At 30.3% G+C, this 144,179-nt stretch overlaps 1 long non-coding RNA gene across 1 annotated transcript; it reads left to right on the top strand.

The window, feature by feature from the left end:
* Positions 1-57,763: 57,763 nt before the first annotated feature.
* LOC124356342 lies at positions 57,764-122,991 on the top strand. Its single transcript, XR_006921853.1, has 2 exons — positions 57,764-57,861; positions 121,806-122,991. It is a non-coding gene; the product is annotated as an uncharacterized LOC124356342 (long non-coding RNA).
* The last annotated feature ends 21,188 nt before the right edge of the window (positions 122,992-144,179 follow it).

The following is a 144,179-nucleotide window of genomic DNA, read 5'->3' as shown; positions in this document are numbered from 1 at the left end:
AATTCTTTTATAAACAAACAAAAATTTGAATTTGTGACTACCGAGGGGGGGGCGCGCGCCCCTCGCGCCCCCCCTCTGGATCCGCCCTTGGTTTGGACCTAGTATAATACATCAGAAACATGACATAACTGGATCTTTAAGTTGAAGACGTCATTACAGAGGTAGAGAGTAAAAACTTATGGTTCTAATTTATATTTTGATTTAATATTTATAGATTTGAATTAAAATCTATCAATTATTTGTAGAATACCAAAAACAATTCAATTTATTTATATGTGAACAAAAAGCCATGTCGCGTTGAAAACAAAGTCATTTCACTCATGGTTCATATATCACTCTACTAGAAGGACGGGTTGGCTCGATGTAAACAACAATGGCAGATCAGCTGATTAATTATCCAGTGACGTCACTGTCGAGCTGACTAGCGTCGTAATTTGGTGTTGTGTTGATTAGCTATTGTGTTCATAATCAGGTCGCTTGAATAGGAAGCGGTCAATGACAGTGGTTAATTAGTTCAAAGAACTCTTGGGTCTGTCGCAATAATATTATTATAAATGAGTTTGTGATTTTAAAACAAGCTAGTTTAAGGCATTAAGGTTTATTTTACTCAATAATATTTTTTCATGTCATTAATTTTTATTTGCGATATGAAAGCGATTAATTTTTTTGAGGGCTATGGATGCATGTTTTTCACAGGGCAAACGGTCGTTTCGCGTTACGGAACGTCACGTCACGCTTGTTTGCTCTGTATCCAGTAAGGGTCCCGATATGGACTATTACGGCCATTTTGGCAGTGTTTCTTCTTTCGGTTCAGTGGTTATCCAGGCATGCTAGTGAGAGGTTACAGTAGCTCCTTATTAAAGTGACTACATCTTTTGGCGGGCTATGGATGTATATTTGGCACGGGGAAAAAACGGAGAGTGAGCAGAGAGACTAACAAACTCAAGTGAATACTTCTTGTAACTAGCTGTGAATAAAATCCAACACAGATTAAGATATACGGTAAAATACTTATTTGAAAATATTTACGAACTGCTTCAGTATTTATTAATGATTCCAATGCAATATTGATTAACTTATTTTTATCACTTAATAGGAGTATTTCAAGCTCATCAGATTCTAAATTGAATTTAAGAACCGTTAATATTAATTCATATTCCAGTTCACTACCAGTTTTGTCCTGACTGATTTTAACAATGATTAGAAATAAATTTATAGATCTTTTCAAGGGAACAAAGCTTACGCAATTTAATCTTGGAAGAAAATTAATATTTATGCTGATTATAATTATAACCACTATTGAATTACATTGTGCTGAACATTATACTCACTTAAAAATATAATACGTAAAAATATACTTTAGTAGAAACTTGGCTGAAGAACGTCAAAACCATTAATTGTCTTTTTTAATTATGACTTAAATTTAACAATATCATACGATAAAAACACAAGTGTAACGAGATATGCATCAAGAAAATAGTCAGCTTTAATGTATCCCAGAATTTGAATTTCCTATTTCAGTTATTATAAACCTATAATTTAATTTTTACAATATAACAAAAAAGAACATTAAGTAATTATTTAGGAAATACAATATTGCAGTGAAGATGATACTGACCAAATTATAAAAACTAATACAAATGATTATAATGAAAATGTATAAATATTTACTACTTTAGTATTTAGATTTACTAGTTAGTGAATATTGTAATGTATAAAATGTAAAATATCACTAAAATAAGTTTAAAATTAATATAAAACAGAAATATTTGTATGTTTAAGAATTGAGTTTCTCATGTTATTCTATAATATAAAAAATACCATGTAATAATTAGTAAAGGTATTTTTTCAACATATTGGTTTACAGTCTCGTATAAGAAGTAGTCACTTTGAATTTTGTATTTCAATTACAGTAAACATTTTTATGTTAAAGAATTGAGTTTCTCATGTTATTCTATAATATAAAAAATACCATGTAATAATTAGTAAAGGTATTTTTTCAACATATTGGTTTACAGTCTCGTATAAGAAATATACTTTGAATTTCGTATTTCAATTACAGTAAACATTTTTATATTAAAGAATTGAGTTTTTGATGTTATTCTATAATATAAAAATACCATGTAATAATTAGTAAAGGTATTTTTTCAACATATTGGTTTACATTCTCGTATAAGAAGTAATCACTTTGAATTTCGTATTTCAATTACGGTAAACATTTTTATGTTAAAGAATTGAGTTTTTTATGTTATTCTATAATATAAAAAATACCATGTATACCAGTCTTGTATAAAAAGTAGTCACTTCTATCGGTCAGTCCCGCGACTGCCTTCTTATTTTTATTATTTTACAATTTCCAAATTGTAATTGGTCCAGATTCCAAATCATTGAGTCTAACAGAAAAGAGCATATGACATCTCCTATAAAATAGATTGATAGTAAATATAAAAACAACCTACAAGTTAAGTAGTTAAAACGTCCAACATTTCCTTCGTTTGTTCGAATTACGCCAGTAAACGTAAATCACATTCTTGAAAAATAAATGTTAAATTAGAATGAAACTATGAAATTTTACAGAAAATATGAAAATATGAATCATTGAGAGTGGAAAACACATACAAGCACAATTAATTTATTTTGGGCAACAGTGTGGGATAGGAATCGTCTAATGCAGGGCACACATTAAATTATTCAAGTATTTTATCCTTAAGGTTTGTCCATGGCTTACAATTCATTTATGAACAGCTATAACCTGTTATAATAATCTCCATATCCTATAAAAAGTTATTTATTGAACTGAATACTAGACTATAGTTCTTTAGAAAACATTAACGTTTAATACAATTTTCAATTTCAAAATTTTTAGTCGTATATTTAAGTGGATTTAAAACTTTTGAGTATATTCTGGAATAATATTATACTTAGGCTTTCAATTTTTGTTGTTACTACCATAATTTAAATTTGCAAACATACATGTTACCTCTTTAATGAATACTCAGTGTTATAGAGCCTATAATATTTAGAATAAAATTATTTCTATGGTTATAATACGCTCGAAAATAATCTTCCATTGAACTGCATTACATCGATCGTAAATACTTCTTAACACACTTGGGTGGTTTTTAAAAGTTGCGCGTATAGACATGAAATCGGACGTTTATACACGAGACATGATCTGAAGTAAGTTAAGGAAACAATGTCCTGAGTTAGTGTGTGGGAACATTTTTACAGTACATCCATTTATCTAACACCAAATCATGATGAAACTCCTAGCTAGATTAGGGAACTGCAAATACTAATGACGGTCGTATACAGTTTTGGTCTTCTATTATTATAATTTATTTCTTTTGAACTATTGGATTTAGTTACCAATATCTTCAATACAAGTTTTATAGTTTAGTATTCATCCTTTAATTTAAGAAGTATAAAACCCCACAGTTGAACCGTGCGGTATTGAAAAAAGATTTTGCAGTCACCTGAAAATTTAAAGAGCATTTTATAAAAAGCGTGTGTAACCTTATGTGTATAACCTTATAAATAACCTTGCAGAATATTTGCAAGACTCTTTACTATTATATAAATGTTTTACACCATGAGAAGAAGTTACATCTCAGCCATTCTCAATTGACGTAAGGTACTTCTTGCTTTGTTCAGATCATATATTAAGACGTATACTGGGATGGAGGTGGACAGTGCAGGTAAGGCAGAGCAGGCCAAGGCTCTGCAGGGAGGGCAGGGGTACAGCGAGAGTTGAGACGCTACAACTTAACATAGGAAAGTTCAGGGATTAGACAGTGAGACTTTGTGCTTTCGGTTCCAATACGAAAGATGTTATAATGCTGTACTGCACATCAAAGTGTACCATTAAAAAAGTATTCGAAAGTTAAAATATGAAAAACGAAAAATTAACGGAGAGTATATTCTGACTAGCGAATTCGATGGTAAAAAGTATCAAACGTGTCACCAATTGAATAGCTCACGGTACTTGTTTCTGTCCGTATCGCAGGCATATGTATCCTTCGAGTTTAACCTAAGGACTAAGCACCTGCTTAGTGCTGAATTCTCAAGCAACCTAACTCTACGGAGAGACCTACAAGAGCAGTTAACACACAAACCACTGTTTATGTGGATAATATATTTAATAAAGCGAAGCACAATTTTACATATAAAATGTTTCTAATTATATCTCACAACCTGTATTGTACAGACAAATGTTCGTGAAATCAAAGACATCACGGAATAAATTATTAAATGTATGTTAAAAATGAAAATGAAACTATCATTACTAAAAAATAAATTAATAATAATAATTAATATTATATGTATTTATATAGAATATATATATGTATACTATATCAATTAGTATTTAAATAATATTAATGGAAGGGGCTAATTATTTCTTTGGGAAAACATTAGTATAAACGTTTCCAAAATTTAATAACAACAATAAAACTGATTCTTCATAACATTGATTCTAATATTGTTCAATCACTAATGTTCTAGGGATCTAGTTTTAATGTGGTTGATTTATTAAGATAAGATTTCAAATTATAATAGTTAATAAAACCTAGAATTGTTAATTATTTAGCATAAAAACAGTGATAATTAGCAGCTTAAGTAAAAACAACCAATTCTACCGTAGGGTAAAGTCAGTCAGTTGGTTGTAAAGTTTGTGACCATATCCCTGGAGAATATGAACCTACTAAACATTCGTCTTTTAGGGACATTTCGCGATCTGATAAACTGCCGGTTGGCATAAGTTTTATCTTTCCTTGATTATCTTTTCCTTTTTGTACTTTTCTGTTTCTAGATCCAACAAAGTTCTTTTAGGTTAAATCACTTTTTTAGTTTCTAATATCTATGGCTATTGACAAAATAATTAGTCTTAATGCATTATTTAAAAATTTAAAACAGTCTGTCATAACAAAACCTGTTTTAAACAAACTTAAATGACTGTATTTGGAAATTAAAAAAGAGTTATAATTGTTAGTTTTAGACTATTAATTGCTTAGTCGATATTTTCGATCATGTAGGTATTATTGAGCTTCTCGCGTCTTATTTGTAAGTGTCCGGGACGTCCAAAACCAATAGTTCTTATGTAAAAATTGTAATTTGTGTAATTATATGTGTAAAACCTACTGCTATGTTTTATTAGATACATTTTAATATTAGCTGTAAGTGAGGCATAGCTTGTACTGAACCAAAACTTTTAATACTAATTTTAATACTTTTAATGCATAATATGATAATAACTAGACTAAAATATATTTTGGACAACTTTGTATTCGAATTTCAATTACGAGTAACAACATATAATGCTTGCATTCACTATTTTAAGGTTTAGAGTAAGTTACAATCAGAAAAGTAATACCAAGTCTCAATTATTCGAATCTCAAGGCAATATTACAATAAACTCATACAAAATAGAATAAATAAATGTAAATAGTAAGGAATGTCATACATGAAGAAAAAATATGGCTGAGTGTAATATGGTTAGGTTAGGTTAGGTTAGGTACACAAAATCGTTAATATTTATTAAGAAACCAAATTTAAATGTATTAACTAATAATAGTAGTAGTAATTGATGTTACTTGGGCTCTGGAATTTCAAATCTTCGGAAATTCATGAAGTTTTCAATTCGTGTAAAGGATGATCCATTGGAAGCATTACGCCTACAAAACCCCTGATGGCAGAATATATATCTGTAAAATATCAAGTACTCTGCGACCTTTTGAACTCTGCAAGCTCTAGTACGTGGCAGATCTGTCTGTAGCCAAACTGTCTGCCTAATGGAATGGATGCATAAAGCTACCTGCAGAGGTAACCGCCTTTAAAAATATAAATATTCCCCACTAAAGGCTGTCTACTTCAGGAAGCTTCTCACATATAAACGATTACTACCTCTGTGTGATTAAGAAATTTGGATAAAATTGCCTCTTTTGAGATGGGGATAAAGGATTTCATCAATTTTAAACCTATTAAAATTATAGTTACTGAACGTTCTATGGTTGTCTGTGGATGTTATCTCTAGAAATTAGAAGACAATTGAGGGCTTTCTAGATTACAATTCTGAGAAACATGGTCTCTAAAGGTTTAACCAAAGATATTTTATATCTAAAGGTCTCCTAAGTCTTAAAAATCTCCTGGCTTATGTACCATTCGTATTCTGAGAGGTAGATAGCAGTTTATAAGGAATCCCAATCCTTGAGAGGTCTATGCTGATTATAATTCCCACCTCCTGAAATTATTCACCTCCAATGTTCCCTAAAAGCTCCAGGTTATTAGGGTTATGTATTAGATGCATTTTATACTATGGAATAAACATGATTCTATCGTTATCATTTTGATTCCGATGGCTGATGTTGACGTATGTTCTAAAGAATATTAAATTGTATATATATATAATATATATATATAATTTAAATAAACATTGAATCACAAAAAGCACTAGCTCCGCCGGGAGTCGAACCCGGATCTCTCTCTTGCCGGGTGAATGTGCTACCATTACACCACAGAGCGCTTACTTTTTCCGATTCAATTATTTTGTATTTGGCCGTATCTGTCACATATGTGTTAAAATAAGCAAACTAACATATGATCGGAAGACCAAATACCTGTCAAATGACTTTTATTTACGTTAAATTGTATAAATGGCAATAGCCTTATTTAATTTTAATAAACATTGAATTACAAAAAGTACTTGCTCCGCCGGGAGTCGAACCCGGATCTCTCACTTGCTGGGTGAATGTGCTACCATATATATATATATATATATATATATATATATATATATATATATATATGTGTGTGTGTGTGATATATATATATATATATATATATATATATATATATATATATATATATATATAAAGTACTTCACACAAATCCTTTAATATTTGCAGTAAAATGCAGTAAAAGCATTAGATAATGTTTCTATATAATGATGGTAATCCGAGTTTTTTGAACATAATTGTTTGTTCGGATTGATAGGATTTTTGGTATGGACTTTGTGAACAGGATGGCAACTGTTATAGTGTAGGTAATGCATGGTATTAGTTTCCTTTACATGAATTTTTGTCTTTAGGTATCCGTGTTGTATAAAAAAGTCCAAAAACGTTACAGTTTTAGAAGAAAAGTTCCAAGTCAATTTTAAAAATGTAAATAAATTGAGTTGTTTAAAAAAAGTTTCCAATAAATTTTTACCATGTTCTCATATCACAAAACTATCATCTATAAATCTCAGCCAAACAAGAGGTTTGTGTGGCTGAGATTTCAGAAAATCCTCTTCGAGCTTACCCATAAATAGGTTTGCATAGGAAGGTGCCATCCTAGTTCCCATTGCTGTACCATTAACTTGTAGGTAATTTTGATCTCTAAATTTAAAATTATTCATTGTTACTATCATGTTAATTAAAGTAATTATAAAATTTGTGCTAGGTTTAGAATTGCTTGCCCTATTGTTTAAAAATGAAGTTACATACTGTTTACCTTCACTGTGTGGAATGTTGGTATATAGTGATTGTATATCAATAGTCACTAACAAAATGTCATTTGGGAGTGGTTGTCTAATTTCACTGAGCCTTTCGATAAAATGATCTGTGTTCTTCACATAAGAGTTCAAATTCTTGACAAAGGGTTGTAAAAGTTCATCCACGTAACTTGAAATCCGTTCGGTTGGAGATCCGTAGCCGGAAACAATGAGTCTTCCTGGAGGTGGTCTTGAAGGTTTGTGAATTTTGGGTAATATGTAAAACACCGGTGTTCGAAGTGTTTTTGAGACTAATAAATTAAGGGTTTCCATATTGATGTCTTCTTTGAGACCTTCTTGCAACAAATATTCTCTTATTTCATCGTTGATTTTAGCAGTTGGATCTTGATCAATTGGTTTGTAAAATTTTAAGTCTTGTAGTTGTTTTTCAATTTCGCATACATAATCATTATTATCTAAAATGACAATAGAATCTCCTTTGTCGGCAGGTAAAATTACTATACTTTATATTAATTAACTATATATAAATACAATTATACAGATCCATTCTGGGTTTTGAGGCTCTCACCTCTTGGCTGAACGGTTTTACTTTAATATACCAACCACGATGTTATATTTGTGGTAAATATTTTTGTTATAGAATCCCCATTAAAATGCTGATTAAAAACTATGAAATTTGTCTCAAATAACTAAAATACATAATGCTATAAACTGTATTACTAAAGCTATTTTACTTTCATGAAATGTCATAAATCTCTTTTATTTTATCTTCGTTTACTTAAATATCATACGGCAACTACATAATCTTTTCTGGGCAGCTTTTGTGTATATCTATTACTAAACCAAGAATAATTTGAAACGGAACTATTGAATTATTCTGTCTCTGTGATATTTCTTTTATAATATTATAATAAATATATTCAATTTATATAGGAAATGGTAATAAGTTGGAAATAATTTATGAGATGGGTAACATTTTAAAAAGATTCATAAAAAAGTTAAATTTACTATGAAGTACCAAACTATGATAAAGTAACACAAAAGGAATTGCCATAAGTAGAATGAATACACAATGGAATGTGTTTTAAACAGAATGAGGAACTATAATTCATCTCTCTCAGAGCAGCCACAACAATATGGTCAGTGCTACATATAAAACGTGGAATGAATAATAAATCATGAAAGCTTTGTGCATTGCAGGACCTGACATGAACGTTACCTCTGTGGTTTGGTTGAACAAACTTAAATATGTTTCTTGCATACAAAAACGCCTCCCTCCTTTATCTTCCCTAATATTTTAACATTATTTTATTCTCCAAAGAATTGATTATATCATGCACGATGGCCACTACTAGTCTTTTAAACTGAAGCTAATATCCAGATTTTCATGTCATATAAAAGTTTTCTTGTGATAGACAACTGAATAAAAGTATGTAAAATATGTAAAATATACAGAATATAATGAGAATTGAATATGCTTTCTCTGCTTTGAAATAGTTTAAATAGTATTTGTTAGTGCTTCCTTGATCTCATGATTTAGTCTAAAAAGCAAAATTGTACAGAGAATCTAGGACTTGTAATGGTTTTTGTTCTATTTTTAAATCAGTAATCAGATGTAAATTCTATAAACCAATAGTGATCAAACATTATTTTTATTTTTTTATGGAGATGTGTACGAAATATAGAAGTCAAACTGAGACAACTCGGAGCAATCCCTAAGAAATCTTTGGTATTGTGGAGAAAGCTAAGGACATTTGAACTAAACATGTTGTAAATGGGTACATTTTATGATAGTAAAACTGAATCCTTTGATATGGTGGGGCAGTATATTTGCAGTATATGAAGGAACAAAAGCAGATGGATAGGGAATTATCAACGAACCATTCACTTCGTGATTACAATTTATGGAGACAGGCGAGTGTAATGAGCACTTGACCATAGCAAATAGATTCAGAAAGCAATATACCATGCATTAAATACATTTTTATTCTATCCCTCTTTCTTGTTATCACTAATGAGGGATACGAAACTCATTATGTATATATAAATCCTTATATAATGCCTTGACTCAACCAAGTACAAAGTATGGTATATCAAACATTTGGAAGCATAAGCATTTCATAACTTAAAATGAATTAATCATTTAGAGCCAAATCCTGAATCTATTTTAGGTAGACCAAAAAATTCTGATTTGAAATTTTTTAATAATATTAACATCGCTCATCAGCTAAATGTAATTATAGTCAACCATATAAAGTAAATTTAAGATAAATGTACATTCATCTTTTATAAATTTTATTCTTTGCCAAAAATCTAAAATATGTAATTGAAAATTAAACCACAGTTCATGGCATATTATATTATTACATTATTCATTTGTTTATTGATTTTTATTCCTTAATTATTTTTAGTTGTTTACGTTTTAGTTTTTAGGTACCTGTATACACTATTTATAAAGCGATAAAACATATATATTTGTAAACCACTTTGTAATTATTACTACATAAAAGCTTATCTGAAAGTATTAAAATAATATTAATATTAGTATGGTTTCTACAAAAACCAAAAAACATTCAAACCAATTTTTTTATAAATTAAAATATTTTACTCTATATTGCAAGTAAAAGGGTGTTTATATATTCTTTTTCTGTATAAAATAAAACAAATATTTATTTCCGTTTCACACAGAGGAATTGAGTAATGTAATATAAAGGCATTTCATATATAACAAGAATTATTTCACTTAGACATTTTTAATAAATTTATTTCTAGAAACATTTACTACTGAAAGCGTATAACAAATATACTAGATATCTTTTTTAAATTAATAAGATAAAATCCTACAAATCAGAAAGGAGCTTGTTCAGATACATATACACTGTTACATAACTCGAAGATTCCTATTACCTCCTGTTGTTGGAAGTGCATTGCATATTATGCAATATATCTTTTTAAATTGTGTTTCGAAAATTGAAAAATCAACAAATTTTATAGAATCATAAATCATGAACTCATCGTTCATGCGTACGTTTGTTACAACCAGTAACAGTTCAGGTTAGTCATCTGTTATCGTTTTCAAAACTTCTGACAAAAACTGTAATACACAATAAGTAAGCCTACAATAATCTTAAATCTAAAAATATTCCTTTATAATTTGTCAAGCTTCTTTTTACAAAATTATATTGTGAAGCAAAAATTAAATCTGGAGGTACTTTGGTTACTTATTGTTCAGTGTTGAGTAATGAATTGTTATTAAAACACTCTAAGATAAATATAAACACTTAGTAGAGTTATTCTTAAGGTATTGTAAAAAATATTGCATAAAAAATAACTGCTTGATGAAGTTTCATGCAAATTTAAGGTTATAATCGTTTCTTTCATAATACATGCTGCGGTGAGACAGTTAGACAATCAGACAGATACGAAATCTATACTTCTGAACAATATACTTGAATGAGTGTCAGGTAATCATCTCATAGAAAGAGAAGCAACGTCATCAGTTTCAAGCTCGTTTAGTAGAAATGGTTTCATACAAAATTTGAGAATTTATATCTCTATTTAGAGGATAAATAGCAATGATATTCTCAGCGAAATACCATAAATGTACATGCACTATAATATAAAAAATGTTGTCTATGAATACAATTTAAACAATCTTTATTACTATCACCGTTTATTTAAATTTCAGAATCATATTTTGCATTACAACCCGCATAATAAGATCTAGTCTAAAGTTAGATCCTTTGCTTAAACAAGAAAGAAATTTAGAGCCATCGTTGAATTTTGAGAATTGGGTAGTTAACAAACAGTTTTTAATCCCTCGTCCTATGAAATAATTATTTGGAAGTAGCCGACTTATTCATTGGACTGGCTGAGACTACAGTACTAGCAGACAAATCTTATATAGGCAATGTGATATTCGATGTAAAAATTAGGAAATAGTGGTTTTCTATCAAAAGATTTTTTGAGCTGGTTCAAAGACACAAAGTAACAGAATAACCTTCATAATTTTGATAATATTTGTTAGCAGCAATTTTAATGTAGTGATGATCTTGTTTTTCATTTTGATATAAATCCAATGTAGGAAACAAATGTTGGTTTTTAATCCTTTCTTTAAGATTAATCTACTTACTTTAAAGTAGAAAAAGCTGTGGGGAGAAATTAATTTAAAACAACTCTGATTATACCATGAATTGCATTTTATTTCACTAACGTAACTTATGATCAAGTAATAATAAAATTTCTATACCCCTTAAAGTAATTTGAGAGTGTTGTTGACAGTTAAACCACGGATATCTAACAATCCCGATAGCCTAATTTGATAAGTAAATTAACAGAACGTCTGTCCATTTCCATTGACCTGAGCCAATAGATTAGATTCATGAACTCAATTTTGTTGTATAATATTGATTGAACCAACTTGCTCACTAATTGGTGGTCTTGTTACTGCAGTTAGTGGAAACAATATGTGCTTAGTTCTACATCATAGAATCTAGATCAAACCTGTATTACTATAGTTCTCAAATATGTCGTACACTCATCAATAATAAAAGTTTAGTTTGTTTGGAAGGCAATGTTTATTATCAAACGATAAAAGTGAGTACCTTCATTTGCATTATTTACACTAAAGATAAACCATTCATACAGACAGGAAATTATTTAAGTTAATTTTGAGATCAGGCGCTGTGTTGTTGCAACAAACACAATAATTGAAAGAACTTGTAAAAATATAATCAACCCTTCTGATGTAAAGATTATAATATGATAGCATTATCTATAGGTACCATTTTAAATACTACCACATTGATAGATTGAAAGCATGGAGTAAGCTTAAAAGCAAGAACACTTTTATTTCAAACTTTTCTTTAATCACTGTTAAACGCTTATGATACCCAGATAATAAAATTAGAAGTTTTCGTATAAATGCAATTTTAACTGAAAATTTTAGCAAATATTAAGTATCCAGTGCTTCATTAGCAGTGTAATGCATATATTAAGGATATATTTACTTCTGCTAAAGATTTAAATACTTACGAACCCACAGTTTTAAAGGCAGAAATAGGCTTCTAAGACCCTCATATGTATAAATATTTTCATGTAGGCAACAAAGCTAATTCCGTATGTTACCAGAAATACTTCAGACCAGAATAAATTATAGTTGACATAAATATATTGTTTTGACCAAAGTATAGGTCTCCGACCTGTGTATTTATATATTTTCTGTATTGTGGCACCACTGTAAACTCAACCAAAGCCTCGGAAATATAAATGTTTAAAATAGATTTGATCATACACACGCAAAGCATAAAATAAAACCTATTCGAAACTCCGCTTAACATCTAAATGTTTTAGCCATAAACATTGAAATAGTACGTCCCTCAAATACGCCTACTTCTATTTTTCAATTTTGTAGGCCTATAGATCCATAATCTATTACATCATAAGTTCGTTGACCGAAAATCTTCGATTCTATGATTCCTCCACACAGTCCAACGATAGTAATCCATTGTTACTGAAATCATATTAGAGCTATTAAATCAAATGTTATAGGTGGATAGAAATTCGAGTTATTTACAGGTACCTATAAAAACTGTTTCACTCTACGACTTCAGGGCCCCATATTAAAACGTAAATCTAAAATGCTTCAGGAGATTAGGATATCTTTCCGTGACTATCACTATTACAGAAATGTTTAGACTATCATTAAATAGAATATGTTCCTGTTTTTCTTTTTCAGAGGAAGTACGTGTGAAGCAGTTGGTAACCGCTAGTGTATATATGTACTGTATAATAACTATATTGGTAAAAACATTATTTGTAATGATCTGATAATCTGAAAGACAACCAAATAAATAATGTGGGTCACGATATATTTATTGGCGTACAAATACATCGCTAAAATAAAAATATTACATTTTTTAACGTTATATAATCCTTTAGGATAGTAAGTAACTAGATAAATATATAGATAGATAAATGTGTTCTGTAAATATTCTTACAATTGATTATTTTTATTACTCTACTGTATAAAGGATGATAAAATACACTTAAGAAGTAAATTTTTATTAATTAATTTTAATTAAACAAGAATATAACTTTTGTAGATTTCATTTATACAGTGTACATTTTGGATTCAAAGAATCCATCATTAGTTTTATAATTTTAAGGAGTTTTGCGGTGATTGTTAAGAATTTAATAATACATTTCATTAATTATTTTTATTTTTCAGTTGCGTTTATTCATAGAAATCCATTACAGTACTGCTTATATGACAACATTTAAATTTAGTGTTTCTTAGAGAATTAAATGAAATAAGTTAAAAAAAGTGAAAATATTTGTGGAAGATATTTTTTTTTTTGAATATGGTTGATATAGCATTATAATAATAAAAATAACCTTCAAACAAAGAATAGCAGTATAATAGTAGACTAATAATTAATAACATTTTTGTATATTCGATTTTAAACGTATTTTATTGTTTAGGTATATTAATAAATACTATGTTTTTTAAACAAACTCCTCCCAAAAACTAAAAGCCGAAGTCACTCGTATGATAACACCCTAGGCGAGGAGGACGAAATATCTACATATCCTAAATGTTACAATAAGAACATAAGAGGAAAGGTACTAGGGTTTTAGCGTGGTAGAAAATTGTGTTATTGTAAACGTTGTCCAACAGAACTCTGACAGTACTCATCGTATGCGGATCTATATTTCAATACGAGGTTGACGTATGCCATATCGTACATAGCAATTTTGAACGTGGTTTTCTATGTAGTTCTCTCAAGTATGAAATACTTATATAATAATTAAAATTCACTAACTAATTAAAGCCACATTCGAAATTATGCAATTATTTCATAAAAATAATATGAACATAGATCTCTTTTAAATTTAGTACCTAATTTGAGGATACATTTTAACAAGTGTATCCTTTTCAATGTTAAAATTGCAGAGTAACTCGTCACTCTTTTTATAACTAAAAAACCGAACGCCCACTCTATATTTTTTACGTTATGTGTTCTAAAGACAAATTTTAACCCTGTTTATTGAAGTTTGCCATAAGTAAATTCTATAAATGTATTACCCGGGGTTTCTACCATTGTTAGAAACACTTGAATTGTTTTAGACCAATACAGAGGAACAACAAATTCAAACCTCTTAGATTTCTTATTTAAAGTAGTTATGACTTAATGTAATGGAGTGCTATGATGTTTTTTTCGTTTTTAACTAAATTACGCGTACACAACTTGTATGAGGTGCAGTTTTATGTGTTAATGATTAAAAGGAACAATTAATAACAATAAACGAACGGATATCATAAACAACAATTTACCATCAGGTATTATATTATAGATTATTTGTACATCCAGACAAAGAAACAACATTTAAAAGGGGATATATTCATCTTAAATTAGACTGTCCATCCAGATTTTGAAATCAAACTGATGCATGGTTTTAACAATCCCAAAATATATTACATTAAATTAGGATCTGATTGAAAAATTACTTTTAGTTAGAACATTTTTTATTACTCGGGTTATGTTTAAATGCATTTAAAGATAATGGTGCAGATAAAGCCTCTTAAAATATCCGTGAATAAAATCAAACCAATGATTATTACTCCAAAAAGATTGATTGTTTGGCCAATATAAACTTTAGGTTAAGTTAGCCACTACAGTTAAAAAGCATCTACTTACGGCTAGTATTCCACTTTGGTGTAAGGTGCATAGTGAATAATCCAAATTTCTACAGTGTCTTATTCTTCAATAGACCCTTATTACTGCTGTTTCTTCATTGTAAGTCAAATTGTTTTTAAGATAATGAGTGGACATACCTATGCGGGCATGGATACAAACACACATTGATACAAATACCAGATTAAACATAGTTTCTGATTCCAAACAGATAGTTGAAACAGATTAGCACATGCTTGGGAAAAACTGTAATATACCATGAAACCACCAAGTGCTCACGCACTTCACGCACTTAAATAGTAATTTATTAACATACAATGATTAATTAATTATACTTATAAGAATAAGTCAAAAATTATACTAAATCATGTTATTTATGGCCTTGTAAAAGTAGTGAAATGACTAAGTTAAAGTGTTTACGAGGAGTAGCACAATTGTTCAATTTTATCTTTTCCAACCAAGGAACCAATGCAATTTCGTACACACAGAAAAATCAGTGGTCAGTAATCAAAGTTTCAGACAACAGCAGGTGAAAACAAAGAACGGTCGCAATATCCTGACTTTTAACAAACAACGCTGAGCAAGTGATAGCTGATAGCAGCCAGTCGCTTATAAGACAGGAATTCCTCGAGCCAATTTTATTAATTAACGAAAATATTTAGTCATCAATGTGAAGTTAAATATCCATATAATCGGGTAAGGATCTTCATATTCAAAAGTAATTGGGAGTTGTTAAAGGTCAAATTATTAAACTGTTTCTAATATATTATTTTAACACAGTGTATACATATTAGCCAACATTACAGGACTGAGAATAAAACCCACTTCCCTCAATGTATTAATAATTGTAAGAATAATGATTTACAAAATGAAACTGGATAGCAGTTACTATTACAATTTGTTAAGATATTAGGCCATCTTAGACTTATTCTAACTAAAATAAACACAATTTGCTGACGTGGCATTTTTAATAGAGACAATACTGACATATTCAGTGCTACTAGACTATTTATGTAAAATAACTGTATACTGTGATATTTTATTATTAAGTGAAATGCTTTTTTCATGATAGGGTTGTGATTTATATGTATAATATGATTTATATGTATGCACATCATATAATTATATGTATTACATATATAAATTTAAAGATATTATGTTTATGCATCCAGACAGGGTTGATTTTCTTGGAAAGCTTATTTATACTTTTTTCAATTTTTTAATCAATAAGTATAAATATTGACATTTTATACTTCTTTCTGATATTTGAATATATTCGGAAGATAGGACAACTAAAAGAATTTATAGAAGTTAGAGTACTAGTCCACACTAGATAATACCACATCGTCGGAAGGTTCAATCATTTTTGTACTGTATCACATACCTCTGAACTGCTTTATTCCGCAAACGTTTTCCAATAATGGGTTTTCCGTTTTTGGTCGATACGTACTTTCTATACATTCTTTTCAAAGAGCTTATACATATATTCCAATACAACACAGAAAATAAAGATGTATAGGCTAAGTGTACTCTTCAAATTGTTGTGAGAAATCTATATACTGACTTACCTAAAGTAGTTTCTTAAAATTAAATAAAACGTGATTTATTTCTAAATAGTGAAAAAATATTTAACGGCCTAATATTTATGCTTACAATGAACAACTTGTAAACTAAGGATTGTATTTGAAATTGAAGCTAACAAAAAATATGTATTGCATTTTCATTAAAATCGTCTATGCCCATATACTACTCTGCCATTATTTTTTCTTTTATTATTACATAATATTGAAACCAAGCGGTAATAGATAACCAGGATTTTCTGAATAAAAATAGTTGCTTGCAGTAAGTATATTTTGCATTTAAATTCTAATGAAACAGAGTTGAGCAGAGTGTAACAAAATTCCATTTTGTAAGGAACAATGTAAGGGACGTATCTCGGGAGGCTAATTGAAGCCTAATCTTGCATCTCTTGGGAACATTTACAAAGGACGCACGGTTTTGTTAATCGTTTCTAAATGTTTAGAAACGAAACAGATAATTGCTTGTCTTATTTTTACTAAAATAATATTTTCTGTACTATAAAAAGTATTCTAAGTAATTATACTAGGAACGATTAAAAAAACCAACTTTAAAACATAACTTATTTTAACACGTATTTATGATCTTTTGTACGTTACAAGGATTGGTGTGTATATCATCTTTTAACTTCTAGTATTTATTTATTATACCATTAAGGAATAGAAAAAGGATGCACTCATTAATTATACTTAAGGAGATAAAAAAGTATTGGTAATCTATATATTACTTTGACAGATAGAATGTGTAAAGTTTGGTATGAACACTTTTGTTATTAATTATCTTTTTTCTTTATTGCTAAATTCTAATATTGCTTCTGAACAAATCATTAATTCCTACCATATATACACAATGAATCTGTTTTATGATAATATCATGATCCACAACATAATTTCAAACGTTAGCAGTATCACATTTCAAAAATTTAAAACTACATTTTTTATTTTGAAGCAGGTTAAAACTTTACTAATAAAATTTGTATTAAAACATGTTTGTACATTTTATGTTTTATAAATCTTTTTGTTACAATGTTTAATAAGAACGTTTCATGAATACAAAATCTTACGTGGTACTGCTTTAGAGTAATCCTTGGTAATTTTGAAGTGAATATGCTGTAATTATATACTTTTAAACAATTTACCACAAAAACAAGCAAACTGTAATAAAAGTATATATTTTTATGTGATATTATGTGATTGTGTATATACTATAAAATGCACAGTTAAAGTCTTAATGCTATTGTACAATTTGCTTTAACCAGGTATAGGAGTGACTATCGCTACATTATGTTAAATGGTAGTTGGTGAAAGGATATTTCTTTTTCTTTTTCCTTATGACAATACGAACTCAAATACACACGAGTGAGTGAGGCGGAACACTAGCGCTCCGGTAACCACGGGACTTTCTGCAACTACAATATACTCTTTTGTCTTTGTTTGCTTGCGGACCGTTGGATCCAAGTTTTAACTTCAGTTTGTTTACTCTATCGTTTAGTTCAAACTCAATAGAGCAAAATAAAATACCTTTAGTTTGCCTGAACCGATTCAATCAAAATAACCTTAATTCATAACCTACGATTAACTTTTATGAGTAGATCGGTCTAAATTTTAAAGTTTGTGTAATGTAATATTCAAATAACAAGTCATCATACATGTCTGTTTAATACATCTGTTTAATAATGCAGTCGAAACTGCATAACGGGATTTTATTATTTATTCATACCATACTAAAATTGTATTTAGAGATTGTTGCTGAATGATTCTGCACTTCTTCCTTGACGCCAAAGTACGCCAATACAATGTTGTTGGGGCTGTTCTGCCAGATGCTTTCCCATTGGTTTTACTTGAGATGCTGATGGGAGAGAGTGTTACTCAAGAGCTTTGGTTTTGTAATGAAACCCTGTTGAAGTAAGGTGAATTTATTACTCAATAATCAATTACTGTAAGGTAATGTGATGTAAGTTAAAACATTTTTGAATAAAAGAGTACCTATTCATTTAAAATGTATTTATAAATTTTGTAAAAGAGTTTTAAGTTTACCTTTCAATATATTAAAAGTATATTTAATGTGTAAATTTTTCGAAAAACCTTCAGTTTTTATGGACTATATGAATAAAAATAAAAATTTGTACAACTTAATATTATTTATCTGCTGCTCTATTGATTAAAACTAATTTATAAATAATACTTTAAAAAAAGTTTAGTATTTAATCAGGCTAGATTTCTGTTCTGTCACTTGAAGTAGTCGATGTGTTGGGTTTTAGAGAATTCTCCCAATATTTATCATTTTTTTCTAAAGTTTTATGAGATTGGTATATTATTTACAAACACTGAGGCACTGGTAACGTTCGAAACTGTATTACACATTTATATTTGAGCCGTTACTTCAATTTTAGTTGAATCCGAGGTACAAAATGCCTAAGAAGCCATTGAGGTAGTTAAACATTTGGTGGATATGTGAATGTTGCACAATTGATTATGATGAAATATGGTCTATATAACGATGACAAGTTTGAGTTTGAATACTAGTTTGAATGTTTATAAAACTTTCTCAAACATGTTCCTTATATGTTTATTTAACTGAAAAGGATGAACAAATAAAACATCTTCTCAAAATCTCATTGTTTTGACTAATATTGCACCTACGATTTAGGGAATTTGATTTGTTTATTTTCCTTACTCCAACCTAATTAATATGAACATTGTGTCATTTTAAAAGAATGAATTGCAGTTCCTATACGCATATACTTCCAAAAATATTTGAAGTATTGTATTTGAAGTAATTTTTTAAGTGTAAATACTTTGAATGGTACTGTAAATTAGTATGGTACAAATACATGAAAGTGTTGTACTAGTCATATAATATTTACTAGTCTTATTAAAAGAACGTTACAATAGTGAGGACAATTTAACAGTTCTAATTGTTTCTTTAAAATCATGTTTACTTACTAAGAAAAACTAAGATTTTTCATTTAATATAAACATATGCACCTTGATAATAAATTCAAGTATTTAATATTACTGCTCTAATTATTATTATTTTTATAAATTAACGTAAAATATTATAATTAAAACATACGGGGTTTGACAAATGAAGTTAATTGGTGTTTCTTAACATATGTACGACCAATTTAATAACTTTAAAATATCTTACTTCATAACAACTGATATAGTCAGACAGCTAAATACTTAAACGGTTTGTTTAGACTAGCTTAACTATGGCTGAAAAGTTATTTAATTATTTATTACAATTTGTTTGATGTTTTAAAATGGTTTAACTTTAAGAACTAATCGTAGCTGGTATGTAATTGGTTGGTTAATTATTAGTTCTTATATTAAAGTAAAATGACAGTTTTCCGCCTCACAATAACTTCCTCCTAAGTAAACTGAGATTTCTGCTTTGTCATATCCGAAATAACTTCCTGTTGATGACATTTCCATGTTCATTTCCACGCTTTAACAAAGAAGGGTACATAGTAAATGAAATGCGATTTTCGATAAATTTCCTTAACCCCGAAAGATAATGAGGATTGCAGCGTAACGTAATTGTCAGAATAATAATACAATTACTATTTTTAATCAACATAAATTTAGCAACATTCATATTAAAAAATAGATTTATCTTAATATTACTACATGTTTGAGTAAATATTATAACCAAAAGTGTATAAGCATAAAAATATTTTACTTACAATATTACATAATATACTTTATTCGTATATAATACGTTTATGAAATATATTCTTACACCTCACGTCACGTTACTTATGTTTAAAACAATAAAAATCATATCATACACTACTACTCTGTACTATTAATTCCAGCATTGAAAATGATGTAATTGCAGTAACGATGTCAATACCCAGAAGCTTACACAGTATATAGTAATATATGTAATTAGATTTGTACCTGCAATTTCTGAAACCGTTTTCTTCAAACGAAAACGATAAGCAATAGGTGTTTTAGTACTATAGAAATTCTGAAAAGTTGAAACTTTACACATCAGAAGATTTACTAGCCTAGCGATAATTTGTGTATTCCGTTTAGGTGTCATATTATTTGATTGCCATCCTAATAAATATTTATTTTATTAACAGTACGTAAAAAATTGAAGCAATAAGAAAAATCTCTAGTCTGAAAACGAAAATTGTACATACATTTGAATCCCTTATTATTCAATTATATTGTAGTATGTGTGAAGAGTAGGAGGATCATATAGTATAAGAACCACATCTAGAACAGAAAACTAAGACCTTTTTACACAAAGTTTTGTAAATACCAAACTGATATATTGCATACAGGACTCAAAACACTGCGTTTACAAAATAATATTATGTTCTTCTAATAAAGAATCACAATGGTGATACAAAAAACCATTGTGTGCGAGAATTCAATGCGATGAAACTAAATACGCAAAAAGGGTTAGTGGAAAAGTCTAACGTTGATCTATATTGCCGGTTTGAAAATCAGCACATAAAAGAGGATAAAGATATCATAATACTCCATGAGGATGAGTGGACTACATGAGCACATGATGTCCGAGGCACGATTTTTAAGCATAACGTAGCTATGGTGGAAAGGATTGATTTAAATTGATATGTCAACCGAGTCAACAGTTATTTACGGAAAACTAGGTTACTCCACCTTACGATTCGTGTCTAAAACATTGGGGTGGACGAAGAACATGATAACTACGTTGAATCAAATATATATACTTAAAGAACAAGATCTTAAAAAAACCTAATCGGTTCATTATATGTTCATATGTTCTTTTTTCAAACTGTGCCTGATGGAAGTGTAAGAAGGACACGCTCTGGATTGTATGTTTTGTGAGTCCCAGCTCATAGCTGTTGAATTTGGTAAATCGTTTAATATACTGGTTTGCATAACAGAAATCCTTCCCTATGACAACAATTTTATTAAGAATCGTCCCAAATTAGTAGCGACATAATCTCAAACGGATAGCGAAGGTATGTCTGGTCTAAGAAGGTCTGATATGGCGCAGGTGATAGGTAGAGTGTATTTTATAGGTTAGTTAGTGTAGTTAGTGTATATAATTAGTTAGATATATTGATATTGTATTCATATGTATTTATAATGTTGGAGTATTCAGAACAAGAAGATTAAATAACGAGTATAAGACCCAAGTATAATCTTTCTAACGCTAATTAAATAAATGTATTAGTAATATAAAGTAGATAGAAATTTGATGCTACTATACACGTAATAAATTATTTTTATTGAAGCCTAGTAGTTATTTTAAATAAATGTACAAGTTGTATAGATTGACTTTGTTGTTTTTTCTTTCATTGCTATAAAGTACGTATAAGGCAGGGCCATGTGACTCTAACTTTGTCCGTTTAGATGATCTTATATCATTTGAATTAATATTTATTTTCACATTTTCTCTGTTTAGAGCGTTTGTGGTGTATTAGTCTTCTCTTTGTTTCACAAGTCTTCTCTTTTTAACAATTATATTTAGTATTGTGTTTATTTTAATTTTAAACTGATTATTTTTAATGTAAGTGTGTAAAAATGTATGATGGTTATATTTTCCAAGAATTTGATTTATTATGAACAATTTGCAGAAAATTATAAAATTATGTGAGATTTTAATGTTTGGTTAAAATGTGAATCCATAAACATTAGACTACTACGATAGATCCAACATAAGTCTATTTTATTTATGAAGTTTAACTTATCAATCTATAACCATACTGATGAAACACGATCTTTATGCTTCAAAGAAACACTTATTCTTAAAATAATTTAATCCAACAAAAATATACAAAGGAGTATTGAAGTTATCACCTATGATGATATAAATAAGAAGACTTGCCAAAACTTTTACCAATTTCTTTTTACTTTCCACTTCTATTATAGGTTACGAAAGTCTACTCCACAACTGAATAAATGCAGAATAAAACTTTATCTCCATTTTAAGTGCTCATTTGCAAGCAAAATAAGCCGAGTTCTAAAGCTAACTTATCTAATATTAGAGACAGAAACCATTGTTGAGTAAATTGAAGGTCTTACACAAACTGAAGGTCTGAACGTTAGTTTTAATTGAGTTTTCTTTATTTTTTCTTTAAAGTATATAAATAAACACAAAAAACATATACAAAAAGGAAAAATTCTAGACTAAACTTTATTAAAAAAATTTTTTTTAAATAACTAGAACACAATTACCATAACATTTAATTTCACTTTTAAATGCATTCATAAAAGTCTGACGTTATAAAGAGCTAGTATTTAATATTCATTTAAGAATTGACATAATTATCGTAAATAAACTTGTGTATTTAATGGTATGAAAGCTCACTCCAGCAATATTTGGCGTAATGTAGAGAACATTTTGTATTTCCATTTTTTTGCATGTTTTATTCTGAAAATCTCTACTTAAGGAATCTCTAAGTTCGGAGCATAAAACTAAAAGTGCTTATGACTTATGGGACTTATCTATATCTAGAAATACATAAGAAGTTATAGTTCACAAATTGTTACATATTTTAGTTCTCGTACATGTTTGAAAACATTTTTTACTACATAAGTCCTGGGTTAAGTTGAGTCTCCGTTTATGAATAATATTTAAAATACTGCAAACATGTTTTTTTTCATTTTTAAACAAAGGAAGATTAAACAATGTCCTATTTCATGTGTACTGATTAGGATACAAAGTTAGTTACTGAATCAACGTCGTCAGAAAACCATTTAAAACTAATAATCAAGGTCCTATTATTTAAAAATAAATATTGTACGATGAACAACGAGTATAAAAAATTTTACAATAGTGAAATATATTAGATAGAATGCAATAAAATTCAAAATAAAAATATTGATCCAATCTACCGAAAACCCCGGAAAGCTTTAAAACCATTATAACATTCAAAATATGCTGATAAAAATCAGTAAAACTGACCTTAACAATTTTACCCATGTGCAAAACAATTAATGTAAACTCTACCATAAAATATTTTAATATTTATATAAGGACTATAATTAGTATAATCATTACAATGATGTCATTTTGCAACTTCTCCGACGTCAGATCACGTTTGACGATCTAGGACGTGATCTGAGGTCGGGAAAATATCAACCGGAAATGCCTCTGGCTATCAATGTGGACAGGTGTGGCGCCACCCCACTTTTACGATGAAAATAAATTCCTCAGGGTAATACCTAAATTTAAGCTAAGATTACTCGAACACTTATACATTTCGAATTCAACATTATATATTTATAACTTGTACGTATGTATAGCCTAATAAAAAATAGTCGATAGGGAATAGTAATACTACATAATTGTATTGTATAGTGATAATTTTAAATAACGAGTTTATAACTTGATTCGTTTATCAGGATCAGAGACTGGATCGGATTGGTCAGAATTTGTTAAATGTTAATGGTAATTACATCAAGATTCATGATTATACGTACAATTGAATAACTGAAGATCTAGGAACTGTTCAGTACTGGTTTGGTTGTGATATAAATGGAATTTTGTAACAGTATTAAGATCTAATAAGGGGTACAATTAAAAATTTGATTCGTATAGTTTGTATATATAGTAAATTTACATACGGTATTATTGAAACGGGCGACTATTAGAAATGTGTGAAGCAGTCAACTCGTGTTTGCGATGTACCATAGTTCTAATTCTTTATGCTGAATCGCGGTAGGAAGTAGGCTCCTGTTAACTAGACGTGGTGCGTGGACATTGTTTGTTTAGTTGGACCGGTAATCAGCTGATCGGTCTACGTTCCGACCCGGCAAGCCTGGAGAGAGAGAGAGAAGCAGTCGGTCCAGTCTTGGCGATTCGAAGAGAAGGTGTACCGGTCGAGTTAGATGCTGAATTTCGTTCTCTAACCCAATAGTTGGGATTTAGAGTAATTATTTATCGCGGGTAAATTCAATTTCAAGTATTTAAATTTTTTGTGCGTTTTATTTTCCGATCTGCCTCCGTAATCTTCAAAGTAGTAAGTCCCGTACCAGCGTATAGTTAATATCTTTTATTTTATAATACTGTAATTAAAATTTCTAAAGTTTCCCATCTTTCAGAGTCTGAAAATTTAATTCAATTTTTTTGAAGTATTGTGAATTAAATTTTGATCATAAAGTAAATATCAAGTTTTGTGTTATATTAATTTTGAGTATTTTGAGAAGAGAACTTTTTATTTTGTTTTGTTAATTTAAACCATTTTTGGAGAAGTATACATTTTTAGTTTAATTTTAATTTTAATACCTTTTAATCAGACTCTTAATTAGATTTGTTTGATTGAGTGACATTTGAAGAAAATTGAATCAAAAGTTTGTAAACTTTGTAAACTTTTGGGTGAACTTAAATTTCGAAATAAAGCAAGTATTTCCGAAAAGTTGTTTAATTTATAAAGTATTTGCTCCATATAAATTTAAAATATATGTGCTATAATAACGGTACAGCGAGTAAAAATGTTCTAGAATGTGTGTGTATATTTTTACTTTTAGTTTTTAGATTATAAACGACAATTAATTTTTCATTCAATTCTTTCACCATACCAAAATGATTGGTGAGGTTTCGGTAAGAACATTGAGATTATAAAATCATGAGAGTGCTAGTGAAGTTTAAACTTTCAATTTCTATTTATTTGAATAATTTTACCACTTCTGCTAATGGCCTTTAGTGGATATTTTCTTAATTGACATTAGTAACCAAAACAATGCAATGCTGTTCACCAATCATTCGTTGCATGATAATTAATAAATAATTTTTTTTTATTTAACCACTCATTTACAGTTTTCTTTGTTTACTTTGTGTGAAACTTAAGACAGTGATTAATTAATTTTCTGTATTTTTATTTATTTGGCCTAAAGCTGGGGCACTTTCACAGGTCACTACCTCCACATTCCATCCTATCTGTTTACTTTATTCACTAGTAGCAGTGATTCGGAACGCGGGGTTCCATGAGCCATTGGATGTTTCCAAACAACTACCTACCAGACTTGTCTCTCATTTACAGGTCAATACCTCCACATAACATCCTGTCTGTTTAATTTATTCACGGGTAGTAAACTAATTGCCTGCAAAAATCACTACGGTACGGAAAAATCAGGAAATATATGTTAAATTTTTAAAAAAAGCATTTAGCTTTATTTAACGTTATAAATTATAAATAAATCACATAACTATTGTTATTTTACGGATTAAAATTCTCTGTAAGCAAAGGTATCTGCATAATATTTTAGAGTTCTATCATTATGTATTTCGTGAAAAAAATGTAACCATTTGTAACATAATTACGAAAACACCGATAATCTCGTAGTAAACAGTCTTATTACATAAATTGAAATGTCTTATGTAATATCAAGTAAAGTTATTTAATACTGAATAAAATTATATTTTTTCACCAGAAAGTAACTTGTAAATCTTCAAGATGTCAAGTAGTATTTAAAGAAGTATTAGCCTTTATTTTACTGTGTCACAGATTATAAATGACACCTCTATTCACTAAACTGGCAAAAAGAAATGAAAAATTGCATGATAAATCAATATTATTATAAGTACATTAAAATGTGTTTTTCACGGATTTTTACAATAATTAGAAACAACTGATGAACCAGTGTATTAATAATTCAATACCATATACATTATACTCGTACAAATCCTTTTTAAAATTCTCTGGGAGCAAATTTAATTGATAACTGATGTGATAAAAGACTGCGTACGTAAATCTGAAATATCTGAGAAAATATTGTGATTTACATAATTAATTCACTATTTTAAATTTGTGTATATTTATAGTCTTGAAAGAGTACGGTTGAATAAGGCAAAAATTATTATTTTAAACTTTTCTTCACCCACTGTTGAGATCAGAGTTATAAAATATCCAGATAAGCATATTACAATATTTGGCAAAATATACTTTTAAATGTACAGTTTAGCAAATATTAAGTGTTCAATGCTGTATTGATAAGCATATATCAAAGGCAAAATTATCATCTACCTTTTTCTATAAATTTAAAGACTGTCAGAAGTAAGCTTCTCAGACCTGTGTATGTATATATTTTTTCTTTATCTGGGAAACAAGACAAACTCTATATTCACGTATGCGTGAAAAGAATGCATGAAAAATGCTTATACATGTTAAAAGTTTTCGAAATTGCGTGTGATGAAGCGGGTATCTGTACCACATTTATGGATTCAGTTTATAAATACACTTATAATACTCTTTCAAAGCTAAACAGCTTAAAATTAATAACACATTTTATAAATATAAAGTATTTTGGTAAATAGTGTATTTTCGAAGTACTAACTGAACAAAGCGTTTCAACCAAATAATGACCAGCACATTTTCTGTAATAAAAGTGTTTCTTTACTTCATCCCAAGTTAAACTGGTTAACTTCCTTTGAACCCTCGAAGTCACGTGCAGGTGCTCAATTTACCTTCATTAAGTCTCTGACCTAACGAATCGCTCTGTTTTCGATTTTAAATTGGAAGAAATGTCTTCTCTTAATCAACGGGCTGCTTACAAAAATACAGGGTTGTACACACATTAATCCAACTATAAAATATATTAAGCATAATATTGGTAAAGGTTTCACTCTTAATAGGATATGTATTTTATATAATTAAACGTGAGATCAAAATACGCATTTTCATAGAACGACAACATTTTAGATTTACCTGAAAACGCAAAATGTAAAGGTTACTATACAATGACAAAAAGACTACGCAAAAAATCTTTGCTTCTATAAGAAGACACTGTGACATTGTAAATAATACTGCTATATTACATTAGCAATTTTATTAAAAAAATCTTTTTTCAGAAATAAAAAAAAATGCAATTAGTGCAAATTATTTGTTTTAACTTACAGGCTACTACTTAGTAATAAAAAATGCTTCTTAAAAATAGCGTGTGCTTGCTATATTTGTGTTTTACAACAATAACAAGAAACGCGATAGCTAATGTCTCTCTTAGGCCCCGAGAGATCCATGGTGGTCACAGTGTTGTTTTTGTATAGCCAGTATGAAATCTTAACGTGGTTTATTAAATATGCACCAACTGTACGTATTGGTTATAAAAGTTGTAAAAACTACGATTTTAATCAATTGAAACAAATGATTAGTTTGACTACATCTGAAAAGGTTTAGTGTAATATCAATCCAAATTTATCTGTGATAATTCATGATCTTGACAAGAAGTTGATATTTAATTCGTTATTATTAGAAGAAATTATAAGATGTGTTTAATTGGTAGTCTTATTTGAGACGCTATTGAATCTAAATTTTACTTTCTTGTATATTCAAAATAGGGGTTTCTCTTCTTTACTCAGAATAAAAAACTGAGAAACTTATGATTGCACTAAGTTCTTTAAAAGTCATGGCAGATTGCTTCCCCATTGAGAGGATAGTCAGGGTGGGTAAAGAAGGGGTAGGGGCCGCTTTCTGCCGAGATCCCTATAATGCCGAGATCCCCTATAAGGGGATCTTTATCCCAGACATGTTACCTTTGTAAAAGCAGAGGCCAAAACTGATCCAGCCTCTCCAGCGTAAGCGGATAGGGGTAGCAAATCCCTATGTCTAGGCTTGCAGTATATAATAATACTAAGAGAGTTACACTCACTCAAGCAGTCATCTTCCCTAGTAAACTAGACCCATCTATCAACCTCAATATCTCGAAATTTGCGGCTACCTCCTGAACATCGAAGGCCTTGCCCAGATTTAAGATACACGTCGGTTTTTGCCGTACCCAGTGTAGCTTCATACCAGTTAGAAGTAAATCTTCTAGTGTATGAATGTTCATTCTGAACAAGCCATTTCATAAAACTAACTGCATTAATAAAACAGATATAGCTTTAGTTATTAAAATAGTTTAGGAATGGAATGAGAGCAAACATAACCCGATGTTAAAAACACAATAGTTTCGTTCTACAAACATAAAATAAATCTCATAATAGTAATTTAGCAGTATATACAGGCAACCCGTTAAACTAAAAAGAATTTATGCAACATAATTTTAAGAACTTATATTAAACTGAAAAAGATTTTAAAGCTTTAAAATTGTATAAAAATTTATTATAATATTGGTCATGCTTTCCTCTAATTTTGATTGGTGAATCCACTACCCACTTCAGTGAGGAACACTGACTTGGTGTGCTCGGCTTATTCCCCATCTACGTTAGTGCCAAATGTGCTACAAATTTATACACAGATTTATTTAAAAATGATTTTCATAGTCTTAAAGTTATTATTTTATTCCTAAATTTACGACAATGTCACAAGACTCTAAATTTGACAATCGGTTAAGTAGCGTCCATAATACGAGCTCATACATTTTGAAATTTAAGTTGCAACAAGCGCAAGAGTGTGAGGGAAAATTTAATTAAACTATTAACCAACTAAAATTATATTTTACGGATTTCTATTTTATATATATATATATATATATATACATATATATATATATAGTAATTTATTCTATTAAACCAATAAAACCGTGTCATTAGTATTTTAAGTCATAAAATACTAATGACACGGTTTTATTGGTTTAATAGAATACATTACTGCGTTCATAGTAAATCTGAATAAAGAAAATGATGTAATACCAATTAACAAGCTCAAGATCGAAAACCATAATTAGCCGCCATGTTGTGGTGAAGTATATTTATCACCTGCAGGTGCGGGGTAATGTCTGTCGCTATGACTAATTATGTCTCTATCAATTTGTTACTGTATAAGACATATTAATGCAGGGTTTTCAAATAATATTTCTCAGCATAAATGCATACTTAATGTTTTGATAAATATTGAAGAAAATTTTGTTAAATATTTATAATATATTTCAATTCAAATCTAATATCTTGGGGTGATAATGAAGTAGTTTAATTATCAAACAGATAATACATTGAATCCTGTATTGTCCCTAAAGCTGATATTGTTACTAATATCTTGAGACTTTTAGATATAAAACAGTAACAAAGTATTAACCCAATGATAATCAGTATATTAATTACGGTTTCTAATTTGAAATTGAGACGTGTAATTTTTGATATCTAACATGCAAAAAGAACTAAAAGTAAAATTTATCAACATAAAATTCTTTAAATTGAATGCAAAATATCTATCGTTATTTTCTATTATTACAATTTAAGAAATATACAATCAATTCGCTTAGAAGTGTACTTAAAATACATTAATTTTAAAACAACTGAAACTCTTGATTATTTGTTATATTTAATATATATTTATTGTATATTTAAAGACAATCTAAATGACATCGTAATCCAATATAAGTAATAATTATCATTACATTTCTAAAGTACTATTTTGTAGTAATATACTATGTGAAACGTATACTATTATATAAACGTAATAACCTTGTGTGAAGTGTATGTATGTACCAGAACTATTATTTTGTGTTAGGTTTAATTTGTGAAAACAATTGGTATGAATATTTAGTTTTACCAGTTGTAAAATTACTATGTAGCAGATATACAAAAATATCAGCTCCATATCGTGAAATTTGTTTGGCTTGACCTGATCAATAGTATGATATACCTTGTCCAGAGAGATACGGGACACGCGATATATCGTTTAATAACAGAAGCGTAAAAAAATATGATCAACTGTCCCACTGCTTAAAATTTCACATATTAATCGTTTCTATATATAACTAGCGATGAGAATAAAATGTTCTAGTTTAAAGTGGAGAAGCATGATATATAATTTATCCTTTGTCTTAAAACAGCGCTGCTACATGTAATTAGAGCAGCGAGATAAAAACTCAAACTAGAATAACTTTTATTACGAATTCACTCGGCTTTATTTATTCTTAGAAATAGTATCTCAGTATAAAATGGTAATTTTACCTTCGTGTTGTTGTAATTTATAATAATAATAAAATAATAATAGTTATTCTAAGTATTCTAAGCGGATTCTAAATTTGTTTTACTTCTATATGTTTCTTTGTACTATTAGAATGAACGAGAACCAGTATGTCTGTCTGTTTAGTAGCTTAAAAATTTACTAATTCTTGTTCTCAGAACACATTTCTTTGTTTTAAATTTCTAAAATAGTTGTAGTACTAGACAAAACCGATCAACAAGAATTAAATACTTGTGTGGTTAAACCTTCCGTAAATCTTCCGTTTTCTTTGGCTCTGGAGCTATTCATTATCTCAGCTTCAGTGTTCATTTAAAGCATGAGGAAAAATTAAAACTTTGGAATATGTAAGTGAAAACCTCGGTGTCAGTACAAATTTACTTCTCATAAATTATGGTCAAAGACTAATAGCCATAAATGTTGTTATTGTTAACAATAGATTTTCATTTCATAGGTATGATAGAATTTATTCTATGACTATACTTACTAGTAAATTCTTAGAATAGTTCAAATCATTTACAGGACGATCACGGGGAACGGGTTTTTATCTCCGATCTCTCACGTACTCAGTGTGAGATCTTTGAATGACAAATCCAAATAAACATAATAAACTATATAAGAATAATGAATTTCACTGTATTTTTTCCTTTTACCACATGAATAACCTACATATGTCATAGCTGAAATGTTAAAACCTTATATACAACACTCAGCTTGTTTAAAAATTTAATTATTCTGCTGTATTCTTGTTGCCGTCATGGTTACCCATAAGGCTACTGTAAAGATATTTCCTTTGGTTCAGCTAAATTCCGTTGAGAAACAGGCACCATCTTTCAACTCAGCTTATAGAAATGAAGGCTCGTGCTGAAGGAAATCTACATTTGAATTTTTTTAGTTTCGAAAATATTTCTAGAATATTTTAAAGTTATACTTCAAATATGGATATTCGTACGGTGTAATAAATAAACTTATCAAGCTGCAAGGCAACTTTAACGTTACCTATCTTTTTAACTTATGTAGAAACCATAATGGAAGTAAGTTAGTAAATAAATTAGGTTTAGATCCGAAATGCATCTGAAGAGAGGTTCTTAGCAATTTACTTCTAAAATGAGAATTGGAATTATGTAATTAATTAAGAAAATATTTTTACATAATTTGAAAATAAACAACATCGACTCCCATCTGCCATTAGATTGTCTCGTGACTGAGCTAATTTTATGACAATAAAGAACTAATTAAAACCTCTGTATTATCTCAACATATATTTAAAAATGCTCTTGTAATATTTAATTCTTTTCAAATAAACAGTTTGAGAATGTCGGTTATAAAACGTTTAAGAATTTGATACATCTAAATTATATTTAAAGGAGACGCTTATTTGAGATATTGACAATTTAAGTAAGAATTATTGAAAAGTGGGCTTTATCTTCACATAATAAGGTTTTCTAGGTTAACTAAATAAATATCATAATATTTCTTATATATATTAGTTACAGCTAGCTATTTTTTATTAAAACTTTTTTACTGTGTAAAAAGATAAATTTTGATTTAAGATTTACAAATCTTCAAAATTTACATAGTTTTCTAATATGACAGTTTCATTATTTTGTAGAGAGCAGAATATTATTTACAATAAATATGTTCTGTTACAACGTTAGATGATCTTTCTGATTTTGTCATAGTTGTATTATTTAACTTATAATTTTTCATGTAATTTAAGTTAAATTTAATCCAGAAAGGTGTAAATGTAATCTATTACCTCGTTAAAATTAGTTGGAATTACTGGTTTCGTAATTTGTCATATATTAACATTTATTAAGCTGCCAAAACAGTTATAAACCATACACTCAGAACTACATCACATTGACCTTTTTTTTTCCTTACTGGGCCAAGACAACTGTAATGCCGCATCTTCATTGCGAGACCCCCTGCGTCGGTAATCAGTACTGTACCTTCCCTATGATTGATTGCAAGTGTTGATAAAAACAAATGTCACACAAGAATTTTTGTAAAGGTAAAATAATCATATGTGACAAAAAAACTCTTTGTGCTTAGTTAGCTCGGTGATCTTGATTCTCAGAAAGTTAAGTTTAAGTTATGTGAAAAATAGTTTTCTCAAATAAAAAACTGACTAGGAGTATAAAATGCAACAAAAAGTATTTATGTTCACATAGTCTCCAAAAATATCTATCTCTCCCCCCCAGGGTGTTTGTAGGAAAATAATCAGCTTAAAATATATATCATAAGGATTCCGTTATAAGGTCTAAATTAAAACACTTATTCATTAGTTTATGCAGAGACCTTTCAAGACGTTACTTGTTATGTGATGATCAAAGATTTATAAACTTTATCTGTTTCAAAATATGTTAATTTTTATAGAACTCATCTTCGAAAGTTATAATCTGATTCAAAGAGCTAAACATATACAAAAGTAGTAAAAATTACATGGTGATGACCAAGCCAAAATCATTTTGTATCTGACAATCTGGTAGTAAAATATTAATCAAATGTTTCGTTTAAAAGTAACGTAAGGAAATAACAATACACAACCCAGACGCACAGTTCGGCCTGTGTTTCAAGATATTTTAGGCTGTACCATGTAAAACTGTAGCCAATGATAATTAACTTGCTTTGAAGCTGTCAGACGATAGCGTTTTAAAATACTCAAACATTATGAAGTAATTAAGTTTACGTTTTCCTTTAATACTAAATAAAATATATCTAGGAGTTTAAGGTTCTTTTATTATTTTAAAATGCTGTAAAGCATAACATAACATTCTTTCCTTTAATTAATTAATGTAATAAACAAACTTGCAATCTCTATAAATACTTGAGGTTGTAAAGTCAAGATATAGAGTTTCATCCAAGAGATATTTAATCTCTTCACTAATTAACTTTATCCTGCTATCTTTGTCTATATTTATATGATTCATGACGTCAATATCAGATTTAATATTGATAAGTTAAATACGATTTTACATGATGTTAATGAAAGGAAGCAACTTATTATTTGGTAAAGCCTACAACTTACATTAAAATTACATTTTTTATCAATTCTTCAACTTTTATATTTCATAAAAATTTTAAAACAACTATGTTTGTATAGATTTTATTTGAATTGAGAATAATAATATATTAATAGCAATAATGTTGATTACCTAAGTTTTGTTCTATATATTTATTTATAATCAGAATCTTATACTTAATGCACATTATATATTATAATACATACTATATTAAAAAAAACACTATAAAAAATTTTACGGATATATATTTAGTGTTTCGAAGATATAAACCCCAGCTGATTATAGCTAGAAAAAAGATATATGATATTTAAAATCATGTCAAAATATATTTTATTACTGATTTATAACATTGTAGGATTTATAACGTTTTTAACATGTTTGGTATTGCTCAATCACATTAATAACTATATTAGTTAATTTAAGATTTTACGAAAAGAATGTGGGTGTACTATATTAAATTCGTGATGCTTAAATAAAGTTAGAAAAAAGCTATAACAACATCGCTTTAACAGTAGTAGTTGTTACCCGTAGCTTCGCACGAATTAAACAGAGGCATCATCGCAAACATATTTTCAAAACGCCTTCCTGGAAATTCCCTGAATATATAATTGAAATATAAATATACTTTTATTGACAAAAGCCGTGACATGGTTCTACCTTGCAATGTTAAATAAAAGTATTATATTTGAGGGTTGCATTGCAGTTTTTCGGTACCTAAAAGTGCTCTATTAAATAGTCTTTCAGGTTTAAGTTAATTTCACAATTAATGCCTCAATAAATTATGAATACTTAATGTATTTCTTATATTGGAGCTCCACGCGAACTATTTGATGTTGATAGTACCCTACAAGTGTCAGGGCAACATTTTGTTCGTTATTATTGAACTCCCACAATATTGAATTAACTTGGAACATAACAACGTAGTTCATTATTTTTCACTTTTTTAAAATTAAAAACTGTTAAAGTGCTAGGTTGCCAATTTAAATTAATTTAGTTCACTATAAACTTTTAATCAGATTCAACAATTAATTTTTTATTTTTGGTATCATAAACCAATGCACTCAAACATGTGTGTGTATTAATATATTTAAATGATATAAACCTGCCCATTGTTATATTTATATGGTTGTATCAATTTATAATAGTGCATTTATACATGACTGTGGTATAAACAATCTAGGAGTGCGCCACAACACGTGTCGCATGACAGCATTCGCTAAGGTTCCATGGACAATGTCAAGCCTATAGTTTTATTTTTTACTATGTCACACGTTTAAGTCCCTTATAATTGTGCTCAGATTGTTTATAAATGTATTTACTCTGCAATTTTATTCTTGCCGTCACGGTTACCCGTAAAACCAGTGCAGAAACCATTATGCTAACTCTCAGCTAAATCCCATGGAGTAAGTTGGGGTTTGCTTCTATGGAATTGAGACTTAGTGCAAACTCTTAAGTCTATAGGTTGATTCATCCTGGATATATCATGTTGACAGACGGAAAAATAAACAGAGGGAAATGATATTTGTCTAGCCTCTCAATTATTGGAAACTCTTTTAACTTACTAATGCTCACCCAATAAAAATGATCTAGTACCAACCAACTAGCGAGCACAAGGAGCTAGTGCTAAACGAAATAAGCTAGAACCTAAAACATACTATCCAAAAAAGCTTGATGTCTAATCAAAGATAATTAGTAGTTAAAATAAGTATCATGCCACATATCGTTTTATTTATTAAGGTCTGTATGTTATAGAATAGCCCTAATCGAACAACACGCAAACCAGTATCAAAACAATACCATATCGGGTCAACAAGACCTTGCCGAAACATAACCAAATGTTTTGCTTTAAGAAACGACGCGAGTTATTTATAAGGTGCGAGTTAGGGAATGCAATAGTCAAAACTATCAATGTAATTTCATAAGGAATGGTTCAGATAAATACATTTAAACCTCGATTTGTACAGTTGGTGTTTTATAATTATATACTTTTAAATATACTCTCGAAAATTCTACGTATGTATAACTCAAACTTGAACATTCTCTAGAGCATCACTGCAATTGACTGAGTATATTGTAGTTCACAAAGGATATCAATATTCAGAAGCCAGACTTGCAGAACAAACTTCAATTAGAATACGGTATGCTTTATGTAAATTTACATTCAGGAAATTCTACATTGGTTTGAGTATAAACTGTATAATAGAGAGTACTCCAGTACCTAAAAAATAACTTTAAAATACTTTCTTCTAAATCATTGTCCAAATCTTTGCTTAAATAAACAATGTTATTTAACAATAAGTACACTTTTTTCTTAGTCTCCAACCCTGATACTGATATGAGTACAACGGTGAATTGGGTTGTATTATTATTAATTTAAACTGGTTAAATGACAAATTTGATAAATTTTGTTACGGAGAATTCTCCCTTTTTTAAGAGCTATTGCCTATCGATTTCACTTAGATCTAGATTATGTTCTTTTAAAATGCAAGTTAGTATTCACCTCCCAAACTTTTGCAAATTAAATGGTTTTGTTACTGATGTTAAGTTACTAAATGTTACTAAGTTTACTTATATGTAGCATAATATTGTAGATTACATCATTTTATGAATTTTCACAATTATATAAAAAAATTTTGTAAAAAAATAAAAGTTTTGCCTTTTTTATTTTGCTGAATTTTATATAGTACCAGACCTAAGAGATTTGATACAAAATATGTTAGTGTATAGATTTCTAACTTAGAAAACATTAATTATTCTTTTTTATATTGTAGCTTCTAAAAAATACTTTAAAAATTAACATATTATAACGCATGCCACTTATGAATCATGAATTAATATATATTTGGTAAAAAGTACAAAGGTTAAATGGGGTTGTTAATGTCCCTCTTAAATTAGATTTACAAAATGAAAACAAAAAATTATATTTTTTGTATTCAATATTTTACATACAAATATGATTTGTATTTTTATGGAAAGTAAAAAAAAATATGTGTATGTAGATAAAGAATGTTCTTGTTTGAATTAAATATTAAATATTTTTTATTTATTCATTTTAAGGAACAATAAATTGAGCTACTTTTGTTGCCTTTATTATTATAGTAATCGGTATAATGGGCTTATATATTTTTTAAGAGTTTCGTTCTAAGATATGCCCACAGATTTATAAAATTGAATACTATCTGATTAGTGCAATATACGTGCTTAAAGGAGAATACAACTTGACTCACCTGGAGGCCAATATTTATTAAATCTGTATTATTAATTAAATTATTTATCTAGCTATGAATATTTAAAATGTGGTTTTAGATATTAATTGGCGGCCCCCTAGAACTAAATACATATTAGGTAATTTTTTATTTTTGGAAAACATTAAAAATTAACAAATGCCTTTAATACTTTTTACATTTTGACTGATCCAGACAGCGGACGGAACAGGACCATACTGGGAGTAGCGAAGATCACACAGTTTATAGTGTGAATATGATACGGTAGTCTATTTGTTTTAGAATGTACCCATTGTTGTTTAAACGTTTGAGTTTTAATATGATTTTTTAAGCATTGTTTTGAAAGTCAGAGTACAGTTTTGCGAATTTTTCAAACAAATTAATAAAGTAACAGTGTTTCCACTCTATACAAATAATAACAAGTTCGCAAATTATAGAAGAAGAAAAAAATGATTAAAAATTCAATATTAAAATTGTATGAGTAATAAAAGCTATAATAAATACATTTTTATATATCATTAAAATATAACTGACTAACTAACCACATTTAGTAAATAACAACTGGTGAATTAAAGTTACCCTAGTTTCGACGAAGCAAACTTCCCTTACTCCTTGTTGCCAGGACTTTGTGTCAATCTAGTCAAACTTTTATTAAATTCTAAATTGACAAAGTTTTACGCCGGTCAATTCAAACCTTCATTTATAATTTACAAAGCATTTGCTTGAACATGTCAAACCCTGCAAGTCCCGAGTCTGTCTATTAGGGATGGTCATTACTTTCAACAATCCTTGTTTTCATTTTATAAGGAAGGTATACGTATTTTAAATAAAAACCCTTTTAAAAGGGGGTCCGGGTGTACCTATCTCCGCTATGTTAATTTTATCAGTTTTAAGATACCTTTTCAAAATAACTATAATATATATCAAAATGATTTTTGTTTTGCCTTATTTATGAAGGTTTTAGCTTTATTTTAAGCTAAGGAAATTTTGAAATCATAGAAAACAAATTATAATAATGTATAAAGAATAATGAATTCTAAATATAATAGATATTTTTTCAGTTTTTTCCTGAATATTTTATTTATTTTCTCAAAAACTAAAAGTGGTATTAAAAATTCCTTAGCTTAAATCATAGAACTGTTTAAGCTGTACAAAATAAAAAAGAAATCATGAAGATATTTCAAGCGGATCCCGAGAAAAGGTATTTTTGTCTAAAAAAATACAACTTTCGGAAAACGACAGATGAAAATAGGTACGTAAAGTATACAATCAAAATGCTTACTTTAATGCATTCCTGCTCCATATGAGGGGTTGTCTGGATCTTATTCCATCTCATACTGGTCTTCTAGTCTCTTTTTCAGCATTGACTTCTTTTTTGCGGCACTTTTTTTAAATTTCTTGAATCGCTTTGTCTGCTTTTTAAACCCGTAACTCATCAATGCGTTTCATTCGTTTTTACAGTTTGCCCCCGGACGAATACCCAACCTATCAAGCACTTGGCATCTAACAATATTTCCTTCATTATATGTACCTATAGCATCAAACATTCCTAACTCCAATGTATTTCTCAAGAAAAATGTTGACTTAGGCAGACGAGACCATATAACACTGTTCAATGATTCACTCGCATTTTGGGTACCGCCATGCAAACATTTCCGAAGTAATTCAGGGTTGGCCAAATCTTTAAATATAGGCTTAATAATTTTAGTCATAACAATATATGAATAGTGAGTATGGTTGTCATGGTCATAATTTTCATTGTTGGATTTAGCCCTTTGATACTTGCACCAGCTATCTATACCCTTAGGACACAGTTCATGCATCGGTGAGTCATTAGAGGATGAAAGGTGAAAATACTCGGCCCAGACTGCAGCTTTCATTTATTTCAAGCTATGCACATTCCTCCTAATAGCAAGTCCATAGTAATTTTGAATTTCATTGATTGCAGCATGTGTAAGTCGACCACGGCCACCCAGAGATTTTCCATCTTCTAATTTATTTTTATCGAGACTGTTTCAATTTGCGAAGGCGTGTTCCCAGACGCTTTTGTATGTGTCCTACACAGTCTAGCTTTTCAATAGAGGAATCCTCTCCATAAGGCTTAGCTTGTACAACTGTGGGATATGCCGAACTGTCTCCGTCACCAAGAAAATACTTATATCTTATATCGTAGGTCGACTCAGATTTTTGGAACATGTCGAGGATGCCCTTTGATTCCATCCCGCCACTGGTACCGGAATAATTGGCAATACAGCTAGTGTCATGATCATTATTTAATCTCCCAGTAAACTTACAATATTTACTAAAGATCCTCACATCAATTACCTTGCCAATTATGTCACTTATTGCACTAACTATGCCATTCTGTGAAGCGTGACCTCGGCGTTGCCATGACCCATCAAATATAGCCGTAGTATCTCTGCATCCACTTTCATTTAGGCCTACACACTCCTCAACAGCTCTCTTCATACTTTCAGTAGCTATCTCCTTCGTTGCTTGTGATAGGATCTTGTTATAGTGTTTGAACTCTGGGGGGTTGGGTAAGTTCATAATTGCACAAAAATTACGGGCTGCCTCCTCCCCTTTTCCGATGCATCGAAAAACATAGTCTAGGCGTACATTGATTGATGACTTTTTGTTTACTGTTGGACTGTTCTTTTCAGTGACCTGATAATTACAGTCATTACATTTTAAATTTAGTTTTAAAATTAGGCCTAACCTATTTGAAGGGTAGAGTGAAAGTGCGCCTTGGCATTTGGAACACACCGCGATCTGTGACATAAAATTCTGCAATAATTGTACGCTAACCAAATCATAGCAATCATTTATTTTGTCACAATCTTCATAAGCCCTGTATGCATAAAAATTGCTACTTATTTTACTACTAGAAGAACTAATTATATTTGGTTCAACATTACATACTTCACTGTGAACACTAGTAAAGCTAGAGCTAGGCCTAGATTGTAATTCTTCTAGGTTATCTACAACTTCACTCACTACTTCACTTTTACTATGTACATGCCGACCAGTAAACACCCTTTTACGTTTTCTAAACACATTACAATTTGATTTAGGCATTGTAAATTTACACAATAACTTCAAATATTCAAGAAAAATACTGCAAATCAAACACCAAAACAAAGCACAAACATAAACAACAAAAAAAAACCACTGTTATGCCAAATATTAGACAGTCTGTTTCAAAAGCAGATGACAAATAACACTATTGCCAACACAACAAAACAAAATAAAGGTATAAGTGGAGTGCAATATGCACTATAACAAAAGTGAAATACTCTGGCACGTTCAACAACCACGACACGAGAAAATAACAAGTACAAGGGTTATTTAAAAAATTCATAAGTCAAAAACTATTGCTCGGATTGAAATAATTTTTTAGCATGTTAAACAGAAAAAAACAAATAATTATAAAAAAATAAAACTGAAAATCCATATTTTTGTCAATTTTGGTCACCTGACTCCCCTTTTTACAGTATAAAAACTCACTTTAAAAATGTTGAGTTTATTGCATAAACAGTTTAAAATTATGCCAATGTATCCAATCGGTAAATCTAAAGTTATCTATCCTTTCGTACCAAAAATGGTAGTTAAAATTAGAAATTTTCGTAAATTCACGAATAGACCTCTTAAATAACTTTTTAATAATATATTAATATATTATAAATTGTATTCACTCCACTAGTATTTATTAGCATTTCAATATTCTTATTTTAAAAACGGTTGAAGAAAAGAAAGTGTTTTTTATACAGTTTTTTTATAAGTTATGACTTGAGAAAAAGATAAAAAATGATTAAAAATTCAATATTAAAATTGTATGAGTAATAAAACCTATAATAAATACATTTTTATATATCATTAAAATATAACTGACTAACTAACCACATTTAGTAAATAACAACTGGTGAATTAAAGTTACCCTAGTTTCGACGAAGCAAACTTCCCTTACTCCTTGTTGCCAGGACTTTGTGTCAATCTAGTCAAACTTTTATTAAATTCTAAATTGACAAAGTTTTACGCCGGTCGATTCAAACCTTCATTTATAATTTACAAAGCATTTGCTTGAACATGTCAAACCCTGCAAGTCCCGAGTCTGTCTATTAGGGATGGTCATTACTTTCAACAATCCTTGTTTTCATTTTATAAGGAAGGTATACGTATTTTAAATAAAAACCCTTTTAAAAGGGGGTCCGGGTGTACCTATCTCCGCTATGTTAATTTTATCAGTTTTAAGATACCTTTTCAAAATAACTATAATATATATCAAAATGATTTTTGTTTTGCCTTATTTATGAAGGTTTTAGCTTTATTTTAAGCTAAGGAAATTTTGAAATCATAGAAAACAAATTATAATAATGTATAAAGAATAATAAATTCTAAATATAATAGATATTTAATAAAATAATAGGGATTAACACGTTTTATATTAAAAAGTAATTCCTTTACTGCGAAAAGAAATTATATTGTTTAAAATAAATATTAACATGAGAATTGCAGTTTTTAGATAAAAAAGCACTTAGCGATAGTGGGAATGGTTAATTCAATGGGAATGTTTAGCTTCATTTAATCTTGAAATCAGTTCAATATCTGGAAAAAAGATCGTTTGGACGTGTTCACTAACTATTGTTTTTGAGGATCTCTTTAGTGGATGTTGACTCCAAATTCCAGGAGTCAATTTTGTCACCGTATCATATTGAAGACGCTGTACTGAGCAGAAGGTGAAATGGAGCTACACTAAACATTTCCATGGAATCAACCCTATCCATCATTGGTACGTTAAGTGCAGTAAACTCGGTTGCTTCACGGTTCTTTGGGATCTTAGTGGACTCTTTTCTATACCTGATAAGAGAGTAAGAATACTTCTTCATCTAAATTTCACTACGTGGCTGCTGGGAAATTAGTTAGAACTTTCTGTGATCTAGATGTTTTATGTGAAAACTATGAAAAGACTTCATTTTCAACGTCATCATCACCGAATGTTTTGGAATCCTTCAGATGGATGGTGACTCCAGATTACTGGAGTCTAGTCTGTCACAATATCAGTTTCTAGTCGCTGCACTGAGAGGTAGGTGAAATGGAGCGAAAACCAATATTTGCTTATAAATCAAAGCTTCCGAAAGACCAATTTATTAAATTTAAAATATATGGATATAAAGGTAGTATGGTTACGGTTTCATACCTTCTAGGTCAACGCATTCTCCAAAGCCAGGCAGAAAACGCGCTATTGTGCCCACAGGCAAATAGAAATCGGATTAGTATAACAGGCACCGGTTGGAGGGGCTTTGATGAACGCTCAGCTAACAAAAGCACATTTCAAATAAAAATTGATTATCTTTAATTTGTCCACTTCCAAACAGCAGTCATCTGCGGGTAAGCTCAGCAGACGAACATACACAGATACCTTGCGAATTTTAGGTAAAATTGTATTATTTAAAGGAATCATTGACTTAATTCAATTATACATTGTTAAGATAGGGGGGATCTAAATAATTCAAGATACAGAATGTAAATCATTCACAATGCAGTTTATAACAGCTGGCATTTAGAGCTGAGGGACAACAGCATAGCCTTGTCTGAGTTGCTGAAATGTAAATCATTCACAATGCAGTTTATAACAGCTGGCATTTAGAGCTGAGGGACAACAGCATAGCCTTGTCTGAGTTGCTGAAATGTAAATCATTCACAATGCAGTTTATAACAGCTGGCATTTAGAGCTGAGGGACAACAGCATAGCCTTGTCTGAGTTGCTGAAATGTAAATCATTCACAATGCAGTTTATAACAGCTGGCATTTAGAGCTGAGGGACAACAGCATAGCCTTGTCTGAGTTGCTGAAATGTAAATCATTCACATTACAGTTTATAACAGCTGGCATTTAGAGCTGAGGGACAACAGCATAGCCTTGTCTGAGTTGCTGAAATGTAAATCATTCACAATGCAGTTTATAACAGCTGGCATTTAGAGCTGAGGGACAACAGCATAGCCTTGTCTGAGTTGCTGAAATGTAAATCATTCACAATGCAGTTTATAACAGCTGGCATTTAGAGCTGAGGGACAACAGCATAGCCTTGTCTGAGTTGCTGAAATGTAAATCATTCACAATGCAGTTTATAACAGCTGGCATTTAGAGCTGAGGGACAACAGCATGGCCTTGTCTGAGTTGCTGAAATGTAAAATCATTCACAATGCAGTTTATAACAGCTGGCATTTAGAGCTGAGGGACAACAGCATAGCCTTGTCTGAGTTGCTGAAATGAAAATCATTCACATTACAGTTTATAACAGCTGGCATTTAGAGCTGAGGGACAACAGCATAGCCTTGTCTGAGTTGCTGAAATGAAAGTCATTCACATTACAGTTTATAAGAGCTGACCTTTTTAATTGATGTTCCTTTCATCATCAAATGTATTACACCTTTTACTTCTATAGCAGTCGACCCTGTATATGAGTTAGCATCTCAGCTTATTAACCATCTCTATCTGGCCTAAAAGAATGGCAATAAATAATTCTAATTAAGGATTCAGATTGTAAAAAATGTAAAGTACTTCATTGTTTCGCTTTTTCATTTTCAATTTACTTTAACATCTACAGTCAAAAATGCATTAGTATGCAGCTAATACATTTAATAGTTTCGTCTTTTTACTAATTAAATATAACTTTAGACTTTTCTATAAATATTTAAGTTATAAAGGCGCTTCATATATATATATAAGGATTTATTTAACATGACAGGTCTATACGACTATAATATATATATATATATATATATATATATATATATATATATATATATATATATATATATATATATATGCTATATATATATATATATATATGCTCTATATATATATATATATATATATATATATGCTATATATTTTCTTAAAGTGAACTAAGTTCTCGTATGTACAATTTGTATAAATGCATAGGTTGCGTAATACTTTTTCATCGTTCGTATTTCACCGTTAGTGTTGCATGTTAGTCGTATAGACCTGTCATGTTAAATAAATCCTTATATATATATATATATATGAAGCGCCTTTATAACTTAAAATATATATATATAAAGGTTGCTGTACGTAATTCTAAACACTGTAAACACTGTATCAGACATTCCACGTAAATCAAATTAAAGTTATCAGGGTAGTTGGGAGATAAATATAAACAAGCCTGTGTTTTAATTAACCCCGGCGCTGGAAAAGAACGCTAAACTTGAGAGGGTTTATTTCTCCAAGTTCAAAGCCGGGTTAAAGTGGTTTAATTACATTACCCTCAGCTTCAGAGGGACTTTATAACTGCCTGGTATGGTTTTGTGGAATATATAGACTCATTATAAAAACATGTTCAGATTATATTGGATTTTAATCTACTTTTGTTCCCATTCACACAAAGCAAGCTTTTAATGTCTAAGTCTTTATCAGAAATGCATTCAATTGTAAATTAATGTAAATATATTTAATGTCTTATCAACTTATTTCTCCGTCTGTTTTTAATACTAGTTGACAATGACAAGAACAGTGTTTTTAGGCCAATATAGGATAGCTGTACTTTTTTGTACTTAATAACTAGATCAGTAAAGATATTGGTTACCAGAAGTTCTCACGCCAATATTACATAGAGTATAAGTGCAATAGAAATAACCAGTGGCCATTAACGATACTAAAATATAATCCATTTATTAATGGCATTGTAGTCCGTGTAGTCTTTGGTCTGATTCAGCTGTGATATACCTCAGGCTTTGGGACTTTTAAGTTGATATGTTTTCTTCAACGCATGCATACCAAAACCAGAGTTATTAATACAAGGTTTTATTAAATATAATCAGCTGTTCAAGTAAAAGATTCAAATACTCAATACACGAATACCTCAATACATGGAGGTATATAGATATCGCGACGATTTTCGATACCACCACTCATTTCACTCTAATCCGTTACTAAATATTTTCTTACTAAATAATGAATAAAACCAAGAGAAATTCTTGTAATACTTTGTGATAGAGACGATAGCAAAGTTTATTTATGTGGTTTTATTGTGAGTGTAATGCCATTTTGAAGAATATGCCTATAAACAAATTGCGTGCAAAACCGACGGCCAGTTTTAAGTTTAAATAGGAAACATGAAATTATAGTATAAGTTATCCATAATATGTATCTCTGTTACACTTAGTGGACAAAAATTAGTGGGAGAGGAGTGACTACCTGATATCCTGCAGATTTAGGGTTACTTCCTACGTTCTAACCCTTACTTATTTTGGAAAGATCCATTAGGAATTCCCCTAAGCAATCAATAAATCATGCAAAAGGCTATTAACCCTTTGGATGCCAAGCAAATTTCAAGATTCGTTTTGAGTAATGCCATGCATGTGAGCTGTAGGTGTTTCCTGAGTGCCAGTGGTAAATGGCCTATACCAGCCAAGTGTGCCAAGCACAAAACAGCTATTTTGTTATGTTAGACTAAAAATTGTATAACTCCTATCCTAATACTGATAAATGGACATTTTTTGTTTTCTTTTTGTAGGTTATGAAATATACTGTTATGTAATAACAAAGTTTTGTGATAATATCCAAAAATATAAATAAATAAACTAAAAAAAAATAAAAATAAAAAGTTTATTTTATTTATTTATTTTTTTTTTAATTAGAAAACTTATATTATTTTACTATTTATGTAAACATATGTTACATTTTACATTAGTATGTATAATTATGAACCAATATAGAAAATTTCAGAAAGAAATATTGAGAAATAAAAGTTTTATAAGATTTTTAATAAAACTTTACATTTGGACTAAAATGCTAAAATATTGACAATGTAATGTACGGGCATGTTATTGTAAGGACTTTTCTAAACAAAACTATATTTATTAAACTAGCAATGAGATGGTTGAAAAACATTGGTTAGGACCCTAATGCATGTTTACAAAAAATAAAATCATGACAAATAGCCTATTTTTTATATTATTTGCTTTTACTCACCCTCAGTTATTGAAAGGCAGAAAAAGTCCAATCTTCAATCACTCACTATTTTTTAGTGCCTATAGTCTATAGCATAAGCCTATTGAAAAATGTTACTAAGTCTATAAAAAACTATGCAAAGAAATGTCTCTATATAAAATATATACATTGTTACATAAACGTTCAGTCTATTTACACTCGTGGCGGGGGAGACAGTCAAGGTGGCAACCCCGGGTGCACTTGACACATACTGTCCTGGACCTTATACTATAACAAATTATATAACAATTTGTTAAGTAACTCTTCCCCTTTCGTTTGATGTATATCTTATGAAGATTCGCTTACTATATGATTTAAAAAAAATAATATAATCGCAAAGCCGAAAATATCGGCCCGCGGCACACTTCGGTTAAACGTAAAGGGCCGAAAATATCGGCTCTCGGCACGCTTTGGTTAAATATAGTGAGCCGATAATATCGGCCCTTGGCACCCAAAGGGTTAATACATCCCACCTAGAGACAAATAAATTCAGCACAAATTAATCGTGACTGAAAATGTATTACGTTGATGTTCTATTTCCAGAACAGAGAGAACCTTTCTGAATGGTTGTTTCATTACTTTAGTTAACCAACTTCACAGCAAACAAACACTCCCACTTGAGTTTAAATGACGCACAGGGCTTTTCACCTCCAGCCATATTGGGCTTTCACAGTCCTTCTTCAGAGAGCAACTAACAAACCCCAGTAAAGGTGAAACAGGCACCGTTTATCGTCATGCTTATCAATTTTGAGCTAGGTGGCAACTGTGTAAATCTAGTATTTTTCAGTCTGTATTCTCCATACTGACATTAAGGAAATCGTCAATTAAAAAAAACCTGTTTTACAAGGAGGCGTTACAGCCTTTCTTACAGGGCATACCTCTCCAGTCCTCTTATTCTTTCTGGATGAGCGTTCCATACCTTTCGGTCGATTTAGGATAGCTTTCTTTCAAAATTGCTGTGCAATGTTAGGGCAGAACATAGTTTTTTGCGTGGTAGGTGTTGTAAGATTGAAGTCCAACTATGTTTTTGTGTGTTTTTGTAAAGTGTTTGAAGATTCCAACTATGAGCATCTAAAATAATTTCTTGAATGTACAGACCAGTGACTGTCATTATGCCGAGGATATGTTAGGCTTGCCTGCAGCTGTAATGAGGTTCAAATTCACCAAGGATTCTGATGGTTCTCTTCAGCAGGACGAAAGCCCTTTTCTGGTTTCCAGCAGAGAATATGCCCTACACAGCAAGCCCATACCTCATATGGGTTTTACCAATGAATACTAGGCTATGTTTGCTGTTTCTAAATTTCATATCCATTTTATGTGCCGAACACCATATACACCTGTCCTTAATTTTTTCAAAGGCTATCCACATGACCTGTCCAGTTGAGATTTCTATCCAGGATGGCTCCAAGGAATTTAGCAATATTTAAAATCAGGTATTTTTGGAATGCAGTCTTTTTAGCTAAAATTGATCTGTAATGTTTATGATTACGGCCAAGTCGGGCTTTCTGTAGTATATCAGTGCTAACCGAAGGGAGTTATATACGGTAATTCCGATGATAAAGTGTTATTAGCAAATACATTATTATGAATAATACAAAAATAGTTATCACTTTAAGGAGCCCAATGCTTTTTATTCCATTTTAGATCTGCACTCTAATGTTGATCACAAAAAAATATATTTCATGGATATTCTTTCACTTAGTAATAGTACAAAAGCGTAAAAGCTGTTTTAATTTAGGGTTATAAGTATATTTTATACAATATGCTTGATATTTCTTATAAGGCAAAGTGAAACCTTCCAAACAAACAATCATTTCAAATAAATATTGGTCTAGCAACAATCGAGATTAAAACGATGTGTTTAGCCCTAAGCGACATCCGTTTCACAGGCTGGCAGAAATAGAGAAAAATTATGTAATCGTGAAAGTAATTAAACTTATATTAATTCAAACAAACTCTCCAATAACATAAAGTTTTTTATTTTTGTGAGGCCTTTCGTACTCAATGAGTACATATTCGGACTCACACAACTTTGTGTGAGTTGTGTGAGTCCGAAGATGTACTCATTGACTACGAAAGGCCTCACAAAAATAAAAAACTTTATGTTATTGGAGAGTTTGTTTGAATTAATATATAATTTCCAATAAGACAAGAGAATGTAATTAAACTTAGTTAAAAATTCTTGCACTTTAATTTTACAAGGCACAATAGATAATTGTTTTGATATTGTGAGGCGCGTTCAGCTGGTAATAAAACCTTTCTTTGTGGCATTTTTCAATGTCACCTGGTAGCGTGGTCTACTTTAGACCAAATTTAAATTAATTATCGATTTATGCAAAATTGAGCTTAATATGCTATATGTTTTACTATGTATTAGTTTCATACAATAAAATATAGATCTTAGGGTGCCTCATTACTCTTTTAGAGATAATACATATATTATTTCAGACTTGCTCAAACAATAGACTGAAAGCATAAGAGAATAAAAAGATGCACGTGAGAAGTGAATATATGGTGAATTATACTTAAATATAAAAAAGCTATATATGAAAGTTTACATTACTATGAAATTGGTTTTGTGGAGGCATAGTATAGAATTTCTTCACATTCACGTGGAACAACACTACCCTGATTTGGTCAATGAAATCGACTCAAGTTAATATGTAACACAGTCTATTATAGTATTTTTAAACACAACAGTCCTGCAATATTGATGGAACACAGTATAAAAATATGGTGGGACAAACACGTGGATGCCCTCCTATCACAACGCAACTAAGAGATTATTCTACTAAACCAGCGATACAATAAGAAAAATGTATGGGGCACGATAGGTTGTAAGCAAAGGTTAACCTCGATGGAAGCAAGGTCGAAAAAAGCTACAGACTACGAAAAAGAGATAAGCCAAGCTAGCCATTACAAATCTCAGCACGAGAGAGAAGCACAAGCTATAATGCTGGTTATAATAATTATTATTTATAGGGAGCCTATAAATAATAATACATTTACATATTAATTCCTTAAAATGTTTATAAATTTAAATAAATATAAATTTATTTAAATCTATTTTATCTTAGTTTAACATTATAATACGAGTAAACGTGGACTGTCGCTGTGTTATTATCACGCTTCCTATTTCAGCTTCAAACCGTGGCGCCCCTCCCTTAGACTACAATCACTAAGCTCTCTTTCTCAGCATACAACGGCTCATGGATAAGATTGTCTCTATCACCACCCTCTTCCCTTTCGAATAGCCTGCTTCGTGATTATTCAATACTCCCACCAAATCGTCCTTGTCAGACTAAATATTTAAATAAGAATCCACTAATTTGACTAAAAGTTTCATGTCAGCCGTTTTATATAGGAACATTATATGTATAAAAAATTGTTGCTCATTGCATGATATCGTCGGAATTTGTGCTACACTGAAATCTAATATACAACATTGTATTGTAGTATTCTAACACCGGGTATGTTATGTTGGATTAAAAAGTTTTATTCTAATGATATCTAGAATATTTAATATTTGATCTATTATAATTTATATCATAACGTAAAATAAAATAAAATGTACGAAAGCTGCTGAGCTCTCCAATATAAAGTATTTAGTTCCTCAATTTTCACCCATTAACATAAAATTACTATAAAAAATAACTATAAAATCAATTCTGATGTTCAAATTCACGCCAGATAATACTTTAAGAAGAGGGAATGTACTAAACAATATCTCTAGGTGTTTATCTAACTTCATTATTAACTCCTTCAAATGAATAAGTATCTTACAAAGAGACCACTTGAACTGGAGGAATTGGTTTCTTCAAACTTAATGGATCTCGTTGAAAATATTCTTTGAAAACGTGTTCTAATTTACTCATTTATCAAATCCATCACTGCAGTTCTTACTTTATTCATATGTATTTTATGTTTCATAGGATAAGTAGAGAAGGTAAGATGCCTTAATTCTATTTTTAATATTAATCACCTCGAAATAAAATATATGATTTTCCATGTTTTCTTATTACTAAACGATGGATATTTTAAAACTTATAACGTATAAACAGTAAAGCTTGGGTAGCTAGCTATATCTAAGATTTAACTCATAAACGTTGAATAACGTGAGAATTAACTTCAGTTATTTTCATTATACATATCTCCTCGGATGTTTGAAAACTACAATATACAAACAGTAATAATATTAATTCATCTTTTCAAAACACTGGATTATAAAAATTGTTAACGGTGTTTTGTTTTATAATGTTTTATATTCAATAAATCATTTCCACTACATAGGACAATAATGTTAATGAACTCAATAATTTTGTTATTTTCATATTAAATTAAAAATAGTATAGAGGTATTTTAATGCGAAAAAAATCCATTGAACGGATGACTTTCAATTTCTCAAATATTTTCTAAATGATTTTCGTTCAGTGCATACGCTTCAAAATAAGCTGACTATATGATTTTTATATACGTTATTACTTCTAATTACTAATACAATAATTCAATTATAAAGTTATTCTTCATAATAATATACAGCTATAAAAAAATTATTATATTGATTTTCTTAGAGTAAATGGATATTTTACGTGTATAAATTCTGTACTTATTGAGCAAAACCACTCCCATCAGTTCCTGATGACGAAATCCAATTTCTATCTGTCTGTAAGCAAGATAACTGTAAAGCGAATTGACCTAGGGGGTTACACTTTAGTGTGAAAGTGCATGTCTACATCGACATTAAAAACATTAAGCAATGATATTATATTAATATTTCCAATTTACGTTTATAAGGGAAGTGGCATTAGTTGTAACTAGATAAAGCATTGCTCGAGCGAACGCGAGATTTCCCGCAGTAACCCAGTTTGTCGTGCGTTATATATATTTAATCAGCTTATTATTAATTGAACTATATTATTATAGTACTATATTGCTTACAAAGTTATTTATTATGTGGTTCATAATTCACCCATGTCTCCGACGTAAAAAGGTTTTCATTGTTCGCTTTGATTTTAGGTGCTATCATTGTCTGCTACATTATAGCATCGTCCTCTAAGTTACAGGATAGATACTTAAATTTGCAATATCTTGTAGATTATTTCAAGAATATAATATTGGTTTAATTGAATACAACCAGTACGTCGCATGAGTCACGGGTGACTTATGACTCTAGCGCTGACTGACACTAAACTATCAGACGCCAAAGTCCACCATCTTCATGAAACACGGGAGACACATGCCAAAAAGATATAATGTATCTTTCTGGGGGTGACTCACGTTGCAATTTGAGAAAGACTATAAAATTTAATTTCAGCGAACGTGTTAGAAAACGAGACGTTATAGCGCTTCAAGGTACAGAGCATAATTAAATGCTTGTTCGGAATGAAAACTGTACATATAACGCACATATTCCAATTGTGAATTCAACGTATGTATTTCTTAGTTGCCGTAAATATTTTGGGGTAATTTTAAAACTGTACTTTAATTCTCATAAAAGGTAATTTGACATTAGCCTTGATTTTATCATGTTAGCTTATTAACCACAGAACTACGGTGTGTTTTAAAATTGATAGAATACTTTAAAATAATACACCAACGAAGGAACATTCTCCGTTTATGTTTATGTAGGATATCTGGATGGCCTTCATAACACAATCTTGATTATTAATTCTTGCCAAACGTCTTTAAATCTTAGCACAATAAGACGAATAAGTTAATTTAATTTATTTCATTCCGAATTCATAATCAATGTTGTTGTTATTATGATTTATAATACTAACTGACGGTTTCATACATTGTTCTTTATTTGAATACTTTTTTCAACAAACAAAAAAATAAGTTTAATTCTCGGAGAAATATTTTTACGACAAATAAGGTCAATTTTGATGTATGGTATCTTTATTAAAGTTGGACTCACAAAACATAAGACTTACGGAATATTACTTCTGACGGGATTAAAATCAGCCCAATAATAAGCTGAAGTAATCTTCACGTTGCCGTGAGTTCCCGAACTTTGTGTCAATCTAACCAAACTTTTATTACATTCTAAATTATCAAACTTTTGCACGGTTCTGTTCAAAACACCATTGTGTTTATCAAATAAAACCACCTTTTATTTTTTTAATTAAAAAAAAGATTAAAATATTAGGGCCTACGATTAGAATTTTACACTATTTCGACATGAAAATTTTTGTGACATATTACACGTAGATACACATATTATAACACATATTATATTACAAATATTATAATATTCTATAAAATTTAACATACATTTAATATTATAATACTAATACTTATAATATATAATAAATAGCGTAAAATATGTAAAATTTTATATTATTTTAATCAGTTATAGTCGCTGGTTGCATCACCGTAATAATTCTTGATCGAATTATTCACTATTACACATAAAATCAACCCCTCCAAAATATTGTAAGCAAGAGTACACCACACCATGTCTTGTATAATAAACTTCACCGTAGAAAAGTACTACAAATTATTTTAAAACTGTATAGCTCATTTCATTATTAAGATGTCCTATGGACAGACAGGTGATCAGACAGAAGAAAGTTTTTCACAGCACCTAAGCAGATCTCCTATCAGAAAATCTGCCAGCCTTATGAGTGATAGATTTCAGTGATGTCAACCACTGTATCTATTAATAAACTCTATCTATGTGATGACATGTAATTCAAATCCTTGAAAATGCACTTTCATCGAGGTTATTCTTATCTATGTATAAATGAAGTTCTATGCAAAAGTAATGTCTGCAGATGAAACATTTCTTGAGATATTTGCAAATATTTAAGCGTTGTACAGTTTAGAAAGACATGACCATCACCAAATACGATTTTACATGCAAAATCAAGTTCATAACTCAATTAGTTAATAGGATATCAAGCAGAAGCCGGTACATAGGCAGAAAGACAGAAGAGGAAATTGTCAGACTCCTTAGGCCTAGCTAAGCAAAATATAAAAATGTTTAAAGCTCAATTCTTTCTCGATATATCACCCTAAGGCTTTATAATGGCAAATGCCATGGAGGACATGCATTATGATCATCGAACTCTTTATTGCTTGAATACAAATAAAACTTATTTTAAAAAAAGTATTGAAACACGTGGTAGCATGTAACAAAGGCCTTATCAACAAACCAACCAAATATCACATGTAACAATTATTTTACTCAGTCTATGCACAAAATTGTGTATTATACATACCTTGACATACCTTTAATATATCAAGTTTTGTGTGAACGTTCGAAAATAAGTTGTTTGTGAAAATACTACTAAGTAAAGTTACCCATAATATAATGGCAGTTTCCAATATAGCACCAGATATTACACCTAAGATAATGATTAAGACCTTGGTGTTTTATTTAGGGGCCAAAAACCTATTCATTGATTTAGAATACCAAAACTATTATTAAATTAATAGTTTGAAGCAAGATAATAACTTCCACGACACATCCATTAAACTATTTATTTATATATCTTATATATATATAAAAATCTTGAGTCACGATGTATGTTGCCAATAAACTTCAAAACGACTGAACCAATTTCAATCAAATTTCACATGTATCCGTAATTTAGTCTAACTTAGAAGATAGGATAGTTATTATCTGAATTATTCACTTATGTCGTGAATATAAACGAATAAAATGAAGAAAAGTTTTCAAAGCGCCTGCACATTATAACCTGCAATTACGAGATAGATACGTATATTAAACAGTGAAACACTATTTGAAGGCGCTAAGTTATGATGTATAATTGTCTAAACTAAATTTTTGGTTGAACTTAAAGGTTGAGTGGTAGACCACTTTGTAATAAAATACATTATGCATGTACAATACATTTTTGACATATTTTCTTGATCGTGACATCAAGGTAAAATCTACATCGGGGTTGGAAATATAATTTACTTCAACCAGAAATGCTCATACGCGGGCAAAACTTACGAAAAGCGTGCGAAGCCGCGGGAAACAGCTAGTTGTATTATAATTTTTTAATTAAATTTTTCAAAATATGTTACATATACTGCGTTCCCTTCCACACCTTCAATAAGTTTATCCACCATAACTATTAAGTTTTACATAAATACCTTATTGTTATTAAACGGCAGTATTAATGTTTATGGCAGTTGAAATCATATTATAATGATTAATAAGTTTGAAGAACAACAGCCTTTTAAGCATTTGCCATCGTTAACGTTATAAAAATCTAAGTTATGTTTCGAGGATTAGAATTAGATGAAGAGTTATGTTACCACAGAAATTCACTTTAATAATCGTTTTACTGTCCACCGGTGAGTGCGTATGTGTTACTTGTTCAGCGCTATAACATGGTTAGACCTTTCCTTAGTCATCTTGGTCCCTGAGGTAAATGTTTCCGTTTATTCTGTTAACTTTTAATGTTGCTATCAATGACTTGGGTGAATTCATCGCTATATACTAATATTTTTTTTAAATTTTGTCTTGATACTTTTGCATTACGTTTTTATGACACATAAAGAAATAACAATAATAAAATTTTTGTTTTCTTTCGAACATGTACATGTTATAGTAATTGTCAAGCAAGGAAATAGTCTAGAGGAAAATAGATTCTAGTAACTGAAACGTTTGAAAACTAGTTATTCTTTAACTATCCACGTCAATAATAATCATTAAATAACATGTATATTTATATGTTTATTGTTCACACAAATTTGGTTGCTTACAAATGCTTTAGCCTGAAAATTTACTAAATTTTCAGGTTGGTCACTCAAAATAAAGCAGCCAAATATCCAGTGCAGTGTGGAGTCTGGTGAAGCGAGTACGTGCCAAATGGCGGAGAATTTTACAGTCGTTTCAACTTTCACACGCAACTTTAGACTCGGCCCGCGGCTCAAATCTGACCAGCGTCATGTGCGCCATTCCCCGCCCTTTACACCGCCCAGGAACACTCACATGATTATCACACAGATCACGGTACGGTCACGGACGTGTGGAAATTAGTCGGTCTGTGACCAGTCATTTGATCTACGTGACTTTCAGTTGTCCACTATACTGAGTTTAAATTACAAGACGTGATACTATAAGTTAATGTTTATTTTCATCGTAAAGAATGACTGAACTTGCTATCAATGACTAGGCTTTTTAGAAAATTGTAACTTTTTTATTTAAGGCAAACATCCAATGGGTTGAAATGATATGTAAATTTAACCCCTAGAATATTTATATTTAGTTTTTCAATTTCCTAATGTCCTTCCCAATAAAACAATTTTCATAACAATTAAACATACAACGGGTCGAAATAAGGTAGAAATCCTTAGAAAAACTATTTTTCCATTTTGTACCGCTTTTTAGTTTTATTTTATATAATACATATTTTCGCAACCCTGTTACTCGTTACTGGTTAATGTAAGTAACGGTACATCCGATAATTTTGGAACTACTCGTACATTCTTGGTGGATTAAAAACATAAGTCTTATGTACCTCCATTTTTTTCTATAATTATTTGAATCTTAGTTTTTGCAATCCATTTAAATCTCCTGTATCGTAATATTGTAAGGATTTTCAAAATATGTCATATTCACAATTTACGGTTAATGGGTGCTGACCAAACTTATTGCCTCACGATATCTTGCGAACATTCAGAAACTAAATTCGAATGTATCGTAAGTACTTCTTAAAGATCCTGGTCGTTTGGAAATAGAGCTTGAATATTATATACGCGTATGTATTATGTATTAGAGATTACTCGTTTTTGTATGTAAAGTTTATTTCAGTGATTTGTTGACAAAATTGTAGTTAGTAATAACTATTGACTGTATCAAATATATTATATTATAGCATTTGAAATTATTCAAATTAACATTCAAATTTGGACATATTACTGAGAAGTTGCATTAGGAGAGCTTCATTTACGAAGGAGGTTATGGTCTGGAGATTTTATCACTCTCTCTTAACAAAAAATCCGATATTGGTAGGTAATCTAACTTTGCTGTTCTTCGAATCTTTTAATGCACGCCAGGCTAAAACATAAATGAATCAGCTATTATATAACTGTCATACTATCATCCTTGTAATAATTAATATTAAAAAATAAATTTATTAAATAAATTATTTTTTATTATTAAAATATAGCTTTGTATCTGAGATTTTATAAATAGAAGTAATGGCTATTTCATCCATCTATGTTCTTTGTCAATGATAGGTATACTTACTAATTTTATTACACTAGGAAAACGCATATACAAGGAAGCAGTAGTAGTAGTATAGTAGAGCGTTGATTATCTAGTTAAATAGGGACAGCTATTAGAATAATTGACTCAACCAAAGTTTATGTCAAAAACAATGATATAACCAATATATGAAATAAATCTGAACGTTACAGTCGTCGTAATCACAATTAGGTATCAGTATGATGGGCTAGTGTTGATACAAACTTCACTACTTGAAAATCTTCTCATACAGTGGGTGTTGAAATGTAAAATATTATATCTGGCAAAGAACTAAGAATATGTTTCAACATTAAGACAACAATACGACACATTACAATAATTATTAAACTTCTTATAACCTAATCTACAAGTTAGAAAGGAAATTCAATTAATATTTTATCAGTCAATTAGTGGAAAAAAAAAAACAATTTAAACTCAATTCATAAAAAATATTTTTGATAAAAGAACTAGAAAATATTATGGTTATTATTAATTACTTAACGATACTTAACTATTGGGCAGGTTTTGTTTTTACGTGGAATAGATGTGTATAATCGAGCGTATACAATAGAAACAATATTTATAAATTACCAACAAAAATTCAATTACTTTAACAAGTGCAATTCCACGAACCTAGAAAAATAAGTAATTGTGGTTAAGGTTTGACACAAGGAAAGTAGTGAACAAAGAATGTCCGCACAATATCCGGTCTCTTACAGAGAGCATTGGGCCAACAACTTCCGAGAGGACATTGTAGAAGAGTTTCTCTAGTCTCTTTTCTCAAATATTAAATATTACTGCATTTACAAAAACCCCTATTTTAGAAAAAGTTTACATAATATGCTATAAAATGTATAAGTTACTTGTTTAGAATTTCAAAATGTTGACATGTAAAGAATTAATAATAATGTTGTACTCGCTATTTTATCTCAAGAAATTTCTACTTCAAAATTTATATTTTGTTTCGTTAATCAGTTAATTTGTCTACAAGTTAAATTGAATAGTAATTGAAATTTAATAAACTATTAATAGATTTAATATTTATAACATTATAACACTTTGCAATTTATGTTTAACAGCTACTCTGCTGAGGAGCTAATAATAATAGTCTTATTGATTGATATAGCAAAATATTTCTGTACATAGACATATATTTTTCAGCAACCTTTTATGTTTTTATTATACTGAAACCAATTTTAAATTTGTTGAACATATATCTTCATGAGAGAGATATTAAGTACTACCGAAATAGTACAGACTGCTATGATTAAGGCCAGTATGATCTGTTAGCTTACAGATTGTTATAGTAGAACAAAACAAAATAGTGATTAATATTTAATAAACTAGGAAACTTGTTATTCAGATTTGAAACCTTTAATTTATATTAACAATGCTGAATTACGCATCGAAGTAAAATCTGTTTATTAATCAGGGGACTGAAGATAAACCACAGGAACAGACAATTTCATTTACCACAGGTGTTCGGTAAATGAAAATTAGAACGGCTATTGTTGTTATAGAAGTAAATTACTGAAAATCGACCTTCAGCTAATTACTGCTGACGTTAAAAAAGATTTCTTTTCCATGACTTGGTTCACTTAGGCGAAGAAGCTGAGAAATACTGATTTTGTACGTAATGCTAACAGGGACTTTGTGCTTTTTTCAGGAGTGACAGAATATTCGGTAGGAGTAAGGTGGGGACTACATTCTGTCGAGATTCCAAGGAGCGATATCGCATAATATATCTCAGTCATGTTATCATGAAAAAAGTAGGTAGGTGACAGTACATGTTCATACTTATACGAGTAACATTTAAGACTAAGTGAACTCCACCAACAACAGTCATAGTCCGTAGTTAATTGGCTAATAATCAATGATTTTATCCAAATAACTCGATATTTGCAATTAGTGAAGTACCATTTACAGACATCCATAGAGTTTTACAAATATGTTACACATTGATTTTTAGTCTACCCAGTGTAGGTTTGTTCAACTGAAAGGTATAAACCAGCCAGAAGTGAACGGTAGTGGTTGGGTGGGAGCATGACTATCGTCTCATTTTGTTTGTGCATTATACAAATATTATGCTTTCAGGAATAACATGCTGTAAGAGTTGTAAGAAGAATAAGTATATAGTGGGTGTCGATCTACCAATACTCAGCAATCAAGAATAAATTCAATCTGCGTCCAAATAAAATAAAACATAAATTACAGACAACAATATAATTCAGAAATTTTTCTGATCTAGTAAATTTTGTTATAGTAGAATATTTTTTACTACAAAATAATTTGCCTAGCGGGCCATAACTGTTGAAAAGTTTATCCGAATATTATTAACACGTTTACAAGATTTATGTAAACACAGTACTACGAAACTACAAGGACAAAAGTGCATTCAAGCTACCTAAATATTCAAAAGGAACGTTTACAGTGTAATTATTTATTTTCCATACATATTTCCAATCCCTGTTTAAAGAAATACAGAAACGTTTTTTGTATCGTATGCATATTGCATTGTTGTGTATTTAATGGTAACTTATTATCAGGTACTAATTAAATTTTAACACGTCTGCAATAAACTTAAAAGTGTTTTGGAGAAGTTAATCACTACTTTTACACTTTTAATATAGTTCAATGTTAAATTAAATACTCAAAGGCATGCCTAGGTCCAATGACATGAATAAATTGATACGTTTAATGCCCTTAATTTTACAGAACCGTTTGGCAGAGCAAACTTACTCACTAATTGATGGACTTGTTAGTGCAGTTAGTGGAAACAGTACGCGGTTGGTTCTACATCGACTCGGAGAATCTATATCCAATCCGAATGGCTACAGAAGTCTAATAGTTTTAATGGCTATTGTTAGTTAGTTGTCTAATTGGAGAAAGGAACAAACTTCAGAAACATGATATGCTTAAGACATAGTTAGGCATATCTAAACATACTGCAAGAAGATTCAATGCGTTGATTAAAATAATACGCAAAGAAAATAAAATGCCAATAAAAATTCCCGTGAATAATAATTTAAAAAAATAAGACATAGGCTAAGTAAAAAATGCAATTTAAAACATTCCATTGAGTATGATCATAATGATTACTCATTTTCCTATTGATAACTTGTACTTATGACAATAAAAAACATAGATAATTTGTTATATTATTAGTCTCATTAAATTGTCAATTATGTAAAGCATTATTGGTAAATGTGTGGAATAGGAAAAAATTATCCTTTAGAAACCGAAAGAAAAAACTAAGATTACTTATTTGTTACCGTTACGTTTAAATTAATTGTGGTTTTTTACGGATATTTAAAAAATAAATATCATGTTGGAATTCCACTTATGAAAACTTCATAAAAACAAGGACTCAAATTCTTCACCATATTTATGTTTGAAGATATTAAAAATTTCTTCGCTCTATGAGGTTCAATTTCTTCTGTGATTTGCAGATAAACAAATTTAAACTCAGTATTTCATTAAATATTTAAATATAAATATATAGGTCTCAGAGCCTAATTCAGCCATAAAGCGCCTACTTTCACCCACGGTAGTTTACTTACAATCCAAAATATTTATAAGGCCACAATTGAGTTTTGTTAGTTGCCTGATCAAAAGATAAATAGACATACACATGTCTGAGAAGTGTAATTCTGTCAAAAGATCTAAGATGGGTTTTACAACAATCTTGAAATTTATTGTAAATTTCAGGTAGTTACTATGCTTTTCACATCTGAATTACAGTACTGCTCTTCGCACTTAAAATATTTGCTAAACGTACTTTGCTGAACATGAATAAAATACATTTACCTCATTTAAAATTATTTGTAATTACTCAATAAAGATTCCTCCTTTATACTAGAAGTATATAGGAAGTACTTAGGATTTCCCCTCCAGACTGTGATTCCCTGTTTAATACCTATGGATGTATGTTTATTTTAATTATCAAGAAACAAGGCAAACTCAACTATTGGACTAGAAATACTTTAGAACGAAAGTAGATTTCGAGAGCTGAAAGTAATCATTTTTTGACTCAAGTAGATTTTCGTAAGCTACATACGTATATAGTTTTTTAAGGCAAACACTTCTACGTATGTAAGAAGTCAAATTAAACTCTGGCGCTATAAGTGGTCCTATACATTCGGAGGTATAAGTAAGCACTTTTTAACAGAAAGAGGCTTCTCATGTCTACATATGCACATATTGTTTCTTCATCGGGACAAGATAGGCTCTACTATGGCTCTGGAAACATATTTGACCGGAATTAAATGAAAATGGATATAAGCAAACACTTTTTTGTCGAATTAGGTATTCGAGACCGATGTATTTGTATTTTATCATCGCGGTAACAAGGGAAACAGTTGTGGTATTTGAAATATAATTAGTTCGAACCAGAATATTTCTAAATGTGCAATACATGTCCAATAAAACTCTGACACTCTTAACATGAACATAGATATAATATGTACCTGATTTAAGCCTACATACATTAGAAAAATGTAATCGTACCCCATCATATTATATCGTAAGTGATTTCACTAAGTATTATAAGGAATTAGATTCCTAAAATTGCTTGTGAAGTCGCGGGTAACAACTAATTTTATTTTACTTTTAAAATTCAAGTTTTATCTACACGTTAAGTCAACTCTAAATAAATTATACGTAAATAGAGAAAATGATGAGTTTAGATTCGATTAAACATTTTGTTAAATTTCAATGTGAACAGCGATTAACTTGCAACAGGGCATTGATTTAAATATATTAGTGCTAAAACAACATAAGGATAGGTAATACAAGCGAATTTGCATGTAAAACATACTTCACATACACTGTAGTCTTCAGGGTATATATTAATATTAAGTGAAGCGTGATGTCTCTGAAGTATCTTCGAAAGAAGTCCATATAGTTAAGGCAGTAATGTTCATTGAAATTGATGTTTTTAAGTAAAAAATTTTTTAGTTATATAACATTTAGCAAAAAGCACGTTTTTATTTTAGCAAGTAATTGATATAAAATCTTTTAAAACACATGGCACACATTATATAATACCCAAATATATAATAGCTCAATTCGGTATGTGTACAGTTAATAGAGTAGTACACCAAATGAGTAATCATATTGTAATAATGACTTGCTCTTGGAATGGATACGAAATAAAAACAATCAAACGGATTAAACCGTACTCAGTAACAATCCTAGGTTAATACATAGGCAAAGACTATATGGGTTGATCAGTCCTCTAGGTCAACTCTCTTCATCGATCTGATAACGTGTCGAAATACCCTCATTTGTATACTTAAACGTAGAATGTTCGAAAGCTTACAACACGCCTTTGCATGTTTAACCACAGTAACACACTAGCGGATTCTGTAGCATTATTCTGAATCTCTGCAAACATATGCCTCATATACGTTACAAATAAATAGGAATAAAAAAAACAGCAGGCTCCTGAAGGGTTGTAAAAATGTCATCTCACTTATGTTTTAAATTTAGCATTACGTAATATTTTACAAATATCCATCGTCAAAATGTGATTTGAAATAAATGTTTCCCTTTGTTCCCATAGTTAAATTGTAATGTAAAACTATTAAAGTTTAATTTTAATCGAAGGAGTAGGAATAATTTTTTAGAATCTTTATTTATTTTATTGGTATATTCAAAGTCATATGCATTCAAAGTAGGAAATGATAAACATCTGATATATAAAACATATTTCGTTTTCCAAAGTTATCGTCTGTTACTATCTATGAGGAATGTCAAAGGCCGTTACTATCGGTGAAATTAGTGCAGTCAAACTAAAGGTATTATACTCTATTGAGTTCAACTGAAAAAAGAGAGTAAACAAACTGAAGCCAAACGTGTAACTAACACACGTGCAACCAAACACAGACAAAAGAGTATATTGCGGTCGCAGGAAGTCCCGTGGTTATCTGCAAGCGCTAGTGTTCTACCTCAATCACTCGTATCTGTATTGAATTCTTACTGCCATAACGAAAAAATATGTTATCCAATGTGATATGCTTATGTGTTTATTATTAATGAACCAAAGGGGTATTTATTCTTTTCTATAGTATTTTGTGAGAAAATCCGGTGTCATATTTAATTTACACCCTTTGAAGCAATCGTTTATTAATTCATACACAAACAAGGGAAAAACACTCAAAGCTTAGTTACTAAGTATGTTATATAAAGGAACTCAGAAATCCACGTGGGAATGCAAAGTAAATATTGTGTATTAAAATAAAAAAGTGATGAATAATTTTGTGTAATGAGTGACGTCATTCATTGACCGTATATTTTATATTTAATTATATTTATTAGTCTATATTTATATTTTTATATACTCAATATACAATTAAACAAGCTTATATTAGTCACAAGCATAGATGAATTAAAATACGATATAAATATTGCAATGAAGTGTAAAATTATATAAATTAAATATGTTGTTTTAATATTTAATACAAACTTAATAAGAGTTAAAAAAATTTCGTGTAAAAACTATTAACCAACTGTGAGACCTATTCAAAACGTCATAAAATACGCAAATTAGACTTGAATTAGCCAAACGATAAAGTCCCTTATCTTGCTGCCAAGTGATAGCTGAGCACTTCATAATTTGGGCTTTTAGAAGCAGTACTTCCATGTAAAACATATTATATCTCAATAAAAAACTTTCACCGAGATATTCTGAAATAGACTGTATCTTTTAACAATTACATACTATGTTGAAATTTGATATAACTATGAATGAATAGATAAATTGCAATGCATAAGTAAAATAAGTAGTATCATGGCTTGGTTAATTTTTTTATAAAATCTAAGAAGCTTTTTCGCATCTATTAAATTGAAATATTAGAAGACATACATATGTGACATAGTGCTAAATCAACTGTTAATTTTAGTAATGTATAGTATTAATTAAAACATGCGCAATTTACTTTCTAGTATGACAATATCTTTACAAAAGTTGAGTGTATTTTGTCATAACTCAAAACAAAGTTTTCGTTAATTAAGTATAATAGAAAAGGAATTCCTCTCTTATATCCGACTGGAAGCTGTTAGCTCAGTGTTGTGTGTTAAAAGTCCGGATATTGCGGGCGTTCTTTGTTCTCAGTCGCTGTTGTCTGAGACTGTGACCACTGACCGCTACAGGCTCTGTATTCTATAAAAAGAAAATTAAAGTTCTCCTTTAATTGAAAAAAGTAAAGTTTGTTCTATTAGAGTTACACGGATATGTATATGTGGATATGTTTGTTTTCCATTTTAAAAAGCTTAACCTTCTATATATAAGTTGTTTTGTTAGAAACAAACATAAAAAGTCAAAGAAATTCCTACTGAATCAAACTGAAACTAAACCTAACATGTAAAGTAACTTTGAGTACTTAAGATAGTTTTAGATGAGAGGTAATCTTAGTCATTTAAATCTATGAGAATATATAGGTACAGCTTCGGGGATTGTGATATTTTTATTTATAACAAATTTAGTTTTGTTTTAAAACATGATTTAGGAAAATTAAATTTTTTATTGTATTTGAATTAAAATATATAAATAATTTGGATAAGCAAGAAATTAATATCAAACGCGTCTCTTTATGAAGCTACTGATTATCCCATGTATCTGCTGAACAAATTTCACATATTAATCCAGAGGTTATTCATGTTCGGACTAATTCAAAAATTTTCCAAATGTTCAAAATCCTTATAGCTTCTTAAAGAGAGACAAGGAGTTTTCCTTTTTCTCTCAGTTTGAAATAGTGATATTTATATGGCATAAAAAGGTGTCTTGCAAATCAAATTTTGGTTGGATTTAAATTGATGTATAGTGATTTTAGAATGTGCACTATAAATTAGTTAACTAAGTTTAAAATACGTATTTTCTGAGTTGAGTTAGTATAGTAAAATGACTAAAAGTGGCCTGGTAGGTCCTCACTAGCAGGTATTTTTCATCAGCCAACCTTTTTTTAAACATTTATTATCTGACACGTTTACATGGCACATTTACATTAATAATCAAAGTTTTTGCCCTAAATATCGTATAAGTAAAAAATGTCCTTCATTTAGTGATTAAAATTCAAGCAGCAAGAATATACAGGTATGAACCATGTCCAAGGCCTTTTCTAATGAGCATGCAAAATCCTATACATTTTCTCTTCTTTAGTATGACCAACCAAGATTTCAAGTTATACGTCTACACCTAAAGATTTCCCTTTTTTAACTTGCTACTGAAGTTTTAAGAATAGAACATTGTGAAAAATGAAACTTTGTAGATAATTTGGAAGTTTTAAATCTATATGAATGTGGAATATCAGAAAAAGCTCTACTCATTAAATTGCAAAGTACTATTACAGGTTAACTATTAGATTCGTGTTGAATTCAAAAATCTGTCTAAATAAGAGGACATCTTTACAATATTAGACTATTTATCATGGTTTAAAATATAACGCCTAAGATAATCACTCATTGTATGTAATGAAATTTTAAATTTTAATATTTAAATGCTATCGTAGTTGAACAAAATTAATCACAACAGTTATATGGAATTACAAAATAGTTTTATTTATTTATTAGATAGTAGTTGAACTATAATCAACAGAAAGTTTCTACACAATAGTGTTAACTCCTACATCAACGTTATGTCCAAAGTCCGTGGGTTATCCTCAAAACCAATAATATTCGTGGCTGTTAGGCGACATCATGTGAATTTGCTAAATTACGGAAAAAATATTTTGGTAGCCCTGTCATCAACCAACTAGGTATGATATATTTACATAATTCTTTTACCAGATAACAGGCACTAAAATATGAATAAAACTAAATTTACCAGGATTTAATTTGGGGTTACATATTAAAACAGACTTAACATAGTGACGAAAATTTCATTAACTTATAACTAGGAACTAAATGTTTCAAATGTAAAAATACAGAAAATTTCTCCTAAAACATTTAATGTGTCTAAAACGGCTCGTATTATTAATTTGTTTTCTAATACAAATACCACTTAAACATAACACAATTAAACAATCAGGATCGCAATTAGAAGCCATAAATTGCCCAGTTATTGATTGTTGTTACTAATGCAACCCTTGTGTCCAATTCCAGTACCGAAATATATATATGAGTCTAGTCAATCAGAGCTATTACATCAACTAAAATGTGTTTCTTGCTAAAATATATTTAGCATAATTTGCTGTAAACCTAATTAGTTAATTATTTTCTTACTTACGGAAAATACTTGCTTGTATACTGGTAGTCTTCTGTGAAGAACTCTCTAAGATATTATAATCCCAAGTGACAGCGCTTTTTACGCCACTATATTATAATGTAATGAGTTTAGAAGTCAAAACTTACCTACAATGTTTACAGCACTCTCCCTATATTAAAAGACACAAGCACAGAGAATACTTCGTCTTCTTTGCGATTTAAAGTTGAATTGTTTGAAATAAAACTATATTTTCTTAAATTAATGATTTTAGTTTTCAAAATCAACATAATATGAACGTTTTGAACATTGCTCGTAGCCTCTAAATGTTAATGTACTACATATATTTATCGTGTAATTTTACTTTAATAAACAAAATGTCTACACAAGATTTTAAAGAGATACTTATAAAATCATTAGGTATTCTCAGAAGATTTATTGTCCGGCGGGTTTTATACCCGTCAGGAGGACGTTTACTGTGTATGGTAAAACTCAAAGTGTCACATACATCTGGACGAAGTAATGCATTTCCCGGACGTGCAGGTCCCTAACCATAAAAACGGATGGTACTAAACACACTGATATCAAATCGTGTTACCGAAATTTAAATCACCATAAAATGATGCTGGATTTATTGGGGAATTTTAAATATCTGCCACATGTAAAAATTTGTTATGAATGTAATGACAGACTTTGTTTACAATCGTATTAATTCTCCTGTTTTCTCGTTATCATCATGGGTACCCAGAAGACTCATATACAAATATTCTGTAACTCTCAGCCCAATGCCATGGAGTTATATACACTATAATCGAACTTAATGCTCTTCATATACATTGAAGGTTCGTGATAATCTGTAAGTCTATAGGTCAGTTTGTTTTCGAGATATCGACTGGACAGAGAGACAGATAAACAGACAGACAGACATAGAGACAGAAATGAAATTTTCCAGCTCCTAGAATAATAATTGACTTCGCTAACCTCACTCAGCAAATTACACAATCCAGCACTTGCATAAAGCACAGCTCATTTGACAGTATAACAGTGTTTATCGTATCTTAATATGTATTAAGAGTGTTTTATCACAACTCTACGTCTGAAATTTTCAATAATTAATAATATTAAATCAATAAGTAGTGTGCTTGAGGATCTTTACTCTCAAATATAAAAGGTATATGTTACCTCGGTGTTGTAGGTAAACGTCCGGATATTGCGGGTGTTCTTGATTCTCAGCTGCTGTTGTCAGAGACTTTGACCAATAGCCGCTGTAATATTTTTTGTCATTGTCTGGATGAAATTTCCTTTGCTCTTTGCTTAAAAGGGTGATATTTATTTGTTCATGAATATGATACGTGGATATACTTACTTGTTCATTAAATACTCTTTTAATAAGATATAAAAGTATTTTAAAAGAAGTAATGTCTCAAGTTTAATAAGGTATTTCAATTATCACGTGATTTTTTCATGTCGGATGTGCACCAATCCTGTTGTTATATGTTCCTTTTAGCAACTAACTGAATTGGGATGACTAAGTTAACTTATTTATAAAGACCGTTTGATTGATACTTTGAGAGATATGCGATTACGAAGTTGTTTTTGCAAAGGTTGATTCAATTCGAATGTTGAGTTTATCAACATTTCACCTTCACATTGTCACATACTTTACTCCTGGAATCTGGATCTCACATCCGTATAAACAAACCAAAAAAGAGTTTTAATAACTATTCAATAAGTTTATAAATTTGTTTTCAGCAAAATGATGTGTATTTTAAACTTCTATGTGCCGATTGGAGAAAGATATATTATTGTTTTAGATCACATAAGCGAGGGTCTTCTTACAGTTTCATAACATATCAGGGATACGTTAGAAGGCATAAATAGTTATTTCTCCCTAAATATTAGAAGAATTTGAAATTGAAAAATTCTATAGTTACTTATGAGGTAAAACTGTGAATTGTGCCCTTTTAATTATAGCTCGCGCGAGTCCCAAAAAGAGTCGGTGATCAATAGACGACAATCACTAATTCACCTTTGTTGCCCAAATACGCCTGCATGGTTCATAAATATCTGGTAACGCTACAGTAATATAAGACTTGAAGTACACGTTAGCCACTTCATTGTGGAATGATTTAATATAATTCATTCCAATCTTTATAACTATTTTTTGTACATTTTAAAACTTTCTTATAAAATATATTAAAAAAGACAAATAAGCATTTTGTTGTTTATGTATGAAAGGTTTATCCACTGTGTAACGAGAAAACATAGACAATAACCAGTGGTGGACTATACAGTGCTCACTTGATATGTTATTTACGCCATGTGGGTTGTGACCATACTGCTGTAGTTGTCATGTTTGCGTTAAAATATTTCTCTGCGTATGAAACTTTAAATGTATTGTTTGACACAAACCAACTAGAGCTCGTTTTGTATAATATTTTACATTACATTGAAAATGTAATACATAGATTAACAGTATGCTTCTTTAGAATATGAACAATTATGTATAGTTTTATCTTTTTAACTATTTTCAATCTATTTGTAATTACAAAAATGCTATTTGTAATCCTAATTCTATAAAGATGACTAAGCATTAGGATTTAGTACGCTACATGGGTTCAAAATATCTGTGGAACAAACAAACCTATTGTTTGCAAGAAGTTTTGCATTTCTATACTAGCAAAACCAAGTTCAATGGTAATGTATATCACTCCAGAGATTTTGCTGAGCGTCAGCGAACACTTTTAGATTGGTCTTATGGTAACAATGATGGTAACGAGAAAACGAAAGAATAAATAAATTTATACTTAGCAGAAATATAATATTATATAGAAATCTAATCGTTGCTGTCGGTGTGTTCTTGTGAGTGTAACCCAGTTACGTAAAAACTACATAATCGATTATATTTTAATGATATAAGGTAATTATTTGGGTCTCTGGTTAATGAATACTAGGTATACTCTATATAAGAGTCAGAAGAATTTTATGCTAAGAAATTATTTTATAAGATTTGAGATATTTACTATTACGTTGTTTCTGCAGTATCTCAACTCGCTAAGAAGCCTCACAATCTGTGATTGAAAGCCAAAACCATAATAATGATGCTGCAGTTTCTCATCCCACCTAAACCATGCAATGGCACTGGACTGTAATTTATTATTTTTCACTGAAATACCATAGAGGCTACATTATTCACGGATGTGTAACAGGTGAAATTTTATACTGTAAAATTATAGTGTACAATTTAAAAAAATCCGTCAGTGCACTAGCAGACACGACCACTTCAGATTATCTGGTTCAATTGAAAATACTGCAGATACCAGTCCTACTCTGTTTTTATAGGACGGTAAATAAAGCTTAAAGGAAATCTTTAAACATTGCTTTGAGTCTGGATTTACGGCCAGCTGTAGGAGCCTGTTATCGAGTAAGCTTACGTGAGAGTCTAGTCACTCTGAAACGCTACGGCTGAAACAAATAAGGTTGTGTACAGGGAAGTTTTAGAACAAAATCGTTTAGTTTTAATGACTGTATCGTTTATTACAGTATTGAGTACACTGTGTAGCTGGCACGTAATCAACTAAGCTAGCAAGGTTGTTTATTTCGTAATGTATAAACATTGAATTATTTACCTCTCCATGCCAATTCAACTCTCTAAACAGAAAGTTTAAGTTAAAAAAATCATGGAAATATTTCATTTCGTGCCTTCTAGCATTCAAAATTATTACTAAAGTCAGAGATGTTTGTTGGTTTAATGTCAAATGACAAGAGCTGCAATGGGAAGTTAACAAGTTCTTTATCTTTGATCTTTGTCATCTATCGAAGCCTTTGATAACTAACTATGTTCCAAACTGCTTTAAAAACTCCTACGTTATTTATTTTAAGATATCGATTAAATGTAATACGATTCAATCTCTAACACTTTGTACATATTCATGTATTAGTTTATTCTCAAGTATAATTTGCAGGTACATCTAAAACAACTTGAAAATAGTAGGCTTATGAGTTTTCATTTCAGAGTAACCATTCAACAATATATATTTTAAATATAATATCGTAATGAATTGTTAAGAAAATCCTAGTTGATCGTGCGAATATCTAACACAAAGATATTTGCTCATTGTTGGGAAATATAGGTCAGTCTGATGTAGCTATGCGATTTCAGTACCTCTACTGTTACAATTTACGCGCAAGATGACAAGGAAACTGCTCTGTAATTTAGATAATAAGTTTCTTTTGCTCCCTCGGCGCTGCTTTATCTTTTAGCCAACACAAGCTCTCTTTATTTCAAGTTTTGGACAGTTCCAGCTCTTTAATATATTTGAATTAGTTTTAAACAATGAATTAGGAACAGAACAGGGGTTTTGTAAGAATAACAAAATGCCGTCTTTAAAAAAAATTAAAGTCAAATAACAAAAACACCAGTATGGTTATAAAAGATTTAATGGACACCGACCATTAAAAAAAATTTAATTAAAATTCAAACGGTACTTATTTTAACAAAATCCGTCAGTGCATAAGCAGACAAGACCACTTTAAAGTTACGTTTGCATAAGCCTGGAGCAAAATACATTTTTCATACGCATCAGCTGTTTTATATAGGTTAAAACATTTTACAAGTTAACAAGTATTTTAAAATTTGTATAGTAATTACAACGATACTTATTTCAATGAAATCCGTAAACGAATAAGTGAGGACGACCACTTTAAATATACGCTTTCACAAGCCAGGAGCAGCAAACAACTGATAACTCTCAACTGTGACATGTTTGGTTTCTTTTTTGAATGTTCAGTTTCCTCTTAGTACAGAGCCTGGAATATGACGCTGTCACAGACTTTACTCCAGGAATCTGGAGTCATTATCATCTGAAGAGATCCAAAAAACGTGGGCGACGAAGATTTCGAGTATTTTATAACATAAATAAAAATTTAAATATGTATTAAAATAGTAAAGCAATTTCAAGCCACATTTATTATAAATTATTTTTCGATTTCTCCTAAGGATTCAAGACGACGGCTGGTTAGATCTAAAGAAGTATATAATTAGTCGATCATAAGTCAATATTTTTACAAACATAATTTTATATTAATTGAATCAAAGTTGGCGATAGTTTTACTAATAAATTTATATACTTATAACAGCTTGTGTCCTGTGTTTCTAGATTATGAACTTTCGAAATGTTTGAAAGAAAGTGCGATTATATTAAAATGCCAAAATTGATAGATATTTTTCCATCAGTTATACATATAATAAAAATATTTAAAATTGCACTAATAATGGAACTTGAGGTTATATTTAGTTTTAGATGACAGCTAAAGGTGAAATCTATAATTCTTCCAACAAGAACATTTTCTTATGTTATTTATTTTAGATTTACAATATAGTTTTAATTTGTATATTTTTAGACTATATTTGGTCTATTTTAAGATATATGACGAAAATAAATCAATAAACTTGTATTATTAATATTGGCTTATGCTGCAGAACAACACTCGTTTCAAGAAATTTGAATTAGTTTAAAGATAGCGTTAGATAAAGAATTTTTAATACGTTGTTTTTATACGAGAATCTTTGAAACTATAAATCATATTTCGTAAAGCTATTAAAACTAATTTTACTCTGTATTGACTCTTATATTTCTTTGTATACGTTTTTAATTACTTTTACATGAAGCATTAAATATTCAAGCTTAAAGTAACTGAATGGTCTTATTAAATTCAGATCAGGAATAAGGTAAAGTGTGTTACCATAGGCTTTCCAAAACCTAAGCAACGTTAAATCACACTTTCAAAAGTAAATCGTCGTTTAAGGTTGACTGTCAAGGACCGAGAGTAAATACCTGTCAAGCTCAACCTGTTTTGATCTTCGAACTTCGTCACTTTCGAGTGTTGTTTGACAAACAACTCTGCTTGGAATTCAAATAAAAAGCCTTCAGTCAGAGATTTGTTTGTGAGTTGATGAGAACTGAATACAAACTTTTATATAAAGAACAAGATTTGTTTTAAGTTTATGGCATGTTATTTCCCACACATTATGAGGCGCATAAGATGGAAGTGGAAAAAAATTGGAAAACAATGTATCTCATTTTTGTCCTAGAAATTATCCTGATTTACTTAAAGTTGCAAAATAGACGTACGTGACACAACGTAATTTCGCTTGGGTTGTGCGGCCAGACAGGCAGACAAAAAGTATACAATAGACAACCTTTTTAATCCCAGTGGCTGAAAAAAGAAGTTTGTGAGCCTTATTATTAGGTAGGCTTCAATGAAGCTCAGGCAAAATCCATTACTTTTATGTTTCATAGCAGTGTTTAAATAATAATAGTTCTGGTGAAGTATAGACGTTACTACAACAGAAGAGTGTGTTGAAGGTTATAAAATGAACTTACACTCTATTGTATTTTGCTTTGAACGCATTAATAATCTGCATTCGTCATTATCTCACATTATTTTAAATCTCTTCTGGTTGTACTCAGCTTTATTATAAAATTATCTATTCTAAAACTAAATTTCCTGTTGCATGTTATTTTTGTATGCATCGCGAAACGCAACTTTTTGAAAAGAAAAGAGAAACTGAGTCCACCTACCAAGTAAGCTTTAACGACGCTTATCCAAATTCCTTGTCAATCGATAAAATATTTTGTGATATCTTGCCTAAAGGTACATTGACATTTTTTTCATTTAATTGGGTTTCATAAAAGTATTTAAGTAATACAGATTTACATTTCAAATCATCATAAAAGTATGTTGGATGTATTGGGATAATTAGGATACATGCGTTAATATATCACTTATTAAAATCTCTCATGTTTCATTGATAATTTATGTACTATGTTATTTTCTAGTTGTCATCATAGTTACTGTACACATAAGACCAATGGAAAAACATTTTCTAAGCTAATTCCCATGTTGTGAATTCTGCGTTTTTCTTATAGAAATGAAGCTTCTTGCTCTCAGTTACTATAGTTTAGTTCGTTTAGTTCTGTTCGAAAGGACGGACAGACAGAAATGAAATAGACCTCCTTCTAAATCATAATGTAACTTGAACTAAGCAGTACAAAATCAACTTTACAGCCTGCATCAAAGTTTACACTTATACATACTAATTGGCTTCTTGAAGCCCCTTATTCCAAAAAATGATCCTTTTTTATGAGTTTTTACATTAAAAATACCTATCCTCTAAAATCGTTTTAAAACTGAAAACCACACCCAGTTTTTGAAATTATTTTTATTTAAGATTGTTCAATTTTATTTTAACACTTTTTGAAAGTCTCTAGTCTCTTGTTTGTAAGACGCGATTGACTATATAGAAATATTGTATATGCCTTGCAATCAAATGCAAATTCTCCCATTTAAACCAATATATGGTTTTGTTATATCATTACGTTTCAACTGGAGAAGCAGTGTATTTGAAAAATATATATGAATTTATTCAATTTTAAATTGAAACGAATGTAAGAAATTTAAGTAAAATAATTTCCAAAACTTACGAAAAATGTTTTGTTTGGTGTACATTTCATACTATAACAGGATTTTGAGGGATACAGGATTTTTACGGTTATTTGCCATTGTTCAGTAGTACAGAACTTGTAATACTACGTTTAGAATTTATAATCAGATCTATTCCTCAGGTGCATACTGTTTCTACTAACACAAAATTAAATGCCACAAAATTAAATAAAGGTTGTGGCACACGTAATTCAGACATCAGAGTATATATGTCGTACTTAAATCCATGTGGTATATGCATAAAACATGCTTAAAACACTAAACACTAGTCATGAAACTAAATAATAAAAGTCACAATAGGTCTGCTCATCGTAAAGAATTACTGACACATGACCAGTGGCCGTTAGACAAAGTTAGTTTTAATTGTCTAGTCTAATCCGGAGGATGAGTCATATTCTTGCTAGCCTAGACATGAGAGCGTACCACCCCCTGCCTGCTTTGACTGGAGAGGCTGGTTCAGAGTGCTTCCAACTCTTCCGAGGGGACAAGATTAATGCCCAAATCTTTCCTCGTGGATCTTGACAAGAGGCCCCCCTAAAAGAACAAGTTGTTAGTCAGCCAATGTAAAGTAAAAAGACTCGATTAATTTTAATTGTACATAATTGACGTGCACAAAACATTGGAAACCACTCTTATTTGCCACAACCTTGTTTCTAATTATACATTAATTTCTACGTACACTTTGAATTTATTACAGCTATATATATTTTTTAAAATTATAGGAAAGCAGTAGCACACAACAAAATTATCTTAATCTGTGTGTTGTATACAAAATATATGTAACAGCCCTTTGTTATCGATCTATAAAAATGATGTACTAACCACAATAGGATAGTCATGAGAATGTAGATTTTAGGAATTAAGGTAATCAAACTTTTTTAATACAGTACAAACTTAACAAACTTCTGACTATTTATTTTATATTCTATGTTAATATAACATACCTTTCGGCCATATTGTAGTCATAATATATTAAAGTAATAGCAGATCAAAAGTTTTTAATAGTTTTACTTTATAATTTACTTATTAGACTATATCCGTATTGGTCTATATTCGTACTATTCAGACTATTTTCATATTAAAATACGATCTCAACATTTGATTACAAAACATTCTTTTGTGTCAACCAATGCCATATATTTCAAATTCATTGATAAAATATTGCAAATAAAAGCGCACTGAGTTATAATATTCCTAATGCAAATACTCGTATATCGTTTTCGTATATAGCAACTTTATATAGATCAAACAGTATTGATTTTTTGTGTACTAAAACAGGTTCATAATTATAAAGCTATAAAATACTCTATAAACCAGCACAACATTATCAAACCAAAAATATTTTCTTCTTAGTAACATATAGTCTGTTTTTGTATAAAAATACTATTGAATTAACAAATCACATCAGTTAAAGTACAAAATCGGATACAATGTGAATTGCACTCATATTACTTTAGAACAGATTTAGGTTTAGCATCTCTCGATACTTAATCGAACAAGTATCATTTGAAAATACTTGCAATTTTAATTGGATCAAATAAATATCCTAGTATACATTTTTAAATGGCGGAGAAAGTAGTTTTTGTGATTCAATGTTTATTGATAAATTAAATTCGGCTATTGCCATTTATACAACTTAATTGATGTAATATAATATATATATATATATATATATATATATATATATATATATATATATATGTGTGTGTGTGTGTGTGTGTGTGTGTGTGTGTGTGTGTGTGTGTGTGTGTGTGTGTGTGTGTGTGTGTGTATATATATCAGTAGAAAGTTTTTAAGATGTAATAATGTGTAAACTTGAGAGATTGTATAAATACCCAACATTGTAAAACTAATTAATAAAAATGCGTAATTTCTTAAACCCTTATGGAATAAAACCCCAAGTATTAATCATTGTAGCGTTATTTGAAAATCCGCATATAAATAAATTACCATACATACAAGGTGTTTGAAAAGTGAGGGAATGGCTTAATATTTTACAAACCATTGCAGATAACATCTATAAAATTTGTACAGTGTCATATGGCTATGTAAACTATTTTTACTTGCTATTACCATGACATGCCAACCATAGGGGGACGGCCTACAGAGGAAAACATGGAAATCTTAAATTAAAGCATGGGTCGAGTGATAACTCATTTGAAAGAGCTCACTTAGTAGAGTTGAATGCCGCAAACTGCATCTCAAAAGGTTTATCCAATCAGAAATGGCGGGTTGTTTTAGTTACACATTGTGAAGTACATTATGCGCTGCCATTTCTGACTGGATCGTCGTATTCTGATGCGGTAGGCGGCGTTTCACTCAATTAACCAATGGTTTCACTGATTAGTATTTATAAAAAATAACAAACAAATTTAATTCAAAAATCAAGTAGTAAGTTAACTATTTCACCAACAAAGAAAAATGGTAGAACTTAATTCATTCATAAACATAAAGACGACGAATTCATTTTAGTTTTATTTATTGTGTTATAAATTTATAACATAATTTGCTAATTAAAAAAGTCAGTGAAAACACATCACTCGACCCATGCTTTAATTTAAGATTTCCATGTTTTCCTCTGTGGACCGTCCCCCTATGGTTGGCATGTCATGGTAATAGCAAAGAAAAATAGTTTACATAGCCATATGACACTGTGCAACGTTTATATATGTTATCTACTATGGGTTTTAAAATATTAAGCCGTACCCAGACTTTTCAAACACCTTGTATATTCAGCCATGGATACAACATGGATACAAGTTCTGATTTCAGTCTCTGCTGTGTTTTTTACAATGTATAATCCATTATTAGAGTTATACGTTAGGAAAAGTTACAGGTTGTAATTTTTTAAATCTTCTTGATTTTACTTTTAAGATAATATAAAATATTATTTGCATATTATCATAACTAAGAGCTGAATTGCTTCATTAATTAAGTCATCTGGATGAGGAATTCCTCTCTTATATCCGACCGGAAGCTGTTAGCTCAGTGTTGTGTGTAAAAGTACGGTTATTGCGGACGTTCTTTGTTGTCTGAGAGACCTTTCACCGCTATAATGCGTTCTGTGTGTAGTAAATTACATTGGTTCCTCAATTGAAAAAGCATTGTTTAAAGAATACAGTTATGCATTTATTCCTCAAAAATTCAAAAATTTTACCAGTATTTCAAAAACCTAAAAACAAGAATTTGTGTAAGACAAATCAATAAAACAGACTATGTGTGAGACTAGAGGCCGTGTAGTTTAGGCAAGTATTAGTCACAAGCGCTAGTCACTGTTGCCAAACTTGTGGGAGGTACTAACAACATTATTCCTTGTTATAAATATGCTTGTTTGTGGGGAGGCGAAGTAAGAGATGGAGTACTGTATTAATGACTACTAACCCAATGACATTGTTTTGGATAAAGAAGGTTTATAAAAACGTTTTTACATTTGAGCTGTTATATTAGTAAATTTTAATTTAAAAATGTATTTTTATCATTTTATTCTTATCATTTTTTCATGTTGTTTTCACTGATTATATTAATAATAATCCAAATAGAAAAAATATTGCTTGCCGACGAAATAACATAAAGGGACAAAAACGAACAAAAATAATTGAAATATGATCGATATTAATAAAAAATAGTAGAATACTGGAGGTCTGCAGGATTATAACTCATTGTGGTTTTTAATACATAAAATATGGATTCTGAGCCTCGTCTATTTGAACGACAGATATAGATGAATAGTGATTTGCTGATGATTTAGCGTATTGATCTAATTCAATAATTTTTCTGATACTTAAATATCAATTAAATAATATAAATAATAATTACGTGAGGTCAAACCATGAATGAACATGTTAGCAATAAGTGCGATTTACATGAATAAATACTTAATGAAAACGACTACTAAAGTTAGTGGAAGAAAAAAGGTATATCTTGCTATAAATGTTAAATATACTCATCATACTTGTTTGTAAAATGATACTAAGACATAATCACCGCTAAAAGTTAACTCTGATTTAGCACAACATCGCTTGATTGAAACTAGTTCAGTTTACATCCATAAGAGGAAAAATAGTCTGTGCACATAATCCTGTAGTACAGAGAGAGTCGTATAGGGTGTTAAGATTGTTAAACCCATCACATTGCATTAAACTGGTGTCAACAGCGCTGTCAGCTGGTGTTAGAATATCTTGTAGGGCTTCTCGCAGCTGACAGTCAATATAGAAGCAGGTACATTTCGTAAGCTAAGTTGGCAGCTGATGTTTCAATTATACACAGATGGTTCGTCCCATATTATTATTATATCGACTTCGTCTCAGTAAGCTATTTATATTGAACTTCTTGTAGTAAAAACTTAATATACAGTTTAATAGTTTATGAGTAACTGAAAACTTGAATTAAGTCTATTTCATTGCATGAGCTGTTTATAATAATTAATGAATAAACACAATTACATATTATGGTATTTATAGCTTTCATCTCACAAGATAATAGTAAAAGTTTTTGGGGAAGTAACGTAATAATGTTCATATTATAATATTATAAAAGTATACAGAATCTTTTTCAAAGGTTAGTAATATTTAAATACTTTATATCGAAAAATACTGTTGTAAAAAAATTTTGGACTGTAAGAAAATGTCCTATGTATCTATTGGAAATCAAAACTTCAATCCAGGTCTAAAAATATTAAAATTTTGATTTCAAAATGCTGTAGTCACTAAACCCCTTTACTTTGAAATATTGAATAGGATATGTTTTAAGCGTTATATATTTTCTAGGTGTTTTTTGTTTTGTTTTTTACACGAACAGTATATAATTTTAGCTAAAAGTATAATGGTGCTGTCTATGCGATCATTCGTGTTTTACCTGCATATCTTAATCAATCAAGTAAAAATTACTGAACCAATTACTTTAAAATTTACATGGATATTTTTACAGCCTCGGATTACAATATAGGCTTATTAATATTTAATAAATCCCTCCTGGATATACCCTAATGGTCTTTAAATTTACGATATATCACAGCAAGTAAATATTAATAATTGAAAGAGCTTGTTAAACGAAATAATCTGTTTTGTATACACTTTTTAACACCAAAAATATATGTTTCGATAGTTGAACTATTGTTATAAATTTTTTCACATGTATAGTGTTGAAAGCAACAACTATGCTTAATAGTATTAGCAGATATCAAAGACGAAGTTACTATCTAAAACTTGTTTTAAATTTAAAGTCCCTTATAAAACCCATCTTAGTTGTCTTTTGTCAAAGTTAGGTTTTTTTAGATCTGTGTATGTATGTAAACTTTCTTGATCGAAAAACAAGTCTAAACGAACTAAGAAACAAAAACTATTAAGACAGGAGTAACAGACAATGGCCATTGATATACCAGGCACACTCAACATTGACGTCAAAATATAATTCACTCGAAACAGAAGTGCTCATTCAGGTACAAAGCCTTAATAGCTATTAGCAATTTTGTTTTATATCTGAAGCTTTGACACAAGAAAATACAATTTTTACATACAAAATTGCCTAATTCCTTTTCTAAACTACATAAAGTCCCCTTATCTGTTACGTTGTGAGTGGTTTAATGAAAAAGCTAAGGACTTTGAATTTAAGATTCAGCCATACAGCTCTATTACTAGTCCATATCAATTATTAGTGAAATGCACAGAGCCATTCAATAAAATATTATGGAGTGTTGAAGAAAAATTACAGTTATTTCACGGAGACTTATAAGAAATATGTAACCCTCCCATTTCAGGATTTCGAAACACTGTCTTTAAACTTAAATCTAAACTGAATTGGGAGATTTGTGAATCATACAGTGACTATCACATATCTCTAGAACGTTTATAATGCAATTTTAAAAAACGTGCCCATGATCACCTTGTACAAGACGAAATTCCGTGCAAAGCCAAGGGTAATGAATAGTTTTGTTATACAAATTCTCCTCTCCGTTATTTAAAATTTTTGAGATGACATAATTTTCTTTGTTTAAAACGTAAATTTTTTTCTTTAGCAAGGCTCAACTATTAAGTCCTGAGCCTCTATGAACCAGGAAACCACTAATATTTTAATGTAGATTACACGTCTAGTAATAAAAAATATATAAGTTGGAAGATTTAGGGTCTGAAAAATGATTGACAGATTCAAATTATTAGACGAAATGCAGGTATAGACGAAAAAATTTCAAATTTTGCTCAGAGTAGCATTTGAGATCGAGCACTTTCACAGTCTTTAAACTTAGGGTCTAGGGCTCACGTGCATAGGGCTCACGTGCATATGACGGAATCCAGGACGGCCAAAACAGTAAAGTATCTTGGCATACTATGGTCATGTTTTCAGTATTCAAAATATGCTGTTGGCAACACGATATGTTCTTAGCTGTTTTAGTGGTTCATCTGATGTTGAAAGATTCCAGGAGTAATGTCTGTTTCAGAGTGTGATCTAAGATACTGTAATAAGCAGAACATGAAAAAGAGATAAGCTCAATCCTTAGTACAGTTACTTTTTTTAAATAAATTATTTTTGCCTTACTTATAATCATATTAGGTATTCAATTCAATTTTCATCACAAAGTTTTGTGTTATAAAGGTGAACAATTTCGTAAGGTGCGAGAACGGACGCTGAGAATACTACGGACACTACAGTTTATCTATGAAATCAAGGTCTTAATAACTTTGATGTAAGAAAGATAAAGAGAAAGGTCCAGGTTCATGCAGTAGGTTTGTTATAAAACACCCACAGTAGGATTAAGAGATGTCTCTGGTATGTATGAGTCAGTAATGTTTATGTGGGTGAATACTCCAATTACTCCTACGTATATATCATTGATATAGAACCGGAAGTTTAAAGTCATTAATATATGTACTATCAGACAACCTTAGTTACATGGTTAAACAATAAGAAGTATTCTGTGGGTAGTTAGGAAATTTACAACCCGGAGTCTGCAAAAGCGGAATTAGAAATCATTATGCTTATTCCGGTGAGTATCAAAAGTCTTGTACTAAGTTTTAAATTTTCATTAATTTAGAAAAATCTGAACCAGAGTAATTTATTGGTTTTTATTAACTAAGGCAGCTCAGTAAACCATTTTACATTCGAAAATAAACTCTGAAGTTCCTATTATATCACTAAATATGTTATAAGCGCTTCACAAATTGTTCTCGTTCATTACTGAATATAATGCATGCTAAACTAAAATTTATTTATTATTATATTTGTAAATGAAATATAATGCAGTACTTTAGTTTATCAATTATTTAGAATTGTTCACCAATTATGAATAAATGTTGAAAAGTTACAATTATTTGCAGCATGGAATTAAAATAATTGTTGTATCCCCACCTGATAACTATTGTGGATAAACAAATCTTTTGGGTAGAGTACTACAGTTTTTCTTCTTCACTGTATAGCTGATGGTTTCAAAACGTTGTAGATCAATTATCTAAAAACAATGCGACGTTAGCAAAGGGACTCCGGAATATTTACGACCGAATATAAAACAGGTCCAGAACAAAGCTTATACCTGGTGAAATGGTTAACAGATTCTGTGGCTGGAATTTATCCTAGACTTTTATTATAACAAACGAACGTTTTAGTCCTCCAAATTTACACATGCACGCAAATGTTTTTCATTTATTTATTCTAAACATTGAAATTTAATATATACAATGGTGATTAAAGAAAATAAATAAAACAACAAATTTAAGTTCATATACTTATATGTTTTAATACTTCTAGTTATGTTGCTAAAGTAAATAAATAACACATATTTTGCAGTTTTATTTGTCAGATTAGTCATTAGATTCTCAGAACTGAAGTGTCTGTTAAACGCATTAGTCAATACTGCACATTACATTTTACTATGTTATATGCTGATGGAACATATTTTAAAACGAAATAAAAAATTTTATTTCCTATTCTATTATTTCTTTAAAACTCTAAGATAATATAGCCTCAAAAAATCAATTTTTGACAAGGCGGTACAATATAGGGAGGTATAACTCCAGGAAATACAATTAAGCTATTATACTCAATGAGAAAGCGAACAATGTAGAAGACTCTAAAGTTGGTTAGGGCTACTAGTCGAAATACTAATACAATAGCTGGAGCTCACAGTACAACGAAAAGTCTAGAAAATCCCCAAGAGTTAAATAAAGATATTAGCAGAATTACCATTCCTGGTAAAAACCCAAGACATACTGAAAAATACGCGAAAGTGTAATTGAACGCTGGAGGCATATTCTGGCACCCTGAAAGGCCAATATTCTTTAAGCATCTCTTTAAGGAAATAATTTGTGAACACCAGGAGGATTACTTATACTCGCAAAAGACCAATATTAACTGTGTTAGAACTAGGAGCTAAATTGAAAGTGTAAATGAATATAGGAATTTTCCTTATTTGTTGTTGTACTATACTAACTAATAAAAAATACATTACAGCATCCATGTTATCTAGTCCCTATAAATAAATATATGTCTTAAATACTGATTTCCTTATGTGAAATATTTATTATTTTTCGATTTGGGCTTTTTATAGAATAAATGTATTCCATTTATTTTAGATATAAGTGAAATGAATGAAGTGAAGCGATTTGAGATATAAGTGAAATTTTAGATGAAGTGAAAATTAATGAGTGTCTTTTTTGCCTTTTGTGTGTAATATATTTATAATATTAACATTTTAGATGACTCAAAAAGTACATTATTATATTTTTTATAAGTTTAATGCAACAATAACAATTCAATTAGTCACTTTTAGATTGATAAGCTAAAATACTAACGAAGAGATGATCATTTATTTTCGATCCAATTAGGGAAGGACTAGCTAAATATGATATGCGTCTCGTTTCAAGTAACCTAATTTATACACTTTTTAAATTCCCTACCAAAAATTTAATACGATTATTTTAAGAGTCTAAACGACTCTTAAAATAATCGTATTATTTTATATCATTTATATCATTTTATACATTACTTAAACAGTAATGTATAAAAAAAAGAACATTTGTACATGAATATCCTAAGTCCACTTGCTTTATATTACTCAGGTGAATAAGTGCCCAATTGTTTTACTGTAATTGCTTCTCTTTGTCTGCAATGAACATTCGAAGTGTATGTAACAATTAGCTAACAACCGATGTTAATTGGTATCATAATATATTAGAGTTGTTTACAATAAAAAACTTGTAAAATCTCTTATGCATTTAACTTAGTTTTAGTTACCATAACATTACATTAATAAAGTTATATAAATATTTAGTGCACACTCAATCAAAGGGGCATATTTACATACACTTGTATCGATTATATTTCTCTTACTAGACGACTCTCACAAATCTAGCAGTTCCAAATGCCCCTGAGTCCCACAACGTTTTAAAATATAAGTATTGCTTCCCTTTTATGTTTTCAAACCATTACATTATTAACCGGCTGAACAAATTTGGAAGGAACAAAATATTGGAATTCTTATTTGAATGATAATTTCTTTTCATCTATTCATAGTTTTTTTTGTCACGAATACGTATATCATTGCTGTAAGTTTTCTGAGAGGACCAATGTTCCCGAACGAAGGCCAGCTTTGTTGTTTCCTCCCTTTTTATGTATGGAGTGTTAAAAATTTGGATTTATGGCCTTGCAGGATGTAGTATATAGAGAATAGGCTGGCAAAAACTACACTAGATTATTTCAATAATTAAATTTTCACGAATGAGATACATAATGGGCTACTTTGATTTGGTACATACAATTTCACAAGATGACATAGCACCCTCTTAGAACATGCTATGCGATATGATTGGATTTTATTTTTCAATATTATAATCATCCCTCCATGCTGTCCAATATGTATTTTAACACAAATGTAGGACTAATTTTGGGAAAATTTGATTGACTTGATATCTCCGAGATTAATTCTAATTCTAATTCCGAGATTAAGTTTAATTCGCGTAATCAAAATCACTGTATCTACTGTACTAAATACCAAAGTTACCTTATATTCAATTATATATTAAATATAATAATTTTCGCGTTTATTAATTTATTTAACACTTATTTTTAATTGAATATCAATTTCAAAATTACATCATAATATTCCAAATTATAAAGATGCGTATGGTTCTAAATATAAAGCCCTACGTTTCATATTTAAACAAAATGTGTGTACCATTATGGTCTAGTAGTTTTGCTCCAAATATAGGCTCCTGAATGAAATCTGTAATTACAGAAAAATAATTGTTAGTGGTAGATATGTACCCGGAAATCCTTTAAGTTCCACGTGACCTACAGTAAATGGTTTTAATAACAAACCCTTCTCCCTTTTTATGATATGTATTTGATATATAGCTAACATGAATGCATTAAGTGGAACTGTTAGGACCATGTTGACATGTTGAAGATTTAGCTTATAGCCATCGAAAAGCATCACAAAAATAAAATTTTTAAATATTGGTTTATGTGATTAAATGTTATTAATTGGAACTATTAGGGTTTACTAATGTAAAGAACTAAAAAAAATGAAGAAACCCAATAAATAATTCTGTTTTGGTTATTGCCAAAATAAAATCTGTACGATTAACTATTAGTGTATATTCCCTTATTCTAAGTTACTGTAGCCGCGTTTTGACCTTCATTAACTGTCCTTTTCAGGAATTGTTGTGACGCTTTAGTAGTTTTATAAAACATTCAGTATGCTTATTTCATTTGGTACCTAATTATTTCATTTCAAAATATGAATGATGGAAACAAAACTGCAAAACGTCGTAGACATTCTCGTATCCATATTATATAATAAGCGTTCATATTATGCACCCCTGTATAAAGCATTTACATTATAAGAACGTAGGACACAGTGTACCTCTGCGTACTTAAGCTAGGAAACTTGTTTCCGCTGCCAAAACGTGTTTTCATCAAGGAAAAATGTAGACAAGGAACGCTATTGCAGTTAGCAAGGTTGTGCAATGAACTGCTGCATTTCTGAGCACTAATAATATAACAGTTGTAAAAGCTTTTGCACAGAACAATATTCAAATTTACAAAGGAGGAAGTGGAGAAGTACACACTCCAAATTAAAAATATTCCGCTTAACTAACTTTAATAATTTTAAAAGCTTCTATTAGATGTAATGTCTATGCGTAAAAAGGGGGAAAATACCTTACCGCCATCTTCGAAGGTCGTAGATTTATTTATTACTTGTGAGTCTCTCTTTCGTTTGCTCTAAAACGACTTGGGTTTAAATAAGTTAGGTCAGTTAAGAATGTAAAGTAATTCTAGCAAGGAGATATAGTAGCATGTTGGTGTAATATGTTCGTGAAATGAAGATCATAAATTTTGATGACGTAGTCTGGCTCGATGAGACAAGAGGATGAACACAAAACACTCCGAAAACGCTCTTGGACATATGAGTCAGTTCAATGTACAATGCCCATACCTCTCGGCAAAGGGGAGAAGTATATATATATATATATATATATATATATATATATATATATATATATGGGTTACATTTTTCCTTTTTACATTTATCTCCAATTCACGTTCCTTTTGTGGCTTTTTATTGGAGCTAAAGTCAAAATTAAAATTGAAACAACCATCCATTACATAGATACTCTATTGGCATATTTTACACTTACATTTAGTAAAACACAACTGTAGTAATTGCAATTTCTGAATGTAAAAGATAAATCAACGTCACAGTTGTAAAAGAAACTCATTATCTAAATAATAGAGCAGGCTCCGTTGCCACGTTGTACATGAATTGAAGCATCTGTGGAGCGGATATCACAGATTCTACATAGGATTGACCCACATTCCTTAAAAATGATCACAATAAATATCTCTTAACCATTATACAAGCTAGGCTTAATAGTCGCAATTCCACTATTAATTTGTAAAATATGTTGAATTGGGTAATTAATTTCACTTCAATGTACAGCCCAATAATTTCTAATGTTTAAATAAATAGAGATAGTTATACAAAAATAATACCAAGTAAAGTGACCGTTAATGTCAACGAAATTAACTGAATAATTGAATTAATTGAATAATAAATACAATATAAAACCTATAAAAGAGAATTTTAAAAACGTAGGATAAATATATACATATATATATATATATATATATATATAAAGATATACACATATATATATATATATATATATATATATATAAAGTCAACATTTTTTATCATGCAATTTAATTAAAAAATTGTTTATCGAGCTCAAGAAAATCTGTCAATACATAGGGGACCTTTTATAATCAAAACATTGTAATGTTAGCCTGTACAGACTGCCAATGTTTGTCAACTTAAAATAGTTACACGTTGTTTTTCTATGGCGAATTACAATATTGCAGATTATTTTTATATCCAATAATTAAATATCATTTATCACTTAGGAATGACCACTGATGTTTGAAGGTAGTATAGTAAGTGTTGGAGTAGATAAAACTTGAAAAGCTGATTGTTGTGCTTCACTATCAGTGATGTCACGTCATTTAGTTACAGTTTGAATGGTATAATCCTCATTATAGAAAAACATTCTCTTTCTAAATTACTAGCCAACATTCTTTGACTGAATATTGGTACTTTAGTAATAAAATAACTTGAGTAAAACTATACTAACCGCAACATTTCATCAATGCAGTCCAAGATATTTACTTGTAACGTATTCAAAAAGGAATATCTTTGGAGATAGAGCTTTTATTGTTTTTCGGTTATTATTTGTTTGGGTCCAAAAGCTATGTAAAAATATTTCAATTTATTACAAAATATATAACCTCAAATAAAAAGTTTGTTTATTGTAAAATTGTCAACTATTTGCATAACTATCATGTTTTAGAAATTGTGAATATGATATTTTGATAGCTTAACTTAAAAAGGAAAAGTATTCGGAGAAATTCTGTCTATTGCACCATATTCTAACTTTATTGTATTGAAAGTAATAAGTACAAAAACTTAGGACAAAATTGATATAGGTGTTTAGAGAAATTAAAACTGTTTCAGTCAAAAAAGCATAAAACATGTATTTTAGTTAGTTAGGGATGAACAAAGATTTAAATTCTCGTATGGAAAGAAATATATCAAAGTAAACACGACAACTACAGCAGTATGGCCACAATCCACAAGGCTTGAATAATATATTAAGTGAGCACTGTACAGTCCACCACTGGTTATTGTTGAGGCTGCCCAGTTACATTGGGGGTATGTTTTACATTCAACATTAACAGACACATTTTAAATGACTTTGTAAATATTACTTTAGTGTTATCTTACTTATTTAAATAAAGTATTTTATAAGTGCTGTTGTTAATTATATGGAACTAAATTATTTTCGTTTACATAAAGTATCGAGTTGGAGTACTTAGATTTTGCTATAAGATCGGTCTTTTAGTTTTTAGAAAGAGTCTGAGATTTTTCAAATATGAGTATTTAAGTACTACTAAATAATTAAATTTATTTTGAATTCCACTAGGTATAGTCAACCATTATACTTCAATTTATATATAACACCCAATTAATCAGATGTAACCTAATTACCACTTACGCTTATTGTTCCGGTCTCGCTCAATAAGCACCGCAAGTTAGTGGTTTCTCCAGGAATAGTGATATTTTAATACCTGGCTTATGTTATTATTATGTGTCATCTTCAATCACATCATTTATCTACAAAATAATTTGGAAATAATTTCCTACTGCACGTTCAATTTCATCTAAATGTTACGAAAATTTGATGTTATGGTCTCAAAATAAAAGATTATATATTCCAATCCTGTGGTCCATAAGAGCTGAAGAATATATTCCTTCGTTACTACCGAATTCTTTGTCATTCTATGCCAAAAATGCTTATAATCTTCAGGAGATTCTGGATAGGAGGCTATTGACCTTATGGTATCTCCACTTTCCATCTAAACATAATTAATATTTTAAGCTAATGGCCTTCACCATATGTGAAACCTGTCCCTCATAAAATTAACACCGGAGATTTGGAAGCTCATGGTCGAAAACCTGTATTTACATGTATTACATATCCACAAAAGGCTAATATACAGGACAAGACCTTTCGGTTATTTTACAAAATATTTCATTAAAATAACAGTTTTGCAAACCTAAAAGCGTACCAAAAACCAAATATTCTCTTATTAATAGAGATACGAAACCAGCGTCTTTAGAAGTTTCATTGTAGTTATTAACGAATATTAAATGATAATTTTAAAAGTAATAGTTATTCATAGATGAGAAGAAAGTTTCAAAATAGAACAGTCAAATTTTCCAAAGATAACACACTCCACAAAGTTAGTAAAAGTTTACCACCGACGCGAGGTGCTGTAATCTGACTCTGCAAAATGGTGTTTTTGTTTTATTGTGGCAGAAAACTGAGATTATGACAAGTAGATTTTAAAGAGAACCATTTTATTTAACACTAATTTTACTAATATATTGCAAGATATGCGTTAATATCATTACTATAACATATTTCATTTAAAACTAGCACTTACTTGAAGATTCTCACCGGGTTTCTTATTGAATAAAAGGTATGTTACAGCATATATGTTTTATAATTTTAGATGCAATAATAAACACTCGCGAGAATAAGTAATGATGAAAGATATTAAATATTCTGATATATTTGAAGATTTTTTTACTTTAGGTTTAAAGTGCAATTTTTAGTGCCCTGATATAACAAAGTTAAATATTTTTTAGGAGAATCGATAAAATACACCACATTTATGTAGAAAATTCCATATTATTTTAATAAATAGCTCCAACAAACTCAGTAACACTTCAACTATTTTAGATTAGAGTGGAGGAAGTCTTTACACCGTAGTAAAATTTGTGAAAGCAGATTTCATGAAATTTGATGAGGTGTATAATAGTTTGTGTGGGATGTTGACCCGTTAAAAAACATACATTGTTTATATTGAAGTAATAAGTACTAATAATTAGATGTATTGGTTTCGTTCTTGATTATAGCTCTATAAGAAGAGAGTTAGACTTATAAAACTTTAATGCCTTTATAGAATTAGACGTAGTCGTTAAATGTAGAAAAGGTTCCTCCTTCAAAAATTCAAAGGCTTTATTACGCTGAGGCATAATTGCACTTTGCGCGAAAGCTTAAAAGATTGCTAATGATGTATTTAACATGGGAAATATCCCATTTGTGGGCTGGACGGCTGAAAATAAGGCAATAATGTGTTATAAATGTAACATTGTTTTTAAATTTAAATCCCTATGTAATTTTTTTGTAACGGGCTGAAAACGCTAAACATATTTTATCTTCAAAACTTGTTTTAACTTTAGGACAAAATGTCTAAAAATAAATATAAAATGATACGTACAGAATATATGAATATAAACTGCAGTGTTTGGACCAGGCATATTATGTAAGACGTGTTAACTAAGTATATTAGTCTTAACTAGATGTATTATTCCATATTATTGTAAAGTATTAATCAGTTTGAATACTTTACTACAGTTTCTGTACTTTTAATAAAAACCATATTTAATTAATTGTTATTTATGATTTAATCTCACTTTATTAATAACTATTTATACATATAAAGAGCATTATTTTCATAATTTGAAAGAAATGCGTCTATTTATTTTTGTATTAAAACAGTATTTGTTTTTTACTTAAGTAACACAGCGTTCCGCTAAGTAGTATTGAAACAACTAATCATATGTGTTTGCTACTTGCAGCATATATTGCAGTAGTAACATAAAGCGACACTTCAGTATACAATATAAACATCAGTAGCCTACTCACGACATCTTCGTGCTTCTACATTTACTGTCAACAACATCCTCTACGACATATTTTAACACCAAATGTTAGCGTTGTAGACACCACTTAAGTGAACTAACTGTGATTTGATGTCTAACCTTCTATGCTACAATATATATATATATATATATATATATATATATATATATATATATATATATATATAAATTAAAAAATAAAAATAAATATAAAATAAATATATATATGTGTGTGTGTGTGTGTGTGTTCTACTTCATAAAATAAATATGATTACTGTTAATAACAATAATAATAATAATAATTAATAATATCCCTTATTACAATTAAATATCCTTCCTTAAGACAACTGTAACTACATGTATTGAGTAGGGTCTCACCCAGGTAATTGATATCACTATTCGGCTGATGTGTATTAATTATATCCGTCTGTTGCTGGACGAGAATTATGGTTAAACCCCATTGTAGTGATATTGAATGATATATGTTTATCAAGACTAGTATCATCCTGTCAGCCGTATGCTATGTGTTATCAAAATAACTTAAATGAGTATTAATGTAACATAAGTAAACTTATATTGATATGTATTTAAATATACTATTTTATTTTCACTTTGATTTCATGATGGTAATCAACTATAGTCTGAGAAGCTACTGCACTAGGTGTAATTAATATTTTTCTAGTAATATTTACAACTAAATATTTGTTTTTACGCACGCTTTAATCTAGTCAAGTAAAGTTACAGAAATTAGTTTAAACTTTTCTAAAACGTACAAATGCTAATTGATAAATGCAATAGTAAAATACAAATGTATTATCCTTCATATAACGATATGTTTAGAGGACAATGTTTCAGACAGCTGCATGGGTTGGTGGATAAACATTTTTACATAACTCCCTATAATGGATTTAATAAATTCAGAACAGGTAATTCTCTTTTAGATGGTAATTACTATAAGTAAGTTATAGTTGTCTAAAAATAAAAAAAATGAAAAGATTCAAGCTATGTGAAGACAGTAGTGCCAAAGCTAACTTACATTTTTTGAATAGTGTGGTCCTTTTAGTATTGGGGATAGTGTAAGACATATGTATCAACTTGCATTACAATTAACCGAGAATATTTCTACCGTGAATTTTAATGTAACCGAAGACCCAAATTATCAATTCGTCATCATATGCAGACACGATTTGTTCGTATGTCACGGTTTAACATATTTTCTACTTACACTACTATAAAATTCAATTAACTCAAAAACCCAGATATTATAGTTCGTTAAGAATTTATGAGATGGGTGTTAGAGAAGCAGGAAGTTGATGCTTCGTTTTCAGGTAAAACTATCCACACTGATGAAAACAATTTAAATATCTCTGGGCATGATAGTAAACAGAATTGCCACATATGCGCGATAAAATTCGTCATAGATGGAATACCATTGCAGGCCCTTTAAGTAACCGTGTGATCCGCATTATGCAGTATTCAAGTGTCGTAGTTGGGCCTTAACTTTATAAAAGAAATGGAAGCCTGTTAGATTTTTTTAATGTAAGCTCATGATAACCGAGTTATTTTTAATGTAGTATATTGAGTAACTGAATATATTGATGTGGAAGATACGAGATTTAATAAAGAAAGCAGAACTTGCCATACATTACGTACAACTTTGAATGTTTCGGAAAGTAGAGAGTTCATATTGTTTTACGTTACAGTGACGTTAACTGGCCGCCATGATAATTTGATTTTATAACTCTGAATAGATTCACGTCTAATCTTACAAATCTTCAACGTTGGAGAAAATGAAAGGAAACGCTTAAAAGCTAGCCAAGATAACCACCAAAATTAGTCAAAAGGTCTTAAAGAAAATTACTTTAAAAATATTTCTGTACTAGTTTCATATTTGGAGTTTACCTAGAAATAACCGTCCACTGTTATTGAAGAGTGCTAAATATTTGGTCCATAAAAGAGCATTTAAGTGAGTTCGAAATTGTGTTTGCTTTTACTTAAATAAAAAGTAGGAAACTAAATTTTTTAACCCTTATTACACCAATTCTCATTAAATTATTGTTATATATAGATTAATTTCAATTAATAATGAAATTAAACTGGTTCGTTATTTGGTTATAAGAAAGATTTATTCACAGTGTCAGTGATTCTCTTCAACACTTTCCGTTTATCGTTCAATTCAGTTCAGTGCGTACTGCATTAAAAAATAAATTAGTTTTGAAACATCTGAAAAGTAAAGTATTTGTTTACAGTGGATGACCTATTATAAAATAATATTTGAAAACTTACCAAAATCATGATTAGAAATTACTGTTAACCACCTTTCCTATCCTTAGAGAACCGTTATATACAAGTCGTATTGACTGATTCCGTCAATAATTTTTGTGTTTCATCAGAAACAAACTGAAATACATTATTAAGTTTATAGAATCCAGTTTAAATATAATGAGGGTAGGCTAAAACGCTATCTCTACAGTATTCAAATTGACCATTTGTATGCAGGATATGCTGAGCCCTCCAAACTTTCTTTGTTCTGCATAACAACAGGTAAAACGTTTTATTCTCTCTTTTCTAAGGAAATTGAAGTTCATTAACGAGCATTATATACTGTTCCTTAGAATTTTTATTAGCGTTATGTCACATATTCTTAATTATCTGTTTATTTCTTTTTAGAGGATAAATTTAGATCCGAATAAATATTTTGTATACAAATTTGAACGAGGTGTCAAACTACATTTTCCAAATTTTAACAGATCAGAACTATTGTTATATTTATTTAGTTTTATTTGGAAAGTAAGTTTGAGAATAATGTTCCAGCGGGAACTGCATAAAATGTAACTATCATCAGCTTCAGTAAAGTTGGATGAGGTTTTGATTTCTATAATTATGTGGTAATAATGCTTTATGATTTTGGATCCATGTATGTGAATATCAAAATATTATACTGGAAACATAGGAAATCCATGACACTATTACTAACCAGAGAATAGACCTGGATAATTTAGTTGAACATATCAGGATCATTGTTAGCTTTAGGAAAAAAAAAATATGTTTATTAGTGTTGTTTGGAGTCGAAATTTTTGAATAATTATTTCGTAAGAATTGCATTTACAGTAACTATCTTCAGCTTCATTAACTTTAGGTTACATTTCGATATCTTCAAATGTCATACATCTCATCAACGAGACATATAAGCGAAGCGTCCAAGAATGAAAATGAACCAAATATGTTCTGGAGTCTTTGTATTCACTGTCAGTCACCTTTTGAGATGCTATTGCGATATGCAGGATGGGACAACACTGATGGGACCATTGGCTGTATGAACTGCAATTTTTCGTATCTGGCAGTTGATTCTTAAACCTCTAAAGGCCCTTGAACCTGCCAAAAGCACGCTTGATAGCATACATGACATGGTCAGTCAATGTGAGTTTGCTGTCCAACATAAATCCAGGAGTTTTGACCTTTTCATAGACTGAAAATTACATCCAATCAGCATAATCCCCATGAAAATACTGTTAAGGTGAGCCAAACGTGAGACATTGTAAATATTTTAATGAAGATTTTTTATTCCTACTAATTGTTTTAATAATTATGTTATATTTATGACACACACACACACACACACACACACACACACACACACACACACACACACACACACCACACACACACACACACACACACACACACACACACACACACACACACACACACACACACACATACACATATATATATGTCCTTCATAGACTAAGTAACTGACCGATTATTATGAACTTTGTATGTATTTGTATTTTTCCACATATAAGGTTTATATGCTATGCCCATTGATATAACCCACCACCAGGTGGCGCTACTAAACATAAAAGTTATCAAAGCTTCTGCACATTTAATACTGAAATTACGACACAGTTACGTATATTGAATAGCCAACACTATTTGTAGGCGCTAAGTTTTGATGTATATTTGTCTTTAAAATAAATTCGTGGTTGAACTTATTTTAATCAATTTTTTTGTTTTAATCAAGTCTGTGTGTTAGGCCACTATATAATAAAGTACATGTACGTGTACAATGGCTATAAAAGTACTCTTTTGACAGATGTTTTGATCGTGGCAAGAAGGTAAACTCTACAAATATAATTCACTTACACCAGAAGTGCTCATACGCAGGCAAAACGTACGAAAAGCGTGCGGAGCCACGGGAAACAGCTAGTAGAATATAAATATTACATGATCGTAAGCAAGCCGGTATTGCTGCTACAAATGGAGCTAAGGACAATTGTGACTAAAATACAATGCCACAAGTAGTTCTAGATACTATAAAACCTATATTCAGGGATTTGTTACACATTGATTTACTATCAATACAGGGTGATTCATGAAGTTCTCCCCCCACTTCTACAGCACATTGTACTAGTAAAAATAATGAAAAAATGTTATATAAACATAGGTCCGAAAACGCTTCGTTAGCGAGTTACAGCTAGCGAAAGATTTCGCCTGAATTCCTGGGTAAAGAGTAAAATAAAGCCATATTGAACTTTTGGAGAGGTTAATTACCTGATAAAGCTAATAAAATAGGTTTCAGAACTGTACCTGTAGTAGTTTTTGAGGGATTCAAGGTTAAATGCAAAAAATTGGGGCACGAAACAATTTTTTTTTAAGTTTGATGTACAATAACTTTGTTAAATTGGTAATAAATACATAAAATAAACAAACATTAATTGTAGAGAATTTAATTCTGAGAAAATTGATATAATCAAAGTCTAAAAAAAAACAGAAATGAGTACCAAAAAATCGATTTTATTCAGTATAATACATTACTAGCTGTAAAGAAATACCGTACGGTATTTAGTTAAAATAAAACAAAAACAAAATGTTTGTTCCTTAATGATGAGATAAATTGAGAAAACAAGATTAACTGTTAAATAAATTTGTTTGTAAATAAAAATATAATGTTTTATTACGTTGTATTTTTTTTTAATAAAAATTTACATCAAATGTTCGAAAATAAATGAAGCAAACGTTTTCCCATTATTGTTTACTAATCATCGAAATGCAGTTTTTTGTTTTATTATTTTCTAAGTTGGTAACGCACGAATAACAGCTGATCAACAATGGTATTCTGTACTGTTACGTTAGAACTGTGTATTAATGGTGTTTTGCAAGCTACAGCAGGAGATCGGGTTCTGTGAGTCGTGTTATTAAATGCAATTTTTCTGTGAGTTATAATTCGATTGTTTATTCAGCGAAAAAATGCCTTACTTATTTACATCAGAGGAATACGCTGATATGGTTTTTATTTTGGGTTACTGTAATGGTAATGCTAGAGCTGCTGTAGAAGAATATGAACTACGTTACCCTAATAGGAGGATTACAGATACCAAAAAAATTTCAGGAACTTTTCGTACTCTTCGGGAAACAGGATCACTACCAAGTACTAGAACCAATTATGAACGAGCTGTCCAACTTGATGATGATATTGTTATTAATGCTGTTCATCGAAGTCCAGGTGTAAGTACACGACGTATTTCTAGGCGGATAGGAGTTTCGCAGTCAACGGTGTGGAGGTCACTTAATCGAAACAAATTTTATCCGTTTCATAAACAAAAGGTTCAACATCTACAGCTAGGGGATGGTCCGCTTCGCTTGGAGTTTTGCAACTTTTTGAATATTAATAATCAACTCTACAAGCGTATTTTGTTTACGGATGAGACACAATTCACTCGGGATGGTGTCAATAACTTGCATAATGAACACTCATGGGCAGAAGAAAATCCACATGAGGTAGTGGAACAGAACTTTCAACACCGATTTAGCGTCAATGTCTGGTGTGGCCTTTTGCACAATCGGCTAATTGGACCTTTCGTATTACCTGGACGCCTAAATGCTGAGTTCTATTTGCATTTCCTTCAAGAAGAGTTGCCGCAGCTGTTAGAGAATGTTCCTTTACATCTCAGACAAAATTTGTACTTCCGGCATGACGGAGCACCTCCCTACTTTTCACGTGCCGTTTCTGCTTACTTAAATCATCAATTTCCTGGACACTGGATTGGTCGTGGAGAGCCTCACCCTTGGCCACCAAGATAACCAGATCTATCTCCATTGGATTGTTGCATCTGGGGATGGATGAAAGACATTGTATACAAGACAAAAGTGAATTCTCATGATGAATTAATTGCCCGTATTATGGATTCGGCTGTGCAGATACAGGGAAGTCCTGAAAAATTAAGAAACGCAACAAAAGCAATACACAAACGTGCTGCAAAATGTATTGATAATGATGGCCTCATTTTAGAACATCTATTATAAAAAGGTGCGTACGGTTGGCCCAACCTGATTAATTTTGCTTGAAACCAGTAATGTATTATACTGAATGAAAAGAATGAATTTTGGTTATGAGAACCGTTAGATAATATTTTAGAGGCTCGATTAAGAAGGACCACTTCACACTAGGCAGTGAAGACGCCGAACACACTGATTTTAACAAGAGTTCACTAGGTTACACATAATGAGTTTATGAACAGTGCATATTCAAATAAAGTGCAGAAAATAAACAGTTACCTTTGTTTTCATGAGAGGTACCTAACCGTAGTCTGCTGTTGTTGAGGGCCAGGTTGTGATCAGTAAGTGTGGAAATAGGCTGCTGTCTTGTCGGCAGGCGTGAAGACGGAAGATGTCCTTTACGGATTCACTCACGCACAATACGACCGCAAACGAATAGTTCATAACACTGTGGCCAGTCCTGTAGAGCACGGTAGACGCGGGTGTCCGGGAGCAGAGACGTTCTGGTAGAGAATGCCAATCCAGAGCACTGACTTTAATGTTAATGTAAATGTACAACAAATAGAGATAAACTAATATTTAAATAAGAGAGTAACACAGGGGGGAGAGAGTAAGTATGGTAAGTATGGCTAGAGAGTACATAAGTGCCCCAGGCGGGACCGAGAGTATAACGAGCAAGCGTGCCTACGCTTGCAAGGTGGGCAATTGATAAGTCAACCGTTGTGATTGGTTGGTGAGTTTACAGTAAACAGCTGATTCGGGAAACAATGGTTCATTGGTCTGTCACTGTACGTGAATATTTTAATCCAGTAAGGAATGGTATTGTAGGCGCTAGGCCGCAGAAAGAGATATAGAATTAATGTAGTATATACAGTTTAGTAAATAAAGGCAAATATAGAGTATAAATTGCCCAAAATATATATACATAATTATTATTCAATAAAAGTAGCCTTTTCATATTAGGCAATAAAAATCTAGTTATTTAACGCAATAAATACTTAACACTGAATAAAATCGATTTTTTTGTACTCATTTCTGTTTTATTTTAGACTTTGATTATATCAATTTTCTCAGAATTAAATTCTCTACAATTAATGTTTGTTGATTTTATGTATTTATTACCAATTTAACAAAGTTACTGTACATCAAACTTAAAAAAACATTGTTTCGTGCCCCAATTTTTTGCATTTAACCCTGAATCCCTCAAAAACTACTACAGGTACAGTTCTGAAACCTATTTTATTAGCTTTATCAGGTAAAAATACATAAGAATACACGATATTTCTTACTTAATTAACCTTTCCAAAAGTTCAGTATGGCTTTATTTTACTCTTTACCCAGGAATTCAGGCGAAATCTTTCGCTAGCTGTAACTCGCTAACGAAGCGTTTTCGGACCTATGTTTATATAACATTTTTTCATTATTTTTACTAGTACAATGTGCTGTAGAAGTGGGGGGAGAACTTCATGAATCACCCTGTATATAAATCGAAAACCCCAGAAACCGAATAAGAATTGTAAAAATATCGTATGGTTTATATTACCAATGTATAATTTTGTAGGCATGCATACAATACAACATGGAAGTGCTGGATGCTATCATCACTTTCTACGATGGTGCTATGGGGCGCGCTAAAGAGCTATATAAAATGGGCATCGTCCAGAATTAAACTCTATTGCAGGTTTACAAAAGCAGACTACTATGACCTAAAAAAAAGCAGAAAGAGCTCTTCAGCACCTAACTTAGGAAGTCAGACAGAAAATAAAGGCTCTGAAAAGGAAAAAGGAAGTCGAGTAGTATACTTTTCCTATGGTCCTAATGAGTAAAGGTGCCCATTTTTTTTATTTTTGTAAAACAAGTAAAGAATAAAAAGCGTATTTTTAATTATGACGAATTATGTATTTCAATACCGATATTGTACATTAGTACAGTACATATGTAGTAAAAAATTGAAACATCTAGGATACTTCTAAGCCAAGAAAATGGTTCATTAAATCTACATAGATAATCATGGCAAGCATCTCACAGACGTTTCCCTTTTCGTCCTCTACTAAGAGCGTAGTGCTGTGTGTAAAATTGTTAACTTACAAACATTGAATAATGTAAAAAATTGAGAATATATACTGGCAGTTTCCTTTCATATCATTGTTCCAGAAAACGTTCTTGTAGAAGTCCTTTGATACATGATATTTAATACCAAGTTTTAGTTTTCTTCTAATGAAGATAAATAATAGGCTACGTCATAGATGTTAACGAACGTGTCATTGTTCATGATAACAATGCGGGTTACACCTCTTTTGGAGGTAATTTATAAAATCCATGTTGGAATATCGGTAGGTACAGGATTGAGTACTAAGATTCCAGTCACTAAAATTATATCATAGTTGATATGTGAAGTTTTCTTGACTACAATTAGGTTTCTATAAGAAGATCTTATAGGCGATTTTGAAAAACATGAAATGGAGCAATGGGACGAATAGGATGCCGGATGTCTTACAACGATCTTAATATACTTTACAGATGACAATATGCCTTACTGGTGGATATAAAATACCCATCTAGGAGCAAAGGGACAGGAATGAATGCAGCGATTGCAAGTTTGAAAATCACTATAAATTACGTTAGAGATGCAGTGCTATGTCCCTTATTATATACATGGTTCCAGAAAACATACTTGTAGTAAACATTCCGCTGAAACATGGAATTGAGGAACGAGACTGAATAATATAACAACATGTAGTTTTGTTCAAGCGTAATTAAGTAAAACATGTTAAGGAACATATCATTGTTTATAGTAACGGTCCATGTAACTTCCCTGTATAAGACAGTGTGGAATTCATATTGGAGCAATGATACAGTATTGCTGAGTGCGGAGATTAAAATATAAAATCACCATACGTTACCGCAGAGTTTTAGATAATCACCCCAAGGAGGTCTTATAAACATGATATGAAGAAACAAGACATAATAAGTTGTTATGTAACATTCTTTCAATGGCCGTAACATATCTCACAGAGTCTGAGCAATACGATGTTCGGAGTAATGGTCCGTGTGCTGTCTCTGTTGCAGAAAATCTCGTAGAATTTGGCTTTAGCTATGAGAGAGGGTTGAATTCTATTATTTGAGTACTTTCTCGACTGCCTAGTTGTAACGCTCAGGGTCCACATGACGATTCTCTAGGAATTTATTGAAACGTGATATGAAGCAACGAGATATGGAATACATTGTTGAGATATTTTTCTTTCAACTTTCACAACTGACCTAATATTTGTTAGGGAATGTAATGTTTACTTACTAATGTAAGTAATTTTAGACCAGTAAATTATGAAATCCAGAAGCAAACGATTAAAATCAAAATAGCTTACCCCACAGACACTTAAAAACAGTTTCGACTTAGTATTCCTGTAGGAGGGCTCTAAACATAAAAATGAGTAGTGATATAAAATATGTTCATTTACCACTGGGATGCCAAGAATATAGCACTATATATAGCTCTAGGTTTGGTTTGGGGTATAAGTTGTGTTTTGTGAGTTTGACGCAGATTGCTATTCACTATGAGAAAGGAAAAAACTATTATTGTGAAATATTACATTGAAATTTGCAGTTTTCGATATTTCCATGGAATGTTTTGTTATTCATATCGTCGCTTCACATATTATCTCCTTTAAAAAATTATGCAATTTGTGAACATATTAGTTTGATTATTAGAAATTTCATTTTATGGACTATGATTGGACTATGATATTTCAATTGCTACATGGAATTAAAATTCTTTAATATCCTCATTGATGACACCTAAGTTGGAATACATGTGCAGTAAACTTCATGGAGCTGAGGAAGAATAAAGAAAACAGGGATTGCGATTTCTCTGACAATACACGGGAAATTTTACATTGCCATAGTTTTAAGTGTTGTTCCATTAAATACTCCGTTTAACATAACATAGAACATCAGCAGGGAATAAATCAAGGTTCATTTCCTTTTAATGAATTTTAAAACAGTATTCAAAATAAAAAAATTAGACAACTTGTTTAAATGAAAATTATAAAATAATTGTAATATTTGACAAAAAAGTTACAAAAATCCAACATCACAAAATGTGAAGGGATTTGTCAAATAAAAAAAAAAATAGTAATGATTTTATACATATTAAATTGGCTGCAATTTTTGAGATATGCAATTAATTAAAACACGCAAAATGAAAATAAAATTCCCTAGATCATCTTGTAAATTAGATGCTCTCATTGAATACTTCATGGCAAGGCAGATTACGTACCTGTATTTATGATTCATACTTACTTTTAGTTAAATCGACTGAAGTCGTCCGCACCAGAGACAACTATTCCCCCTATCGATACCGAGTCCAGCAGTTTCAATGGCTCTGGCCCCGGCCCCAAAGGAGGAAATCGACAGAGTGACAGGGGACTTTTTATTGATGAAGTCTAATGACTGAAATTGTGTTATCAACAAGGCTTCTCAAACAGTTTTTGAAGCATTTACATCATAACAACACTTTCATTGCACACTGAGAAATTGATTCATCTCTATTTTCAATAAGTTCGTCACTCAAATTTTTAAAAAGGGCGACCCCCTGTCCTCCCAAAATTACTGCCCAATCTCAGTGCCGCCGTTTTCAGTAAGATTTTTGAAAAGGTATTTTTCAATCGATGCTTGAATTTTTTTTAAACGATCAACTGTAAACAAACCACTTCGGATACCGAAGTGGAAATGCAAAAACAGGCGTAACCGCCCGTATGGTTGACACTATAGTAGAGGAAAACAGAACTCGAAGGGACACTTTGAGTGTATTTCTCGAGTATCAAAAGCCTTTGACTGTGGTGACCATGACACCCTCATTAACAAACGGGATTACGAACGTACTACGAGATACGAGGAGTGCCACTCAATTGGATTAGTTCGTATCTTAGTGGAACACAATTTGTTGGCATTTTAGACGTTCGATCTGAGGAGAGTGTCCTGCGTTATGGGGTTCCTCAGGGTTCCATATGCAGGGTTTCCTTCTACTCTTGATTTACGTCAACGATGTTGGTTCATATGTAAACCATGGAAAAATCGTCCAGTATGCCGATGACACGATTCACTGTTTCATGGGGATATCAAAAGGAGAACTTGAAGAGGTTGCATTCATTGAAATCCACAATTCAATTAAGAATTTCAATGAACTGAGCCTCAAAACTAATCCAGCAATATCAACGTTCATTTAGTTGTGTTTGCGACAAACATACTCAGATTTTCGTCCTACAGTCGTGTTGGACTAAACTGAGATCGAAGAAGTTCCTGCAAATACACCTGAACCGTGGGTTGACCTGGAATTGTCATGCAAACAGAGTTTGTTCTAAGTTATCTTCAGATGTTTTAAGGGATATGTCCGAGTATTGCCCAACTCAGATACTGATGACGGCATCTCCACACACCTCTCCTATGGATTGTTTATGTGGAGAGGTTGCTCAAATACCAACTTTTAAAAAGTTTTCATTCTTCAAAAAAGAGCAGTCAGTATCATTTCCATGCTAAAAAAGAGAGAATCGTGGAGACCAACGTTAAAAAATTTTACGCTGCCTCTATATATTAGAGACGTCTCTTTTTCAAGTCAAAATGCGACAAAATAAAACGTAGCTACATACACTCTGCAAAAAAGGGCAGGGAGAGCTACCGAACTGGGAAACACAAAACGGTAGCTCATAAGCACTTGCCATCACTGACAGTAGTTACAATTTGTCAAATTCAGTAAAAAGTGTTCCAATTCTCAAGGCAATAAAAACTCGTCTGAAACCTGTGCTGATTGCAAGAGCAATCTACAGCATAGACGATTTCTTGGCGTATTATTAGGAGAGGGCAGAATTGGCAGACTGATCAGATGCTGAAGTCGGATAATTCAACGAATGAGATTTAGTGAATGTAGAAATTGTACATTTTTAAACGGGTCTAGATGGAAGAACGAATGATAAATCTTATCTACAGCTGCCATAAAAGCAAATATTATTATAATTTAACGATTATAAATAATAAAATAAATAACTATCAAATAAATTACGTCTACCTCAGGTCACATATAAGAGAAGTTCTAGAAACCTGAAAGTTTTAAACACCTTATTACTTTAGGTTCCATGAAGAACTCTTTGTTTTAGTATGAATAAGTATAATAGCAGTTCATCAGTGAATGATGAATGATATTGATTCCACATATATATTTATTACATGAATTTACAATTATATCATTATACAAAGTTACAATAATAATTAAAAAATACAGTAAAGGTTTTTGCTATAAAGGTTTGGCCAGGCGTAGATGAAATTCACAGAAATTAAAACATAAATATGATCATGTCTTAGTAAATGTTTATTTATAATTTAAAAAAGTAAGAAACATGTATAATATTTTTCGTGTTTTTTAAATAAAATTGTATAATAAAAAATTAAGTATGAAGGGAACCACAAAAAGGCTTTTTTACAATTATGGTACTTAACATTTCTTAAACTTAAACATATAAATTTCTTAAAAAAATGAATTAGAGATAAATATGCAGTTAAATAGTATAGGACCTTCGTGGGAGCTAAAGAAACTCATTAGTTAAATTATAGAACAGTCTCCGTTGTCATGATGCGCGGAAATTGTGGCGGAAGTGGTGTCGTGGAGTGTAAATCGCAGATTCAACTTCTGGTTGACCCATATTACTCGTAACGAGCACAGCGTTTTACTCCTGACTGTTCGACGAACTCTTATTTTAAATATATGTCTGTAAGACTACATTATCATTAAATGTAATAAATTTATAATAAATTATATTAAATAAATAAATTTAACGAAAATACGTAGTTCCCTAAATTATTACTACTATACGAAAACGATTTATAATAATTATAACATATATCACAGATCATCTAACTGCATAAACTGTAATAAATGGCATAGTTACAGTAGATATTATGCTATAAGGAGCTAACAAAGTGGGCGAAATACTACTTCTAGTGATTGCAGAAAGAGATCATTAGGCAATTTTTAATAATAGCTCTGCATGTGTGAAATAAAGACATGACAGTAAAATTGTTTACCTGATAAAATATCTCGTCAGATTTTATAATATCTGAGCATAATTTCTCTAAATCAGTAATTGTAACAAACTCCAAGTATCCGTCTGGTACATGGAGCTAGGTATCACCTACTACACCGCCTTCTGATAACTAGCGAATCTACAAACATAGTAATATAATTAAAGTACAAATTAAAAGTCACTTTTTTATTTATAATTTAGAAGTTTTTTTTGAAAAAATACTATAAATAGTGTTTAAGTTAAATAAATTTATTGTATTTAAAAAAAAATATATTAAAATAATATAAAGACATTGACTACAAATAAATGGAATGTTTTAGTTCTGAAATATATAGTCGCGTTTACACGTATAGAATACATAGTTTTTAAGTGTAAAAAGTAATTTTTTCTCATTGTTAGGGCTAAACAAAGGTTTAAAGTTTGTATGAAGAGAAATAAGTATATTAAAGTAAATATGGAAGCTAAGATAGTACGACCACAATGCACATGGCGTGAATAATATATCAATTAAGCATTGTCCAGTACACCACTGGCAAATGTCGAGGTTGCTCAGTTACACTAGAAATAGGGTTTCATCGATTAAAAAATTGTCTTTTTACTCATACACTTGTATAAATAGGCTTGGCTTGTACGAAAATTTACACTAAGAAGGCTATGTACTTGCACGTATTCTTAGTAGTTAGTGAACTGTTGACAGTAATTATTTACAACAGTTATATTATGATAAGTATTATTAGGAATATTCCATACATATACGGCCATTCACATATACATTGTGTTCACTAATAAAAAAAATACAGAAGGCTCAAATATGAGGAATAGGTAAACCATCTAATTTAACTTCCTATTTATAAATCATGACAATTACCGTTAATATATATATACACAAAAATATTTTAAGTAGAGTTAATTTCATAATAATATAGAATTACTTGTTTATTCAAAATAAAAAAGACAGGTGTTTGAAAATGAAAACTTAACAATTTACACGAACAGAAATATTTCAAAGTTAACATGACAGCTACAGTATTATGACCAAAACTCTTACGAGTTGAATAATATATGACTTGAGTATTGTACATAACTCGACTATTATCATAATAACTCTTCTTTATATGTGGCTGGGTTATATATACACTTTTGGTATAAGTACGATGATATCCACCTATCTCAATCAATAAACCAAATTCTCGCGTGCCTAAATATTATTAAACTATTTTAAATTAAATGGTAAAAGTAAATAATTACGTACATTTTTGTGTTAATGATTGATGCCAATAGTGCAGATGCGCGTTCTTATCTCTTCTGGCGAAGGAGTTTTTATTTAAATAATTATTTTTGTGTGTGCAAGGTTTATTATTTATGAAGGGTTGCATGTTGGAAGTATGCAGTGGAGTCAGGCTAAAGAGAACTGTTTTATTATAACATTATTATTTGGGAGCCAAGTGGTTAGATAACGGAGGTATTGAAGCATATAGGACAATGTTTCGGATAAAAATGATGAGTAATTATTAAATTAGTGTGAAATTCATCCAAGACAAGTATCATTTCAGAATATAATCAGATTGTTACATTAAATTATTGTCACCTTTAATGGCTAAACTGTTTTTATTGGTGTACAACCCTCTGTAATTAGATATACGGTAAAGCTCTTAAATATATGTGAAAAATTGGAACTAAACAATGGTACGATTAAAAACTAACGAACTTGACTATGTATAATTTGGATTTACACATTTTTAATCTAATCCTTTTTGCAACGTCAAACACCTTTCATACGAACATATGTTGGGAGAATAAAAATACCATTTAAGCCTCTCCTTAACGATTGTAAAGCACATGGCTTCAGTGCTGTGATTCTACTGTATAACATAATTGTGCGAGATTTCTTCAAGTACACCTGTTACCAGAAATGGATTTAAACAATTACCACCAATTCATTAACCAATTTCACTAAACTGTTAAACGAATTTCAGCTGATGAACATACAGCCGAAAATAATGCATTTCAAATCAAACGTTCATTACAGGTTTTAGTATATTCTTACCTCAAAAGCCATGCTATATTTCTCCATTAATGGAAAAAAAACTACATACTTGCCTTGGTTGTATATCCAAACCCATTCACATTCAAATAAACACGTTCTTGTCCTTCAACGGATGAGTAACCTCATCTATTAGCGAGGGAAATAATTCCAAATATATATATATATATATATATATATATATATATATATATATCAAATTATTTCTTCTAATGACATTTTTCATAATTTTAAACACTTTATAAGTAAACAATGATTTGATACTTTTACGTGGTTAATAACTGAATAAATTAATACGCTTGACAGTGACATTTATGAATTAAATCCATAACGTTATAGAATTTAGTATAACATCTTTCTATGTGAAACATTCTAAGTTTGATATTTTTTACTAGACTGTATAAACACTAATGCACGTTGAAGTGTTAAGTTATTTATAGAAAAAAGACAGCCTAGACCTGTAAGACCAAAAGCGTTGGAAACCCTTGAGGAGAAATCATAACTTTTTTTGAAAAAAAAAACAACAACAGAAATATAGCATAAGATATCAGCATGAATAAGAAGATATATTAGATACTTTACAATGAAATATTGAAATGCAGAGATAGTATGATTGGAACCTTATAACAATGTTCTTGAAGTAGAAAGGGAGCTCATTTATGTTTTTCACGCCCCTCAAAATAATCATTATTGGACCAATATGAGGACCGGAGTGAAAATGGCCTGGGATTTCTGAAGAAGGTACATAACTGGGGAGATATAGGTCATCACACGTCACGTAGTATCTGGTGACCCAGACGTTGAAGTTTTTTTTCATAGGAGTATTGAGCCCAGGCGTAGTTTCGTTGCTATGACAGGAAAGTTAAATCAACTGATAAGAATTTTTCGTGAATCGAGAATCCTTTTATGCTTTTAGAGAGGGGGCTTGGAATTCTGAAATGGGAGCATAGCTCTGGAGATATTGGCCAATGAAGGCGTCTTAGTTGGGAATTACGCAGGAGTTGGCAGTCGGGATTCACCTTCTAATGTTTTTCTGTTTCCGTGCATCTCCAACCATCCTGTAAAACTCACAAATTGTTGTAATTACTTCTGTCTAGTTAACAAAACTCCGTCCGTAACAGTTACATAATACAACATCAGTTCAAAAGCTGTTGTGATACTGGAAAACATCTTAAATATTTCATATTGGAACTAACATCTGTCTTCCCGCTTCCCTCAGGGTCGAAACATCACTTACACAATTAAATTCTAGAAATATTTCGACCTTCCAGCGGAGAACTTTCTACAGCCAATAGATGTTAAACCGAAATTGCTGATTACAAACATATTTAATATCAACTTCAGATATTTTCAAGTTAACTACACCTACTTATCAACATAACTAGGTAGACGTAATGCACTATCCAGGTTACTGAAATAATTAAATAGAAAAAAATTACTTGTTATAGCAGAGATAATTCAGTAAATTTTAACTCACAACGTGGGTACTCGTGTAGACTACTTCTTCCTTCATATAGACCTATGTACGTTGATTTTATTTCATGTTCATATTTGTTACAAAAATGTTAACCATTACTATGGAAATAGTAACAACAATGGTTTTAATATTTGTAATACAAGTAAACTATAAATTTAATTCCTATTAGCTTTATTGTTGAGAATATCTAAAATGAAATCTGTTTCCGGTGATTTAAAACAATTAACTTACTACAGAATAAGGACTACCAAATAGGTCTAGCTTTTAAAGTAACAACTCAGGAATCTATGCTTCATATTTTCTCATGTAGTATTAGCGTAGAACTTAGCAAGGTGGAACTCCATATATAATCATGACAATTATCACAATAAACAGTGCTGAAGGAGCAGGAAGTTGAAGCACAGGAAAATAGATTCACGGTAGTAATTTTCGCTCCACCTAACATTTCCAAGAAACACTTGTTTAATTTTATGCTTAGGTAGCCTTTTCCTCATTCAGAAAACTTGTAATTTAAGATTCATTTCATCTTGTTACTTTTTAGAAAACACGCTGAAACGAGGCGGAAATATAAAGGAAATAATGATAGTTTAAATAGGTATTGGACCCTATCAAGCATAAATTCATAGATGGAAATAACTCGAGAGCGACAGTCTACCGTATAAAATTGCAACATGGATAAAACCATTAGAAACAATGTTAATTTGAGGAACTATATGCGTAGTACGATTACTTTTTAATTTTTTACTTTACTTACCCATAAAGTGATTTAAAAATATTTATTTGACTAAAATTGAGTATAAAAATAACTTTAAGAAACTTCATCTGCAAAGTTAAAGTTTAAATAAGATTGCATATTTCCCAACGGGTTTAAAGTATAAACCAACTGGTAGGGATTGAAAGAGAACTTTGTTACGTAATTTACAGTTTTTAAAAATGATGTGTTTTATTTTATATATATATATATTTGGTTTTTGTGTTTATTAGTATATGCTTTGTTTAAAAATAATATGTCATGTACCTTTTTCAGTACTATTTTATACACATCCCAATTAACCCCAAAGTTTAACTTAATTACACTTCCTCCATCATTGTGGCCCTTAAATAAATAACAAGACCTAGGTGCATATATCTAGATAAAAGACATGGAAACACGCCTAATACCTGATCTTCTTAGAGAATAAGTGCAGTACAAAAAGTACTAATTGTCTAGAAATGTCTGCGGCAGAATGCATTCAATGAACCCTCAAAGACGAAGGAAAAATGTTTGAATTTCTAAGATGGTGGTATTCTCTAGTTGTACGGACACCCACATGTAAATTAGAAAAGGATATCGGAGAAGTCTAACAGCATTCAGGTTTAATAATAGGTTAATTACTTTAAACAGATCGAAGCCAATGGGAGATCCATAGCGTCTACATAATAGCGAAATTGATGTTTCAATACTTCAAAGCTGGATATCTGCACATTATGGGGTCATCAAAATCCAAGTGGATTTTTTTATTACTGTTTTCCTGCACACGGCAATAGCATCTCAAAGGAAGACGCAGAACGAATTCAAAGAATGCAAAACACTGCAATTCGATTTGTATACGGGCTCTGTTGAAGAGATCACGCGTCACCCTTTCGAGATGCTGCAGGACTCATGACCATGGATGCCGTGTGTAGGATGCAGACTTGCTGCCTTATAAACAATGTACTGTTCCAGCGGGAGCCACGGTACCTGGCAGAAAGGCTGTGCAGTCGTGCCGAGATCGTGTGCCTCAACACTCGGCAGAGTGACCAACTTCACTTTAACAAAGTGAGGTTGGAGATTGGTCGAAGGGGCTTTTCCCATTTTGGTCCAAAGTTGTACAACGGTCTCTCTTGTGACCTTAAATTGCTTAAAGGTTGCCATTTTAAACTTCAGCTAAAGAAGCACCTCTTTTCACTGGAGTTAACGTTTTATACTTTTAACTGTTTTAAATAAGTTTAGTGTCTGAAATATATTGTATTATGTTGACGTGAGTTATTATGAAAAACAGATGTATCTGATAATCGCTTGAAATAAAAGGCATGTTTACATTATTTATTTTTATTTAATGGCCAAGTCAAGTTAGTTATCAAACCATCTATACTAGATGCCGAAACCATCTATAATTATTCTAGAAGGTTTGCCACTATCTTTTGGATAGGAATATTCACGTTTACTTTAAACAAAAAAAAATAAAGAAAAGAGCGATCATTTCATCCTTCTTCTGACCAGTTTACCACATTCTGGGTGAAGTACGGGTGGGATAAACTCCTTTATCGTTAACCAGGGGGCTTCAAAACACGAAGGACACTTATGTCCATAGTTAGAATTTGCTTAAAATACGCTCCGCTCTTAATTATTTTTTTCACCTTGTCCACTATGTTTTAACAGTCAAGCAAAATTTTTCGGTATTAAGGAAAGTACGCTTTGAGCAAAACGTAATGAAAAACGTTGATTTTAATAAAAGAAGGCAATGAGGTAATTGCAACAATCATATCCAATTTTTCTCTGTAAAAATTTAAAATAATTAAAAGGTTTCTCTAGTTAGTTTTAGGGATTTTAGAAAATCAACTCAAAATGCTTGAATTATATGAAAGTGTCTTGCACAAATAATGTTAGATGTTAAAAGTAGTGAATGCAAAATATTTGAAACAGAAATGGGTACATGTAATGATATATTTATGTTATTATGTGTATTATAATAAGAAAAGTAATACAGAAACTCACTATGTTTTCTATCGGGACAGATCAAGTTTGTATTCTGTAAATGTGAAGTGACTGTTAAGTAACATACATGACATAACCAAAACCATTTTCAGCTCAAACTTTTATTCTCAAGCAAATGGAAAGTGTTGTTTTATTTATTTAATCGAAAGCGATAGAATGTGTAAAATGGAAACGCAATTTAACTAAATCTAAACTGTGATTGATTGAAATTTACTACGTAGTCTTAAAACCAGAAAGTTACGTAAGTGTTAGAGACTGATTGAATCTATGAGGAACTATATTCAGAAACTTTACAGACTCATTCATACAGATATAAATACAGAATAATATAACTGGTAAAGCTTTTTTTTTTGTTTAGCTAATACTCAAATTCATAATTTACTAAAAAACTTTTTATGGAACTAAATTACTGAAAAATATAAAAGTTTTGATTTTAAAATTGCATTGAATAATATTTTCATAGTTTTAATTTAACCACATAATGAATCACGCTCTAAAAATTATACAGACTTATTGATTAAAGTTTTATTAGATACTAACTATTAACTACGATTTCTCACGCAATTTCCTGCCGAATATCAGTTAAGAAGCCAATCAATTATAACTAAGATGAATAATAATAACAATAATAACTATAATAACATAGTATATCATAAACAAGAGAATTGCAATCAGATGTTACGCAGAAGTAAGTTTGTAAGGTTTTCAAACTAAATTGTATTTAAAAGGAAAGGAAAAGTACAGATTCATCTTATATTATTGTCATATGAAATATTAGGAAATTAGATGATGAGTGGATTCAAAATACTTTCAAATTTATTAAATGAGTTAATTAAATGCTTCTTATTATGAAAGCATTTGAAATGATTTTAGTGAAATTAATTAATTTATAATGCATCCTGAAACAAAACATTATATGATTACCGTTATTATTTCCCAATCCCTGTTTAGTTTATCTTTATATTATCATAGATCGTTTAGGAATTATATCAATGTTTATATACGTATCGTATCCTTTATTGGTGAGAAACTGACCTAATGTTTTTTAAATTTTTTATTTGTTCTAACGTCATAATTCGGTAAATATTTTTGGCTGGTTATTTTTTAAATCTATTTGCTATGGTATGGGCTCAATAATCTTGCTTCTTAAAATTTAGTCACGGAGCGAATAGTTCATTGAATCATATTAGTGCCCGGTCCCTCTGTTTTTGTTCCTTGAGTTCCTTATGTACCTACCTATTTCTAAGTACACTAATTTAACATTCATAAAATGTACTCAGTCACAAATTGTAACATTAAAATAGACTATTCTGTTCCTTAGTAAACCATTTGTTTTTAATTTGTCATTCTGATGTTTTATAAATAATAATATATAAGCGATAATCTTCAAAACGGCTGGAGTAATTTGGAAAATTATTTTCGGTAAAATTTATTGACGTCAAAGGAAGGGTTTTTTAAACCAGTAAACATTAGAATTTTGAAAAATATTAATGACATTTATGTTTGACAATAAAATTAAACTGACATTGAACAGTTTTTAACAATTTAAAATCAATTTAAGCTGAAGTTTATATTTGAGGCTATAAAATCTATTAATTTTATAAAATATTAAGTACACAGTGCTAGATCATTAGTGGAATGCAGATAGCGGGGACGGAGTTATTATATTACTTTTATTCCAGATTTCGTCAATGATAATAACAGAAACAATAGGTAGGAAATACTTTTCTTAGTTTGTTTTTGGACATAATATTAAAAGATTATTGAAAAAACCTTAATGAACAAAGCTATAAAGTTTTGAACATAAAGTATTCAAAACTCTTTGTATACAGTTTGTTATTTATGATGGAAATTATGAGGGTATAATCGGAATTCGGACATTTGCCATTGTTATAGGATTTAAATTTAGCCTACTCTTTGCGAAAATAAATTAAATTCATACATAAGGCAGTCAAATTTAAAGTAAGTAAATAAGGTTATTCCTAACGAACTGCACGCAGCCAGTCTGGGTAACAACTATTCTTATAAATAAAAATAAATGAAAAAGTGTGTTGCTAAGCGATAATCTCGAGAACGGCTGAACCGATTCGAGTAATACATTTGGAGAATATTAATTGAAATCCGAGAAAGGGTTATGAGAAGAGATTATTTTGGAATTCTGATAAATTATAGAATTTTTGTTTCATAATATAAAATTAAGAGACACTAAAAAGCTGTTGGCACTATAAGATGGAGTTTAATATATCGGCTAAAAGATCTGTATGCATTAAAACATTTATAGAATACCAATTGTACAGTGCTTGGTCGGTAGTGTAATTTAAATATTAAATACAAAGTTAATATCTAAATTGTAGTCAAGATAACACTAGTGACGAATTAAATACATTTAATGCAATGTAAATAATGTTATTAAACCAACCTTATAAACAAAACTGAGATTATTGGTACTCTAAAATGGTGATCATCCATGACATTGACCTACGGCAGTTTAAGTAAAGATAGAGAAATGAACACTAAAATGCCTCAAAGATTTATTCTTTCCCTGACTTCTAACGTAAATCTTAAAAAACGGTTATTTTGGAAATATTCATAAGATTAATAAGTATTTTCTCGTTATAACGGAAGTAGATAGGAATCAGGTAGGATTTTACCATTGTCCATAACAGTCCTCTACATGTACGTATATTTTCTTCATCGGATCAACAAGAATAACTAAACTATAGCTGCCGGGAGAAGTCGCTTTTTGGCCGAAATAGGTTTCTGAGACCTAAGGATATACATATTTTCGTCGATGATGAGAGGTTGCAATTTGAAAATTTAAAGTTACCCTTTCAAAACTAGTCCATAAACAAGAAGAACTTATGAAACATTATACATAACAAACCGTAAAAATATAATACTAAATAATGATTTTGGATCAATTTAAAATTCACCTTTCCTTAAAATTATAACTAAATTCTTTTTGACCCACACTTTTAAACATATATTAATGTTAGTTTTATTATACTTTTAATTAAACAAATCTTGTATTAAGGTTTATTGAGCTAAAAATAGATTTAAGTTTTTAAAATACTTATATTATTTCAAATTGTTGAATCACACTTGACGATGGTATCTTTGAAGTCCAAAGGCGTCGTGTGAAAAAATGTTTTCACACTTTTATCAAATAATAGAAAATATTTAGTTATGTTTTATTTAGTAAAGTACCTTTATGGTTAATTAAAATTTAATCAGCTTAACATTGGTTATTATATTACAATATTGTTACTTTTTAAGAAAATAAATTACCCTTAACCTGAATAGCTTAATTTAGAATTTATTTGCTATAAACTATATTTAAATCAATTTTCTCAGATTAAAATACTCTAACATTCTTGTCCTTTCATTTAATTTAAATTTAACCTACGTGTTATTTGTGTAATGAAATTATAGTCCCTCAAACATTAAAAACGTTTTTGTGCAAGTAATCATTTATTTTTAGCAAGTTATTTACAGACATAAGTTTTGGACCTAGTTTATACACCTTTCAGGTCAAATTTCAAATGAAACTATCAGATTTTTGTCTTAATTACGGTTATAATGGTTTCAGACTAAGTTTTTTAATCCTCAGAGTGGAAATATAGGCGTAATATTTTGCTAGCGTTATCTTAAAAACGAAGCATTTCCAGACACGTTTATAAAATTTCTTTTCTTCTTTTTAAGTCTAAAACATCTTTTAAAATTTGTTTCTTTCCTCCCGGACCACCCTGTATATGTGTATACATTATAATGTGCAAGTACGATATCTAGCTTCAATGCTGTATAGTATTAATTTAGGTATTGTCTTTTATAGCTAAATTTAAATTTTAAGGACAATAAACAATACTATCAAGTAATAGTAAACATATAAAATTACTTACATATATATTTGAGAACCGTTTAAAAGCATGATGAGCAACATAATAAAAATTACTTTGCTAACGGGACTCTTCTAACCAGAGAAATGTAAATTTCCCCTTGCTTTTTGAACACATACTTAAATATAGCTAGAAAGGTATTGTACAGTAGCTTTACACTTTCCTGGGACAGATTCCATGCCGCGCAGAGTAGTAAAGAGTGTGTAAGGATTCACTCATAGATATACAGTGAAGATGGTGAAACGGGTAAATCAATAGAGTTCTAAAATTTGGCAGCACTTCTTACTTTTTGCTCATATAAATGTGCAGTTTTGTTGAAAACTTCAATTTAAATTAAATATTGGTTTATTGCAATTTTAGCATACATTATATTAGAACCGTAATCTTGGTATTATTACACCCAATAAACGAAATTTAGAATTAATTTATGGTGGCAGAAACGTGTCCAATTTAATATTTCTCTAGGTAGTAAGTTTTAAAACTAATATATACTTAATATATAATTGGTCAAAACAATATCCTTTATTTATTTAATTAATTTTTTATCTAATTACTACATTTATATTATTTTAAGATTTATTGTTGTGCTCGCAGTAACTGAATGAAGAAGAGGAATAAGCTAAAGTATATTAGCTTACAATTTTCAAATCCTGAAAAGCATAAATCACAATTTCAAAAGTAAATCGTCGTTTAAGGTTTAATGTCGAGGACTAAGAGTAAATATCTGTCAAGCTCAACCTGTTTTGATCTTCGAACTTCGTCACCTGTCGAGTGTTGTTTGGCAAACAACTGTGCTGGAAGTTCAAATAAAAATCGTTCTGTCACAGGTTTGAGAACTGTATGTTGTTTATTTTATGAACAAGTTTTCTTTTGAGTTTATGGCATTGTCTTTAAAGAGATAATTATTATTATTATATAGTAGTGGAAGGCCTCTAATACCGGCCATGAACAGTGTTTTTAAGAATATGTCAAAATCTACGTTGTCGAAAGCCTTTGTCATGTCGTTGCGTAAAGCTTCACATTTATTCCTACGGTTAATTGTGTCGTATGTTGCCTCTAAAAAGTTCAAAAGCGCATCTTAAGTTGACAATTGTTTCTCACTAAAATAGCTATGTTTGTTCAGAAATTGTAACAAACAGGTCTTAAAAATCTTTTCAAATATCTTAGCAAATATTGACAGTAGAGAGACAGGACCGAAGCTATTTGGTTGTTTAGAATCATCCTTCTTGAAAATAGGCACAACAACTGCGCTTTTTATTAGAAACATTTTAAAAAACTTTTTCAACATTTTCACTATAAAAGGGGAAATTCTTTTCAGTAAATTATAATTGATAATTATTTGAACTTCAATTTTCGATTTAGGGTAGAAAAAATCGTCTTAATGTAACTAAAGCTACAATTTAAAATAAGCGGCAACACGTGGTAATTTTGTTATCCTTACAATGTAATATTCTTAAATGATGCTCATCCAAATCCCACGGTTGGACATGCGCCATTACAAAACTAATTTTTGTCTATGTAGAAATGAAGTTTCGTGCAAGACTCAAAGTCTGCAGACGAATTTGAAACCACAATACATTTTTCTTCATATAGTCACATTTCATAGTAGTGTTTGAATAACAATAGTGCAGTAGTGTAGTGTGTGTGTGTTGAGTCAGGATACTACAACACAAGAGTGTGCTTAAACTTAAGCTCGTAATCGACTTTTAACATAAAATCCAACTAACTCTGTTATGTTTTATTTTGACTTTATGAATAATCTGCATTTGTTAATATCTCACATGTTAAAATATCTTCTGATTGTACTCAGCTTGATTACTAACTTATTTATTCTGTAGTTTTTTCGTTGCATGTAATGTTTTTCAGTTGTTTCTTGAAATGCAATATTTTGGTAAATAAAGGAAACTCTGTCCTCCTACTGAGTGATAGGTTTCAACGGCGCTTATACAATCCCATGGTCCTACATAAAACATCATTGAATGCATTCTTTTTAGTTTAGAAATAAACTGCTTTATGCATAATTTCGGCTATAGATAAAAAAATGTCGTGATATTGTTCCATATGTTACATTCACATTTCCTTCATAAAATTTATATTCATATAAGTGTTTAAATAATAAAATTAAACATTAGAATTAAAAATGATGTTGGATGTATTGGAATGATATGAATATATGTGTTTATATTTGACTTGTCAAAATCTATTACAAACATACAGAGTTTGTTTACAAATTTATTTATTCTGCTATTTTATAGTTGTCACCAAACTACTCGTAAGCCTAATGGAAAGATATTTGCTAATACTTAACCAATGCGCATGTGAAGTCAGTGTTCCTCATGTAGAAATAAAACTTCTTGTACATAAGAATGTAGTACAAACTATATGTTATATTCATGAAAAATAATAGTTTATTTGTGGAATTGAGGTGGTGAAAGCTATGTGGTACAGTAAAGAACATTCGTTACTTCCAACTATTTATTCTAAATACTGTGTTAATATAAGAAACGCTCCAGCTATATTATCGTCACAATATAATGAGTAATTGTTCAAATTGTTTAGATTGTTCAATAAACCTTTCTATCAACGACTTAAAGAAGTTACTCTAATAAAATAAAGCAGACTTAAAAATTCATGTTGATATATTAGTGCAACATATTTACAAATGCAATATGGCATATACGAGTAATAGTGCACCAATTTGAAATTTTCCCAAGGAAATTATGACGTTATATTTTACTGTAATAATTGTATATAGACAAAGAGTATTGACTTTTTGGTGGATTTAAAACAGATCCGTAATTATGAAACTACCATAGATATTATCAGATTATTATTCATGTTAACAAGTATTCGGATGGTAGTAATGAAATTTATAATCTGGAACATTTAAATGATGCATGATTCGGAATCATTATGCTTTAATAGTGAGTGTCAAAAGCACTTGGATTAGCTTTTACAAAATTAACAAATTTTATTAGGTTAGCAAAAGCCTTATTAGAGTAATCCTTAGGTTCACTCTTAGGGATAGCATCTCAATAACCTCTTTTATATTCGACTATAATTTATAAAGTTTTTACTGTGTCACTAAATGAATTATAAATTCCTGACACATTACTCACCTTAATTGCAGGATATATGATATGCTAAAGTAAAATTGATTAATTATTATGTTATAAAATTAATACAGCCATGTAATGCAGAACTTTCATTTAACAACCACTATAGTTCAGAAATATTCGCCAATGATCGATACATTTTAACAAGTTACAATTATTTGCAGCATGGGATAAAAATAATTTTTCTAACTCCAACGGGCAACTACTTTGCATTTTACAAAATTGTTCTGAGACAAATACCATAGTTTTTAATCTTCTCTGTATTGCTCATAATTTTAAAAAGTTGGAGGTAATGTATATGAAAACAACGCTAGGACTCCGGAATATTTACGACCGAATATAAAGCAGATCCAAAACAAAGGTTATGCTTAGTGAAAGGGTTAACGGTTTCTGTGGCTGGAATTTATTCGGGACTTTTGTTAAAACAAATGAACGTTTTAATTCTACAAATCTCCACATACAATGCTAATGTTTTACATTAATTTTAATTTATTTTTATAATCCACGAATATAAATACTAAAAATATTTAATACCGATTAAAGAAAATAAATAAAGCAACAAATATAGCTTCATATACTTGCACATTTTAATACTTCTAGTTACGTTGTTAAAGTAATTAGATTCTCAAAACTAACGTGACACTTAGAATGCATTAGTCGTATACTGATGAAACACAGTAAAAGGTTTAATCTTCTATTATATTATGTCTTTAAAGCCCTCAGATAATATGCCAAGATATTATTATTATTATACTGAATTTGTTTACAAGGAGATTTAATGTATGGACGTATAGTATTCCAAAATATACAACTGAGCCATCCCACATTCTCAATGACAAAGCTAACAATGACTTTAACGACGATTGATTATATTAATTAATTATATTCATTCCACTTGAAGTTGAATATTAATAGTGTTAATTTGAATTTGTTATATGACAAATAAACATAGTCTTCTTATTGCGAAAGCTATAAAATAATTGTATTTATTTATTCCAATTATATGTTATTTTAAAAACTAATAATTATAATTATTTTATGTGTATCGCGATATAAAGTCTCTGTTTATCTGTGTTATAACAAATCCAACTTCACAATATTTTTTATTTAGGTTTGTATTTTGTGGAATAAAGTGCATTTAGGTTGGATCTAAAATATCTACAATTTCGTAACTAATACGTTTATTTTTTATACAATTTTGAAATGTTTATAGCATTTAAGTTATACCTACTCAAAAAATAAATTAGTTATTTTTTTATAAGTTTAATGTTGTAGACCAAACCGATCAGTCACTTTCCGATAGACACGGACACATCCTATTAAACACGTACTAATTTATTGCCTAACCAATTGGGGAACCATTGCCTAAAACTTACATCTATCACGTGTCAAGTAAATTTGTAATATATTTTATAAATTCCAAACAAATATTTAATATAATTATATCAGCAATAGGTAAAGCCATTTATAAAACAATGACGTATTTACATGAAAAGTCTACTTGCTACATATTACTCAGGCGAATAATTGTCCTACAATTTTACTGTAATTGGTTCTCTTTGTCTGGAATGAACATTCGAACTGTATGCGGCAATTAGCAAACAAACGATATCAATTTGTATCGTAATACATTAGAGTTGTAAAGAACCACACGACCCTCTACACTTTAAAATCTGTTACGCATTTAACTTTGTTTCAAGTACAAGAGTTTTGATCCTTATAATTAGTAATTCTACAAATATTTAGAGTTCACACAAGTAAACGGCTATATTTACACGTTATATCGATTATATTCCTTTCATTGGACGACCCCCACTAATCTAGCTGTACCAAATTTCCTTGAGTCTCACAATGTGTGGAAACCTAAATCTAAGTATTGTTTCACTTTTGTGTTTTACAACCAATAAATTCTTAACAGGCTGTAAATATTTGAAAACAAGAAAGTGTCTAAATGCTTATGTGTATGATAATCTTTTTACATGTAGGCATATTCTTTGATTGTTATGAATCCGTATCTTATTAAGGTATGTATTCTGAGAGGGTAATACTGATGCATCTATTTTTATGTATAAAGTGTTAACTCAATATGGATTGATAACATCGTAGGATTTAGAATATACTGAACAGGCTGAAAGCGAACAACACTCAATTCTTTCACTAAACCCAATTTCCACGAATGCGATACGTAAAAGACCACTTTTATAGGTATGTATAAATTTAAAAGTTCGTATAACAACCTGTAATAACGTGGTGTGTGAAATGATAGAACTTGCGATTTTATGTATATATATATATATATATATATATACATTTAAGTTATACATTTTTATAATAAAGTAACTGCTTTTGATTTGCCTCTTACATTTAAGTCGCTTAAAATGTACTTTAAAATTATTCAAATTGTTATATTAAGTATGATTCTAATTATCAAGCCTTACTTTCCATTCTTCACTTGTAATTATTACATTATAATGTAAACCATTGTGTTTTTCAAGTAATGTAATACGAGTGCAATTATGAACTAGTACCTTTGCGTTAAGTGTTGGGTTCTGATTTTCGGTGTACATAAAAAAATTTAAAAAAAGTTATTATGAATGGGGCATATGCACCCAGAACATTACTTAACGGTCTACGTTAGATCAAGTAGCTGATTCTAATAAGCAACCATTCTTCGTAGTTTGCCCCTCCCTTTTTATTGTATATATGTTGTATTTAGCTAACATGAATGCGTCAAATGGATCTATTGATGTTTACTAAAAAAAGAACTAAAAAATAATAAAAGCCTAATTATAAATGTAAGAAGTTTCAAGCAACAATAATTCTTAACTATTTTCAAATAACCCGGATGGTGGTTGCTTTAAGTTAAGAGAGTTAAGACAACTGAAACGTTATAAGTGAATATTATTTAAGTCCACGTTTTTTACATAAACTTATACGCTTGTAACTATTCGTGCATTATAAGGTACAATACTATGAAGTTTCTAAATGTTTGAAAGTATTGCGATTATATTAACGTGCCGTCATTGAGAGTTATTGTGACATGACAAATGATGTGCAAATTATGCAGCTAAACTATTGTTGAATTGATTATAACATAGGACTGGAGCCAGTGAGGGAAGGGTTGTTGTAAAGCAGCTAACTAGCTTCGAGTGAACAGTGCATTATTGCTCTCAACAAATTCGCCAGTCACTCACACAGCTGAGTTTGGACCTTTAATAACAGCCCTTTCCAGGAATTGCTGTTACTTACTATAGTGTTATGGAATATTTGGTGTGTTTATATTATTTAATTTTGTTTAAATTTAATTTTTGTGTAAACATTTAAATTTGTTTGCAACTATATTGCCTCAAAATGTGAATACAGGAAACCACACTCCAAAATGATGCAGTCGCCAAGCGTTTATATTGTAAGAACGTATGGTGTAGTGTAACTCTGCGCACTTAAGGTAGGAAACTTGTTTACGTTGCCAAAGCATGTTTTTCAATAATTAAGCAATGGGGCCGCTCTTAGCCGTTACCAACATTGGACAATGGATTATTGCGGATCTGAGCATTAATAAGAATACAGATGTAAACATTTTTACAGAGAAAAGAAAATAATTTATGAGGGAGAAGGTGAAGAAGTATAAACTCAAAATAAAAGGACATTCGACTAACAAATTTGGGTTATGATTTCCAATAAGTATAATACGTCGGCATGTATATGCATGCGTACAAAGTTGAAAGGCGCACGCTACTTAAAAAAAGATTACGCAATCGGTGAAGGATGCATATTAATATTTCGCTGTTAGTCTCTGTTTCGTTTGTTTTAACACGTAGACTGCGGTAGACGCACTAGTTCGTCAGGCTTAGTGCGACTAGGGTAGGATCACCGATACAAACCGCACTGAAGAAGTTAAAACAAATTTTGTTATAAGTCAATTTGGAAAATGAGAAGTACTTCTTGTGAGGTGAAGTTGTTGTAATATGTCGTTGTTAGATATCTTCGTCCAGTGAAGAAAATACGTCTAGTGAAGTAGTCTGGCTCGATGGGACACGTATGAACACAAATCATTTTCAAAACGCCGCTTTGACATATGACTCAGTTTAATGTGCAGTGCCCGTACGTCTCAGTAAAAGAGAAGAGTAACACGTTTAGAAATTTCAACATTATTATTTGATAATGCTAAATATCATTCTAATGTGTGGAGCAAGACCTTAAAAATATCGTCCAAAGAAACTTTTGTAATAATGTAGCTAAAACAATTGTACATTATTTTTGAAAATATATGAACAAATCAGAATCGATGGAAATCATGAATTTAAGACTAATTTTTTTAAATATTTTGTTAATTAGTGGACTAAGGACTGTACAATGTACAGTTGAACTCTGCACCACTGTTACTTCATTGCTATAAAATTGGTTTATGACCAAGACAAAAGAAATGTTGCCAGAATCAACAAATCGTGTAAATTGACGGATGTAATATAGACAAACAAAAAAGGAATAGATTTAATAACGAAAGAAGCGTGGTTTTTTTAACACAGAACACCATAATTTAAGAATTACAAAATGAGGGTCTCTTGATAACCGCCATTAAAGCTAAGTCAATTCGTGCGATTAGCATTTCAGTTATGTATTTTGGGATTTTACGAATGATTAACATTTATATGATAATTGTTTAGATCGGTCTACCTTTTATGAAACATGTCTCAATGTAAGGATGAAGATAAAAATATCAATGACTTGAGTGGAGTGCAAAACTAATACCAGAAATTAGTCCTAGTTATTTATGAACCTTAATATTATTCAAGTTTAGGAACAACTATTATTAAACATTTAAAATTTTGCTTGTGATAAATCCCTTACTGAATTATCAAAATAAAAACTTAGTTTATTTAGCTTGTGTTCCGAAACTATATGCAAAATTATATTACAAGCAATATTTGTTAGTTGTTTTCTTATCCTAATAACTTTTTTGTTAAACTATTATAGATATTGTTATATTTAAAGAAACATATAAAATCCATAATGCAACTTTTGAGCCGCATGCAAATACAATAAAACTATAACACATTTAAAAATACACTACAAATTTTCACTACATTATTCATAAGGATTATTAAAAATTATAATATACAACTTTTTTAAAATTTTAGTTACTTTAAATAATACTTTTAAAATTAAAACGTGGTCTTGACTAAACCAAAATTATGAGCAGTTAATATGCACTAGAATATTCACATGTTTATGTAAATTAACAAAAATAAATGAAAAATATTAACTCTTTTAAGGAAATCGTACAATAATAACTTCAATCACTTCAAGATATTTATGATATTGTATTTAATTCATTATTGTACTATCGTAATAAAGGCTTGCCACCCGTTTCCAAGGGGAAAAGGCTGTTTCTCTCTAAGACATGCTTCACTACCAACGGAATACAGAACTATTTTTTGACTAATAAAAAATAAGTTGAACTAATGACCAGAACAGTATATGGACACACTTGAACTTTTTGGTATTAACACTTTTCAGTTTTGGGAACGAAGAAAATACAGCACATTCTTTTAATAAACAAATCTGGAGTTGAGGCACATATTTTCACAATGGGATGAAAGAACGCCATCCCATTACGAGTAACTAATAAGCGAATCACGTAACAAACAAAAGTAAATCGCCACCTGAACAAAGGAGAGACTACGTACACAATGCATGAGAGCGTACAGTATCGTCTGTTGCTAACGTACTCGTATAACTATCTTACCGCATGGAAATTCAACAAAGGGATGCAACCAAACCCCCGACGTTCAAGATACATTACTAATATAGCCCCCCCTGGCGGGCAACATGTCTCGACATGTCGATCGTACCTCACTATGTCCTTTAACCTTTGACCTATGACGTGTTTGTATTCTTTGTGCTGTACTGGTGTTGTGTTGTACTGGTGTTGTAATATTGTTGTGTTTTGTAGGTGTTGTATGGTTACGTAGGCTTCAAGAAAGAGTGAATGTGGCCCTTATGGTCACTCTCTTATCCATTGTAGTATTAAATATTTTTTTTATTTTTGGAAGACAGAAACGCCCAAAATTTCTCTACAGCTTCTGAAATTGCTCCTCTCTTTCATTTTGATATAAATCTGTCATCCAAGTAAACATAAAATACAAAGTTTACAGATTTAATAAAACTTTTATTCTTATCATACATGTTTATTTTTATATAAATGTGTACCTATAATTTACAAGTGTTAATACATTGTTAATACATCAGAGCGCAACACATCAACGAGTACATTGGACGGGTGTGGACTCCTTAATGGAGGGTAATGATTACAGTTCGATTATGAACCTTAAGGGAAATGTTCTTGTAAGTATGCACCTTTGCAGAATTTTTTACACACACAACGACTGCTTGAGAATGATAGATAACTGACTATGAAGATGTTGGATAGCGATATCTCTATAGCTCCAAGTGAGACAGTGATGATGTTTAGCGACCGAGTTACACAGTCTTTTAATTTAATGTCCTATTTGAAAATATGTTGTATAATAATATATGCTTATATCGTTATTAAGAACAGTTATGAAACTTTTTTTGTATGGTATTGAGGAAAATCAATTTATTTTTTTTATTAACACAACTTAGTGCTTCCAGCTTCCAGATGCAGTTTTCTGGAAATGGAAAACACTACTTCAACGAATGAAACGCCATATCCACAGAGATGTATCGCAATGGATTCTTCCTCTTCACCTTTGATCTTACTACGGACCTGGAGTATGACACTGGAATCTGATTAGAAGAGGAACTCTACGCATGGAATTAAAATTTAGGGTTGCTCTCATCGAAGCTATAATCTGTATTGCATGCAAGGAGTTTAATAGTAGTATTGTACAACGTCAAAAATCTTTATTGTCGTTTGAGATACGATTCTGATTATATTTTGATTATTTATAGGTTACAAATGAAAATATTAAATTAAAACCATTTGGATATATGAAATGTAATGTTAAAATTAAATACAAAATTCCTCAAATTAATACAAAATTAGTTCACACATTAAACTAGAGGTTTTAGTTTAAATAATCAAAAGGTTTTACATGGGAATACATACAATTAATTCTTGAAATAGAATCCTGTTTCAATTGGAATGAATGTGAGCTAAAACGCTATCTATATTTAAATTGATCGTTTGTATGCAAGATATACTCAGCCCTCTATACTTTCCTTGTTCTGCATCAAACAAGTAAAATATATAGTGCCCGGTCCTTTTACACATAACAAGTGAATAAGGAGCTTTATACGTTATCCATGACAATTTAGCAAACTTTTAAAAAGACAGTCATTTTGTGATTCTAATTTTCTCATTTAAAGATTACTACTATTTAATTTGTAATATTATAAATATGTGTGTTTTGTGCTGTTTTAATATAAGTACCATACACAAGCAACCAACTTTTACATTTGGATGTAAATATAAATGACTTTATTCACTAACTGAGGACTTTAATTTGGCAGCCATTTGCCTACATGTAAACATTGTCTTGCAAATAATGGCTGTTTAAAAGTGCAGCTAACAGTTTTTTTATTATTGGATATTTTTCAATGATGTTCGTTATTATGGGTTATTATACTCTTGAGGTGTTTCGGAGTCAATTAGTCAATTAGTAGCGGTTTGAATAGTATGCTATAAAGTAACTTTGCTGATATTATGGTAACACAGTAATTGACGTAATTTCCAATCGAACTAAAGTAAACTTGGGATTAATACAGTATTTACACATACATTAAAAAATTCTGTAGCTATTCTCAACCAATAAAAGTTTAGTGCTATTTGTGCTAAGTTATTTGTCTCTGTTATTTCACAACATACATGAAAATTTACATAAGTAACTTCAAGAAAGTTATATTCGTAAATAGTTTTTAATCAAGTGTTTCAGAAATACACAAAAACACTGAATTTTGTAAGTGGATATGTTTAAAAACATCATTTATGGGTATTATATTTAGTTAATCCATAAGATAAAAAACAAATTCATATGCTTATAATGATTTTTATCTTATAAAGTTTCTAAATACTTGAAAGTGTTAGGAGTATATTAACAAGCTAGCCTTATACGTCATTGTACTATCAGTTTTGTTCAGATTTAACATCTAAACTAATAATGCATGTTGATTTGACATTACAAAATGATAGGCAAAATGATGTGAAGTCTAAGACGGAAGGGGTATTTTTTAAAGTGTTTACGTATTTTAGATTCCCAATATTATTTTTAAATGTTTGATTTATTCTCTCTTTATACTTTGTTCATCAATTATGCTATAACCAAACCGCTTATTTTGAAACTTTTTCTTATTTAAAACTTAAGAGCTTGAATATACATCCACAAATCAGACATGGAAACGCCGTGATACAGGACTTCTAAAAGTAATATTTATTTTGTATCCTAGTAAATTAAGGTTTGTTTATAATTAAGAATTATACATTGTCGAGGGATTTAAATACGCTTAAGGATATAATGAATAGCACGTGTCTTGGGTCATGAAATTAATCTCCACAAAGAAAAATTTTCGCATTTGTTTAAATTTGCGTTAGCCCACGATTGGATCTACTCGTATATCAGGATACCAGTACTGATAATACTAACTGAACGAGGGACTAATATGTTGCCAACAGGAAGCCCTTTAAGTCTTAAACATTTGGTTTTGTCTCAAGGAGAGAAGAGGAAAGTTTACCACCAGAGATTATAACTCTCACTCATATCATCACTAAAACAAAGTTGTATAATTCTTATTTGTAAAAATAACCCCACCCGGTCTGCCGTATCATCATGGATACCGGACTTACTCGCTAACTAAAAGCTCTAGGTAAAACCTTATCAATTACTACGTTTTGGCCATAATTGTACGTAGTCACGTATTATGTAGGAGTAAAGATAAGTCATTGCTACAGCGTATCGATCCCACCGTAATGGATGCCAGACCTATTTACCATCAGCTGTTTACACCATAACCGGATTGAATTCAAACTGATCACGTTGTTGATCCTACCGTTATGAGCTCCAGTTTTATTCACCGCATATGTGCGTCAAAAAGAGTTAAAATGAAATTTTAGAATTAACGATACCCACTATTGTATGTTCCTAAAGAGAAAAAACCTTATAGTTACAAAATGATTACTTTATTTTAATGAGACCATTTGACGTGGCTTAATAGTGTTCAGAGTATTTTAATATTTTCAGAGTTTTTCTTTTGTTGGGGAAAACCAAAATAAAGAAAATAAAGCAATAAGAAAATGTTACACACGTCCTCTTATATCTAAATCCAAGGTTGTAAATTAATAGATAATCTTAGCTGAGCTGACGATAATACTTATTTTAACTTTTTGATGTAACATACTACTACTTTTCCTAAGACTAATCGCTGACAGACTTCTGAATTAGATTGGCTTTTAAACATATATAGCTCAATAGCCCTGAACACTTTCTATTTGTCAACGCAATGTTCCCAAATACATTTATTTATAAAAAAGGAAATGTTCCCTTTATTTTTTTTAATCACAAATAATGGCCCCACAAAGTAAAGATGACTAAGTAAGGAATACCAAGCGAGGATGAGTTTTGACAACGAATGATTCTGCCATGATATCCCTGACCACGAAATCTCCTATAACAACCCCGAACTAACCACCTGTAAGCCGTTGATTAGAGAATATTTTTTTTTTCAAAACTGCTTCACGAGCAAGATTGAGCACATGCAACCTCGTTACTGGCTTTAACCACCAAAAGCAAAAAAAAGGTAAGAAAAAAATTACTTATGACAGTTCTATCTTGCCGATTTACCAAAAAATGTTTTCTTCATATACCTTTCTTTTGGGAATCTGAAACGTACCGTTACCATTTATGTTTCAAATTCTCTGGTGTTAATGAACAGAATATTGAGTTTTATATATAGTAGTTTATCAAAATAAGCATTTATGAAGTCAAACTATATTTTACCTCGGTTTATACTATTATTAATTTTTGAATTCAATCAAATCTTTATTTTGAATAAATACTATCTCATATTTCTAATTGATATTATTCGCGTTGTGTGGTTGGAACCAAAACATATCGTTTTGGAACAGAGCGCTTTGTATTCAGGTACTGTACATTTTATGTCAACATGAATTTCCAACCATAGTGTTAATAATTTTCTGAAGAGAAAGATAATAACAGATAGTTCTACTGTGAGTACCGAAATATTGTTCCAATTCAATCGTATTACTTAGACGTCACAATTTTGGAATTGTTTGATAGAATTCTGTGTATCAAAAGGCGACTAATCTATCTACTCTTGATCAGATGTATACAGAAAAATAACTCTTTTCCCCGTCTTTATTGGTTGTATTATAGTTAAAGTTGTGGTTATCGGTGCCAACAAGAGCATCTACTTTCCTACATAATATAAACAACAACACTTTTAATAGTTAACCGATACCTTTCTTTATTAACAAGGAAATTAGATAAGTGCGAACACACTATTGAAATTCATCCTTTAGGATTAAACAGATCCGGAACAATACAGCGAATTTATATGTGGTAAGAGACAATATAAGGGACGTATCTCGAGAGGCTAATTCAAGCCTAATCTTTTCCCTGTTGGGAAAATTTACTAAGGACACACACTTTTGTTGAACAGCTTTTAAATGATTTGGAACGTTTTCTCCTTTCTTGTTTACTGCAGTAAATATTTACTTTTCTTACAAACTTAAATTAATAAAAATCCATTTCGAAATGCTTTTTCCGTAACTTTTATTAGAATTAAAAGTATTTAAAAGTTGGTAATTCATTTTAAATAAATTCATAATATATTATTTATTGTTAAACAAAATATTCATAACGAGATATCTTACAAATTTGATCAATAAATAATTATTACATGGGTCATTAAAAAAAATATTTGTTTTTACTTATGAAACTTCTTTGTACAACAAAATTTTAATACATAAACACATCGAATACACATGAAAGCACTTGTAATAATTTAATGTGTTAGTAATGAAAACTTTTTCAACGGCCACGACAAAAAAACTTTGGATTTTTCATTTGGCTCTTCTAGCAATCATAAAATAGTCTCTAAGATTTTCATAAAAATTAATTCGGCTTAATAAAGTTAAAAATGTTAAGAACTTAAAATATTGGGTGTAGCTGCTCTTTAGTACACCATTCTTAATTTTCTATCTACAATATTTACCTATGTAATTATTGCATTTATGCACTATAAGCGAATAATCTCATGATTATAGAATTAGATCATTTCACATACTTAAATTATAAAACTGCATCAATCCATGTTTTATTGTTTGCATTTTGTAACGTATCAATCATATGCAATGTTAGGTTACGAAATACAATTACGACTTTCAGTATCTGAATACTTATAATGTATTTTATTTATCAATTTATTCTGTAGGCATAGATTTGTAATGACTCAGACACTAAAGAAAATAATATTATTTTTACATGCGTATGGGTAACAAGAAATGTCTTAGTAATCACTCAGTCATAAAATATAATTTTTGATTGAGATAGTATGCATGGTTTTGTTAAATTCATTTATCTGCGCAGGAAAGTAGAAAATTGTATATAGCCAGCTAATTTTGTAATAATCATAAGCTTTCCAAGCACTGTGGGGACATATTTCCTTCCGATTTATTCACATAACCGATAAAGTATATTTTCTGTTTTTCTACCTAACTTAGATAATCAGATAATTTCTCACAAAATCGAATATAGACTGTAATATAAGGTAATAAGATAGTTGTTTTAATGTTTGTCTCCACTATCTGATCATCTGCAGGGTAAAACTAATAATATCATTCGAAACAGAATCTAATGGAAACCAAGTAAATATTGGTTTAATATAAAATTACTAGATGCAACAAATGACAGAGCAGCATTTATTAGTGCAGAAAATAGGCTCTCGCCTCTGAATGTGTTTATCATGTCTACATATTATTGCAAATATATACACATACAGGAAGTATACTTTTATTGTACACTCGCCTAGTAATAAAATATAGATACTCTGGAACTCATTTTATGGAATAACATTAAAGAGTTTGTAGCACGCTGTACTGACTGCCGCTTTTATTTCAACATCACTGGTAGTTTTAAGAGCCAATAACAGCTAGGTCTACTGGTAGGAACATGACTAGAAGACTAGTATGAATACGGACCAGTACATACTACTTGATCAGTTTTACAAAGATTCCTTGAACATTTTACTTTTGCTACCAATTATTTCATAAACTATAATGTTTTAACAGTTCCATAGTTTTAGCATCCTTAAAGATTAGTGACATTAAGAAAAATGAGATGTAATTTCAATCAGGGATGTACAGAAATGATTATAGAAGTTAGTGGTCAAAGTCTCGGACAACAGAAGCTGAGGCAAAGAACGCTCGCAATATCCGGACTTTAACACACAAGCGGAAGATAACAGCTTCCAGTCTGATGTAAGACAAGAGTTTCTCATTCCACCTTACTTAATTAATGAGAACATTTAACCTTAAAGTTGTGATAAACTACGCAAAATCCAGTTACATTGTGTTTTGATGTTTGAATTGTGTGATATTGCGATATCACATAGTATATTATTTTATTAAATAACCATGATATGTACCAGCGAACAGTACAGAGGTGACTAGTTCTATAACATTTTAAGTCTATTGTTTTATAGTTTTATCTTAAATAAGCAAAATAGCCTATGTACTGCTGAACAGTATATATATATATATATATATATATATATATATATATATATATATATTACTATTTCACTTATTGAAATGAAAAACGAAGATTACAAGGCTTCTATATATTTCGTGGGATTTAATACCCACATCTTCAGGAAGCATAATTATAAATCAAGAAAACAAGAAACAAGAAACACAAACAAATTAAAATAACCAAAATGTAAATACGCAACTAAAACATTCAAAAACCCAGCTGATATATCATTAATGGCATAGGTGGAAATTTGGAAAAGTTAAAATTATCTTAAAATTTAGACCATTTTGGGGTATTTTTGATTTTAAAAGTAATTGATGTGCTTGTTCCAGATTTTTTAATTTTAATCTATTTAAATTGTCTTCATGAACAAGGGAAGACCTTATTAATTCCTTTAAGGTTATTAACATTCTTCATTTTCTTTCTTTTTTGTGCTCAGCAGCATGTTTGGCCAATGGCTTCTCCTTGTCTTTATGGAAATATATCAAATCTGTGCCCCGTTATTCTGACTCTAAGGTGGTTAGATGTTTGTCCAATGTACTGTTATGTCAGCAACAAAATTTACATTAATTTGGTAAATTACATTCTTAGATGTCACAGTTTACTTTGCTAATGATGGGATAAGTTAAACCTGTTACGTTACTTTTTTGAATTCCCTAGAGTTTTTCATAATTTTGCAAGAACCGTGAGGGCAACGTGGTTTTGTTGCACGGTTCACATCCATTAGTAACGGTGTTGGTGTAATTTTAGGTAGTTTTAGGTTGGACAAGTTTGTTTTTCAAATTTGGAGGTTTTCGAAATATTACTCTAGGTGCTTAGACATAAAAAGTTTGGGTATCTGGAGAGGAAAGTAGGACATTATGGGCAATTTTCATAATACTAGTTTAATTTTGTGTAGTCCAGGAAAAAAAACTGTTGTAATAAACTTTGGTTGTGTTTTATAATTGATGCTTGCTGGATGTTTTTGGTTTGTTTATTTGATTTTTTTAAATTTTGTCTGGGTAATTTAAATGTTTAAAAGTGTTGCTTAATTTTTCAATGTAATTTAGGAAGTCTATATCATTGCTGCATAGCTTCTTGGCTCGTATAGATTAAACTTTTTTGGAATAGACTTTTTTTATATATATTGGTTGGCAACTTGAAATTGGGAATTTAGATAGTTCATTGTGTTTGTTGTTTTTTAACATGCAATTTTTGTTTTGATGTAGCCTGATTCTAAGAAAAATGTCTCTAAATCTAAAAAAGTTATTATAACATCAGAATAGTTCCATGTAAACTTCAAAGGAGAGAAGTCTTGAAGATTCTTCAAAAATTCTTGCAAAAGATTCCAGTCCATGATACCATTAATGAAAAAATATATCATCGATGAAAAACGTACCCATTTTAATGGTTGAAGATTTTTGTGAGGCTAGAAAATTTCTTCTCGAATTCGCCCATGAATAGGTTTGCATATTGGAGGGAGCCATCCTGGGGCCCATAGCTTTACCAGTAAATTTGTTAGATAATTTTTGTCGTTAAATTTAAAACTGTTCATTGTAAGGACGAATTGCATTAAATTAATCAAAAAGTTGGTCGATGGAATAACATTATTTTTTCTAGCGTCTAGAACACTCTCTACAGCCTGCAGACCCTCTTTTATGTGGTATGTTGTGTATAGAGAATTTACATCTACTGTTACTAGAATTGAAATTTTCAGGAATTGGTTGTTGTAACAGTAGTAATTTTTTCAATGAAGTCAGTAGAATTTTTTATATAGGATGGTAATGATTTTATCAAAAAGGTGTGCAGTTGATCATCAATATAAGCTGAAATTCTTTCTGTTGGACTCCCATAGCTAGAAAACAATAGGTCTACCAGGTGGAGGACGAATGGGTTTATGGATTTTTGGGAGTGTATAAAAAATATTGGTGTTCGGGGCCATTTTGGACTTAATAATTCAATATTCTTTGAAGACAAAACCCAAGAAACCCAAAACCTTGATTGGGACCATAATCTTTGAGGTAGTTTTTGATAACTTCGTTAAATTTATCTGTAGGATCTTCCTCCAGAGGCTTGTATGTATTTGTATCAGATAACTGTGTGGTAGCTTCTTCAATGTAATCTTTTAAATTTGAGATAACAATCTTACTTCCTTTATCAGCCGGGAGAATGATTTATATTGCGATTGTTTTTTCAGTGATTTTAAATGGCTCGACAATTTCATTTTGGGATAAGTTATTCTTCTTATTTAAAAGACGTTTTTGAAATTCCGGATTTGACAAATTAGACCAATACTGACAATGGTTAATAAACTGTTCAATTGGTGGTTGATCTGCAGGGAGAGAGGGGGAGGTTCCCAATCCGAATTTTTGTTTTGAACCTATTCAAGCAAGGAAGAATTTCATCATTACAAATGTTTATGCTGTTTGCTGAAGAAAAATTTTAGTCTTAATTCCCGTGGAAAAGGTAAGAGCGTCGTTTATTAGGCTTATTTGATTAAATTTTGGAGTAGGAACAAAACGTGAGACCTTTTGAAAGAACTTGAAGTTCATCTTTGTTAGTTGATAGTCAGATATATTTTCATGCACGATTCTCAAGAAGATCACTGGCATTATTGGTATCTTGTTTGGGCTACTTTTTTTGAATAATGGGGTCTACATTTGTGTTCGGGTGATTGTTCAACTCACAAGAATTTGTTCCCATCATATGAGGGTGGTGTAACATTATTAGAATCGGTGTCACTGAAGCATTTTCCATTTAGTGGGCTATTTCCTCACCATTATTTATAGTTTTTTCTGCAGATTTTTAACAACTTATTGTTGAAAGTTTTTTTCAGTTTTTTTAGTCATAAAACTTTGTAGCTTTCGTACTATATTATTATGATAATGTCATTATGAAGAGAAGATCACTATCATATTGAGTGATAATAGACAATCATATATGAAATTCTTAATTCTTTACCATGGTTTTCTGCCATGGATTTGTATGCTTTCAATACTAATTTTAGAAAAGTTCAAAACTTGTCTTGATAGCTAAAAATTTTAAAACAGCTTCGTGCATAGCAGTGTTGGTAGACCAGAGTAAGGAAATTTTAGGACTGAGACCTTGAGGGGTTTAGGCCGAAAGACAATAAAGTGCCAATGAACCATAACATGACAGTTAATTTTTAACAATTTTTAATGAATGATATTTGAACTGTTTCATTAAATGCTTTTTGCTAGTATGCGTATTCATTTTGATAAACAAATTGAGAGCTTTAACGGAAAATAAACACTAAGTGTTATAAGAAGTGTAGAAGAGAGACTTGTTACCAAAAGGCTTCGTGTTTGAAGAGATGGTTGATCACCAAGTGGCTTGTTATATACTATTTCACTTATTGAAATGAAAAACGAAGATTACAAGGCTTCTATATATTTCGTGGGATTTAATACCCACATCTTCAGGAATGCATAATATAAATCAAGAAAACAAGGAAAAACAAGAAACACAACAAATAAAATTAACCAAAAAATGTAAATACGCAACTAAAACATTCAAAAACCCAGCTGATATATCATTTAATGGCATAGGTGGAAATTTGGAAAAGTTAAAATTATCTTTTAAATTTAGACCATTTGGGTATTTTGATTTTAAAAGTAATTGATGTGCTTGTTCCAGATTTTTTAATTTTAATCTAATTTAAATTGTCTTCCTTAGTACAATTGATAATGGAAGGAATTGTGACTAAGGAATTAAAGTTAACTGCAGCTGTTGTAATGGTTATTGAGAAATCCTATTATGCTCATGCAAAATTACATATGTGCCTTATTACTTACACAAAGTTTTCTATGGAAAGCGATTATTTCTTATATAAAACCTTTTTTATTAAGGCAATCTCTGTGCAGTATTGCCTTTTCGTAGATCTAAGAGTTTTATCGTTACGCGTAGTTTATTAAATTTTCTTTTAAAATCAATAAATATAACCCATAAACATGATACAAGTATAAAACACTAAAAAAATACACTGGACAACATTTAACAGTTTTTTGTTATATTTTGAACACGAAAGTAATAGTTTTATATACGAATATCAAATAGTTAATATTCATATTATAATTAATATCATAATTGTTTTACAAATGATGGGAAATTTAACCGCTTGCCACGTGGGCTCTGCAATCAATTAATGTGGAAGTTTTAAATTCAAAGAATTATATTTTTATCAAAGATGTAACCATAGCATCTCAGTGAAAAAGAAGATCCTTCTAGTTTTGGCAATAGTAAAACTCACAACAGATGCGAGCGACTGAACTGAAACACTAGCGCTCCGGTAACCACGGGACTTTCTGCAACTACAATATACTCTTTTGTTTTGTTTGCTTGCGGACCGTTGGCTTCACGTTTTGCTTCAATTTGTTTACTCTTGTTCGGTTCAAACTCGGCAAAGCAAAATACTTTCGGTTTAACAGAATATGTTGTATCAAAGTAACATCGTTGGAAGGTAGAATTGAACGGTTGACCAATGTTAAACTTTTGTGTAAATTTGATTGATTTAAATAACGTTTGCGTATTGAAATCACCAGACAGGTTTATTTTTGGCTGGCTTATACCTTCGACTTAAACCTTTAGTAGGTACTGATAAACGGATAAATCACGTAAATTAGTGCAGAACTATTGATTTCTAGGAGCCGTACATCACTAACAGATAATGTAAGGGTTAAATGTTTGATCGTTCGTTCAAAATTCTGTGCAGGACAAACTACATGACTAAATTGTTTTTAAGCTTAAAATTAACAACTTAGACAGCCCACTTTAAATTAAAGAGGATGGATCAGAGCTAGCCTACACTTCTTCCCAAGTGATAAAGAAGAGATTTAAAATTCTTTGCGCTCTCCTAATGGTAGATTAAACTGGAATGTCGAATTGAGGAAGACCCTAACTCCATCCCTAACACTGTACAACTGTTACTCTGGAAGTAACCCAGGTACTTTAAGGACTGAAAAGTTTCAAATTTTTTCGCCATTATTAAACATGACGATGGTACTGAAATATACATTAAAAGTAAATTTGACGAAGCCTATAAAATAAAAAATTGTATTGTATTATTAAATGGCACTACTTTAATAAATATACTGGGTTTAATTTACAGTTCTCGTGATTGAGTTCTCGTGATCAATATATTTTAAAACTAGCAATAAACGTAGAATTAGATAGGTTTTGTCTTTAGAAAGCTACGTACATTTATTCTATTCGAAAGTTAAAATAGTGACATTAAAATAATATTTGGCTACATTTTACACTTACAATTTCTAAAGAACAACTGTATTAATCGCAGTTATGTATGTAAAAGATAAAACAGCGCCGTGGTTACAAAAGAGACTCGTTAGCTATATAATATAATAGCCTCCTCTGGCTAAATTGTACGGAAATTGAAGTGCTGTGGAGCGGAATCACAGATTCTACATAATATTGGCCAACGTTCTTCAGCAATGATCAGAATAAATTTCTCCTAAAGGCCATGTCACACTGCCATGGCGTCGCGTCCCGTCCATCCATAGTATGAACGTCTGCGTATGCCGCGACGGTCTCGAATTCCCGTCAAACTACCAGACACGCATCCGCGTCCACGGGCAACGCCAACGTCGTTCTAGGAGGGTGGAAGCTCAGTACACAATAAAATGTCTGTGCCGGTATTTTGTAGTGAACCAGGAGACCCTACTTAAACGTTCAGCAGTTTCCTTGGCTGGGTGATTCCAGCAGCGATAATAGCAGCAGTGATGACGAATTAGTGTTATTATGTTCAGTGGCACAAAGAGATCACTGGGTACATCCTATCAATTAAAAACGAAGGATGTTTAGGCGAGTACCATCATTTAATGCATGACCTTGAAGCCGATGATGACAAATTTCGTACTTTTAGGCTAAACAAGTAAAGTTTTGACGAAGTTTTAGATTTAAATTGATCAAGGTACTTTAATTCGCAGCGCGAGCCAACGTAGCTTCGCCGACGTAAGAATCGCTCCAGCCGCATATCCCAGCAGACGGCGGCCTACGCGACGAACGTTGCGCCACGTCCGGTTATGTCAGTGTGACTTGTCCTATTTCACAACACGGTTAGCGATTATTTTAAAAATACATCTGCAGATGGACGGACGCGACGCCACGGCAGTGTGACGTGGACTTAAACCGTTGTACAAGCTTGGCTTAGTATAAGTTTGAACACATTCCCAATATTATTTTTTACATTACATATATTGAATCAGTTAAATTTTTTATTTAAATATCCAGCTTAATAATTTTCATAGTCGACGTAGATAAAGTAACAAAAAATACTGCGCATTAATTTACAATAATAACACCCAGTAAATTGTTAATTAAATACAACAGAATTAATAAATAACTAATACAATATGAAACCATAAACGTAAAATTATAAAAAAATGGGATAAAAATGTTTATTATATAATTTATATCATGCAACTTAATTTTAAATTTATGTTTATCAAGTTCAAAAAAGTCTGTCTATAACTAGGGAGAGAAATTAATCTGATCGAATTACATACTTAAAACAAACATTTCAATATCAGTGTGTACCGATTGATAATGCAAACTTGTTAACTTAAAAAAAGTTACAAGTTGCTCAATGGCTAATAGTGTAGTGAGGTTCTAGTTTATTGATATTGTTCACTATCAGTTCAGTCACGATAATTATAGTTGTAATTGTAATAGAATTCAGGTCGTATAAATATTTTTATTTACATTTTTTATAGTTTTATTTAACTGCATATAGTTTGGATTGGTATAACTAACTGCAACTCTTTATATAATTCAGTTCTAAGATAAGTATATTTCACTTTTTTTTAAAGCCTTTGGATATGAAACATATATTTTTTCGGTAATTAGGATTTCGGTTATAAAAGCTATCTAAAAAAATTTGATATTTCGTTTCACCTTTCGGTCCTAAAACTACACTTGAAGAAATTTTGGTAGAGTTCAGGACAATTATGTATAATGTATCCTATTCTAACTACCACATTAAAAACTCTAAGTAATAACAATTTCATTCTAAAGCTTAAGAACAAATTTTAGATAGGCGTATAAAAAATAAAAAAAAACACATTTTCTGTCTAAAAAGCAGGACACACGATTTATGGTTAATTGAAGCTAAAAAAAAGATTTAAAGTTTTAGTATTAAAATAAATAATACTAATGTAAGGCCATTGGGAAGACCCAGGATGCGATGGAGAGATCAGGTGGAGAAGGATTTAAGAAACGATTGGCGCTACACACTGGAAGTGGCTCAAGATAGAGTTAAGTTGAGAGACATTGTTGGCGAGGTCAAAAACCATCTGGGTTTTCCGAGTGGCCACAGGAGTAAGTAAGAGTAAGTATTAAAATAAATATATCAAAGTAAACACAACTACAGCAATATGGTCACAAGAATTGAATAATATATCAAGTGAGCACTGTTCAGTTTCACCACTGGTTATTGTTGAGGCTTGCCCAGTTACATGAGGTATGGTTTACATACTAAATTCACAAATATATTTATATTGGACTGTGCAAATATTACTTTTAGTCTTATATCACTAATGTCAACAAATAATCTTATAAGTCATATTGTTATATCATTGCAACAAAAGGTTTTTTCCCTAGATACAATAATGATTTGAATAGAGATCTGAGATGTTGTATACTGAATATAACGAATGAGATCGGTATTTAACAGCTAGACTACTGTAGATGTTCATTTGTAAAAAATAGCAGTGAAGTACAACTAGAACATTTTAATTTATTGGGAATTTATAGGAATAGTCAATTACTGTACTTAAATTTTGAAATAACACCATTCTGTCTCAAGTAACGGTTAATAGAAGAAATTACCATATTCTTCTTGTCTTAGTCTCACTCAATAAGAACAGAAAATTAATGGCTTCCCCAAACCCATTGATATTTTACTGTCTGATTTATGTTACGTGAGATCTTTAATTACATAATTTATCCATAAAAAAAATTTGGAAAAGATTCATACTCCATGTTCCATTTTCATCTAAAATGTTGCAAAAATGTCAGATTATGCTACCCAAAATGTAAGATTATATATAAGATATAATGTGTACCATAAAAACTTAAGTATATATTCCTTCTTCACAACCGAAAACCATCTATGTCTATTAAAGCAAAAAATGCTTGAAATCCTCTTGATTGGAGGCATTCCAGCTCACATACACATTAATATGAAAGCCAATGACCTAAACCTGAGGTGCAACCTCTCTCTCATAAAATTAACCGCTGCTTTGGAAGCTCATGTTAGAAACCTATAGTTGGATGTATTAAAAATCCACAAAAGGCTCATATAGAGAGGACAAGATCTTTCGATTATTTATAAAAATATTTTTATAAAATAAGTTTTACAAATAAAAAATTTACCTAAAACCAGATGTTCTATACTTAATATATATTATATATATATATAATATATATATATATATATATATATATATATATATTATATATATATATATATATATGAATTTAGCGTCTCCATATGTTATATTGTAGAACAGTTATTTAAAAATATTAAATATTAACTTTTACAAACGTTTTAAGAATAATAGTTACTGATTGAAGAGAGAAATGTTTCAGAATTAAATCGTCCAAATTTCCGAAGATAACAATCACACACACGGCACAAAGTTTGTATAAGCTCACCATGGAGGCGAGGTGCTGTGCTTTAACTGACTCTGCAAAACGGTGTTTGTTTGTTTTTAATTGTGGCAGACAAATGATATCGTGAGTAACCTTTTGTTTTTGTGTTATATAAATGGCTGGTTGAATAATCTTTTAAATAGTTATATTAAATTTAAAGAGAAACATTTCAATTATCATCACTTCTACCTATATATTGGAAGGTATGAATACATGTTAACCATATAGGCCTAATATTTTATTAAAAGCTAGCATTTACCCACATTTCAGTACGGGATTTTTATTGAATAACAGGTAAGTCTTAGTCATGTAATTTTAGATGGCGTAATAAACACTCCAGAAGATACGTGAAGATTACAAAAAAATTCAAATCTCTTGACCCATTTCAAAATAATTTGACATTCAAGAGCAATAATTTTGGTCCCTGATATCAGAGAGACACAAATGTTACGAAAACCGATAAAATACACAAGTTTCTATAAAATATTCCATATATTTTATAAATAGTTCCAGTAATTTTGTAACACTGATCAGGCCAGAGTCATTTAAGTCTGTATTCCGATGTACATTTTGTAAGAGCATTTACGATGATGTATTATGATACTCTATAATTTGAATCAGAAATTGCTACGTAAAAACAATAAACTAATCAGTTTCAGAAGTCTATATTGTTGAACAGATTCTACTTTTGTACCTGCTAATCTTCTTCCAGTTTAAATTCTTCTCTGTGTCCAAGTAACGTTTAATCTGTTACAGCATTCAATAAATTATATACACATATCGTAAAAAATTCTACTCTAGTCAAAAAAGCTTCTACTTCCGGACGTTGCAATCTATTTGTGCTCTAAGGTGTTTTTGGTGTCGTAGCAGTGGTTGCATTGTTGCTCCTATGGAGAAAATATGTACACACATAGGTCTAAAAAGTCTTCATCGGTCAAAAGGTGTCTACTTCCTGTTAAAGCAATTTCATTGTTTTAAGATATATTCGGCTCCGTACTATCGTTTGAATTATTGCCTAATCAAGAATATATATGCATATATAGGTCTGAAAAGTTTGCTTAGGTGAAAAAATGGTTTACTTTCGACTATGGACATCTACTTCAGGTCGAAGATCCTTAATAGTATTTACCTTATTCCTCCGATCTATAAAGTGTGTACATTTTTTCATCTGAAAAATAAAATTTGGGCAAAAATTTACTATATTCGGCCATTAAATTTCAGTTCCCGTCTAATCTAATTTCGGTACCAGTTGTCTGTTGACTGCACAATACACTCAGGTGTGTAAAATTTCACACCTTACTTGGATAACAGAAAGTTTAAAAATAAAACATATTTATTATAGAGGTTGCACACCTGTGGGTATTTGATTTTAAAATAAAATCTCTGCTTTAATAAAAAGTGCTAAAGTAAAATGTATCTAAAATTAAATTTTGAAATTTTCCAAATCACTCTAAATGTTATCAGACTTGCAGTGCTAAACTTTCTATTCTATATCGGGTTTCCAGAAAACAATTTAGTAGTCTTTTGAAACATGGCATGGGGAACCGTGAATGAATAATATACCAAGATGTAGTTTTCTTATAACTATCTAATTTACTTCAAACGTACTAGGGAACATAGCGTTGATCATAGTATCGGTCCGAATAACGTCCACACTAAAGGCAATATAATTTCTATGTGACAATTTCTGTTTGAGCAATAAGGTGCTGAGTACGGGATTAAAAGTTAAACCCAATTTTGATACCTCACAGTTGCTGCAGGAAGTTTCCACCTGCGCAGAAGATTTCATATTCAGATAATTATGTCTAAGAATTCCTATAAACATTTATGGAGAAACAAAACACATTCTGTTGCAAACCTATAATATTCTCTCAATCTCCAGAACTTACCTCACCCAGGCTGTTCAGAGTAATATTCCGTGTGTTGTCCCTGATGCAGGATTCAACTTTAACTGTGAGAGAAATTTGAATTCAATAATTTTAATTTTAAAATATACATTTTTCACCTCACAGTTGCTGCAAAAAGCTGCCCAGGTGTAACGCTTATTGATTCATATGAAGCTTCTCTAGGAATTCTTCGTAACGTGACATGGAGCAACGAGATGGAATGTATTGATGAATGTATTTTTGTTTCAACTTCCATAATTGGCATCACAGATGATAGTGATTGTAATGTTTTACTTAATAATTGGGATTAATTTTAGGCCAGTAAGATTGAAGAGATGAGAGAAACTAACAATTTTCAAATGTAAATAGTTTACGCCACAGATAATTAAGAAGAATTTCTACTATGGGTGTTGGATTTCTGTAGCAGAACTTTCAAAACATAACAGTCAGCAGCGATATGAAATATTATAGGAAAATATAGATTATTGTGAAGTAGACGTTTAATGTCATGGAATAGAATTAAATGCAAGAACACTAGTTAATAATTTAATTTCCTTAATATTTTAGGCTGGCACCTCAGTTGGAGTACATTTGTTGTATACTTCATGGAGTTGAGGGACAATGTGGAACGTAAGGATTGCGAAGTCTCTGACATCTTATGGGAAATTGTATTTTCAGAAGTTAACTGCTGCCCGATTTAGATATTCTTTTTGACATAACATGGAACATCATGCCTTAAGGAAATGAATGCCCCACAATAATTGGCATATCCTGTTACAAAATAACTTATCTAATAAATAGTAACATACACAGATAATAGGACTAGTCTCTAAATAAACTAATCTGAATTCTTTATTACCATAGAAGTTACACAATATTAGCAACAGGAAATGTTAATAAAATATTAACACATATTTTTTATTATATTTAAAAAAATCTACTTAAAAACAGGTAATAAAATTGTAATTGCAATCTCTTATATGCATAAGCATACGGTATACCTATGAATGAATTTACACATTTACTCCTTAACGGCTAACGTATTTCTCGATATGCACCTATCGAATTCGTTATTGCTATGATGTACAGCACTAAACCTCGTAAACATTGTCTGTTTGTCTATGAAACATTACAAATTATATTTAGTACATTAGCAAGGACGAAAGTGTCTGTATACTTTATAAAATATAAGTTTCTAAAAATTTTCCTCCATTTTTGCTTTTATAAAATACAATTATTTTACACATTTAAGTTTATTGTTTCGCAAGGTTTTTATTATAGGCTGTTTTATTATGGTTATTATTATCGTTTTAAAATTTGTTATTAGATTAGTGATTGAAATGTAAGAAACCAAAATAATCTTCATCTTTAACATTACAAATTAGTTTGAACATTAGACAAGATAAAGATAGATAGATATAATGGTTATCTTAAAAATGTACATCTCAATAAACCAAAAATAGAATTCACTCTATAAACGAAAATGACTGATGCGGAAAATGAGCGGTTCGGTAACCACAGGACTCGTCTCTGTTTGCTTGTGGACTGTTGGATCCATAGTTCGCTACAATTTGTTTTAGTGGCTAAAACTCATTTGGGGCAAACTACCTTTGGTTTTACTGACTTAATGCAATCGAGGTGCAACATCCTTTGCGTTTAAAACCGAATCAAATATAAAGACTGATTCTTATATTGGTTGACGTACTTTAATGGTGTATTTAAATAGTTACATTTACTGTGGGCTTTAAAATATCTAACTGATGTGGAATGTTTAAAAAAATTTTGTTTAAAAGAATATGCAGCTACAATTCGAGTAATTTTGAAAAAAAAAGTTCCACGAGCATTGATAAAACGTGAGATGAAAATAAAAATTTTGTTGAATTAACGTAAGAAATAAAATTCAAATTCTTACCCAATATAGAAAAGTTATCTACCATCAAAATGGAATACTTTAGGAGTAAACTAAACTATGTAAAATACTAAAACGATTAACTTTTAACGATGATAAGCCAGAAAATAAGCAACTGACGAATAAATTAACTCCTCCCTCAGGTTTTAAAAAGTTATAAAATTACATATAAGAGAATTTCTTGAAACTTGCACCACTTCATTTGGGTCCAATGAAGAACTCTATTTAACGTCAATGGGTATAATGGCAGATAGATAACTCTTAACAGAAAAGGCATTGATACTTGTACCTTGGAACACAAAAGCTTCCCTCTGATTTTACATATAGATTTAGGAATTTACAGTTATAACAGTATACAAAATTACAATAATAATTACAAAATACAGTAGTTTTTTGTTACGAAGTTTGGCCAAGTGTGCTGAAATTCAGAGGCATAAAAAGAAATTCTGACGAAATTTCCTGAATTGGTATGATATGACAAGGTTAGACATATGAAACATATTAAATTACTTATTACAATACCCTAATTGATGGAAAAACGTAAGAATATGTGTTTATACAAAATATATCTCAATTTGCCATTTTAACATTGACCTTTTAAAGTATCTCTACAACAGATGTAATTTAAATTTTACAGTAGACAATGAGATTAAACGATTATTTATGTATAATAGTTATAAAAACTATGTATATGTTATCTAAATACTAAAAACTTTTGTAACTAAAAATAAATACCAAGCAAATAGTCTTTGCCTCAATATTTTATTAAAATTAAGTACTAGTGGAACTACAAAATGTCTTTCATATAATTTTTTTACTTTAAAATTAATACAAAATTATACGACCTGTTGCATTTGTTAAACGATATAACAGATTTGTGGGAGCAAATGAAACTCATTATACAAATTATAGAACAGTCTCCGTTTATCTGTTGCACGGAAATTCTGTTGGCGGTAGAGGAGTAGTGGAGTGTAAATCGCAGATTCAAGATTTGGTTGACCCACATTATTCGTAATGAGCACAGCGTTTTACTCCTGATTGTTCAACGAGCTCTTATTTCAAATATATTTCTATAAGCAACACATTATTAATTCAAACTTATCTATTTTTAATAATTTAAATTAAGAAATTTTAATTTTTATGATAATGTATAAATTTCTAACTTATTTATCATATTATTGCCGATGAATAATTCGAAAAATATCACAATATGCCTATCTTTACTGTGTAGTGAATGGCGTAGTTCCAGTGGAAATTCAATTATAGAGAGTACTTAATTAACAAAGTGGCCGAAATACTAATTCTATTGATTACAGAAAGAGATCATTATGCAATTGTTAATAAGAGCTCAGCAAGTGTGAGAAGTGAGAACATGACAGTTAAATTGTTTATCTGACACAATGTCTAGTCAGATTTGATGATATCTGAGCATAATTTTTCAAAATCAGTAATTATGAACACTCAAAGTATCCTTCTGGTAAACGGAGCTAGGCATCATCTACCATACCGACTTTTGTTGTAGACGGTAGTGGAAATATTAATATTTTACTAAAAGATTACAATATACACTTAAAAGATCGAGTTCTATTACAGTCGATAATTGTTGTTGAAAGATATTTAAATGATTTTGGGCCATGAATAAGTAATGCATTTCTTGAAATTTGATTGGTCACGCGTCGAGCAACCATGAAAGGAGTACACAGGACTGTGTAAACGTATTTAATACATGTTGTGAGTCACAGTACATGTAATGAGTCTTTGATCCCGAAAGAGTACACAGGACTGTGTAAACGTATTTAATACATGTAATACATGTTGTGAGTCACAGTACATGTAATGAGTCTTTGATCCCGAAAGAGTACACAGGACTGTGTAAACGTATTTAATACATGTTGTGAGTCACAGTACATGTAATGAGTCTTTGATCCCGAAAGAGTACACAGGACTGTGTAAACGTATTTAATACATGTTGTGAGTCACAGTACATGTAATGAGTCTTTGATCCCGAAAGAGTACACAGGACTGTGTAAACGTATTTAATACATGTTGTGAGTCACAGTACATGTAATGAGTCTTTGATCCCGAAAGCTTTTACCGCGTAGCAGCTTATTTCAACACGTCATAATGGGTAAATACATAATAATTTTACCAACACATAACATAATTAATTATGAATACATAAATATGACAAATCCACACGGTAGAAATAGTTAACTATAGTCAATTCAAAACTTTATAGTTTTATAGATATATAACTAAGTTAACACAAAATTGTATACTATAGCTAAATTATGATAAATATATATCCAGCCCATTATTATTATTATTTCTTGCACTGTAACTAATTGAAAGGCTTTTATAACACAAACGTTTTTAAGACTGTTGTTGTTAATTTGCATTATTACAAACTTTTCACTACAAATTTATTGATTTGTAAACATTAAAACAGTTAAATTCTTTTGTAAATATTCTATACTAATTGCAATAAATGTAAATGAATTGTTTTTCTAATGGCTTTTGGAAACTTTATTCAAAATACCGATTATTAGTAATACCGAAATACATAGTAACAATTTTAAAGACATAAATAAAAATTCGTTTGTATTACTTTTCATTTAATTAAAAAAAACATACCTTACATAGATTTTTTTGTCACCTGATTGTATTAGAAATTTAAGTCTATATTAGAGTACTATACTCATTGACTAAAAGTAAAAAGAAAAATATTTACTTGTAAAACATATAAAGGCGTTTAAAGGGATGGGATATATAGTTTTTTAAGTATAAAAAGTAATGTTTTTAAATTGTTAGGGCTAAGCAAAGGTTTTAAGTTTGTATGAATAGAAATACGTATATCAAAGTAAACATGGCAGCTAAAACAGGACGACCACAATGCACATGGCGTGAATAATATATCAAGTAAGCATTGTACAGTACACCACTGGCAATTGTCGAGGTAGCTCAGTTACACTGAAAATATGGGTTTCTCGTTTATAAAATTGTTCTTTTTACTCATACAGTTGTTGATATGGGTTTTAATATTTATAAAATTACAATCATATATTTTAAGTAGAATTATGCTTGGCTTGTACGGAAAGTCATATTAAGAAGACAAAGTCTATGAACTCTATAAAGTCTATTACTCAGAAATAATATTCTGAGTAATATCTAGTAAACTGTTGATAGTAATAATATTTACAGCATATTATACTACGGTCAGTATTATTATAAATATTGTATACTGATACAACTTTAAAAACTCTTCATCAATGATCAAAAACAGAATTCTCATATATGAGGAATATATAAAACATTTAAATTAATTTCCTTTTTTAGGATAAACAATTACCGTTAATTTATCATCAAACACAAAAATATTAAGTTGAATTTAATTCATCGTAATACAGAATACTTTGTTTATTAAAAACATTGCTGTTTGAAAAAGAAAACTTATTCCGAAAAGAAATATTGTTAAAGTAACATGACAGTTACAGAGCAGTATGACCGCAACTCTCACTACTTAAATAATATATCATATGAGCATTGTACAGAACACGACTGTTATCGATGGCCCTTTATATAGGGAATATAACTTTCATTGTAAATAAAAAATATTGAGTTTTAACCATTATAATAGTCTTATATGCACAAAAGTCATATGTCAAATAAAACAAATCTACAATAATAATAGTTTCAACAATGATACATTACAATAGTTTGAATCAGTATTTGCTGTTGTTCTTACACATATATGGCGACTTCCTCGTGCCATATGGATAAATTTTAATATTTGGTA

The sequence above is a fragment of the Homalodisca vitripennis genome, chromosome 2, assembly GCF_021130785.1.
Source record: "Homalodisca vitripennis isolate AUS2020 chromosome 2, UT_GWSS_2.1, whole genome shotgun sequence".
Taxonomy (NCBI): Eukaryota; Metazoa; Arthropoda; class Insecta; order Hemiptera; family Cicadellidae; genus Homalodisca; species Homalodisca vitripennis.
The sequence above is the reverse complement of the archived record's forward strand: the minus strand, read 5'-3'. Positions and strand labels throughout refer to the sequence as shown.